At 50.3% G+C, this 142,283-nt stretch overlaps 1 protein-coding gene across 5 annotated transcripts; it reads left to right on the forward strand.

Annotated features, from left to right (window-relative positions):
* ZNF516 (zinc finger protein 516) lies at nt 5,463-108,045 on the forward strand. Of its 5 annotated transcripts, none has more exons than XM_018039613.1 (6): nt 5,463-5,718; nt 50,540-52,440; nt 81,345-82,709; nt 90,315-90,419; nt 91,141-91,208; nt 103,997-108,045. In XM_018039613.1, the coding sequence occupies exons 2-6, from the start codon at nt 50,712-50,714 to the stop codon at nt 104,054-104,056; spliced, it is 3,327 nt and encodes a 1,108-aa protein (XP_017895102.1). In that variant the 5' UTR covers nt 5,463-5,718; nt 50,540-50,711; the 3' UTR covers nt 104,057-108,045. The 5 variants fall into 5 exon arrangements, with proteins under 5 accessions (XP_017895102.1, XP_017895104.1, XP_017895103.1 ...); XM_018039615.1 differs by lacking the exon at nt 5,463-5,718 and adding an exon at nt 6,802-6,893; XM_018039614.1 differs by lacking the exon at nt 5,463-5,718 and adding an exon at nt 7,212-7,289.

Below are 142,283 nucleotides of genomic sequence, written 5' to 3' on the forward strand. Positions count from 1 at the left end.
TTAAAACAATGTATTAAAGGAATGTATACTTTTATAATATTGATTATATCGGTAGCTATATGATGAGGAAGAACATGCATATTCAGAAAAGAACTTATATTTGTCCACGTGAACACACTATTAAAACAATTTCAAGTGATTGCACATTTTTCTTGTTCCTAATAACTTGAAGTGGAATTCCCACTTTCTATATCAGGTAATTCATGTAAATTCTTCCTAAATTATAGGTTGATAGTCTCACCTCCAAAATATAGTGAGGAACACTGTACGGATATTTTTTTTTGGTTTGGTAAAACTATTGTTGGGAATGCAGTCCATTACAGACTGAAATCTCTTCTTTTTGAGAGAGTGTAGGAGAAATTTCACTTAGATATAACTTTTTTTTTTTTTTGGTGGAAAAATGGACTTCTCATTTTTTAGATCATGAAAATCTTCTGAAGAACAGTATTCCCTCTTTGTGTTGGGTCTAGGAAGCTGCACCTTAGAATCCTCTGTGAAGTCGCCGAGGCCATGTGCTCTGGTTGGTGGGTGGGTTAGTGATGCTCTCCCTGGGCTCGTCAGCCCTCCCAGCTGGGTATCCGTGAAATGGGACGATAGTGGCGCCTACCTCATGGGGCTCTTGTGAGGATTAAAAGACATAAAATGTTAAGTTCCTATATAGTAAATATTCTTTTTAAATAAGCACCTAGTCTAGTCCTTGGCTTAGAGTAAGGAATGTGGAATGAACAAGGGAAGGCAGGCACTGCTGTGATAAACCAGAATTTAAAAATTGTCTAACTTCTGTCATCATGCGCTTTCAATGATGACGGCCTACCTGAAATATTTTTAAAATGCTTCATTGTATAAGCTGTCTTAGCGATTTGACATGACTCCCCCAATTCCCCACTCGACCCGATCACCAGGATGCTGCTGTGAAGAGCAAAGGCTTTTTGGTGGCTCAGTGAGTACAAGTTAGTGATTCAATAAGATTCAACCACTTGTCTCCCTCAAAAATGTCATCTTGGCCCCCAGGTTAAAATGAATGCCATGGATTCTCCATCTATTGGGGGGCATACCAAAACACCTCCTGGAACTGAATATAGGCTCACAGCCGGGCCCCAAGGCCCCCAAGACACACAGGAGCCCTGGTTCCAACCCCAGAAAGACAGACCCTCTTAACCAGTGCTTTTCCTTCAAGCCAGAAGCCTGGCTGCCTTCCTGAACTCATCTCAGGTGCCTGACATATCAACTTCACTGTTCGTTTTTATTGGTTTTAATGTTTAATTTTCTGATTTTTAATATGCTTCCTCCATTTTAAGGGGGACATAGCCTGGTTATAAGTCATCAGTCAACCATGAAAATACTAACCATCGAGTAGTTAACTTCAACTTAGCCTGAGGTTTGCTTTGTGTAGTTTCCGCTGCATGGGTTTGCGTTTGGTAAGAAGATGCAGCTTCCTTGCGTATTTCTCTTGAAACTTCTAAGGAGGCAAAGCCAAGCAAAGACAGCCAGATAAGAGAAGATACATTTTCGAGAATGGTTTTTGTTGAGATTATGGTCACTTGGTTAATCAGTTTATTTGGCCAAGCTCTTGCCCACCCGCATATATAAACACTACATTTGTTACAGAGAAGGTGGAATTGCACCTAGTTGCATGCTACTGCATGGATGGACCTTGAGGGTGCCATGCTCAGGGAGCTGAGCCTGACACGGAAGGTCAGATGGTGTGGGATCCACTGATAGAAGGTTCCCTGGAGGAGTCGAATTCATAGACACAGAAAGTAGAAGGGTGCCGGCCCTGGGCTGCAGGGAGGGGAGTGGGGAGTGGCTGACGGGGACAGAGTTTCAGTTTTAAAAGATAAAGAATGTTCTGGAGATGGACGGTGGTGTGATGGTGGTTGTTCAACACTGTGAATGTACTTAATGCCTTTGAATCGAACACCTAAAATTAGACATAGCAAAATTGTATATCTATTATATGTAATAAAAAGCCACTAAAAAAAATTGTACCCAGCTCTCCTCATCAACAAAATCTCTTGACTTGTTAATTATGACATTGACTCATCCATAGCCTGACAGCTCCTTTTCTTACTGTGCTGATTCTAATACCATCGACCACGTAAATGCCGAATTCTGCTTTCCTTCAAACTGTACTCTGTAAGGTGCCCAAAGAAACCTCAGGCAAAGGTTTCTGAGCATTTGTTTCCACCTTGGTCTCTTTACAAGTGCATCTGACAACCCACCAAAGAGATGTTGCAGCTTCCCGTATTTTATTTTCACTTCTCTTAGAAAAGTTTGCATCAACGTGCACATGCAGTCAGTGATGCATGGGGAAACATAATGAGATTTGGGGGCAGAGAAAGTCAATGGTTTTGCTGCTGTACGAACATCTGGTGTTAATAACAACCTATCTGTTAAGTCATTAACTTACTGTGGGGATTATAACAAGAGGTACCGAGGATTTTTCCCAAGAAGGGGTCCTTGCTGAACTTGTCTTTCTTTCAGTGAAGACTGCTCTGTGGCCTACTTCCTCTCCTTCCATGAAGACATGCTGTGACAAACCACATCTGGGGAATTCTGTATCAGCTCTGCTGCAGCCAGCTGTTGCCGAGACCCTTCGATCGAAGTTGAAATGAGGAGCAGTTGTGCGGGCCCTCCACCTGCTGGGAATTCCTGATGGAGTCATCGCAAACTGCAGACTGTGAGACAGCATGCCTGGGAGTCCTTGCGCCTGAGAGTGTATTTGCCACGACGCTTTGGCCTCCACTGCGGATCTGCACGAACACTGTGACTGAAAGTCTGTAATGACATCTGTGTCGCTAACCAAAATAGGTGCCCAAAGTCAAAGAGAACCCATGTTGCAATGAGAATAGGGTTAGGGGGTCATCGTGGAGTTTTCCTCTGAGCAGGAAACCAGGACTGATTGTTTAAACAGCCGATTCCCTGGGAAGGCTAGGGTTTCTGGCGTGGGGGAAGATAAGGAAGGCTTTCTCTGTACGCGCATCTGGGTCCATTTCGCACAGATCTGGAAGAGATGACTGGCTGATTATCAAACTATTGAAAAATTCAGGTAGGTACCTTAAAAAGGTGCCTTCAGGCTCAGATACCACGGAAAGATGAAGACATCGTCACAAAAGTCTTTCAAACAACATGCAGGTTTCCACCATGAACTACTAAGCCCAGACAGACTGACCCCAAATTCTTAAAGTTACACAAAAGATGGACCCAGAGGAAGCAGCTCAGTGAGAAGCTGGGAGAACCTGGGCAAGGATCACATTAGAGATAATGGTGTGTGTGTGTGTCTGTCTGTGTGTGTTTAGGAGAAATGTATAGTGTCTATTTCACTACTACAGTATTCATCACCTTCCAGAGAATTAAAATTTAAGAAACAATTGAAATCATTTTCAACACCAAGATGAAAAATACTCTGTTGGTTAGGTTCAGATTCCAGCAGGCTGAAACCATTTTGTAAGGACTATTTAGAATATAATCACAACTTTGCCTCCCATCAGGGCACAGGATCACCATATGCTGAATTCCATACTGAACCACTCATGCTGATGGGCTGTTTTCTCTTCCTCCATAATCTAAACACAGAGCTGTAATCTCTGAGTCCCCAGGTTCTACGAAAGGGAAAGATTTCAGGAAAAAACAGCAAGTTAGGATTGCACGCATGTGTTCCATTTATACGTGAAATTGTTACCTACTCCAAACGGTATAAAAGCAGGCAGCATATGTACTGTTCTTAAAACAGCCTTTATTGAGGACTACTGGTTGACAATTTATATCAAATATATCTCTAATCCACTCTGAAATCTGTAAAGTTAAGTTAGTTCAGAGAGCTAAAGGTTATTCTTGGTCTTAGGTACACAATGTCACTCTCCTTTCTCAGATATAATTTAGAAAATCCCAAGAAATTCATGCAGAGACTTAACATTAAATATTCATTAATAAGTAGTGCACTTAAATTTTTGAGCATGCATATTTAATAAATATATTTAGTGTGTCTTAGATTTTATACTATAGACAGTTTCACTTCCAGCTTTCAGACAGACAAGGCCTTTTGGAAGATTCTCTTTTTTTGTATCTGTTTGTTTTTCACTTTTAACTATTTAGTGGAGTCTCTTAGGAACTTTTCGGATCTAAATGTCCAACAACCACACACCATTGCCTGACTTAGGCAGACAAGCAATTAAACACTGTTTCATTAAAATGCCATTTTCCTTAGCTTGAAGGAACAGAGCCCCACATCCTGTACAAATAATTCATTGGACAATAACAAGAGAAAATAAGTATTTTCTCCATCTATTTCACTAACCAGAATTCTTGTTTGTTATAAAATTATAAATAACCAATATATATCCAAACATTAGTCCATTCGACTTGCTGACTTCTTTCCACCCAAATATTCTAATTTACTTAGACACTCCAAAATGAACTTCTCTTGGAGGATTTTAGGGAGTTACAGAAACAGTGTTCTTAATCTTTGGTGGGGACTTTAAATATTTGAAGATATTAAACAGTTGACATTTTGACAAAGCTAAGTATATTACAGAAGTGGTATGAGAACTCAGATATTTTGTTTTTACGCCATTTTTTAAATCGTGTGTTGACAAACGAACAGTGCTGTAAACATGCTGGGCTCGGGAATGGCGATCTTAACAGTAACAAAACCGTCCTGGCCCTCAAGCTGCCATTTTCCAGGATGTACCTCCTGCCTCTCAAGTTACATTCTCAGATTCTGCATGCATTGTAAAGAAGCCTGTAGAAAGGAAACCTCTTAAAAGCACAGTATCAATATTATTGCAGAATCCGAGTGGCCCTGAGTGAAATCATATGTGGGTGATAAGCGGGTGAGAGAAAGAAGGCAAGTCAGGAAAATCACAATTTTATGAGGAGTGCGGAAGTTCTGCTCACTGACTGTTGGGTCTAACTTGTCAATTTTCCACACGTGGAAGTTATTATTGCAATACTGTTGTCTTAAACAGACCCAAGGATTTTCACCATGGACTCACATCCATTTCAAAATATGACCAAAAAATATTAAAGCAAATTTTAATCTCTTTGGGTGTCCACAAATATATATGTGTGACCGTACGTCTCTGTATGTATGACATTAAAATCCATGTCATCAGTTGCAATGCGTCACACTTATTTGTGCATGTTTACTCTGCATGATAAAGAATGGTGGGCGCTTCAATACTTTTTCGTGAATCGGACTTAAATCTGATCAAGAATACATCGCACTTAGGCATTCAGGCTGAAAGCAGTAAGAATTGTCAACGACCTTCGCCAAGCCCGCTCTCAGAGTCAGTGCAAATCATTAATCATATTTTATAAACAAGGATCCTTCTCTCGAAGTTTCTCAGCCCTCTCGCTCCCTCCCTGTCTCGCCCCCCCCGCCCCAGCCCCTTCCTGCGTGGAAACACACGCACATGCACACACATCATACATGCATGCAGGCTGCACTCACATTGCACACATGCAGAATGGCCCCTGGCTGAGCGTAGAGCTTTGCAGGCACAAGCCCCTCCCTTGGCGCTCGTCCGGAGTAGTTTCTGTTGCAAATGCCCTAAGTTGGAGAGGGCCCCGAGCTGCAGCAGCCGGTTACGTTAGCGAACGTTAGGCACCGAGAGAAATGCCACGGCAGAAGGTAACGCCTGGACTGAGGCGCGGCCTCCCCCGAGAGCGCAGTCCGGGTCCTGGATGGAACCCATGTTCACCGCGGATCGTCACGAGGTCAGCGGAACACTGTCCGAAGCCCGGTGGGCGAGGGCTGCCTCACCCCGCGCCCAGATCTACGTCACCGCGGGCTCGCGGTGGGGGGCTCCGGCTCCCAGAGCCTCCCCCGGCCTCCTCCCCGCCTTCCCCTCCATCTGCCCGCTCCCGCCCCTTCTCCTTCTGCACCACCCCTCCCCCCACCCCATGGAAGCTTTCTGGGGTCAAACTGGAATTTCTATTCCCAGACTTAGTGCAACTAACTATGGCCCACGGAGAGGAGTAGTTGAGATGAGAAAATGGAGTTTGAAATACAAAAATCACACTGGAACTTTTCAAGGATTTAAGAAGAAAAAGTGATATTTTAAAACTGAAATCCAGTAAAACGCTAGTTCTGAAGTCTTCCCAGTGGGACCCCATCTTAATCTGCTGTTAATCTACAGATACTCTGCGCCTGGACTCCTCTAAGCGCCTTTAGCAGGAAGTTAGGTGAAACGCACACCCCGAGCGGTTGGTAAAGCACGCGCGGTTGGGACCACCGGAAGGATATCCGAGTATAAATCTGGATTCGAGGCTTAGCGCTCAGGTGCCCGAGTCGGCTGGAAACGCATCCCCAGCACGCCTGCACGTATGGATGCGTGCTCGTGTGTGTATCCGTGTGTGCGCGTCAACAGCTTCCCCTAACTGGATCTGCGGCAGCGCTGGCCCTCGGGAAGCAGGGGCGACAACTAGCCGCTGGGATCGTGATTCAGTGCTATTAGGGGAAGAATTATCTGTGTCTGAGTCATCGCGAGCCTCCAGACTTTCCCCGCAGTGTGGCAGAACTTTGTGCTGATGAGACAATAGTGAAGCGTGTGCGTTTCCTACAGGGCAGACCATTCCGGTGCTGGGGGAAGCCTCGGGCCTGTGCCCAGCTGCTGGGGCCCGGCCCCCTCCCCGCGCCGCGCAGCCCCCATAGCCCGGCCGGCGCCGGGGTCCCCGCGGGGCGGGAGCGTCCCGGGCGCGCGCAAGCGGGGCGGGGAGGGGGCCGGGCGCGTGGCGGGCCCCGCGCGCCCTCGCGCGTCCCCCGCGCCCGGGCGCAGCTGGCGCGGTCGGTCTAGTGCAGCGCTCGGCTCCGCGCCTCGGGCGCTCGGCTTCACCTTCAGAGGCGCGGGGCGTGCGCGTCCTTCTCCCCTGGCCTCCGCCTCCCCGGCAAGGTAGGGGCTGCGGTGGGGGCGCGGCGGGGGCGGGGGGCGCGGGGACCAGGCCTCGACGTGTGGGGGACCCGGCGTGCGCCGCGGGGGTGGGGGCGCCGGGGAGGGGCTCCGGGGCGCGGGGAGGGCTGCTCGCTCCCTCGGTGGGTAGTTGCTCCGCTCCGCAATTCCGGGAGAGGGAAGATGCAACTTCAGGCGGCCGGGCGAGCGCCGGAGAGGTGGCTTTTACCGCAGTGGAGGGGCGGGGTGGGGGCCGGAGGGGAGCGCGGAGGAGGCGCTGGCTTTGTACACTTCGTCAAAGGCGACGCGGGAGGAGGGGAGCTCGGATGCGCTCTCCATCCATTAGGAGACAAAGAGCAAATTGCCTTACTTTAAAGTAAAACGCTCCGGCTAATGAAGGTGGGTGATGGGGTTGCGGGGCCGCAGGAGCCGCTTCAGTTATTAAGGGTTCGGTGGATGGGGTCGTTGCCTGTGGGCACCGAGCGCGGCTGCCTCGGAGACAGGTTTGCCGGAGGGGCGTCGCTTTGCCTCCCCCTCCCCTGGCTCCCTGCCCGTCAGCTGGGAGCGCAGAAGTGACCCTAATGTTAAAAGAAGTGAGAGCTCTGAAGGGAAGTTGGGGCAGGGGTGGGGGTGGGGGTGGGGGTGGGGGCGAGGGTTCTTGCAATGACTCTGAGGAGCGGTGGGGAGGGGCTCTGGCAAGCGGGGACTCCTCGGAGATGCACCCAGCCTGCCAAGGGTGGGAGCAGGGGTGGGGATGGTACTGATCGCGATTTACACCCGGGCATACACTAGGAAAGAATACGTGGGGGTGTGTGTGTTTGGGGAGGGTCGGGTCGGAAAAGCTCCTGGTCTGCCATTTCCAGGGAGAGCTAACCTACTGAAGAGTTACGATCATTATTTAGATTAAACCGCCTCGTTAAGTTTTAAAGAATAAGTTTGAATGAATAAGTTTGTATGAATAAGTTTGGTAAAAGCCAGCCGAGCTGGGTATTTAAAACAGTGGTTCGTGGAGGAGGGTTGGTGTGCGGTGACAATCAGCGGTGGTGGGCTGGGAGGCCGGTGGACCCCTGCTATCAGGGACCAGGGAGACTGAGCCTTTTACCCGAAAAATGTGGGTCTGTTCATCAGTCCCGGTTATTATCGGCGTTAACAAGCTCCCCGCTGCAGACCCGGATCTGACCAGGAGCTTCTGGGTTGTGTGTCTGTATCCTACTCATTCCACTGGGCTTATTGATAAAGAAGTAATTGGTCTCCGGGTGTGCAGAGATCAACTTGCTCAGCCCTCTTTTTAAAATATATTCATCCTGTGCCTTATTTAATCCAGATGCACAAAAAGCCATTTGCTGCTGCATTGTTGGTTTACATTTTTTGAAAAGGCGACTGGTGTAACCTGTGGAATTTGAAATGCAAATAAAAGCTCGTGGGAGTTGAGGCAGAACAAATCAGCATTTATAAAGTGAAAAAGATTTAATGTCTCTGAAATCATTGCTGAGAAAAAAAAAAAACTGGAGAGGGGGAGTGCTTTTTCAGGGAGTGAATTGTGACGTCAGGTCTTTTTGGAAAAGATGTTATTTTTAAGGTCTGAAACCCGGGTATGTAAAGTGCTTACAGGAAAACAGATTACAAGATTAACATCTGTTAACATGATCGTTTATCTCCAGCCAAAAATAGGTCAGTTCTTTCTTAAGGAAACACTATGACTGGCGCATGCTTAAATAATAAAATTAAAATAATGAATTTATAAATTAGGACCGGCGATGGTGATACTCTGACCTGTGAAGAACATTTTTAAATTTCGAGATCAGTGAAAGGTCAAAGTCCCTTTCGGGTGTTGAGGACAACTTCACCCCGCGTCCACTACCCGCCCCCCCACCCATGACCCCTCCTTTTCACGCTAGCTTCCTCTCCGCCCCCACCCCGATTGCTAATTTTCCCTTTCATCCATTGTGGAAGTATAAAATATATTTAAATGGGTATTGTCTGACGCCCCCGTAGTTAAAGAAGGCAGACTCTCGGCGCAGATGGCTAACTTTCAGAGCTTTGCTGTTGTTTTACCAATAAATGAAACGGTAGGGAGGGGGGAAAAAAAGGAAACAGCCTTGCAAAATCTCCCTGCCCCCTGGGTGTGAGTGACGGCTCTCCTGGCCAATCCGCAGCGGCTTTCTCCATCCCGGAGGTAATTTGGGGTGTGAGTGTGTACGCGCGCGCGCGTGCATGCGCCCATGTGTCTGCACACTGTTAAGTCCGACCATCCCCGCGCATCCGCAGGCTCCAGATTTGCACAGTTGTGAGCTGTAGACGTGGACACGCTTTTATCCGAGTCTGTGCAGCTAGGTAGGCACGCAGCAGTCTCTCCTCTGAGTGTCCTCCTGTAAAGAATGGGCATCAGAGGTGCTTTCAGATTCAAGGCGAAACCTGCAGAAGGGGAAGCCAAGGAGTGATGCGATTGTGCTTCTCAGAGATTATCCAAATGTGTGGTTTCTCCCGTCTCGTTCCCACGCGACAGACGCGACCCGCTTCTTGGGGTTGGAGTGTTGGAGCCCACTCGCCCGGCGCCAAGCGTAGCGAAATCGGGAATTGTTGAAACTGGTGTTCACTGTAAAAGTGAAGGGCAGCGTGTACCTTCCAACTTCAGATTTTTTTTCCTCCCTGGTAGTTGATACTCCGTCCGTGGCAGAGCCTAGAATGTGACCAGTTCACGGTCAGGGAAAGTTCCGCTGCCCACCCGACTTACGAACGCGCGGCGCTGGCGGTGCGCGCGCGCACAATGCGCACATTCACGCGCGGAGAGCGTCCCGGGCAGCCCCGCGTTTCCTGCGGTTTAGCCCGGCACCCACTTTCCTCGGAATGTGAGTGGTGGTGGCGTGTGGAAGTGTGCGGGCCGGACTGGCCGCGCAGCATCTGCTCAGTGTTGGAGTCGCGGCGCCGCTTCGCCCCGGGGCGGACGGCGGTGCTGCGGAGAACGGGTTAAGGCCCCACTCGTGCCCCCTCCTTCCCGGAGACCTTCCCTGGGAGGGACCTGCGCCCCGGCCTCCTCCACGCGCGATGTATCCGGCTGCGGGGCCGCGCAGTGGTCACCCGGACGGTCCATGGGCGATCCCGGGCGACAAGATCCTAACTGGGCGACGAGGTGGTGTCCAGCCCCGCGCCCCCCGCCCGGGCCGTTCCCGACCCCTAATCCGAGTACGACTCGGTCCTCTCCCCCGCCCCCCATCTCTGTGAGCTCGCGAATGGAGGAATGGGTAGCAGGGGGAGGTGTCGCTGGATTAAATCACTCCTGTTTCTGCTCCTCCCGGGGTGCGGCGCGGGGCTCGGGGCACCGGGGGGCGCGGGGGCCGGGCGGGGGCGGGGGCGCTTACCTGCCCGCCCCGGGGGCGGGGCCGCGCACCGCCGGGCTCTCTTGGGGAGGGCCGGGGGCGGGGCGGGCGGGGCGGGGAGGGAGGAGGGCCTGGCCTGCGCCCCCGCCCCCCGGCGCCCGCCCCCCGCCCCCGTCATGTGGAGCGGACGTCACACGCCTGCACTGTAACCCAAGAAGTGAAAGAGACGGGGACCCACGGCCCAACTTCGCACCGTAACAAAGGCGGGGGTCCGTGCGGGCAGGAGGGAGTCTCGCTGGGGAGGGATCGGGCTCGCCGGAGCGAGTGGGGGATGGAGCTGGGGGTGGGGCCGCCCTGGGGGGAGATGCTGTGGGGGGGGTTAGCCGGGGCGAGAGGGCCTGGTTTGGGAGTGGGGTCCTGGCTGGGGCCGGGGAAGCGGGGGCCCGGGCAGGGGTCCACGGAGAACGGGGCAGTGGGGGCCGGGGCGGGGGTCCCCGCGGAACGGGGCAGTGGGGGCCGGGGCGGGGGTCCACGCGGAACGGGGAAGTGGGGGCCGGGGCGAGGGTCTGCGGCGGACTGGGCAGTGGGGGTCCGGGCTGGGGTCTGCGCGGGGCCCTGGCCTGGCGGGGGTGTGCGCGGCAGCGCGCACCGCGCTCCAGGGGCCCCGGCGCCGCCGAGGCCAGGTAATTGGTTTCTATTTTAAACTTCACTTTGTCCTGGCGGAGGTGGGGCGGTGGGAAAGGCGTGGCCCCGGGGCGATTACATAAGGATACGTACCTGATCCGGTCCGGGCGGGGGGCCGCGCGCGGCTTTAGGCGCGAGGGGCTGATGGGCACCGGGCCCGGGCGTCCCGGTGCGGGGCTGCAGGGCGTGGAGTTGCTGCGCCCTGCCCGTGGGCCCTAGTACGTGTCGGCCCTGGGGGGCCGCTGCACCCCACGCTGGGACTGAAAGCCCCGGGGGCCGGGGGCTGGGCCTGCCGGCGGGGTCCACCGCGTAACAAAGGGCAGGGCTGCGGGACCCTGGGCCGCGCGCGGCGCTGACCTAACGGCAAGTCACAAAAGTCTCAATTAAGCGTGCAACAGAAAGGCATTTCCCCCGTGAACCTGCCCTTATTCTCCAGTCTTGATTAAAGATGATTTAACCATTGAGGTGCTCCCACCCGGTGGCTGTGTGAGACATACCATTAAAGGACTGACCGGAGGAGAATCAAGCGTGGTTTTTCTCCCAACAGGATCTTCTCCGGATTATTTTTCCTGCCTCCCTATTAATACGATTGGAGTATTTTGGTTGAGGAATGTAAGTGCTACTTTAGGGAACTCGGCATGCCTGCTATTCGGTAGGATCTTTCTGCTGCTGCGCAAAAAAGAGCTGATTTTATCATTTGTTTGTTCCTTCATTTTCTCTGGCATTCTTTGATTGTGGCGTCAAAATAGCTGTGTATTTATATTTACACAGACCGGCCAGAATTAAGTGCCCCGCAAGCCACGGCTGCGCAGCTTTCCCTGTGTGTGAAGTGGGAGGGGCGGAGTTGGCCCGGGTCTGAGAGCTCCGGTCTGGGAGAGGGACAGACAGTTCCTTGAGAGCAACTCCCAGCTCCCCTGAATGGGCCCTGGGAGACCCTGAGTTCTGAGCCAGACTCCAGTATTTTGGTAATGGAATTCGAAGTTTGATGTGTTAAGATACAAATATATCATGTCTGATATTTTTCTTAGTTCACTAGTAGGGCTTTGTTTTAACTTGCCAATTTGAATATAATGAAACCCTTAAAGCACAGTAGCATTCTTAAAAAAAAAATCCCAAGGGTTGTGCCCTCAAACAGAGAAGAATGGGGGAAGTCTCTAAAATGAAACAGAACAGTCAAGGAGCCAGTTTGGTAGGTAAAGGAGAGGAGTGCTGCTTCGTTTTATTTCTGAAAGCTGTTGTTTGTCAGAGCTGCTGCTGCTGCTGCTAAGTCACTTCAGCCGTGTACGACTCTGTGCGACCCCATAGACGGCAGCCCACCAGGCTCCCCGGTCCCTGGGATTCTCCAGGCAAGAACACTGGAGCGGGTTGCCATTTCCTTCTCCAGTTGTTTGTCAGAGCAGTGTTTCCAAATGGCTTAATATACTGAAACTTACTCAATCAAGAATTTTTAACCTTTGGATGTGTAATTGATATTAGTCACTGATGACCCAAGGGTAGTTTTCATCACCAGTCTTAATCCCATTGTTAATTTGTAAAGGACCTTTAAAGTTGACTAATTTAGAGATTAAAGTTTTCTTGGGGCTCTGAAGTCCCACATGTCTAACTTTGTGACATGTCCCACAGACCAACCCAGGGTGAATTAAATGGGTGATGTTTGTGAAAACAGGTCGATGCTGAAATCGCCTTGTCTCCACTTCCAAGAATTAAACTTTAACTTCACTTACCTTACCTGCTCCTACTTGAAGATATCTGAGTCTTACAGGTGGAGCATTTGGTGTGGAGATTAAGTTTAGCAACAATTATGTAAAAAAGAAAAGGAAACTTCTTTAAAGAATAACTCAGAGTGGGGTAAGCTCTAACAGATGGTTTTCAGCCTTACTAAATAGGGAAAAATGATAATGTGACCTAGGAATTTAAGGAGAGTTTAGTCATGGATCGTTCTTGAAAAACCAGTACTTGGTTTATTGGGTAATTGTGGATTTTTATTTATTCATTTTCTAGGATACGTATTGGTCTTATTCATAAGTTACCAGATCGGCTCTTTTATAAAGAATTTTGTGAGAATGCCTGTAAGTCTGGCCAGAGATTGTGTTTAGAGTTTCAACTGCATTATACCTTAATGGCACAGAAATAGGAAACTGAAATAGAAGCTGATTCCGTTCAGTGGGAAGGAGCTTGTCCAACCCTGTGTGTTTTCATTTGTTAATATGTTTGTTGTCAACATTCAGGATACTACACTCTTTTGGTTTTTATTCCATTTTCAACATTGGTGTTGGTTATATCGTTAAAAGTGGTATTTTGCTTATAATGTAATTAGATTTTTAACTGAATAAAGTAACTCTGTTGTACAGGAAGCATAACTTTTTCACTGGTGTTTGATGGCCATATTTAGCTGGAGACAACTAAATTTTCTCAGTAACAGGCATAGATTTTGGCAGAAGGAATATAACTAATAAAGAAAGCAGAAGAAAGTGAGAAGATTTTGATCAGACATCTGCAGTCATAAATATTTGAACGTAAGCAGTAGCATTCCTCCTTCAAAAGGCGATACTATAGGTGCTGTAAATGTTTTCTACGTTTTAGCTCTTGGATGGAGTTATTCTGACACTGTTCTTTAAAAAATGCATCCCTTTGCTTTTCTAACCCCTCCCCCTCAAAAGTTCTAGAGGATGTGGGAAATGCTGCTTTAACTCTCTTCTTGCTGAATGCTGTTGGGAAATGCCACCCTGTGCCGCCCTGGCCTTCTGCGTTGTGCTCTTCTCGGTGTGCCCACAGCAGAGCTGGCACCCAGCATGTGGACCTGGCTTGGCTTGCTTAGCGCTGGGCACCTTTGATCTCCTTCTCCAGAATTCTGAATGTCCAAATAGGAAGAATTCATTGCATCACCGTCGGTAGCTCCCAGATCCTTACTCTCTTGGTAGGAAACCACATCTCACTTGGCTTTTGCGTCTTTCAAGTGAATAGCAGCGTCAGGATGTGGCTTCCTTCTGCAGTCTGATCGGAAAATGCAGAGGCCGGCTAGCAGGGTGGAGCTTTGGGATGGCAGATGTGAATGTGGGGTGTGGGTGTGCATCCCTGGGCACCTGGAGTTTGGGTACCAGCAATTTTCTGACTGGACGCTGGGCTTGGCGCTCACTGGTGGTGTGAGTCACTCGTGAGACTGTGGCCCTTTTCTCCTTCCGGCCTCCTCCTCGGGGATGTCACCCCTGACCTTTTCCAGCTGATCACCAGCAGTATGTTGGCAGCGGTCTGTTTGGGATTAAATGAGCCTTGGGACCATGAGAGTCTCGGCATTTTTCAGATTCAAGCCTTGGTGTCCCTTCTGTCTGCCTTCAGGAACAAGTGGATTTGGGGAGGGGAGAGGTGGGACTTTTCTCTTTGATGGAGGGGTGACCTTTGCCCTGAGTGAGATTCGTTCCCCCCCAGGGTGAGTGTGGGGGCACTGATTTATAGGAGGGCATCCTCTTTATTTCTGGACTCCAGCTATGGATAACTTGCAGTTTACAGAAATGCTGGCAAATTGTCACAAGCCTGTATTAAGAGAGGAATTCCATCAAATGTTTAATTATGAAGAATTTCTTCATAAAACTAACCTTATGGAAAGAATAAGGAAAAAGTTTCACTATAAATTTGAAATGTCATACCCAGTTCTTTAGAAAGCATCTTTCTTTTAAAATTAATTTTCAGGAGAGGGCTGTTTTAGGGTCTCCACGTAAATAGCTACGGGAGGAGTATGCATGCAGACCCCATAAATGCATTACTTGTAAGTGAGAGTTACACTCTGTGCCAAGGTGTACCAAGTGTGTTTCAGACGGACTGGCCAGAATGAGCAGTTGCAACTGTCTGTTTGGTGTATTCTTTATCCCTCGCATCTGGCTACATGCAGTTTGGGCAGCTGCAGCTTCTCTTTCCAGAGCTAATGCTGGTTGTCATGTTTATGTCCAGAATGAACTGTTTTCCAGCAGCATATATCGGAATCGTAACAAAGTGTAATTTTTGTGGCTCTCAACGTCCCTTAAAAGTAGTTTTCCAAAAAAGAGCTGGTGTTTAGTCTTCGATTCAAATGGCACTGAGAATCACAAAGCAGAAGTAATTAGAAATGCAACTCTTTTTAGAACCCAAACATGTAAATACGTGTAAAATGATGAGTCAAGCGCCACCACAGAGTGTTGAAAAAATCAATTCAGAAAGCAACTCCACTGGGTGTAGGTAGATTTTCCTGTGTATGTCAAATATGTGTTCATTCCGGTAGATTTTCTTTTTCTTTCTGTTCTGTTGTGGTTGATGATGTTTTGCAGTCAGGAATCTAGTCAAGTCGTTACGTTCTGAAAACCGGCTTTAAGAAATACGTATTACATGTGGCCTGAAGTTCAGACACTTCCTCACTGGAGGGTTGAAAGGAGGAGACCGAATGTGTTTCCCTTTCAGGAGGAAAGTAAGCTGGCACGCTCTTCCTCCAGAACCAGGTAGGCTGCCTCTCACCATTTCTGGCACCGGGGACTGCTGTTGTCGGCTCAGCCCTCGGTGCAGCTGTCTTGCTCTTTTCTTGCTCACACAGGAGATGGGGAGCGTAGGCTAACATGTGGTGTTAGCTTTCACGACATAGTTGAAGGCAGACTGAAAAATTGAGGTTCTCTGATAAAACTCTAGTTTTTTCTTAGGCACTCGGAATTTAAAAAGAAACCCTTTCCCAGCATTATTTGATCTTGACTCGAAAAACCCTCCCTCTCCAACTCTTCCCATGTGAAAGGAAAGGATATTTGTTTAGGAATTTTTGTCCTTTGTCTCAGAGAAGGGCAGCTTGCGCCTGTGTTTGCCATATGGCACTGTTTAACCTATGTTGCTCGGACTGACTGGGGCTGCGTGAGGCGCTGATTCCTTTCAACATTCCAGAATGTTCTTTGAAAGTTGGGACAGTGAGGGATGCATCCAGAGCTGGGCTGAGAGGCTGTTCCTGGCTTCCTCAGCTTCTTGTTCGGTCGGTATCTGAGGGCTGTGAGCAAGTGTCGCTTTTCCTTTTTTTCCTCTGAAATAATGTTTGTGGGAAAAGAGTTTGACATTAAATGTTGGTTGATTCTGTGGATTCAGGAAGACACACAGCCCCATGTGAGTAGTTAAAACTTCTGCTGGTTGTAAATGGGCTGAAAGTTGGGCTGGTGCGACAGGATTTCCATTGTTTAGTTCCTAATTATTCTGGTGACTTTAACTTAGAGCTAAAAAAATATGTGTTATTTTCCTTCTTGAAAAATTAGCTTTTTATTATTATTTTTCTTAATGGATGGACGAACCCTTGAACAGATGGGTGATCCTAATTTATAGTTTAAACTTTCGTGGCTGCTTTTGTTCTGGGATTATCTAAAGGCAAATCTGTGATGTTTTCACTGAAGAATTTGTTTTATTTGCACATGTTATCTGGAATGTTTAGATAGACATGTATGTGATCACAAGCTTCTCTGTTACATGCTGCATTTCTGGAATGGATGGATGTGGGCATGGATGAAGAGTCTGCCTCCATTTTTGGGGGAGGGTGTTTTTATTAAGATATAATTGACATTTAACATTGTATGAGTTTAAGGTATGCGATATTTTGGTTTGATAACTTCTTTAATTGAAGTATGGTTTACAGTACATATAGGTATCAGGTGTTCAGTTCAGTTCAGTCGCTCAGTCGTGTCCGACTCTTTGCGACTCCATGAACTGCAGCACGCCAGGCCTCCCTGTCCATCACCAAATATTTTTATGGATTATACTCCACATAAAGTTATCATAAAATATTGACTACATTCCCTGTGCTGTGCATTATGTCCTCGTGTCTTGCTTATCCTCTGCCTACGTAGAGGTACCTTTCACCTCTTAATCCCCTCCGCCTATCTTGCCTGGCCCCCACTCTGCTTGCCCAGACACTACTAGGTTGCTGACTGTGACTGTGAGTCGGTTTCTGTTATTTGTTTACTTTTCATTGGGGGGTGGCTACTTCACAGTGTTGTGTTGGTCTCTGCCACACGGCAGCAGGAATCAGCCGTTGGTGTGCACACGGCCTCCTCCTTTTGCCTCTCCCTCCCACCCTCCACCCCATCCCAGCCCTCCGGGCCATGGCCGAGGCGCGGGCTGAGCTCTCTGTGGTGTACAGCGCCTTCCCACTGTTTCACACGCGTGGTGTGTGTGTCTCGGTGCTGCTCTGCCTGTGTTTGAGGTCCTGTGTGGCTGCAGGGCTGCCCATCAAAGCTCCTGTATCTCTAGGCAGTTTCTTGCTGAGTCAGTCTCCTCAGCTTTAATCATACTGTGTTCCCCGTTTTAAAGAAAGAAGTGAACACATTGCATTCATCCGTGTGTGTTGCCTGTAAAGTACACGTGGGCACGTGAGGATGGGAGGGTGGGCGGGGCACCACTCAGGAAGCCTGAGTGATGTGAACTGTGCAGGTGGGCACGTGAGGATGGAAGGCGGGGCCAGGTACCACTCAGGAAGCCTGAGTGATGTGAACGAAGGCCACTTTGGCTGACACATAATTCATATTGACACCATCAGTGACCCAGGGAGATTTCTGTGCCAGTTTGAGAAAATATCATCATTCACATTGGTAATCATAGTCCCAGCAGATTTAGACTCATTACTCCAAGGCTTTCTGTGTCTTTAGCGTGACCATTAGCATAATGGTGATAATTTGTTCCTTTGACTCACACTGAGCGTAATTGAAATCAGTGTTATTGTGATGAGCATAGCACAGCCCAGGTGCTCAAGTGGCTTCCTTAGCTCAGAAACGGCTTTTTACTCTTTAAAACAAGAGGCGAGGATAATGATCTCATTCCTAAAAACAAAAAACAAAACTCTAAGTAAATAACTGAATTCCTAATGTAAAAATACTTGCCATAGCAACGTAAACTTGGGACAATTCTGTAGAGTCATGGGATTAGTGGTTTAGTGGTAGGATTAAAATTGGCCTCAGTAAATTACCCTGGTGACAGAAAAGCAGAGTCTGTTAATGGTTTTACAGGAAGATTGGCTTATCAGTTATTTTCTAGGTTGACGAAAGATTATGGGCTGCTTAAAATGTGAACTTGACAAAGGAAGGTTAATTTTCCTAACAGCTATTATACACTTGAAAGTATCTGTAGGGACTGGTTAAAAAAAGAAGATACCACAGTTAGAATTTGGGATTTATTTTGTGCATGTGGGTGTTGGTTGATGGACGGTCCAGTGTTTGTTTAGCTACGAATGTACAGGGCTGTTGAGAGTGTGTATTTCAGCCAGCGGTTAAATGAGGTCTTCCCAGTGTCCATGGAAATAGTAGACTATTTTGGAAAGTGTGTGAGCTCTTTGGGGCCACAAAGGCACCATTTAGACGCGCACTGAGCTGCGCCTCGTGGCCCAGGCAGGCTACGGTGGCCCACTGCTGCCCCGGGTGCTTGTTACGTCTTTGGGGTTTTCAGTTGATTCTATAGAATGACTGTTAAAGGAAGCACTTACTTCCCTGGTTATTTACCTTTCTTTGTGCATTGATGTTATTTCTGTTTGGGCTTGTTTAAAAGGGTTCATATTAAAAAAAAAAAAAGAAAAAAAAAGGGTTCATATTGAGAGTTTTACCTATGTTACTGGCAGGCGGCTTAGGGATGCTTTGGGGGTGAATTGGACATTTTACAGGTACTGAAACACAGAAGGATTCAGGGACTCAGCGAGGCCACGGTGATGGAGTCGAGCTCTCACCCAGGGTTCCTGCGTCGCGGTCTCCTGCCCCTCCCCATGCCTGTGATGCGCCGTGGTGAGCTCACGGAAGGAAGCGAGGTTGCAGTGATTTCAGGATGAGCTTGTTGAGAAGGCTCAGGGCTGATCGGACCTCTGAACTCTGTGAGTCTTGTAGACCCAGCAGGCAGGTTCTTTACCATTAGTGCCACCTTAGAAGTAAAGTGTAAATGAAAGTCAAGAACAAGGAAGTGAAATAATAGGTCCTGATGAGGGGAAAGTAGGATTTTGCATCCAGCTCATCTAGTTCCCTCCAGCAGATTTACTTGAACTGAAATTTAGAATCTGAGTCTTCTGGCCACTAAAAGTGAGTGAAATAGGGCCATTGATATGTCAACTAGATGACGAGGGCAGAACTCACCAGCTCTCCCGTGAAGGAGGAGGGTTTTGTCCTGTAACCCTAAAGGACAGTCCTCACTCTGGTTTGTATGTTGGCCTTTTTCGCACAGGCCTTGTGTTTTCACATAGCCGACCTTCAGCGGTGCTCTTGGAGAGAGTCTGTGGTGGCTTGCAAAGGGGGTTCCTTGGAGCTCTCCTGGAGCAAGGGCATCAGAATACAGCATCCCGAGTTGAGAGCTGTTTTTTGAGTCCCCATGACTACATGACCCTAGGTATTGAGCACTGCAGTTTATCGTTATAAGTTGAGTTTTTATCTTTAAGGGCCTAACACAGACTTGAATTGAGTGACTACCTGAATAAGCAGCCACCCCCAAACAAATAGCTCGTAAATGCTCTATCAAGGTTCATTCCTTTTTATGAACATTGGTTCCACGCCTGCCATGTTCTGTGTGTTGTTTCGTATTCGTCACAGTTGGGAGAGAGGAGCTCATTCTAGCCCCTTGCCCCCAGGAGGATGCTGAGACCCTTGTGGTTGAGGAACTTGGGTTGTCTGAGCAGACCAGATTCTGGATGGTCACCTGAAGTCTGACCCTCCTCATGCTTATTGAAACCTAACTTTGAGTCTTGGTCTGAGCCTCTGGAGTTGTGTCTGTGGAGATCATGTTGTAGAAGGCCAGTGTCCTTCCTCCGGGCCTCCGCCTCTGTTCAAGGTGGCCCGAGTGACCAATGCGTCACCAGGAGGGGCTGGGAGCCAGGGTCAGGGTGCCCTCAGCGGGGACCGGCCCCCAAGCAGGTGGGCCTTCGGCAGTGTGTGGCCGTGTCTGCCGTGAAGATGAGCAGAAGGAGGAATTTACACGATGGTCTGGGGATCTGAAGGGAGGAGGCCCCTGCGTCAGCGTCCAGTTGTCCAGCCAGCCAGGGGTCGCAGCCCCTCTCCTTCAGGCCGGCTTGCGGAGCCTGCACCAAAGCCCAGGAGGGCCCCATCTTGGGAAGCCAGGTCCTTGTTGGGCAGGGGTCAGCAGCCTTTTTCTGTGAAGGGCCGGATAGTAAACATTTGGGGCTTTGTGGGCCAGAATTTCTCTGCTTTGTCGCAGTCAGAGAAGCAGTCACGGACAGTGTATCGGTGAGTAAACAAGCTCTGTGGATACCGAAACTTGATTTCATGTCATTTCGCATGTCACAAAATGCTGTTCTCTCTTTGACTTTTACCCCGGCCACCGTCCTCAGCTCATACACAAGCTGCACAAAAACAGGTGGCTGGCAGGCTGGCTTTGGCCCCAGTGGGCTGACCACCCTGCTAGGCGGTGCTGCCTGGTGGTAGGACATTCTCAGTTTTGATTTTCTAGTTACCCTGTGCAAAAAGGGTAAAGAAATGGGTAAAATTAATGATATGGTTTATTTAACCTGGTAGATCCAAAGTGTTCCTTGAACACGTGATGATGTAAAAGTTTCTACTGAGATGTTCTTGGCTCTCTGTCTCGCTCTGAGCTGTGGAAATCCCCATGGATCTTACACTCAGGGCTCAGCCCGACGTGGCCTTGCCCCGTTTGGCCCCTGTGGGGCTGGAGCAGCTGTGGGGCTGCAGATGCTGTTGAGGGTGGGAGCCGGAGCTGAGATTCATCAGGGACTTGCACTCCCCCAGTTCAGCTGTTGGTAGACAAGACTTCTAAGGGGCGGTGCAGGGCACTTTGGAAATATCTCAGATATTTCCAGAATCAGAGCAACGTAATTAAGGGGTAAAAGTTCCCATCTACCATTCTCAAGGTTTGTGCAGGAGCAGTGTGTGTGGGGTGCTGGGAAGGGCAGCTGAAGGAGGCTCTGGGGTGTCCAGCAGCCCAAGGCTGACCCTGCCGCGTGTCTGTCCCCCAGAGAGTCCCTAGTAAATCGGCCCAGCACCCTTGGAAGCAGGAGCCGGCCTGTCCAGGTATTCCCCTGGATTCCTGCAGCTGGGCCCTGCCTCTGATGCGGCATCCAGTAACTCAGGTGTGTTAACCCCGGATTGCAGGTGTGTGGGGAGGAGTTGTAGTGCACGGTGCAGCCTCTGGCTTCCCGTCTCATATCCAGTCGTGTTGACTTCTGGCTGGTGGTGAAGCCCGTGTGCCTTAACTTGTTCATCTGTGAAATAGGGTCAGACGGTGGCCTCCGCTGAGGGCCTGCAGAGTACAGTGTGCAGTGCACCAGAAAGAAAGGGAGCCCGAGAGCAGACTAAACTGCAGATGAAGGCCACTCAAGAAGTTCAGAACACAGAAGGAAAGTTGGGATGGTTCCGGTTTATTCTCTGTCTCATCTAGTGGTAATTTTATATGTAGCATGTAAAAATATAAACTTTACATCCAGCATAAAAGGCATTTAATTCTTCCTACTTTTTGCACATTTAAAAAAAGTGTGTTTATTTTACAAGCAGGTGAGACTTGTGGTCTAATTCAGTTAGATAGATGTTCTTTATATTCAACGTGTGTGTGCTCAGTTGCTCAGTTGCATCTGACTCTTTGTGACTCCATGGACTGTAGCCTGTTTGACTCCTCTGTCCCTGGGATTCTCCAGGCAAGAATACTGGAGTGGGTAACCAGGCCCTCCCCCAGGGGATCTTTCAGACTTAGGGATTGAACTTAGATCTCCTGCAGGTGGATTCTTGATCACTGAGCCACCAGGAAAGCCCCCCCTCCCCCGGAAGTTTATTAAGCCTTAAATCCTAATTCACCTCATTTTTGTTTTATTAACCTCACAATACAGAAAGCGACTGTATAAAATATAGAAACTGTCTAGTTTGCCTGGGGGCTTAAGGTGAGCCTGGAGTGTAAACCCCAGGCAGAGTTCACTGATAATTTTGTGTGGCGTTGTTGTAATGACGATCAGACACCAACAAAATGCTCTCTGTGTGGAGGAGCAGAGTGTTTTTCTGAGATTATGGTTTTGCAGAGCCTCCCCTCACATTCTTCACAGATGACCTCGTGCCCATCTCATTTCTGCTCCCAGGTCCTGAGATGTGAAATACGGTGGTTGGATGAGAACACAGTACGCTTTGAGCTTTGTATCAAAGCTCGTGGAAATGCCAGAGTGGGGGCTTTTCACTCAGGAGGGCGGTGTGGATGCAAAGGGAAAACCTCTTTCCCTCACAATGGACCTGGAACCAGTGTCCTTCATCAGTCTTCTTAAAGTAGGTCATTTCAATGTAACCCTATTAATAATAATAACAATGAAGATTCCTTTTCCCCAGATGGGCAGCAACAGTTCAGAAAAGCTGCTTCTCAGAGGGAAGAGTCAAGTCAGTAATAAGAGGACCTCCTTTAAGAGGGTGATGCTTCTTTTAGGGAGAAGAGGGTTAAATGTAGTGTCATGAATATCCGTTCCTTCGTATCCGCAGTGTTTTTGAGGATGGTTTGTGTCTTTCTCCTGTGCTATAAGGAATCACAGTGAGAGACACGGAGGTCCTGCCCTCGTGGGCTTTGCAGTGGGCCATGTCGTGAGTGTGGCAGAGTGTGATGGGGGTGTTTGGCTACCAGCTGGAAGGGGATTTACGGGTTTAAAATTGCAAGAGAATCACATTGTGTCGGTATATTTATTACCTGCCACAGTCAGGCACAAAACCCTGCCGTTCCAGGAGTCGGTGCAGAGCGAGTCTGTGTCCCCACGAACCTCGAGACTGCTTTCTGTTCCTGCTGGCTGTTAAGCTGTCACGTTTCCGAGGTGAGACCTGGTTAAACTGCTTCCTGACTGTGGGGCTGGTCCTGCTCTTGGCCTCCAGGCTGCAGTCTACCTGCTGCTCCTGCCCGAGAGCCCAGGTGCCGGTCAGCATGGTTTGCGTTTAGACTTTAGTATTTAGACTGAAGGTCACGTTGCATTCCTCACCCTATCAATCACCGAAATGCTTCTTTGGATAGATGAATGGTGTTGAAACAGACTAGAACTCTGTTGATTCTCTCGCCTATGGACTCACAGTATCAGTGTTCAGAAAACTTACTGGACCTAAAAAAAAAAAAAAAAAAAAAAAAGATTGACTGGCATTCCTGTGGGATAACAAAGTCCAGATCGACGCTGTTCAGCTCGGAGAAAAAGCGCTGTTTCTCTTTTTCTGTTTCAGTGGCCCAGCTGGACCGTGCTTTAGATGGGTGCAGGTTGAGGCGAAGGGATATTTCCTCTTAAAGGAGGAATGAGGATGTCAGTGTCAGGATCAGCATTTTCTACTGTGTGGACCTGACATTCTTAGCAGAGTTTTGCTAATTTGCATGCATCTCAATGCGTTGGAGTTCATCAGTTAATTCATTTCAGTTGCTCAGTTGTGTCCAGCTCTTTGCGACCCCATGGACTGCAGCACGCCAGGCTTCCTTGTGCATCACCAACTCCCAGAGTTTACTCAGACTCATGTCCGTAGGGTCGGTGGTGCCATCCAACCAGGTCATCCTCCATTGTCCCCTTCTCCTCTTGCCCTCAATCTTCCCCAGCATCAGGGTCTTTTCCAATGAGTCAGTTCTTTGCAGTTGGATTTCATAAGCGGGTCCTTTGCTAAGAAAAGATTGAAGGCCCTGGAGATGGTCACCCTGAACTGACTGCACATCTGGGGGCTCAAAGAGCTGAGGCGGTTTCTACCCGTCGTGTGAAATTTATGGGTATTCATTTGCCTGAGGATCTGCTAGTCAGATGGGACTTCAGGATGACAATAAATCCAAGTGTTCTGATTAAAACATCCCTTTCTTAGACAAACCATGGCTGGTCTTGGAGGTTAGTGGGAAGCAGACAGAGGATTGCAGGCTTACATTTAATCACACGGGGCAGAATTTCTTTCCTTTCCACTTGCATGCTTAATTCACTGTAAGATGTCTGAAGTTGAAGCTATGAATATGAGCTCCATCCTATTTTTAATTTTGAAGATTTGTGGGAGCCGAGCACAAATGATGTCCTTTCCCGTTCTCCCAAAACTTTGTCTTCTTCGGTAGCATCCTGTTTTCTGGCAGAGAGTTGATCTGAATGTCATTATTCTGGAAATTAATATGAAGCCTCACAGTTTAATTACTGAGCCAGAATTAAACATGGACATCTGGGCCCCGAACCTTATGCTATGTTTCTCTTGTGTAAGGGGGTAAAGACAGACACAGGACTTCACTTTGAAGACATAGAGGTTTTCAAAAATAAGTTACATATAAGTTCACAAAATGGTACGAAGACATGGCACTTTTCCCTTAGGTCTGCTTCTGCTCCTTCATTCAGGCGTGTCCGACTCTTTGCGACCTCTTGGACTGTAGCCCGCCAGGCTCCTCTGTCCATGGGATTTTCCAGGCAGGAGTACTGGAGTGGTTCCCACTTCATTCTCCAGGGGATCTTCCTGACCCCATCAAACCGGAGTCTCCTGTGTCTGATGCATTGTAGGTGGATTCTTTACCACTGAGCCACTGAGGAAGCCCTCGTTGGGGGTGGAGTTCGGGGTAAATAACTTGTTAAAAGCAAGAGAGTTCCAGAAAAACATCTCTTTCTGCTTTATTGACTATGCCAAAGCCTTTGACTGTGTTGATCACAATAAACTGTGGAAAATTCTGAAAGAGATGGGAATACCAGACCACTTGACCTGCCTCTTGAGAAACCTGTATGCAGGTCAGGAAGCAACAGTTAGAATTGGACATGGAGGAACGGACTGGTTCCAAATAGGAAAGGGAGCACGTCAAGGCTGTTTATTGTCACCCTGCTTATTTTACTTACGCAGAGTCCATCATGAGAAACACTGGACTGGAAGAAACACAAGCTGGAATCAAGATTGCCGGGAGAAATATCAATAATCTCAGATATGCAGATGATACCACCCTTATGGCAGAAAGTGAAGAGGAACTAAAAAGCCTCTTAATGGAAGTGAAAGAGGAGAGTGAAAAAGTTGGCTTAAAACTCAACATTCAGAAAACTAAGATCATGGCATCCGGTCCCATCACTTCATGGCAAATAGATGGGAAACAGTGGCTGACTTTATTTTTTGGGGCTCCAAACTCATTGCAGATGGTGACTGAAGCCATGATATTAAAAGACGCTTACTCCTTGGAAGGAAAGTTATGACCAGCCTAGACAGCATATTATAAAGCAGAGACATTACTTCGTCAACAAAGGTCTGTCTAGTCCAGGCTATGGTTTTCCCAGTGGTCATGTATGGATGTGAGAGTTGGACTGTGAAGAAAGCTGAGCGCCGAAGAATTGATGCTTTTGAACTGTGGTGTTGGAGAAGACTCTTGAGAGTCCCTTGGACTGCAAGGAGATCCAACCAGTCGAAGTCCTGGATGTTCATTGGAAGAACTGATGTTGAAGCTAAAACTCCAATACTTTGACCAGCTGATGTGAAGAGCTGACTCATTTGAAAAGACCTTGATGCTGGGAAAGATTGAAGGCAGGAGGAGAAGGGGACAACAGAGGATGAGATGGTTGGATGGCATCACCGACTCCACGGACATGAGTTTGGGTAAATTCTGGGAGTTGGTGATGAACAGGGAGGCTTGGCATGCTGTGGTTCATAGGGTCGCAAAGAGTCTGACACGACTGAGTGACTGAACTGATAACTGATAACTTGCTAATTGATTTTCAGTCACGTATTTGACCAATTGAATTATAGACAGATACTTAGGGTAGCATTCTCCTTGCTGAAATTAAACTATTTCTTTTCAAATAATTGTACAAAATGCATAGCTGGTAGACCGCAGAGACTCTTCTTATCTTTGCCATCAAGATGTTTACAATCCAGAGTAAAAGTTGCATTTTGAGAAAGAAGGATGTGTGTGACACTCCACGGTGTTTCTGTAATTTTTACTTTAGGCAGGCTGCTGTGTACCGACTGCCTTCTCAATACCAATCATTGTATTAGGCATTGAAGTCCATCAGCTTCATGAATGCATTTGGAATTTCAATATACATACATGTTGTTGTTCAGTTGCTAAGTCCGGTCTGACTCTTTGTGACCCCATGGACTGCAGCGTACCAGGCTTCCCTGTCCACTATCTCCCAGAGTTTGTACAAACTCGTGTCCCTGGAGTCAGTGATGCTATCCAACCATCTCATCCTTTGTCACTGCCTTCTCCTCCTGCCCTCAGTCTTTCCCAGTATCAGGTTTTTTTTTTTTCCCCCAAATTAAAATGGGAGTTTTCTGTCAACCTATTTTCTCAATTTTTGGGGCTGCATTGCGTGGTTGTGGGATCTTAGTTCCCCAACAGGAGTCAAGCCCTCACCCCCTGTATTGGAAGGGCAGAGTACTAACCACTGGACCACCAGATAAGTCCTCCAATGTATTCTTCTTAAGGGATGAGCAGAGTGTAAAGACTGGCGCACCCCATCCTGGTTTTTAAATGCCCAGTACCCAGTGTGGTCTGTTCTGAGCCGCTGGAAGGGGATTTGGGTGGGAGCAGCCACTGGGCGGGGCCGGTAGCCAGCAGCTGGATGTTGCCCCGGGCAGCTGCACTGTGCGTGTCCCCATAGTGGACTCTTGTGTCGCTGAGGGTTTCCTAGTGTGCAGGGAGCCTCTCTGACACACATGGTTTTGTGCATGTGTTGAAATGTTTCTTTGGGATTAGTTCCCCAAGATGGAGTTTTTGGCGGGAAGAGACATTTTCATTGAGGGATATTAATGAGTTTCCCATCAGGATATCAAACTGTCATTTCACGCCCTTAGCAACAGTCAGGGACGTGAGGCTTTGTCTTTGCCAGCTCTTGATGTTATCAGCCTTTTAGTCTTGGGCAATCTGATAGGGAAAATATGCACCGGATTTTAAAAATTTAAAGCCACATCGAGCATTTCTTAGGGTCTGTTGACTATTATTTCTCTCGTGAACCACCTGTTCACTTACTCAGTCAGTTTTTCAGAGTTATTTAATGATTTGTTGCTTTGTAAGAACATTTTCTGTATTAGGACAGTAGCTCTGTGCTCTGTTGTCTCAGACAACTTTTGGTTTCAGTTCAGTTCAGTTCAGTCACTCAGTCTTGTCTGACCCTTTGCGACCCCATGAATCGCAGCACACCAGGCCTCCCTGTCCATCACCAACTCCCGGAGTTCACCCAAACTCATGTCCATCGAGTTGGTGATGCAATCCAGCCATCTCATCCTCTGTCGTCCCCTTCTCCTCCTGCCTCCAATCCCTCCCAGCATCAGAGCCTTTCTAATGAGTCAACTCTTCGCATGAGGTGGCCAAAGTACCAGAGTTTCAGCTTTAGAATCAATCCTTCCTAAGAACATCCAGGACTGATCTCCTTTAGAATGGACTGGTTGGATCTCCTTGCAATCCAAGGGACTCTCAAAAGTCTTCTCCAACACCACAGTTCAAAAGCAGCAATTCTTCGGTGCTCAGCTTTCTTCACAGTCCAACTCTCACATCCATACATGACTACTGGAAAAACCATAGCCTTGACTAGACGGACCTTTGTTGGCAAAGTAATGTCTCTGCTTTTGAATATGCTATCTAGGTTGGTCATAACTTTCCTTCCAAGGAGTAAGCGTCTTTTAATTTCATGGCTGCAATTACCATCTGCAGTGATTTTGGAGCCCCCCAAAATAAAGTCTGACACTGTTTCCACTGTTTCCCCGTCTATTTGCCATGAAGTGATGGGACCAGATGCCATGATCTTAGTTTTCTGAATGTTGAGCTTTAAGCCAACTTTTTCACTCTCCTCTTTCACTTTCATCAAGAGGCTTTTTAGTTCCTCTTCACTTTCTGCCATAAGGGTAGTGTCATCTGCATATCCGAGATTATTGTTATTTCCCCTGGCAATCTTGATTCCAGCTTGTGCTTCTTCCAGCCCAGTGTTTCTCATGATGTACTCTGTGGTATTAAAAAGAGGTGGCAAGAAAACACAGAAGAACTGTACAAAAAAGATCTTCACGACCAAGATAATCACGATGGTGTGATCACTCACCTAGAGCCAGACATCTTAGAATGTGAAGTCAAGTGGGCCTTAGAAAGCATCACTACGAACAAAGCTAGTGGAGGTGATGGAATTCCAGTTGAGCTGTTTCAAATCCTGAAAGATGATGCTGTGAAAGTGCTGCACTCAATATGCCAGCAAATTTGGAAAACTCAGCAGTGGCCACAGGACTGGAAAAGGTCAGTTTCCATTCCAATCCCAAAGAAAGGCAATGCCAAAGAATGCTCAAAACTACCGCACAATTGCACTCATCTCACATGCTAGTAAAGTAATGCTCAAAATTCTCCAAGCCAGGCTTCAGCAATATGTGAACCGTGAACTTCCAGATGTTCAAGCTGGTTTTAGAAAAGGTAGAGGAACCAGAGATCAAATTGCCAACATCCACTGGATCATGGAAAAAGCAAGAGAGTACCAGAAAGACATCTATTTCTGCTTTATTGACTATGCCAAAGCCTTTGATTGTGTGGATCACAATAAACTGGGAAATTCTGAGAGAGATGGGAATGCCAGACCACCTGACCTGCCTCTTGAGAAATCTATATGCAGGTCAGGAAGCAACAGTTAGAACTGGACATGGAACAACAGACTGGTTCCAAATAGGAAAAGGAGTGTGTCAAGGCTGTATATTGTCACCCTGCTTATTTAACTTCTATGCAGAGTACATCATGAGAAACTTTTGATTTATTTCTTTTCACTTCTTCACTTTATGTAAGTTCTTTTTGCTCCACAGTCAAATAGCCTCCGTTCTAAGTTGTTTCTCAAAATGTGTATGACTGTAACTGATTTTTTTTTTTTTTGCATTTGAGCAAGTGAAGAAGTGTGTGACAGGCCTTTTGGTTTCTTTCCTGATTATTGTTCTGTTGCTTCTTCTATTGATTCCTGAATAGATTTTGGATGTTTATTTAGGGCTTAAAGATGCTTACTCCTTGGAAGAAAAGTTATGACCAACCTAGACAGCATATTCAAAAGCAGAGACATTACTTTGCCAACAAAGGGCCATCTAGTCAAGGCTATGGTTATTCCAGTGGTCATGTATGGATGTGAGAGTTGGACTGTGAAGAAAGCTGAGCGCCAAAGAATTGATGCTTTTGAACTGTGGTGTTGGAGAAGACTCTTGAGAGTCCCTTGGACTGCAAGGAGATCCAACCAGTCCTTTCTGAAGGTGATCAGTCCTGGGTGTTCTTTGGAAGGAATGATGCTAAAGCTGAAACTCCAGTGCTTTGGCCACCTCATGCGAAGAGTTGACTCCTTGGAAAAGACTTTGATGCTGGGAGGGATTGGGGGCAGGAGGAGAAGGGGACGACAGAGGATGAGATGGCTGGATGGCATCACCAACTCGATGGACGTGAGTTTGGGTGAACTCCGGGAGTTGGTGATGGACAGGGAGGCCTGGTGTGCTGCGATTCATGGGGTCGCGAAGGGTCAGACACGACTGAGCGACTGAACTGAACTGAACTGGTGTCTCAGGTGGTAAAGAATATTTTAATAGAAAATTAGTGATTTCTTTCAATATTATCACATTTGTTAATGTAACGCTTTGAAGAACATTATATTCTTTTAATTTTTGGTGGTCCGTGGATCTAATTTCCCCCACCTCCTACTTTATTTTTTGTTTTTGATTAGGCCAGCTTGTCAATTTTCTCATTCATTGGGCTTATCAAAGAGCTAATTATTGACTTTATCAATTTTGCTGGGTTTTTTTCTCACTTGTAGTTACCTTTTAAAATTCAAAGTTGCGACTTTTAATGCTTTTTTGGTTACTTCTTGACTTGCATAGTTCACGCACATGTTTTCTTTATTTTTAGTCCCACAGCTGGTTACCCTTTCAGCTTTCCTTGTGTCCCATACATTTTGACACCGAGGGGTTCAGGAGAGGTTTGCAGTTGCCCCGTGATCTTCTCCTGCCCCAGGAGTTGTTATGGAGAGTTTAAGATTTTCCAGATGGCTGAACTTTTGCTGGTGTTGTTTTTGTTTTCACTTGGTAGTTTTCGCTGTCACATTACTATATATGAAACTTGGAAGACCTGTGCTGTTCCTGATTTATGGAACTGTGAGAGCGCATCTTTGTGGTCAGCATGTAGCCACCTTACGTTCTATCCTTAGTTTAGCAAACTGGCCAGCATGGGGTTTGACGTTACATACTTGATAAACCCTACTTTTTCATTCACGTCTACTGTTGTTTTTGCCTTTTTAATCTGCTGGGTTTAAGGAGATTTGTTAATTCTCCCAGATCCATTTTGTCTCTTGTGATCCATCCATGCATTCACTGGGGTGTTTGCTTTAAGTATTTGGTTCTGTGTTACATGATTTAAACATGTAGGACAGCCTTGTTCTTGCTGGTTTCTTTTTTAACTTTAATCGTTATAATATGACTTGTACAATTGAATACCTTTTTCAAACCATGAATTAAACTCTTAGTGATATTTCTATTTTCACTCTTGTTTATTTGCATTTTTCTGCTGTATTTTATCTATATGTCATCCAGCTTTTCTGAATTCCTTCATTTGGGGTGTCTTTTGTACAGGGCAAAGAGTTGGATTTAGTTGTTAAGCCCTTCATTGAGTGTTTTTAAATAAGTTGATTCCATTTATATTTTTTGCTGAAACAGATTTATTAGGTGTTTTTTCCTACTTAGAAAAAACTTTTATCTGATTTTATGCTTCCTTTTTTATTTATTGGTAAAAGAATTATGTTTCTCTTCTTTTTAATCCTTGAAATCAGAAGATAGATAGAAGGTTCAGGGTTTTCAGTTCTATCAATGGTTATATTTATAACTTTTGCTTAAACCCCTGTTTCTCAATTTATAGACATCAGTAACAATATAATTTGACTTCCTCTTTGGGCAGGATGAAGAAATGAAAGCACCTCTGTTCCCTTCCTCCCTTTCTTCATTTCTTCCCCTCTTCCCACTTGCTATTGTAATTCCTTTTCTGCATGTGGTTTTAGTCTACAATTGTTAATTTATTATTTTTATGTTGTCTATAATGTCTTGCAAGAAATGTAACAATTGCATGTTTATATATACCTCACAAATACTTAGACTTGATTCTATCTACACATTTCTTTGCCTGTTGGGTTCAATGATCATTGCCAGATTTGTTTCATTTTTATTGTTTTGGGTGTGAGTTCTCTGAGTCACCTGTTTGACTGGATTCTTTTCCCCAGTAGATTGTAAAGGAGGTCGTGGTGAGGCCTGGGGCCCTTGTGGAAGTTGGTTCTCTGAGAAGAGGGTGCTGGGTGAGGACGGAGCTGTGGGCAGCGGTCAGAGCCTCAGAGATCCTGGAGGGCATGTGGGTGCATGCGTGTGCATATGTGTGTATGTGTGTGTGTACACATACGTGTGTGAGGACAGTAGGTGGCATCTGAGAGGTCTTTAAGGGCTATGAGTGATCTTGAGGACACTGGGCTCTCACCAGTTATGAGGTGAAGGGTTCTGGATGACCCTTCGGTGTCTGCAGCAGAGTGCTCACCAGAGTGGGGGACTGAGAGGGTTCCATTTTCAGAAGATGGTGCAGGGCAGTGCTCAGGGAGGGTGGTACTCCGGGCAGACCAGTGACCATAAGACTGGAGAAAAGGGGGACCCGAGAGAGGTGTTGGAGGGTGGGGTCCTGAGGACGTGGTGATGGATTGGGCAGGTGGGAGATGGAGGGAGGCCCAGTTTAGACATGATGCGTGTGGGCCCGAGCCCCACTGGGCCAGGATCACTGTCCAGTTATGCCACACAGCTGTGTGAGGCCATCACGTGTTCAGAAAGTGGCCTGACTGCCCTTGCGAGAGTGCTCGGACAGCAGCGGCTTGGGCCTGCTGGGTCCCAGAAACACTTGGTGTTCCCCCTTCTTCCTCAGAAACGGGCAGGCTACAGAGCACCCTTTCCGCACACCAGCACAGTGAGGGCCAGAGAAGTGCAGAGGCCACGCCTCTCGTACAGAGACCACGAGTCCTGACGCAGAGGCCATGCCCCCTGCTGCAGAGGCCATGCCTCCTGGTGCAGAGGCCACACCTCCCGGTGCAGAGACCATACCTCTCAGCACAGAGGCCACGCTTCCCAGTGGTGTCCCTGCTCCGCAGTGCAGAGGCCATGCCTCTCACAGACGCCACGCCTCCTGGTGCAGAGGCCACGCCTCCTGGTGCAGAGGCCACACCTCCCGGTGCAGAGACCATACCTCTCAGCACAGAGGCCACGCTTCCCAGTAGTGTCCCTGCTTCCCAGTGCAGAGGCCATGCTTCTCACAGAGGCCACGCCTCCTGGCGCATAGGCCACACCTTCTGGTGCATAGGCCACGCCCCCGGTGCAGAGGCCACACCTCCCGGCTCATAGGCCACGCGTTCTGATGCATAGGCCACGCCCCCAGTGCAGAGACCACACCTCCCAGCACAGAGGCCACGCCTCCCAGTAGTGTCCCCGCCTTCCAGTGCAGGGGCCATGCCTCTCTTACAGAGACCACGCCTACTGGGGCAGAGGCCACACCTCCCAGTGCAGAGAAGGAGCACCCCGCCCAGGAACCCCTGAGAGCGCTGGCTCCCACCTCATGCCAGGTGTCTGCTGGAGGGTACAGTCCGGCCTTCTCTCCTTTAGCGCCAGGACACTGGTGGTAGAGGATATCTGCCTTCTAAGTGCAGGAGATTGAGGGTTTGATGAATGTCGTAACGTCTGAACTGCTGATACATTGTGCATACTGGTAAAATTATTCTTTGAAAGTTCTTAATAGCAGTAATGTTTTTTATCTGTTTCTAATTTGTTATGGCCCATAGGTTGGTGAGAGGGACTGCAATTCATATCTTTGATGTGGGTAGGATAAGGCATTTGAAAGTTGTCTTTTAATTAATCAGCTTAGAAAAATACTTTTTAAGAAAATTACTTAAGAAGGAGAAAGGAATATAAAAGGAATTTAAAAGATCAGGTTTATTGAACTTTATGGAAGCATCGTCAGGGGTAGGGTGAGCTATGCAGGATGTAGGATTTATATAAAATCACAGATAAGAAGTTCTTAATGTGAATTAGGTCAGGACTTCAGGGCTTTTGGCTGAGGATGGTTGTAAAATATTTGTTACAAAAAAATGAAGTGGATTAAAATTCTCAGAATAAACCAGAGAGCACAGAATAGGATTCATATGGAATTTCGAGTCAGGAAGAAGTGGGACATTCCAAAGCTGATTTATAAAAGGGCTCCTTGGATCAAACACCGCACGATGTCAGTTAAATGCTGCATCTAAGATAACTTGAACTTGGAATTTCTCAAGCTGTTAGTGCAAAAAGAGTCACTGTGTGGAGGCCTGTTTGTGTTGGATAGAAATGTACCCTTAATGGAGCTCTTCTTTCTGTATTCGAATTCAAATTGTATTCTGAAAACTCTTGACTTGCTCCAGAGCTGTTAAAATTGTTGGTGGGGGCGGGGGGGGGGGGTGGAAAGGGACACTTTTCTGTCAGTCTTTGGCCCACAGAGTTCAGCAGAGCACATGAAGTGTAACAGGGAATTTAGAGACGGGCTGTTCCAAATTTGGCATGAAAATTGGCTGCCTCATCTAGAGGAAAACTTTTCTAAACAGTTGGTGGATTCTAGCGATGACCTCTGACATCGCAAGGTCTAATCCTCACTTGGGATAATACTGTTCCCAGCCCAACAGATTTTATGTAATTTTAAGAGTTGATTATTGACCTCATGATGGCTATAAATATTGTTCATTTATGTTTTGCGTTATGACTTTTAAGGGAGTACAGTATTAAAACATTTTAAATTATTTTAAACATTTAAAATCTACACTTTTGCATTTTTTATTGTGGTAAAATATATATAATGTGTATGTGTGTGTAGTGTTTACCACTTTAACGATTTGTAAATGTACTCAGTGCTTACATTGGTTTTTAAATTAATGAATATTACTTGATAGGAACATAAGGCAAATATGTGTGTTTTTCTAAGTACAGTGTGACTTAACCTTTCAGAATTCAGGATTTGGGAAGAAAAGATGATAAAAAGAGAAAATGAACTCTCTGTTTAATCCCAGCATGAAGATTATATTTTTTAAAATATTAAAGTTTTGTGGTCAGGAGACGAAAGTTACCCAAATCCCTTTTATCTAAAAAGTGAATCTCCTCCCTTGGCCCAACCCAATAATTTTATTTAGTTTCTTCTTACATTGAAAGAAAGCACTTTTCCCCTAAATGCAGTAGTGGAAACTGTTACTAGATTTTTGGTTCTTTCAATGTCGAAGGGAAAATATGTAAGCTAAAATCATGAGTACTTTCTTGTAACTGTCTGACTCTGTACAATACAGACATTCATAGATCCGTTCTCAAACTTATTTTTAAAAAGCCCTCTAAATATAAAGCTATAATGAGTGTAACTTTCTTAGCAATAGAAAAACAGGACACCAAATCCTTAATAATAATAAGTTTGGGTGTAATTTTGGGCTGGTGACCTCACCGTGCAGCGCGGTTCACTAATTTTACATTTTGCCGGGAGAAGGCAAAACCTCTCTTAGCGGGCGAGGGAACTCTGCACACAGCCTGACTTGACTACATCAGCTATTTATGTTCAGGCAGACAGAGCTAAACCGGTGCAAAGACTGTAGCTTCAAGAAAAACTCTTCAAGAACGAACTTTAAATGCTTCTCAAACCGACAGGGGAGGTTGGAGGCTTGAGACCTGGAAGTTCTCGTTCAGCGTTCCTCCTTAGCCGTGTCACACTGTGACGGCCCAGGTCCCTCGTGGCTGGGGAGGCATAAAGAATGGGAAGGAGCCCAGGAAGGGCCCTGCCCAGGCCCTTCTTCGAGGAGTAATCCTGATTGTTAACAGGGGAGGATGGATCAGCATTTCCATTTATTCCCCCCAAGTGAGAGTTTGTGTCACACAAATAGCTAGTTTGGGTATATCTCTTATTAAGTGGACGTGTATCTGCTCCTCATCACACACAGGGGACACTGCCAGCCTTAGTCCTGGTGTCTTTAATTTCAGGTAAATGAACACACTTCTGCAAAAGTGGGGAGCAGAGGTTGATGGCTCATTTCTTGCCCTTTCTCGTCCAGGAGCGCACGCCTCACTTTCATGCTGTTGCAGGTGTGCCGGGAGGCCCCCTCCAGGTGCCCGTCTGCGTATCTGGAAGGGGTGCTGGGCACCCTGTGTGCGGATGGGTGTGGATGGGGCTCTGTTCCCGCAAATCCAGGGTCCCTTAGGCTGTCCCCTCGTTCTCCAAGTACAAGGCTGGACCAGGCTGTGGGTGGGCTGTCCCTGCAGGACTGAGGAAGCGAGAAGCGACCAGGCGGTGGTCAGAAGCACTCACACTGCCCCGCATTCACTCCTTCCTTGAACAGAGCTGCCTTGAGGGGCTTTGATGCACGTGGCTGCCCTGTCCATGGAAATGCATTTGTCTGGTAACAGAAAGAAACAGGAATTGAACGTACTGACAGTTTGAACGTGTCTACAGATGCAGGAAATTACTAAACTTCTGCTTTGAAAACGAGGCTGTCTATGCGGATTGCCAAAGGCTTTTGAGGCTCAGACTGTAAGTTGATTTGACATGTCGTGTCTTTCTCAAGATCACAGTCAGAACGGGGACCAGAGCCTGGCTTCGCGTCCCCTGAGCAGCACTTGCTTCTGAGCCGGTTGTCACCTGCAGCCAGTGGGGAAAATGGTCACCCCTGCCCCTGGTGCTCAGTGGGCGGAGGGGAGGTGGGCTGGCAGGAGATCTGGTGGGAGGCAGTTGTTATCTGAGGCAGAGAAATGGGACCACCCGTTCATGCTCTTCCGGCCCTGGGCTCCAGGTGATGCTCCTTGAGACCCAAGGGTGCCTCTGATGGACTCTGCGTCCTGAACACCAAGGCCTCAGGTCAAGCCTCTGGCAAGCCCTGTCCTGGCCTCTCTTTTAGTCTCTCCTTTGGAAATCTCGTCCTCAGCCCCTGCCCCGTCAGCCCCGTCCTCGTGTTGCTGCGGGCCCTTGGGCCAGGCGCTGCAGGTCCCCAGTCGGCTTCCCCGGCCACAGGACATAGCTTTCTGTGTCCTTGGGAGCGTGACTGAGGTCACCCTCACGGTGAGGACTTCCGTCACCTTGGCCTTCTCTGTCCACTTGTCCCCCCAGTCCTCCCACCCCCTGGGGCCTGCTTCCTGGCCAGGCCCACCTCACCAGCTCCGTTCCCCAGTCGTGGGCTATGAACCCGGAAAGTCCCCTCTGCCTTCCAGGTCTGCCTCCACATCTCCTCCGCATCTGCTGGAGCCCTCCTCCGCCCATGTCCCCTGGAGCCGACCATGTGCCCAGGGTGCCCCCCTGCCCTCCACAGGCTCGGACACCTGGGTCTGATTTGACCCACTGGGCAGGGCTCTCTTCCAGATCCTCCCCCCATGTCCCAGGGCCTGTGGGGTGAAGTGTGTGTGAGGAGAAGGGCTTGTGTGCGCATGTGGGCATCGTGGTGTGGGAGCCTAGATGGTCTGGGCTGCATGGGGTGACACATGGGCACAGAGGTACAAATGCAGGAGGAGCCTGGGGGAGGCGTGTCCCCGGGTGACGTCACGGCCCTGAGTCGCACGGGGAGGCAGCCGCACGGTCACGTGCTGTGCCTGTCTTCGGCTAGACCCCAACCCTGATTAATGTAATTAATATCCCACATCAAGAAACAGTGGGAGCTCGAATTAATATTCGCTCCCAAGGGACCTCGGCAATTTCCAGCAGTGCTCAGACAAGTCACTGGGGACAAGGAAAGTCAGAAGAGCAGTGGTTGGAAACCTGGGTGTTTTTAATCCAAAGAGCCTCTGCACTCCTGCAGCTTGGATCGGGGTGCGGTGGGCACGGGAGCATGGGCGGGACCGGGGTCTCTGCAGTCCTCCCCGAGTGCTCCAGCACATCACGTGCCTCTGGATCTAGAAGCTTCTCCCTGCCTGGTCCTCCCTTGGCCTTCGCCTTCCCGCCCCTGTTTCTCTTCTCCCTTTCATCTGCTGAATTCTGCCGTCTTTATTTCCGAGGTGGCCTCTTAAATATCCGAGCATGGAGCTCCAGCCTCTGTTTCTCCCTTGTCAGAGCAAGACACTTGGCCTCCCTGCCCGGCCACCTCCATGCTGTGTGACCTTAGCCAGGTGCTGGCCCTCTCTGTGTCCTCACTTGTCTTATTCATAAAGTGGCCAGGATGACCATAATTCCTTCGCAGGGGAGATGGGTTGATAGGTGGAATATGCTCATCACCTGGCGCCTGGCAAGCACTCAAAACATGTTAGCTGTTCTGGCCTGTCCACTCAGTGACAGCCTCCCGGTATGGGGGAGCAGGTACCCCCCAGGAAGATCTGGGAAAGAGGCAGCAAGGACCTTGGCTATGCAGAGGTGGGTCCATCGTGTGCTTGGCTGGGCCACACCAGTGGTGCTCACATCCCCGTTGTTGGGAGGGACCTGTGTCTTCCAGCTAAGCCTAGAGATGAGAACATGTCACCTGAGCGAGTGAAGAAAGGGAAATTACCATGAGCTCCGATTTCCGGGGATCTCTGCCCGTCTTTGTCATTTATCAAAGAGTGTGTTTAATTTATGATGGAGAAGCTAGACTTCCACGCACTGCTTGTGGCTCATGCAGCAGAAATACTTCATTTTAGACTTTAAAAGATGTTTGCAAGAGCTGTTCTTGTAGCTTGCTGTAAGATATGTCCGGCAGGACTTTCTGGGGGGGGGTGGAACGGGTGGGATCACTAGCACACCTCACTTGGAACCCCGCCCCAGTGCTCTGCTTTGTTAGCACCGATCGCCAGGGCTGGGCAGCCTGGAGGTGCCACCCCGAGATCCGCGGTCCAGGATGAGCCCCTCGGGGTGCAGCGTGTGGGGCTTGGGAAGCTGCACAGCGGGTCTTTGCTGGCCATGCGCTGACAGCCGGCACTGACGGACGGTCAAGATTTTGAAACCGAAGAAAATGTGTGAGTCGCTCAGTCGGGTCCGTCTCTTTGCCACCCCATGAACTGTAGTCTGCCAGCCTTCTCTGTCCATGGGATTTCCCAGGCAAGAATACTGGAGTGGGTTGCCATTTCATTTTCCAGGTAATATTCTTGACCCAGAGATCGAACCTGGGTCTCTCACATTTACGGTCTGATCCACCAGGGAAGCCCATGAAACAAAAGGCCCTGCAGAGCATGGTACGAGTGGAGAGGCTGAGGACTCTCAGTTTCACTGTCTGGGAAGCCTTGCGGGAAGGATATTTGCATATGAGTAGGATTTTTTTGCCCACATTTGTGCAGCTTGTTGCTCCTGGGACAGTATTTTTGGGCAGAGGGCTTTTGAGAGGCATAGCACTTTGCTTCTTTCTTGTTGGAAAGCAATAGAAAACGTTTTTTAAAAAGGTAATTACTTTAATACCGACTTCTGGTCATTTCAGACTCTGAGAGGCTGGGGGTGTCTTCCCCCGAGCACCAGCGTCACCTCCACCCTCTGGGAAAGTCAGATTTGGTTCCGCGAACATTCCTTCCTGTTTAATCCGTTGGACTTCTCTTTCGCAGTTGCGGATTGAGGACAGGCTAATAAGACCCGGTGTTACTTTGACCTTGGCATGGGACCGCTCTTCCCAGCTTAACTGGAAATGTGTTCAAAGGAGTCTGACGGTAAATAGAAAAGTAACTGAGCACAAACACCTCGTGGTGAAGCCCTGTGGTCACCTCTGTTTTTGTTAGGACCGAAGGATCAGAGGGTGAATTCCAGCACAACTCTGCAGGAATCTCTCCCTGAGAGACAGCTGGGTAAGCAGCTCTGCAGAGAGAGCGTGGTGCAAGCGGAGAGGTTGAGGACTCTCAGTTTTACTGTCTAGGAAAGCCTTGCAGGAAGGATGTTAGTTTGCATATGAGTAAGATTTTTTTCTGCTCACATTTGTGCAGCTTGCTGCTCCTGGGACAGTATTTTTGGGCAGAGGGCTTTTAAGAGGCACAGAGGAGCCATCTCAGTGCCGAAAGCAATGATGTGATCAACTAGTTACAAACTCTGGGATGTCCCTATTTCCATTTTTGGTTGTGATGGGTGGTCTTTAGTGAGCAGGGCTGCGCATCTTTCTCTGCACCCTGTGTGCAGCGGGGACACATGTGTGGACTCAGGCCTTTGTGGCTTTGGGGTTTTCACCAGAACAGACATTCTAGACGACCAAGTACACTGGACTTGCAGTTAAGGAGACTGTGGTGGTGACTCTTCTTCTTTCGCCAGTAACTGTGTAGGTTGTCCTGTGTGTAAAGTCATGAGATGGTTTGCTGTGAAGGAGACTCTGGCTTTGAAGAATGGAAACTGCAGGGGATGTTGCTCGTCTGGGAGGATCGCAAGCAGTGCCTGGATGGGCGTGCGTGTGACCGCATGGCTCCATGTGGCCACGGCAGGCTCCCCACTGCCAGGGAAGCCTGGACAGCCCTGCCATGATGGAAAGGCTCAGAAAAACGTTTAGAAGCCCAAAGGAAAATACTAACTTTGATTCTAATCTGAAAGATATTATGATGCAAAATAGGGCAAAAAGGGCAAGCTCAGATGTGGCTCGAAACAGTGAAGGATTTACTTGCAATATGGGAGACCTGGGTTTGATCCCTGGGTCTGGAAGATCCCCTGGAGAAGGGAATAGATAACCACTCTAGTATGCTTGCCTGGAAAATCCCATGGACTCTCCAGCCTGCTGGAGTCCATGGGGTCTCAAAGAGTCAGACACAACTGAGCGACTAACACTATACAGTTTCTCTCTGGATTTGGGGAAATCACCGGATTTTCAGTGTCAAAGGAGGAAGCAGCGGAAGCATTTCTTTGAGCAGCCGTCCGCCCCAGGGACTGAGGCCAGCATCCTGACTCGCAGGTACTGATGTCCGTGTGAGCCAGCCACTTGCCCAGGTGTGAGCGCCACCTGGTGGCCCGGTTGGCCCAGGTGGGCCCGCAGCAAACATCTCGAGGCTGCATGAGCCCCCAGACCCGGAATGTGGGTTCAGACCCGGCCTCTGTGCGGTGGCCTTGGTTTCCATGTGCTTCTACCTCGCTGTTGTAGTTTAGTCTCTAAGTTGTGTCGGATTCTTTGCTTCGACCTTGAGTTTTACATTGTTACCGAATCTTGGATTTGGGTTGGAAAGAAGAAGGGACCTGAGTTTGCTGAGAGCCTACGAGGTCCCAGGCACTGGCTCAAGGACCTTGTGGACACTTCTGTTTTACGTTTGTGAGACAAGAGTCCCTGGTGGCTCAATGGTAAAGAAAGAATCTGCCTGCAGTGCGAGAGACCCAGGTTTGATCCCTGAGTTGGGAAGATCTTCTGGAGAAAGGAATGGCTACCTACCCTAGTGTTCTTGCCTGGAAAAGAGCATCCTGGTGGGCTACAGTTCATGGGGTCACAAAGAGTCAGACAGGACTGAGTGACTAACACCAAGGATGAGTTTCTCACAACTGCAGAAGCTGTGGGTGGCAGATGACTCTCCTCTAAAGGCCACGTTACACAGGGCTTCTCAAAGGCGTGGGTCCAGGCACGTGAGATGCTGACCCCTCTGACTGCAGCCCCGCCCTGCCCCAGGGCTCCTTCACTTGCCCGCACTTGGGATGGATGGTCCTGCTTTCCAGGGGCCATGGTCCTGAGAGGTGGGGGAGCAGCCACAGTTCCCAGAGGAGTGTCCCGCCGCCCCCCTGCAGCAGGGGCCTTGGTGGTGGTGAAGCGTCCAGTTTTGTGCCAGAAACATCACTGAGGAGTCAGATGGTGAAAGTCCATTCTGCCCTCCTCGTGGCTTCCAGAAAGGCAAGGGGCAAGGCAATGATACCTCGTGAGCGGAGGCAATCAGGTACCATGAATTCGGTGGTGTGGGAATCACAGCTCTTGCTTTATTGCAACCGCTGTCTGGGGACGGGCTCCTTGTTTGGGGGAGTGGTGGTGCCCAGAAGGCCACTGAGGAACAGGTCAGTATCTGTGACCTGGCGGCAGGCGTCAGTTGGCCTTCGATGCTGGGACTCACCAGCTCGAATTGGATTGCTTGGGGATCGGAAGGGGCTGGAGCTCTGGGCCCATCATTGAGGAAGGCCCCAGGTTTGCTCACTTCTCTCGCCAGCGAGTCCCTGGCGATGGTTCAGACTCGGATTTGGATCCCCGTTGGTGAAGCAGTACAGCTGCTGGTCACGGGCTCAGGAGGGTGGACGGGTTCCGCTGGACCGAGGCTGGTTTGGAGCGAGAGTGGAGGAAGCACCTGCCACTCAGGTGAGGAGGGGTGGGGAGACGCAGCATCTTCCTCCGGGACTGGGGAGCCCTGTGAAGGCATCTCAAGCTGAGGGGACCTGCTTGCTCCTCGAGCTGGACAGGAGCTGTTAGCCATCCTTGAGCCCAGTCTGCTTGGGAGGTCAGGGCGGCTTCTGATCAGTAGTTGTGTTTATCATATTATGTGACAGAAGCTCATTTAGATGGTTGAGTTGGAAACGTGTACTTTAGGGCGATTACATTTTGTTTTGAATTGCATGGGCAGGACGCACAGGTCCTGCTGTTTTCTTTCCCAGGCCTGTGTAACTTTTCCTGGACCAGGGTGTCCCATCACCTGGACGCAGCCCCTGACTGCCCAGCAGCCGCTGGCGTGGCTTTGGGTCGTCTGCCACCAGTGCCCACGTGACCCTTCACCTGGTCTGGGCAGCTTACAGCACCTGGCTGAACAGAGGAAGACCCCATCGAGGAAGGGCATCTGGGGTCTGATGTGTAGTAGCGAGTGGAGGTGGGGAGTAAAGAGAGGTAGGGGGCACCCCTAGCACCCTTCAGTGTGGACCCGATTTTGAGCCGGAACCAGACAGACGATCTGGCCGTGGTCGCTGATTAGGGATCTTGGCCTCTGGGTTTCTGGAAAATGTTTGCAGCACCTGCTCTGCCCCTTGCTGCCTCTCTGTTCACCGCAGGCCTGTCCTGAGCTTAGAGGCACAGCTCTTCCCAAATGTTCAGGCTCGACTGCCAGTGGAGAGACTCCATTTCAGGTTCGATACCATTTCTCTCCAGGGGCCAATGGGGTGGGGCTGGGAGCTCTGAAATTAAAAAAAAAAAAAAAAGGAAAAACTTGGTTGTATTTTATATTTACTGTTTCCAAAAGCTGATGCTGGGTAAGATGCTTCAACTTAGGAAAAACACTTCCATCCTCATTTCTGCAAGTTCATCTACGACCTTGTGCAGAATTTTCTTAACTTTAGTCGCTGAATCACACAATAATGTAATTGTGGGGGCTGAAAGTGGATTTTTGTTTGTTTGTTCTTTTATCCTTGCAGGGAAAGTATAGACAGTCTTTTATCTGCAGAATTCAGAACTTGCAGCGAGGTGTCATTAACTGTACTTGAAAGTGTATTTTTAGACAGGAAGGAGGATACGTCCTACAGCCATGTGACATCATGTTCTTGTCAAGAATTGTGCTTTGTAAACATTCTCTGATAGATCACTCTCTTTAAGAGGCTGGAATATCCAGCTGCTTGGGTTAGTGATAAACCAGGTCATGTTACAGTAGTTGTTGGTAGTCGTGGATCTGAAAAACTTAATCTGGTTATGGTATATGCACTTTATATAGGAAAGCATTTGGGAAAGGATTTGTCCTTTTGGTGGAGAAGGAAATGGCGACCCACTGCAGTATTCTTGCCTGGAGAATTCCAGGGACAGAGGAGCCTGGTGGGCTGCAGCCTATGGGGTCGCGGAGTCGGGCGCAGCTGGGCAACTATCACTCACTCACTTGTCGTTTTATAATTCTGACCCTCTTACAGCATCGATGAGTGTCGGTACAGTGGTAAGCAGAATCCTAAATAACTTCTCGCATGAGATGCCTTTCTGCTGTCCTGCCAAAATAGACTCAATTCAGTGTGTCCTTACAGAAAATGGCTGTGAGCTGTTGCTTAGAATTATCTGCCGTGTGCTCCTCACAAGGCATTTCTGGGGCTGAGTTCTGTGCTCACAGAACTACCCCGGGAGGTAATGTTTAACAGGATGGTTTATGGCTTACCGCACGCAATCATCTCCCCCTGTATTCTTGGGCTCAGTTCTTTCTTTCACTCACTCGGTGGTGGGGACTTCCAGGTGCTTTCACAAAAGCACGGAAGAATGAGATAATATTTGAGAGGTATTAATGGTGATCTGTTTTCTTATACTGCGAGAGAAATGCTGGTTTTAAGTAAAAGGCTTGACAGCAGGTCGGTATGTGTGTGTTGGGGGCAGATATTGCCCTTTGCTGTTGATTTACATGAAATAGGATGCAGCTTATTTCTAGAAGCAAATTTCAGTTAAAAGGTATTTATTATACGATGAGTTAATAGGTGTTTCAAAAAGGTGTGTCATTAGCCCAGAAAGTGTTCCATAGTAAGAAAATACAATGTGTCTGCCCATGACTGTTTTGTTTTCGCCACTGATTAATTTCTAAAAAAACCCCTAAAATTGGACACCAAATTGGCCGCAGTTTCTACACGGCTGAGGTTTGCCTGAGTAAAGACCTCTGAAGAGGATTTTCCCTGCCATTTCTCTAAGGCCTTCTGGTCTTCCATGTTTGTTTTAAAAAAGAAACTGATGCGTCCTCATTTTCTCGGTATCCCTGAGTTTCCAGTGTTTCTGGATTAGTGGAAACGTTGCCTTTCATCGTCTCAGTGCAGGATGGAAAAAGAGTGGAAGTAAAAAACTTGTGCTTTTGTGGTTGCCGAACTGAATAGCGAGTGATTTTCCTGTATTTTCTTTATAAAGCCCTTGGGCGACGACAGATTTCGGGGAGCCGCCCAGCTTGGGGGAGATACAGTTCTGAGCTCCTGGAAGCCCGGCTCTTATTGGAAATGTTGACAAGATCATTAACTACTCAGCCGTGCGGGGCCCTCCAGGAAGCTGGGTTTACCGCCAGATCGCCAGCTCTTTGTGGTGGACTTGGGGCTGAGGCAGGACCCCTATCTGCAGGAGATTGCAGAGCAGCCTCTGGCTCCAGAGACTTTTCTCCCTCCCCTCCCCCCCTTTTTTCCAGTTTTGTGAAGTTTCCTTTTTAAAGGACAAATAGATTGCTAAGGCCACTATTTAATATGAGACTTGGGAACTAGTAAATAAAAAGCTTCAGTGGATTCATTTTAGAGAGTAGCAGAAAAAGCAAGTAAAAGGACGCCTGTTTCAAGATTAAAATAAAAAAAACATCCACCATCTTTATTTTCACGTGGATGCCTCTTTCTCAGGCTTAACTGTTTTGGGTTTTCCAGGATGTGTTACTAACGGCCAGGAAAGAATATCCACAAGTCCTTCCTCGTTTATTCTGGGCCTTTTCTGAATGTAATCAATAATTATATTGTGTATTCATCTGCTTTTGTTGTTCCCCTGTAAGGTCAGAGCTGACTGCGAGTTTTTATATTTTAGTAAAAGGACATGTGGGCAGCTTATATGTTCACATTAATTTACATTTTCTTTAGCAAGGGTCTCGGTAGGCTGTCTTTACTGTTAGAGGATGTTCTTGTCTCTGGAGGCAAAGATGGCATCTCTGTCTGCTCAACCAGGAATGTACTGGGTTTTTGACACATTGTGGTAAACAGCCTCATCAAAGATACCCTACTTGTGGAATGACGCTGAGGTCTCCTCTGCATTTCCGCGTGAATGGGTGGAAGATTTCGAAGCTGTGGCCTGAGGTACAAGAATAGAAGCGAGTCTTGTTTTTAAGTGACCGCAGAGTTTAGTCAATAAACCCTTATCATAGATGTGGGGGTTTGCGTTGGCACTCACATTGGTTTTTTGGGGGCTGCCAAATAATCTAAAGGAAAGCTTTGTTTGGGAAGATGGACTTTTATCAGCATCGTGTCTGTGGCCCGGTCAGGTCACCTCGTGTTCCGAACAGAGCATTTTGCAGGTTTACCTTTAAAACGAGTGCTTTTGGCAGAAAAGTCCGAGCATGTTGCTGTCTGGCTGCCGGGGGCAGGGGAGTGTCCCCCAGGCGCTGGGACGTCAGTGTCCTCCTCCGCTGGGGGAGGCCAGCGGGCTCCCCAGTGAATGCCCCATTCTCGGGGTCGCCGCCTCCGCTCCGCCTTGTGCGAGTGGAGCTCGCTCATAATGGATCATTGACCGGCCTGAGCCAGGCGGCCCGAGGCCCTCGCGCCGGGCGGTGAATGCGCCGCTTCACGGGCTGCCCGGACCCGGGCCGGGGGCGATAAGCCCGGATTGTTCATCGGGCGCAGACGGGCGCGTGGGGAGAGGACCCCTCGCCGTGACGGAGCCCTCCGCGGTCGCTCAGAGAAGGGCCTTCTGTCTCCGCGGTAGAGGAGCCCGTGCGGGCTGGCAATGGTGCATGCTCACTCCCGGCTCTAACGCCCCAGGCTCGCGGGGAAGGCCCCCGCACTGTCCGCGGCAGGACCCACGGGCCCAGCCGCTCTGGGACGCCCCGGAGGCCGCTCTGGGAGCTGGGTGACTGCCTTCTGGAGCCAGAATACCGTCAGCATCCTGAGCGGCCTGCCTGTCTCCCCGAGCTGTCTCCTTCGTGAGGGCATCTTACCCTCAGCACCAACTCCTGTTTCCACTCTCTCCACCAGCGCCTCCCCAGTGGCCCCCAGCCGTGAGCCCTGCCCTGTCCTTCCGCCTCCCGGAAGCCCCCCACCCCCAAGGTGACCCCCGGAGAGGAAGGGAAGGGAGACCACAGGGCGCCCGCAGCCGAGCTGGTTCTTAGCGTCACCACGTGGTTAACCCGGACTGAAGGGACCTAGTTCGCAGCAGCTGGAGCGGCAGCTTTGCCTCTGTCCAGAGAGCAGCCCAGACCCAGGACAGGAAGCGCCCTTCTTCCTGCAGCCCCAGGTCTGGAGCCTGGTTTGAGTCCCTTTAAAGAAACGCGCATCTTTTCCCCACCCCCACCCCCAAACTTGAAAGTTTTTATTTTGCATGGGGTTATAGCCTGTTAGAAGCTTCCAAGATGGCGCTAGTGGTAAATAACCTGCTTGCCAGTGTAGGGGAATTAAGATTTGAGTTCGATCCCCGGGTCGGGAAGATCCCCTGGAGGAGGGCATGGCAGCCCACTCCAGTATTCTTGCCCGGAGAATCCACATGGTCTTGGGAACCTGGTGGGCTACAGTCCATAAGACTGCAGAGAGTCAAATACAACTGAAGCGATTTAGCATGCATGCGTGCGTAGCCAGTGAACAACGTTGTGGTAGTTTCAAGTGAACAGTGAAGGGACTCAGCCACACATATACATGTACCCATTCTCCCCCAAACCCCCCTCCCACCCAGGCTGGCACATAGCGTTGAACAGAGTTCTGTGTTGCATGGGTCTCTGATTCCTTTCTCAGGATGCGACTTTGATAGAACAGAATTTGATGGTTTTGGGAGAAATGAATATAAAGCTTTGTGTTGGTTAACTTCACAGAGCAGAACATGGCGAGCTGTCCTGTTGAGTCAGGGCTGAGCTCACTGTGTGAGAATACAGGACAGTGCGTAGGACCCGCACGCCTGAGGGCCCAGAGGTGGGAGCGAGCAGGTGTGCAGCGGGGTGTAAGGCAGGCACAGTCCCCGGCTGAGAGCCCAGGGACCCCAGCAGTTGGGGTTCAGGCCCTTAGGAGCCCACTGGGGCAGTCTGGGCCTCATCTCTCTGGTGTGAAAAGCCTGTGATGAGCTGAAGTCTGAGAGAGGCCCCCAGCTGGGAGGCCCACGTGGCTGTGAGAGGAACGCAGGCGTGTGGGTTCAGGTGTGAAACAGAGGCCCAGTTCGCAGGATGTCGGGATCACTCCTGGCTGGGGGCCAGGGGCTCGTTCTGAAGGCCCGTTGAGCCCACAGCCCCCTGCTCCCAGGCTGCCCGGACTTCCTGGGCAGGTCGTCGCTGCCTGCCCTGCCCTGGAGCTGCCGTGTGGCTCCGTGTTCCTGCCCGACGTCTGGGACCTGCAGAGGCAAGCCGGTTGCTTGGTTACTTGTGCACATAGGTCCCCAGCGTGGCCTGGCGCCCAGTCGGCCGTCAGGGACTGTGACGAAGCCCTCGCTAAGTCGCCTGCCAACCACGCAGTGGGGCTTCCACGGGGGGACAGGTCCTTGGATGAGGGTGGGACGCGGACAGACCGTGGTCACGTGTTGGTTCCTACAGGTCTGACAGCTCGGTGGTCACAGGGTGTTTCCTCCTGGTCTGTGTCCCGGGTCCCTGCCCGCAGGGCTTGTTCAGAAAGGCCTTGCTGTTGGCAGGGGAGTGGGCGGGGTTCGCTGGGTCCCAGAGCCTGTTCTCAGGGTCGCCGGGGGCTCTGCAGGAAGTGACTTCGCCGCGTGGTGTCTGGTCCAAGACTCAGTTCCCAGGGTCCTCACTTACAGGAGTGATTTATTCGCTGAAACATCTACCCCCGGATCAAACGTATCCCAGCCCCAGTGTCCGCAGTCTTGAGAAAGCCGACGATTTCACTTGTGCCGTGCAGGTGTGAGAAGGCATGGCAGTGCCCCACAGACATTCATTCCAACCAGCTGCTTTGTTGCTTGTGCCTCCACAGGATCGTTCCTTAAAGTTTAGGGACGTATTTTATTTCCAAGATGTTGATATTTTGCCCCCTCTTAAAACCCTCCCCCATCCCCATGATATGCATTTTTATGTTATGAATACAGATTTATATTTTCTTTAATATTTTACTTTTTACTATTGTAGTTATCAAATAATATTGTTATTGTTGTTTTGTCCCTAAGTCATGTCCAACTCTTTTACGACCCCATGAACTGTAGCCCGCCAGCTCCTCTATCCATGGGATTTCCCCCGTAGAATACTGGATTGGGTTGCCAGTTCCTTCTCTAGAGGATCTTCCTGACCCAGAGATTGAACCCGAGTCTCGTGGCAGTTGGATTCTTTACCACTGAGCCACTTGGGAAGCCCATAAAATAATATAGGAGTATATAAATACAAATACTTATATAAATATAAAATTGCCTAACCTTTTCAAAAAGAAACTTACATAAAGTATTTTTAAAAAGTAGCTTCAAACTGTTTGTTACATTCCTTTGAGAAACACACACACACACCCACGTACACGGAATGATGCACTGGAAATCTATTTTAAAACCCTAATCAGCAAGCCATTTTCATGCCTAAACAATTAAATTACAGGCTTGCCTGGCAAGTTCCCAATTACAGCCTTGGAAAAACTTTGTAATACAACAACAGAAGTGGTTCTTTATGGGTAAAATGTGACTCCGATGGGGCTGTGTTTCATGTGTGTATGTACACAGGTCGTGTGTCAGCTAAAACACACGTAACATGCATTTTCTCTGCCCTCTTGCTTCCTAACGTTTGTGTTATTAGAAGTACGGAAGGTCTGAGTAAAAAGCTCACATTTATTGACACGCTTTGTAAGGCTAGTTTTCTTAGGTTAATGTGTTTTAGGAAAAGTTGAAGCGCCAAGTTGCACATGGCGTGCGTTTGCCTGAGAGAGTGCAATTGCGGCTGTTTAGTACTTGGATGTATTTACTGAAATCTTTTCTCACAGGGTGGTGTTTGGAGGAGGACTGCTCACTACCAGAGACCCCAACCAGGGCTGAGAAACCATCTGAAACCCTCAGGCTCACGGAGGCTGGGGATGGTTCAGTCGCTCAGTGGTGTCTGACTCTTTGTGATCCCATAGACTACAGCCTGCCAGGCTCCTCTGTCCATGGGATTCTCCAGGCAAGAATACTGGAGTGGGCTGCCATTTCCTTCTCCAGGGGAACTTCCCGACGCAGGGATCAAACCTGAGTCTCTTACATCCCCTGCATTGGCAGGCAGGTTCCTTACCATTAGTGCCACCTGGGAAGCCCAGTGCTATGGTATATGGGGCCAATAAGGTCCTCCTAAATCTTCTAACTGGGGCTGCCGCCCATGTGCATTTTTACATTGAAAGTTCTGTCGACACCATTCTTTTCTTTTGGGGAAAAGAAGCGATGACCCGTCTTAAGCATCGATTTTTGCTTGCAGCTAAAAAGAACGATCGTGAAGATTGTTGATTGGGCCACTGACAAAGGAAAGCCAGTTGTGGGCAATTCCATTTTGACTCTTTAAACGTCTGCAAGAAAACTTTGTGAGTCAACCGTGGGCTTCAGGAAGGGGGTCACTTAGTGGTGGAGCCAGTTTTGTTAACATTATGATTTCCGTAACGATAATGGTGTTCTGAGCTTAAGTGGTCATTACCCTTATGGTGTTTTTCCATTTTTCCATTTTCCCCCTCCAGATATTTTTAAGTTCTTTAAAAAGATATCCCGGGTCATTCTCAGAGGGATCGACAGCAGAGCTTAGTGTTGAATGATGGGGATGGGCAGAGAAGTGGAAAACAAAAGAGAAAGAAGAGCTTATTGTGCTGGTTGATGGGCGCCATGAACGCTCTGCCTAAGACTTTTCCTGTCAATTGCAGGACCCTGCTACCTTTCGCATGAAGCTTTTAAGCTAGTTTTTCAGGAAGCCCAGAGAAGAAATGAAAAGTATATTCTCTAGCATTGGGTTTCTAGAGTGGAAGCATCTAGTCTTTGGCTGGGGGTCGGGGGTGTTGGGGAATCAGAAACTAAACATCAAAGCTGTAGTTAGGAAACAAAATGTGGATTTCTCTGGCAGCAAAGGTGGCAGCATTGCCTCCCCGCCCCCCTATGGAAAGGAGGACAGTCCAGCCGCATCCTTCGGACCCAGGTGAGCCTGGGTAATGGCTGGCTCTCCTGCCTGTGCTGGAGTGGATGGGGCTGCGCTTACAGTTGGTCCTCCTTGCTCTGTGGCCAGCTTGGAGGCTCCTGGTTGTAGAAGCGAGGCCCCAGTGGGCAGGTGTCTCACTGTCTGTGACCGTTCGCTTGGCCTGTGCCCGGGGGTCTGAGTGCTTTGCAGGGGGCTTCCTCATGTCCTTTCCCGATTCTCAGCACCTGACAGGTGAGGGCATGCCTAGACGGGAAGGCCATCTCCTGAAAAACTCACGCCCTGGAAACTGGAGTCAGCTCTGGGGTCAGCTCTGCCCACACCTGAACGGCAGGGTTGGGGTCTCTGTGCAGAATCCCCAGAGCAGCCTCTTGACTCTGAGAGCATTTCACTTTCTGTGGCCCCAGACTGCAGGGAGGAGCAGAGAAGGAAGGAACACTGGCTACAGGACTGTTTGGAGATTGGAACAATTCTTACTCCTCGAAATTTTCATTTAATTTCCAGGTGCATTCGTAGGTTGCTTTTTATGATCCCTAATCAGCTGAGTTTTTCTTGTTCCATGAGTCTTGTTTTCCTGGCTGGGTTTCAGATGTTTAATTCTCATGAATTGGAGGTTCTGATATTTAACAGCCTTTATGGACCACCTTGGGGCTTCCCAGGTGGTGCTAGTGGTAAAGAACTTGCCTGCCAGTGTAGGAGATACGAGAGATGTGGGCTCCATCCTTGGATGGGGAAGATCCCCTGGAGGAGGGCATAGCAACCCACTGCAGTATTCTTGTCTGGAGAGTCCCATGGACAGAGGAGCCTGGCGAGGTATAGTCCGGGGAGTAGCAAAGAGTCCGCCACTACTGAAGCGACTTAGCACCCACGCACACACGCACGCATGGACGGATATCTATGACGATAAATGACTTTAGCACGCAGTCAACTACAATGATTTAATGATTTAGCACTCGGTTATTACCAGACATTAATTGTTTAGTGACTGATCTTTTAAAGGAAAGCAGCTGCTTGTTGGTCAGTTTAAACTTTGACGGATGCTTTTCTGTAAATAGGCCGGGAATGGAATTCTGAACGAGCAACGTGTAGACGTTATATATCCGCGGACGTTATGGGGGCCGCTGTTCGCGCGGGAAGCCTGGTTCCTAAGGCCTTTGTGTCTTTTCTGTTCCAGGTGCTCGCCGCCAGCGCCATGCTCTCCAGGTAGGACACGCCCGCCCGCGGGGCAGGCGCACCTCTGCAGTGGGGCAGCGGGAAGCATCTTCTCGCCTGAACATGGAGAGATAAGGCGCCCTCCGGCAGGCAGGCCCGCGTGACCAGGAGCTGTGCCCGCCGCGGCCGTCGAAATGGAGCGCTCCCGGGAGGCCGAGGCGGAGCTGAGAGGGGGCCGCAGCCCGCCCAGGGCCAGCCGGAGCCCCGAGGCGGACGGGGACAGGGCGCTGAGCTACAGCTGCTGTATCTGCGGCAAGACCTTCCCCTTCCAGAGCTCACTGTCCCAGCACATGCGCAAGCACACGGGCGAGAAGCCCTACAAGTGCCCCTATTGCGACCACCGCGCCGCGCAGAAGGGCAACCTCAAGATCCACATCCGCGGGCACCGCGCAGGCACGCTCACCCAGGGCCGCGAGCCTGAGGCGGCCGAGACGCGCGTGTCCGAGGGGCTTGGCGGCTGCACCAGCCCCACCAAGAGCACGTCGGCCTGCAACCGCATCCTGAACGGCGCCACGCAGGCGGACACCGGCAAGATCCTGCTGCGCAGCACGCGGAAGGAGGCGGAGGGTGCGGTGGCGGGGCAGTGCGCCTTCTGCAAGAGCAGGTTCGAGCGCAAGAAGGACCTGGCGCAGCACGTGCAGCAGGCGCACAAGCCCTTCACGTGCCGCCTGTGCAGCTACGCCACCCTGCGTGAGGAGGCCCTGCTCAGTCACGTCGAGAAGGATCATGTCGCGGCGCAGGGGCCTCGCGGAGACGCCTTCGCCGAAAACGGCAAGCCAGAGCTGCCGCCCGGCGAGTTCCCCTGCGAGGTGTGCGGCCAGGCCTTCAGCCAGACCTGGTTCCTGAAGGCGCACATGAAGAAGCACAGGGGCTCCTTCGACCACGGCTGCCACATCTGCGGCCGGAGATTCAAGGAGCCGTGGTTCCTGAAAAACCACATGAAGGCGCATGGCCCGAAGGCGGGGAGCAAAAACAGGCCCCGGAGCGAGCTGGAGCCCGTGGCCACCATCAACGACGTGGTGCAGGAAGAGGTGATCGTGGCCGGCCTGAGCCTCTACGAAGTCTGCACTAAGTGTGGGAACCTGTTTACGAACCTGGACAGCTTGAACGCGCACAACGCCATCCACCGCCGGGTGGAGGCCGGCCAACCACGGGCCGCCGTTGGGGAGGGCTCAGCGACTGGCCCTGCCGATTCCCAGCAGCTCTTCCTTCAGTGCCTGAACCTGCGCCCGGCGGCCGGCACGCCCGCCCGCGGGCAGACTGGGCGGCGCGTGGCCGAGCTGGACCCGGTCAACAGCTACCAGGCCTGGCAGCTGGCCACCCGGGGCAAGGTGGCCGAGCCGGCCGAGTACCTCAAGTACGCGGCGTGGGACGAGGCGCTGGCCGGGGACGTGGCCTTCGACAAGGAGCGACGCGAGTTCATCCTGGTGAGCCAGGAGAAGCGCAAGCGCGAGCCTGAGCCGGGTGCACAGGGCCCCCCGCGCAAGAGGGTGGGCGCACCCGGGGACCCCGCGCCCGGGCCCCCAGATCCCCGGCCTGCCGCGCGCCCCAGCCGCCGCGCCGCCGTCCCCGCCGGCCACAGCAAGTCGTCCGAGTGCTTCGAGTGCGGCAAGATCTTCCGCACGTACCACCAGATGGTGCTGCACTCGCGGGTGCACCGCCGCGCGCGCCGCGACCGAGAGCGCGACGGCCCCGGGGACCGTGCGCCGCGCGCCCGCTGCGGCTCCCTCAGCGAGGGCGACTCGGCCTCGCAGCCCAGCAGCCCCGGGTCGGGCTGCGCTGCCGCCGACTCCCCGGGCTCGGGCCTCGCTGATGAGGCTGCTGATGAGAGCGGAGAGGAGGTCCCGGCCCATCCCGCAGCAGGTGAGCCCGTGCGCCCAGGTGGTCCAGGAGCGGGTAGGGTGGACTCGGGTGGCCCAGGTCCCAGTCGCCCTGCGTCCGGGTTGCCCTTGCCCGGGTATCTCACGTCCAGGTGGTTTGGGCTCAGGTAGCCCTGTAGCTGGGTCGCCCCATATCCAAGTGGCTCGCGTCCAGGAAACCTTTGCCCGGGTTCTCACGCTCAGGTGATGCAGGCTCACTCAGGTTATCTTGGACGTGGATGGCCCTGTGCTTAGGTACCGTTGAGCTGGGGAAGTCCAGATCCAGTAGGCTGCTGCCGTACGGCGCAGGCATCATTAATGCCCAGGCGGTTAAGGCTCAGGTAGCCCTGCCCCCAGGTGGCCCAGCATCCTTGGTGCTCAGGTAGCCTCATCCTTTGGTGGCCCTACCCCCAGGTAACCCTGCACTTGCTGCCTTTTCCCAGGTGTTCCAGGCTCGGGTAGTCCTGACTCAGGTGCCTGTGCACTCAGAGAGTCTGTACCCAATGTGTACTTGGAGCATGAACTGGTAGGTGCAGACCCAGGCCCCTGTCAGCTCCACTTGAGGCTCCTGTTTGCTGACTGTCTATAGTGTTTGCATAAATCAACCCTAGCTGTTGAGGTCGTGGTCTCTTTGGAGCATCAGATATTTCTAAGCAAAGACCGGGTGATGGAGCCCCTCCGAGGTGTGCCCTTTTCTTCTCACCATCAGCTGGGGCACACACCCTTTCCTCTGCTTCTCTCCTTGCACCAGACAGCTGAGTGAAAGAGGACCTTCATATTGTGTGCAGTTATAATTAATCTCCTCGGGTTCCAGTAACCCTTTGGGTTTAGAGATGGCTAATTGGAACCAGATTACTTTCCCAGTTGCAGCTATGTAAATATTTAAAGATGCTTGGCCAACTTTATTCCCATCATGTTCTATTTTTTAATAAATTTTATACATTTTGGTATTTTCTTCATTAACTTTTGTCTTGGGTAATTCCTTTAAATGGAGATGATGTTTCAGTTCCAAGCTTGTAACTTTCTCCTCATAGCCAGGAATGCTTTCCTTTCTCCCTGAAAATTGGTTTGACTGGATGTTACTTTTAGGCAAAGATTGGTGATGATGGAAATCCCAGTGCTTCAGCTCAGCTTTTTGTATTCCGTAGTGAGGAAAACCGCCCCTGTGCAACTCTTTAAAACAACACGAGTGTATGTCATTTTCCCTGTACTGAAAATGAAGCTAGTTCTCTTGAACAGAGTTTAATTATTACAGGTCTAAACATTGTATTGTATGAGCGTCTGGTACACTCAGGTATATGCAAAGTCAGTAGAAGTGTAGTAAAAAGTTTCTCTGATCCTGCAGGGCAGTCTCTACTGAATCTGCACACATGTACATGTCCATTAATGAAAAATAGCACATTATGCATCAGCTCATATTTTGCATTTTATTTCTTAGTCATTCACCCGTGGGAGGAAGCAAGATAATATTCCTTTCTCTGAAACTGTACTTTGCATTCTGGGAGATCGTCTGGATTCTAACAGCAATTGGCCATGTATGACCTGGGGAACCCAACTGTGACCCTGGGTGGCATGTTTGAGCACTAGTTTTTGTTTTTCCTTTTTAAATATGTTGACAACTATAGATTTTACTGGTCACATGCCAGTAACACTTTGTCTACTTTTTGGAGCACATTTGGATAAAATGCTAAGCTGGTAATAATTTTTTATAACTTTGAAGACGAATATTTTTAATATTTGGAAAAGCTGTCCTTCACCTCATCTATTATGATAGATGTGAGATGCCCAGTAATAAGCAAATTCAGCAGTGCCTTTAAAGTCAAGATGTGGGAAAGATCAAATTACATTCACTGTAAATTGAAATTTACTCTGTTTTTTCCCCTCAGGTTCATTAAATTTTAGAGATTATCATTTACTTCTTAATGAGATTATATGTCTTTTCTCTATATGTAATCTACTTTTTGAGAAATTTGGTGCCTCTGATGATTCCATAGCAAGATTATATACAATAGTGAATTTTGCAAGTTGACGACAGAATATTATAGCTTGTTGAGAGACTAGAAAATTTTATGTTATGACAGTGGTGTAAAATGTTGAACATCGTAGGTCTGCACAGGTCATTTTTTGTAGCCCCAAAGGACAGTATCTTTACTCCTAAAGATACCAATTTTATATCATAGCAGCCTTTAATATTTTTGTTGTTCAGTTGCTCAGTCATGTCTGACTCTTTGCAACCCCATGGACTGCAGCACAGCAGGCTTCCCTGTCCTTCACTATTTCCTGGGTTGGTGATGCCATCCCACCATCTCATCCTTCATTACCTCCTTCTCCTCCTGCCCTCAATCTTTCCCAGCATCAGATAGCTTTTGCCAGTGAGTCAGTTCTTTGCATCAGGTGGCCGAAGTATTGGAGTTTGAGCTTCAGCATCATTCCTTCCAGTGAATATTCAGGGTTGATTTCCTTTAGGATTGACTGGTTTGATCTCCTTGTTGTCCAAGGGACTCTAAGGTGTCTTCTCCAGCACCATAGTTTGAAAGCATCCGTTCTTCGGTGCTCAGCCTTCTTTATGGTTGAACTCTCATAGCTGCACATGACTACTGGAAAAACCATAGCTTTGACTATATGGACCTTTGTTGAGAAAGTTATGTTTCTGCTTTTTAATACACTGCCTAGGTTTGTGATAGCTTTTCTTCCAAGGAGCACAAAACAGTTTCATTGGCAGGGATTGGCGAGAACTTGGAAACAACCATTAATACTTTGGAAAAGCAAATGGGTGCTTTGAATCCTCTATTTTGATCTGCAGTGAACGAACCTTTTTTTTGTTTAAAAGAATGCATTCAACTTTGGAAAATACTTGGCTTTCTTATCACCAAAAGATGACTTAGATCTTCAAACACTGAAATGACTTTAAATTCTCATAGAACCTGGGTGGGATGACTGGTTAAAATTATGAGAGGAAACACATAGGAATTGAGTCATAGAAAGATCAGACTGGTTCTCATGAATGTGAGTTCACCCGTGGTGGCAGAGTTGACATCAGAATTCAGATTTTTGTGACCTTTCCAGTAAATCCCATCATGCCATAATTTCCTCCAAAGAGTTTTGACATCCAGGAGTAGGTTTGAGCGCTGCTTCTGAATCTGGAGACAGTTTGCTTGATCAGATTAATTGAAAGAAACTTCTTTTTTTTCATGAAACATTCTTTGTTGAGTGTTGCCGCCTCCTGCTTTGGAAAGCTTTGATTGTCATTACCTCTATTTCCACGTAAGACTGAGTCACTGCAGCCCTCATTAAGGACTTAAAATAGTCTAAGAGCAAAGTTGTGAATAAAACTCAGTAATTTAAAATGTGTTAGTGAGCTGGATTTAAGTCTCCATTGAGAAAGTGACTTGGCACTGATGGCAAGTACACTTCTGGAGTTCACAAAAATTAGTCCTTTTAATTAGGGAAGAGGAGCCTTGAAAGGGCATAAAATTGAAATCAGAAAAATTCATATTTTCAACCACAGAGTAGAGTTAGGGTGCTCACAAGTCATCACTGTGGACAGGTGAACAGGCCAAAGAGGAATTCTTCTCAGAAAGCATTGGAGTAGGTGACTTCCTTGGCAGCCCAGTGGTTAAAACCCGGCACTTTCACTGGTGGAGGCGCCGGTTCCATCCCTGGTTGGGGAACTAAGATCCCACATGCCTCGTGGTGCAGCTAGGAAAAAGAATTGAAATCAAGAGAGTGCCAGGGTGACTTAGGAGTGATGGAAGCCCTCTGAGTGTGTCTTGAAGGACTCTCTTCATGAGCTCACTGTCCTCTAAGACATGGTGCCCTTGGGGGAAGCCTGGCCTCATGCTGGGGGCCCTGACTTGATGCAAAACCCATTCCCACTGGGTATCTCCATACCGTTTCTGCTAACACTTAGGTGATTGATTGCCCCAGGTATTTCTGTTGTTGTTATTGTTGTTGTTGAAGTATAATGGCTTTACAGTATTATATTAGTTTCAAGTGTATGACGTAGTGATTCAGTATTTTTATAGGTATATTGCATTTAAAGTTATTACAAAGTAATGACTGTTTCCCTGTGTTAGATAATATATCCTTGGTTTTGACTATCTTCTGTTATTCTAACTTCTTTTATCACATCAAATCCATAATCCACTGAGCCCAGCCTCTTTCTGTATCTTTGGATGATGGCTGTAACATAATTGATAGTAAAACCCCAAGCTTTGAAATTGCAGATAATGAAATTGCAAATATTTGACTGTTTCTAACTGACTCAATTTTCATAGAATGGAAAGTTCTGTGAACAAGTGCCACAGTATTGTATGTAGTTGGAAGAATTAAGGAGAGAGTTTTCAGGATTAAAAAGTATAGTCAAGGGAAGAAAAGACCTTTAGAAAGAAGAAGTTACTTATTTCAGAAAGCCACCATTTTCTGATATTTCTTCGTTGGCTTCCTCCAGTCTAACACTTTCAGACGTTACAGCTCATCTCTTCCCTGTTGTAACTACAAGAAGGGCCACAGTGTTTTGGTTGTAAGATGTTGGTGGAGCACGTGCTCTGAGCCCGACTGCTCGTCCACATCAGTGTGTGGGTGGGTGAGGCCAGCCAGGCCGTGCTCACCCAGCTTCCAGAAGGGTTAACCGGCTAGTCCCGTCTTTTTTTTCCCATAGAGCGTAGCTAGTCATTAGAGCAGTTTAGAGAGGAAACATTGCTACGTGTCCTCCCATTGTGTCGGAATTTGGGGGGACTCTAGAGGACAGCAGTCCCAGGGTGGAGTGTGGGGTGGGCCAGGGAGAGGTGTTTACCGGCAGCTGGGCCTGCTGGCGAGAATCCCAGGGACGGAGGAGCCTGGTGGGCTGCCGTCTGTGGGGTCACACAGAGTCGGACGCAACTGAAGTGACTTAGCAGCAGCGGCGTTTACTTTGACAGAGCGGGAGGGGCTGTGGGCATGGATGCTTCCCACGGTCCTGTCCGGATCCATGTCGCGGTGTGTTCTGAGCCAGGGAGCTGGGCCCCGCTTGCAGACCTGCCTGGTTCCCGTCTCTGATGCTCAGTGACCGGGAAGGACTTCTGTCCTAACGCAAGGCTTCATCAGTGCCTCCCCGACTCAAGAAGCCAAAAATGACACCCCAGGAAAGGGGCTGGGGGCAAGGAGGAGAGACCATAAATACAGTGGAGGATGGGAAGCACGGTGTGTGCAACTGGCTTGCGTCGCTCCGCGGGTAAAGAATCTGCCTGCAATGGAGAGACCCGGGTTCAATCCCTGGGTCGGGAAGATCCCCTGGAGAAGGAAATGGCAACCCATTCCAGTGTTCTTGCCTGGAGAATCCCATGGACGGAGGAGCCTGGCAGGTTATCATCCCCAGGGTCATGAGAGTCGGACACGACCGAGTGACTAAACCACCACCACCAACTGTGGGGTGGCACGCGCATCCAAGAACAGTCGTGTGCCTGAGACGAACCCCCACTCCCTGGGGCCCTGGCTGGGGCAGGAGTGAACCTGGGACCCCGGGTGGTGTCAGTCCCTCATGGTCCTGGGACCCTGTTAAACGGGAGCCCGTGGGATGGGTCCGAGTGAGACCAAGAGGCTGGATCCCCTCGGCCACGACTCCCGCCAGCGTGCCGGGCCGTTTCCCATCCCTGGCAGCCTGGGCACCTTGGATGATGGGAACTTGATAACTGCACGTGCGGGTTGGTCGGCTGCTGCAGAAGTGCGCGGCCGCGATGCTGGCCCTGGGCCGGGCCCCGGGCAGGGGTACTCCCTGCCCCATGCCCGCAAGCACTGGGCGCAGCCTCGAGGTGGGGGCCTGACGGGAGAGACTCGGGACGGCTGAGGGAGGAAGGGAGAGCAGGCTGATCCCAGACCACAAGGAGGGGCTTCGAACGCAGGCGGATGCCTCTGAGCTAGACGCAAGGGCGACCACCCCCCTTAGTCTCTCCTACTGGACGAAATACCAAGGTATTTACTTAGGTGGGAGTAAAGCGAGAGTTGTAAACCCTCCTATCAAATCCTTATTCAGTAGAAAGACGCACTGAAGTTCTTTAAGAAAAATACCCAGATGCACTTGACGACCGACCACAGAATGCCCTGTGGTTTAGTCAGCATCTTAGCAACCAGGAGCAACGCACGGAGACACCGGCAATTATTCACCGGCCCTGCAGCCCCCTGGTAGGCCTCAGAATTATCACAGCAAGTGTGAGTTGCGATGGGAATAGAGCCTCAGAAGTGTGTTTTATTCTATTCTGATTCTTCAAACACTGATCATCTGTGCATGCCGTGAGTGCTCATATTTGCTTGATCACCATGCTGTGTCCTCTGACCTTCCAGAATGAATGAATTACGCTGTGAAACACATCAGACTCTGGAGATGATGCTCTGAGCTTTTCTCTTGACGCTGAGACACACACGTGGGATGCGTGGTCCTTGGGCTGTGAAGCGGACGCCGTGCAAACACTGTGGCTTGTTAGCAGGATCCAAATGCTTCTTTGTTGTCTGTCTCTGTCTCCATTTCTCTCTTTCACACAAGATGTGCTGTGCTCTGCCAGATCGTGTCCAGCTCTGTGCAACCCTGGGGACTGTAGCCCTCCAGGCTCTTCTGTGTATGGGATTTTCCAGGCAAGAATACTGGTGTGGGTTGCCATTTCCCTCTCCAGGGGATCTTCCTGACCCAAGGGTCAAATCCCTGTTTCTTATGTCTCCTGCATTGAAAGGTGGATTCTTTATCACTAGCACCACCTGGGAAGCCCTTCACACAAGACAGAAGCATAGAATTTAGAGCTGGAGGGAACTGGGGGATAGTAGTCTGTCCCGTTTTAACAGAGAGGAGACCAAGGCACGGGGGGATCCTCGTGGCTTGCCCAGCGTCTTCAGGACTCCAGGCTGCAGTTCTTCTGCGTGCAGTAGCGGTGTGTCTTCACCCCTCAGCCACTGAGGGTCCGGCTTCCTGGGCTGCACATGGGGGCCGGGACCCCGCCTGCAGGGTTGTTCCTGCCATGATCCCTGCGGTGCCCGGCTTCGCCCGGCTCTGCTTGGCGTCCTGTTCACACGACTCTTGGTGGTGCCAGAGTTAGATCCAGAACCGACGTCCACAGGGTCCACCTCCCAGCCTGGGAGAGGGTGTCTGTTTTGGCTTGTCACTTGAGGGGCAGAAGCCTGTGGTCCTAGACACACAGTCCTAGAAACACGCACTGAAGTTCAGGCCCCGCCCGGGGCTCCAGATCCACAGTCTCCACGGCCACCGGCCCCGAAGGCAGCCAAGATGGAGCGGAGGCAGCTCTGCTGAGCTCTGCAGTCCTCTCCGGCCCTCGTTGGGGTGGGCACCAGCTCCATCCTGTCCAGGAGGCTGCTCGTGGGCAACATGGAGTGGGTGTTCTCTGGAGGAGAAATTAATGATGTTCCTGGATGCCAATAAAAAATGCACGCCCTGTGTCCGTAGAGGCTTACTTGATGCGGCCCCTGTTCAGTCCCTCCTGCCTCTGCGTTTCCGAGTCCGTCATCTCCCGCCGTCCTGCTGGCTGTCGGCTTCCCCTGTGTGCTGTGGTGCTGCTGGCGTTGATTTTCGGCTCCTCCCCTGTGGTCCACACGTCATGAAGAGGAGCCTGGTCTCCTCCGGTTCAGACAGGAGCTTGTGACTTGACGTGACGTGTGAGCCCCCTCTTTGTAGATGTTGCCCCTCTGTGTGCATGCGTACATGCTCGGTCACTTTGAGCGTGTCCGGCTCTGTGTGACCCTGTGGACTGTAGCCTGCCAGGCTCCTCCGTCCGCGGGATTTCCCAGGCAAGAATACTGGAGTGTGTTGCCATGCCCTCCTCTAGGGGATCTTCCTGACCCAGCGATTGAACGGATGTCTCCTGCATCTGCTGCACTGCAGGCGGGTTCTTTACTCCTGAGCCACCGGGGAAGCCCGTTACCCCTCTGTAGGGGAAACAGCTGAGTTTGGGTCTGTCACCCCAGACCCCTGAGATGTGGCCTTCGGTGGGAAGAGTTGGATTGAACTGATTTTGCTTCTGAACCAACTGATTTTGCTGGTCAGCAGGGTGTGTCCCGGGCAGTTCTGCAGGAGGATGACCCTGGGCTGCGGAAGCGGGGTCACACCTGATGAGCTCGGGTGTCCCAGCTTCCTAGGCACATGTCACTCCACCGACACCTGTCTTTCTGGGGGGAATTGTCAGGGTGCAGATGGTGAGAGGCTGCAAGGACCTGGTGCCTTTGCCCCTGGCCCTGGAGTCTTCGCTGCTGAGAAGAGCAGTCCTTTCCTGCTTCCACCGTGGCCAAGCCCACTGGGAATCCGAGGTTCACGGTCCTCTCCTGTGACCTCAGAAGCAGACCCACCTGGAGCCCAGGCAACCCCTTCTCTCAGGATGTACTGTCCTTTCGAGGCACGCTCTAGCCCAGCCAGCTCCGTACCGAGGGTGCTATTTGATTCGTATCATACTTGGTCTGTGTGTTCATCGTGGGCAGTGAATCATTTCTATCTGAGGTTCTCTTTAGTCAGGTATTTAGGTTTTGTTCGATAAGTATGTTGTGTACATGTCTCTGGCACAGGTTTTAAAAATTTCATCCATAACTTTGGTTCAGCTTTTTTTTTTTTAATTTCTTAATCTTCTGTGCGCAGGTCCTAATCCAAGACTGGTTTCTGTGAAACCCTTGCAGGCTCCTGATATGACCCAGTATTTGCATGCACGGTTTGCATACTTTGCGTATTCAAACAGACTGTAGTTTCAGATCTGTATTCTACTAGAATTGAGAAAGCTAGGGGTAGTCTTCTCTGGATTGAAGGTTAGAAGGTCCGACTTTCTTTCCTGGAATGTTACCTGGACCTGTGTGCAGTCAGCGCACTCATGTCCACTCAGAGGATGCCTCCCCTTCGGCTTTGATTACGAAGGCAGCCGTTAATCCGAGAGCAGCGTCTTCACATGTGAGGAAGACGTTGAGGCTAGCTGCTAGCTGCCAAGTATGTTCTCCTAACAGTGTACCAGACTTGAGTGTTACTGACGCTCTTTTTGCGAACTCCGGACTTTCAGCCCTGTGGATAAACTGAGTTCCAGTTTTACTCGCACTGCACTTTTCATTTTTCAGTCTAATTGGTTACTGAAATATACCATCTAAAAGGGTAGCCCAGTGGGACCCTCTGATGACGGGTTGACCATGCTGGAGAAGATGGTGTGTGTGCCTGGCCCTAACGTCCAAAGCCTGCTGGGAGCCGTGGCTTCCTCCCCAGAATCCTGCAGTTAGGTTGTCCTGCAGATGAATGGGCAGTTCACTGATGGGCTGGACCGCTGGAGAATGCCATTTTGGACATGGGAATGGTGGTCAGGTTTCCAGTCTGACTTCTGGATGCTATAATTGCTTTTCTTCAAAGCTTGTCTGTGATGTTCTTGGCTTTTAAGAAACAGATTTCTGCAGCATTCGTGAGCTATGACTTACACAGGTTATTCTGGCGTTGGACTTGAAACGCACAGTAGTGGGGGTGGATCAAACAAAAGTTTTTGTCTTTAAGAAGTAGAATTTGGGGCTGTTTTTTAAAAAATGGTGAAATTTGGTAGGGTAGGGCCATGAGGTTTAAAACCGGCATTAAACCTTTAAAAGCTCTTTTTCTTGTAAAGCTCCTTGGCTGATAGAGAAGCGTTGTTAATGGCTGCACAGTGCAGTTCAGGGTGTCACCGGAGGTGGCTGACAGAGTTCCTGAATTCCAGCTGCAGAGAAAGGGGTTGCACAGTCCTGACTTGGGAATTTTGTGAACTCTGAACACAAAGTTCTGGACAGGTGGTGTGCAACACGAATGGGAGAAAGAGTCTCTGCAGTTTCCATGGTGACAGCCTGCTCACCACTTAGAAACAGATTCTTGCTACTGATCACAAAAGGGTCCCGGGCTTGCACGTTAGTAGGGAAGAGAAAACTGCCCCCACAGCTGCCTCCCGAGCTGGAAAGCACCGGGTGAATGCCGGGTTCTTGGATCCATTTTAAATATCCAGATTTCTTTCCCATTCTGGATCAGAGTTCCTTGGGTTTTTCTTCCTTGAGTTCAAGATCCTTTTCTCTGAGTTTGAAGGTCTGGTGTGTTGGGGGGAGCTGTTTTAGAAGCTTGTAGGTTTTGGAACCTCAGCACACGAGGATGCCTCCCGGAGCAGGTGCAGGGAAGGTGGGGGAGGGGCTGGTCTTCCCTCCAGCCAGGGGTCCAGCATCAGCCTCGCCCACCCCACTGCCCACCGGTCACCGTCTCCCCCCATCCTGCTCAGCCCCTTTGCCCTCCCTTTGGCCCCTTTTCTATCCGAGGGCAAAGGGAGGGGACAGGACACCAGGTCACACCCAGCGCCCAGCGTGCACCTCGAGGCACCGTGTTGGGGCACGGGGGGCTTGGGTGACGGTCCGTCCAGCCGCAGAGCCTCCTGTGCCTGTTCTCTCTCTGTGACCCGAGGCCAGAGACAGGCTGCAGCCAGTGCGCCTGGGACAGATCGCTGCAGCCCTGCCCTTGTCATTCCCGAGGTCCTGGGCACCCCCCCCGCCGGCTCCTGGCCCTCCGCCCTGGCTGCAGGGGAGCGTGCCACTTCTCCGCTCCCTCTGATGCCCTCGGTGCGGGGCCGGGCCGTGCAGGGAAAGGTTTTCTGTTCAGAGGCTCAGTCGTGTCTGACTCTTTGCGGCCCCATGGACCGCAGCACGCCAGGCTTCCGCGTCCTTCATTATCTCCTCGAGTCTCTCAAATTCATGTCCATCGAGTCGGTGATGCCATCCAACCATCTCATCCTCTGCTGTCCCCTTCTCCTTTTGCCTTCACTCTTTCCCACATCAGGGGCTTTTCCAGTGAGTCAGCTCTTCACATCAGGTGGCCAAAGTGCTGGAGCTTCAGTTTCAGCATCAGTCCGTCCAGTGAATATTCAGGGGTGATTTCCTTTAAGGGCAAGGTTGGGGTTCCTTTCACTTCTCATGTTCATGCATTGGAGAAGGAAATGGCAACCCACTCTAGTGTTCTTGCTTGGAAAATCCCAGGGATGGGGGAGCCTGGTGGGCTGCCTTCTATGGGGTTGCAGAGTTGGACATGACTGAAGCGACTTAGCAGCAGCAGCAGGGTCCCCCAAAGCGGGTCTTTTTGCTGAAGAACTGCTCACCCCCAGCTCCTCTGCCCCCAGATGAGGCAGGGAGGGGCCAAGGCCCCCTGAGTCCAGCCCCACTGCCTCACCTGCACAGGAGGGCCCTTGGAGCCATCGAGGCTCTGAGAGGCCCGTCTGGTAGAGACTGGTCATTGGTTAAATGCCGCCCTGTGGTTTGGGTCCCCTGAGGGTAATACCGGCTTCTGCTCTGTCTCCCATGAGCACGTTCCCTCTTCTCAGTGAATGAATGATACCGCATATAGACGGAAAGTAATTTTCTTCATGACGTGATGCTGGCGTTTATATCACTATAGACACTTTTTTTTTTTTTTTTTTTGGACTGAGCGTCTGACTCATACAGTGCTTCCTTTGAAGTCATTCATGTAAATAATATATTTGTTTAGCTGAAAACATGTTAGAGGTTCAGTACATAAAAAATACAGGATGCCTGGTAAGTTTCACATAAACATCGAATAGCCTTTTTTAGTGTATGTATGTCCCATATAGCATCTGAGACACAGGCTAAAAGTGACTTGTTTTTGGTCTGCAGTTCAGGTTACCTGGCTCCCCCGTGCGTTCCCTGGTGTGTGTCTCTGGGTGAATCTCCTGGCAGGTGGTTATTTCAGGACACCCAGGAAATGCCTGGTCTTGTTTCCTGACCTGCTTGTTGGCTGACTGAGACCTGTTCAGAGCTCTGTTCACTACTGTATGGAGATGCTGGTGACCTCATGCTATGAATGCTGGGATGATAATTAGCTGAGGAATAAAAGGGGACGCCTCTCTAGTGGAGACTCCTTGCTTTCTGGTTTACAGGTATCGATACTTTAAACACGTGTATTACCTGCATTGAGGGTCAGAACAGTGCTGGTGGAGAAAGAGATTTAGGAGAAAATGAAAATTGCATTTATTCCGTTTGATGGATGAAAAAAATCCTAGCGTTTTCTAACACAGACAGTGTTCCACGCACTTCCTGGAGTCAGGGCTGCGTGACACATTTGAGTGTCCTGTATAGCGTGCAGCCGCTGTGACTGGCTCTTTCTGAAATCCGTCCTAGAGAATAATGCTGCCCCAGGGGTGGCTGCTCTAGCGTGGGTGTCAGTCATCAGAGGAAAGTTCTGCTTCGTCTGGAATTTGGTAGGTGGGGTTTGCCGCTGTCTCACAGGTCCGTGCTGTCCCACAGTGGGGTGTCAGTTATCCACGATGTATGTAGTACTGGGGTCACAGCTTTGCCCTAACTCTGTGGGACCCTGGTAGACACCCCCAAGAATCTGGTAGCTTGGTTACCAAAAGGCTCCATCTAGCCTGAACTGCTGAAACTTACCCTACATGCAAGGGCCTCTCTCCTTAATTCAAAATAAAAAGAGCTCAGGAATCCTGCAGACCATACTCTAAGAAAGCTGTGGGGCATGTACACAATGGAACAGTACTCGGCCATTAAAAAGAGCGCATCTGAATCAGTTCTAATCAGGTGAATGAAACTGGAGCCTGTTTTGCAGAGTGAAGTGAGTCAGAAAGAAAAACACCAGTACAGTATATTAACACGTGTATATGGAATTTAGAAAGATGGTAACGATGACCTTGTATGCAAGACAGCAAAAGAGACACAGATATGAAAAACAGACTTTTGGACTATGCGGGAGAAGGCAAGGGTGGGATGACTTGAGAGAATAGCATTGAAACGTGTATATGATAGTATGACAGCTGGGATGACCCTGAGGGATGTGACACCCATGTACACCCATGGCGGATTCATATCAATGTATGGCAAAACCACTACAATATTGTAAAGTAATTAGCTTCCAATAAATAAAAAAAAAAAGAGCCCCAGGAATCCTTCAGACCATACTCTAGACCTGGGCTGCCCAGATGTAGAGACAGGGTCCTGTAATCTCAGTCTGTGATCTGCAGCCTGTTATTTGCACAAAAATAGTCAATAATGACCCAGGACTCAAGACCATCCCCCAAAGCAGCATATGAAATTTGGTTTATTTACTGGGTGTATGTATTCTGATTCTGAATTGATTTTGCCTATGCATGATCTATCCTCGTTCAGTTTTGGTTAAAAAAAATATTCTCTAAATATGGGTGGAGAAAATCTGGCTGATCACTGTTGGCTTGGGACTCCCACGTCCCTGGTTTGAACCCTTGGAGAATTTCTGATGCCCCTACCATAGCATCCACAGTGCAGATGGACCAGCTCTAGAAGCGGTGGGCGCCTCCCTTCCCTCTGACCTCTTCCCTCTGATCTCTGACTGTGCAGAGAGCTCCTGAGTTCATTTTGCAAGACTGATCTGTAATTGAAATAGAGGGTTCTGAAATCTGGTGTCGCCTTGAAGCGAGGCCGTCGTGAGTCAGTGAAGGTCCTGACTCCACCTGAGTGGGGTTTGGAGGTGAGCGTCGTCTCCTGCCATCGAGGTCCCGTCCCATCTTGTTGCTCACTTGGCATTGGAGGCGAGATCCTGCCAGGCACGTCAGGAAGCGCCTGTGGGAATGCACAGCGAGGCCTGGGCTGTGCAGGCCTCTCCCGTAGAGCTGCAGAGTCACAGGCTGGACCTCTGCAACCTCTCTTTCCCACCTGTAAAGGAGGGGCATTGTCTTCCTCCTGAGGACCCTTCCCTTGGAAAGACGTAGCAAAGCCCTGCATGGGCCCTGTGATTGCCGACCTTTCAGGAGGGGCTGCCTGCTGCCCGACAGACTCCCGGCACCTCTGAGCTCACAAGTGGAAGCCTCCAGACGCGCTCAGCACAGGGTGCCCATGCTGACGCCAGGCGGCAAGGTGATGCAACTTTTCGTTGTAGGATTACAAGTGGTTCTGAGAGGACCTGTTGGCTTCTTTCATTAGCTAAAACTCAACCAGCCAATCACAAACATAGATTTTCTTGGTGTACCTTAAGGATTTGTGCAGAGGAGAGTTAATGCTGGACAGTTTCATTTTTCCCTTTTGTCCTATTTTATAATCTGAAATTCCTTCTCTCCTTCACTGCCTGTCGTTTAAACTGTTGCTCTTGTCCTTTCCTTGGCGGGACTGGGAAGACCCCCCTCCTTTCCCGCCTCTCCGGGATCACCCTGCTCGTCCTCCTCGACCTCCGTGCTGGGGTTCGTGTGCACAAGCCCGTATGGGCCACGACTCCTTTCCATCTAGTGCGTGGTGTCTCCTGTCCTCACTCCCCGTAAACACGGCGGCGCATCTCCTATAGCCTAGGACCGCCTCTTACTTATTGTTTCAGTGGGAGACCGTTCGCGATTGCCATTGCAGTGACTGCATTTATGATCCCTTGGTTTCCAGAATGTGCGTCCCCAGCCTCATGGTCTCAGGGACAGCCTGCTTGTGTCTGATCCCCACCCTCCACCTGTATCCACTGTGGGGCCCTGGGAGCTGAGCGGGGGAGAAAAGTGAGTGTCAGCCACTCAGTCGTGTGCAACTGTTGGCCACCCCATGGACTGTAGCCCGCCAGGCTGCTCTGTCCATGGGATTCTCCAGGCAAGAGTACTGGAGAGAGTGGCCGTTTCTTCCTCCAGGGGATCTTCCCGACCCGGGGGTTGGACCTGGGTCTCCTGCATTGCAGGCGGGTTCTTCACCGCCTGAGCCGTGGGGCAGGGCGGCGGGGAGATGTGTGCTTCACCCTTGGCTCTTGCCGGGGGAGTCCTGAGCCCTGTGCCTGGACCTGCAGCCCTGTGGGGGGCACACACGTGGGTACAGGGATAGCGCTGCCTGCACTTGCCTCCGCAACCTGTCGCCTCAGCCTCGCCTTAGGGCAGATCCTCCACGTCCGCAGCCAGCAGCTCTGACTTCCTGAGTTCCGGTCAGCCACCAAGGACCACGTCGGCCTTATTTGCACGTACAGCGACTCGGCTGAATTTGGCTGGTTTTTACGTTAAATTGCTTGAGTGGCCGTAATTTTATTTAAAATGGAAATAATGATCATTGGAAGTCTGGTGCCTTAATCAATATTAATATTAAAGAAAAGAAGCTCTGCCTCAAGATGGCCAGTTACACAGCTTGACGCACGTGCGAAGCAGGAAGACCCATGATGGCTTGAGTGCCAGTCCCACCTGCTGATCCAGCTCTGCAGAAACGTCTCCAGAAGCTGCTTTTACCTTTGAAATACAGTCTGTGGCACAGTGTCTCTCCTTTTTTTTTTTTTTTTAACTGTAAGCAAAATCAGAGAACTGTGAAGTGTCTGACTCTGTGACCCCATGCACTGCAGCACGCCAAGCTTTCCTGTCCTTCACTGACGCCCGGAGCTTGCTCAAACTCATGTCCATTGAGTCGGTGATGCCATCCAACCATCTCATCCTCTGTTGCCCCTTCTCCTGCCTTCAACCTTTCCCAGCGTCAGAGTCTTTTGCAGTGAGTTGGCTCTTTGCATCAGGTGGCTGAAGTATTGGGACTTCAGCTTCAGGGTTGATTTCCTTTAGGATTGGCTGGGTTGATCTCCTTGCCGTCCAGGGGACTCTCCAAGGAGCTATGCATTTTTTTTTTTTAAAGAAATCATAAAACTTTCAGTGCAGTATTTTCTCTAATTGAAAGCTACCAAGTTAATATCATTAATTACATCCAAAAAGGGATTTAAAAAATCCCTCTTAAGTTTTATTACTTTTTGACTTTAAATTGCAGGAAAGTGTCAGTTGTAAATTCTGAGATAACAGGTTTTTAACCAAGGATTCCTTAATAGGATAGGGTGTGTGTGTGTGCTCAGTTGTGCCTGACACTTTGCGACCCCATGGACTGTAACCTGCCAGGCTCCTCTGTCCATGGAATCCTCCAGGCATGAATACTAGAGTGGGTTGTGATTTTCTTCCCTAAGGGATCTTCCTGAACCAGGGATCGAACCCACAACTCTTGCATTTCCTGCCGTGGCAGGCGAATTCTTTACCACTGCGCTACCAAAGCTGTCTGTGGATTATGCATTTATTTAAATACTTAAACAAAGTGTGTGTCAGGTAAATGGATGCATTGCTCACACATCTCCTTGGTAAAGACAGAAAGCCCTGAATGTTTCCACGCTAGGTGAAGGCAGAAAAGTGTTCAGATTTTGAAGGTTCAGAATTCTTGGAGTTGTCCCTGATAGCTCTGATAGCCACGTTTTCACGGGTTAATACAATTTTGAAAGAGCAGAGAGGATGGTGGAGTAAAACATTTAAGGCTGAAGCTGTGCGTGTAGGTCTCTGCCCTTGCTGGGGACAGGGCGAGCCTGTCCTTTGAAGTTGGGAGGCAGGGACCAGATGAACCACTGGGTAAGTTGCAGAGTGGAAGTGCTCGGAGTTCAAAGGCATCGCACGGAGACCCTTTGCCAAGTTTCATTTCAGAACTTTACAGCAGTCCTCAAATGGTCACAAGCTGAGAAGCACTGTGAAAATCTGTTTATTTCTCAGTACCCCAGGCTGCCCTGACCCTTTGTTCTCCAGGTTATTTATGGAGGTCTTTGGGGCCACGCTGGCCGAAGATGAGAGCGGCCAGACTTCCCTGCCTCTCCTTCTCTCCTCTGTGCTTGCTGATTAGCAGCGGCTGAAACTGGAGGTTGATCTGGAGGAGGGAGAACGGAGAAGCGGAGCTCTTGTTCCTTTCTCTAGCATCAGGTTGAGATGGAGGCAGTGTTTAAGGTGGGGGGAATTGTGTATCTTCAAACATATTTTCTTGCCAATGATGAAGACTCTGCCAAGTTTTCCTCCCTACGGATCTGGCAGCCATGGCCTCCACGGTGGAGGTTCCGTGTCTAGCGCGTGCTGAGTCACATCCAACCCTCTGCCACCCCATGGACCATCGCCTGCCAGGCTCCTCTGTCCATGGGATTCTCCAGGCAAGAATACTGGGGTCCAGGCCCTGCTCCAGGGGATCTTCGTGACCCAGGAACGGAACCCGTGTCTCTTGTGTCTCCTGCACTGTCAGGCAGGCTCCTCACCACTAACGCCTCCTGGAGAGGCCTGCTGTTGGACTCAGGGAGCTCCCTGGCTCCCCTGGAAGAGGGAGGGCCGTGTGGCTTGTGTGGCGTGTGACACCCAGGGGACCCCTTCTCCCTGCGGAGCTGGCCTCCTGCAGCGGGGCTGATGAAGCGATTGTGGCTTTCGTCAAATGGCTCAGCGCTGCGTGGTTTTCGTCCCTGGGTTTTGCTTGTCTTTCCTGGGAGCCTGGCCTTCCCTCTCAGACGCAGTGGTTCAGCGGGTGGTGTGGGAAGTCGGTCTTTCCATCTGTACGTCTAGTGTGGGAGGATCGTGGCAGGCGCAGCTCGCTCTGCTCGGGTCAGTTAGTGACGGGCCTCCAGGTATCCAGAAGGCTGCTAACAGTCTGTTGACTCCTATGCTAACTTGTATCATTTCAATAAAGGGTTCAAAGCCAGACTCACTCTATTTAGTGGGAACAGGAATGGCAGGTGCCTGTTGGTATCATCCTTCTTGTGGCCCGTCATTAACAAAATTATGACCGTCATTCAGGAACAAAGCTAGAATTTTCTGGCTTGTTTTGCCTTTCCCATGGTTAAATGATTCTAAGCCAGTTTGGCAAGATGAAGAATGCTTTAACAAGCTTCAGTGCTAATGGAGTGGCCTTTTGTGGGTTGGTGATAGTCTTAAGAAAACCTAAAATAAAAAGGAAGCTTGGACTGACAATTCTGAATAGGTTGGAATATGTAATACATGGTGGCTCAGATGTCAAGCTTTGAGAGTCACCAGCCCCAGAAAGGCTGTTGGGTGTCTGCCTGCGCACCCCCCTCCTCCCCCCGCCGGCTGCAGTGGGTACCCTGCCCGAAGTCAGGCCTCTCATCAGCTGACTCCTAAAGCCTCACATTAAACTCAAGGGATGCGGACTTTTAAAAGAAACTCCTTGAATGACGAAGATCATAGCTGGTGTGCCAGCTTTACATAAGATTATTTTTTTCAATGAAATCTTACTTAAGTGCGTGCTCATGTGCTCTTCATGAAGAAAAGGAAAATGGCCCTGTTTCAGAAGAAATAAGGTTTTTTCCAGAGCGGGATTTTGAGCCGTCAGTGAGTAACGCTGAAAGCCAAACAGTAATAAATGACGGAGTTTACTCAAGTGCTTAGCAGTGCACACGTGTACATGTATATATAAGTCTTTCGGGCTCTGGCAGAAGTTCTGCTGTAAACTGAATTTGTCCAGAGTGAGGGCGAAGGATCGGGTGGCTTTGGTGGCATCAGTTTCTCCAAAGCATCTTTTTGTTTCAAATGTTTAATTTTCAAAAAAAAAAGTTACATAAAATTCCTTGAGCTACTCGGTAGTTATACAAGCTGTTTAAATAGTGTATCAATTTGAGAAAATATTTACGGAAGCTTTTAAATAGACAGATGTTCACTCAGATACCAAAAATCTATGTTGGAGCATTTTCATTCACGGGTTTTGCAAAGACTTTTACTTGGTCACTAGAGTTACATCATTCTTTAAAGGCTTGCTTCGGTTTTAGCTTTATGCAGTGACACTTAACCGATGCCAGAAACGGGTTAGATTAAGAAAACATTTTCTGTCTTCGCATAAAATCGGTTTCTGTGGGGGGATGCCATGGGGGGGGGGGTGTAGGGGCCTGATTAGTTGAGAGAGTGAAATCAGCTTTTAGTTTTATGACAGAGCAAAGCATGGAGGAGCACCTTGCAGCCCCGCAGCCTCACCTGCTGGGCCAGCCCTAGCCGCCTTGCTCCAGACCCGCCCAGGCATCCGATACGGGAGAGTGAGCGTGCTGGTCGCTTAGTCCTGTCTGACTCTTTGCGCCCCTCGCGACCCCATGGACTGTAGCCCGTCAGGCTCCTCTGTCCATGGGATCCTCCAGGCAAGAATACTGGAGTGGGCCCCTTCTCCAGGGGATTGTCCTGACCCAGGGATTGAACCTGGGTCTCCTAAACTGCAGGCGGATTCCTCCCCGTCTGAGCCACCACGGGGACCTGGGCACCAGTGGGGCTGTGGCGCTGTGTGAGAGGCACCTTCTTTCAGCCTCCAGAGTCTCCATTTCAGGGAGCCTGGTGGAGGTCGGCTGATGCAGGGTCCTGGGCACTGATGTTAAAAGGCCTCTCGGAGCCTGGCCCTACGGGGTGTTTTTGGTGTCGTATTGGGTATAATTCACTTTGGTACGTGAATGATGTTATCCCTACCAGAAAAATGATTTCTCTTCAGGAGATATTCAGATGCCTGCTTTTTTTCCCTTCAAAATAACTGTTAACTTCAAAATTATCTTCTTAGCTGATGTAGGAAGTGGCAACCCACTGCAGTATTCTTGCCTAGGAAATCCCATGGTCTGAGGAGCCTGGTGGGCTGCAGTCCATGGAGTCGCAAAGAGGTGGACACAACTGAGCGACTGAGCATATATCTTCTTAGAGTTTTTTCCTTTAATTTCACTTGACAAATTAGTTGTGCCAGTGGTAGCATTTTCTGTAGTCTTTTGAGGGCAAGGTTAAGAAATAGAATTTTATTAATTTTGGTTATGCATTTTAATTAATTTTGATAATGAAATTTTTTGTCATTAAATTTGGTCATCAGAGTTCTGCTCCAGTATCCTTGATCTACAAAAATAGAATCTTTATACAGTACACACCTGTGCGGAGGAGATGAAGTGAGCAGGCCTGTTATGGAAAGTTTTACCTGAATTGTTCTGGGCTGCCGTCTCTACCGCACACTCAGGGCTCCACGTCTTTGAGAAAGCCACACTGTCTGTTTTAGGATTGTTGGTGGATTCAGGTGGGACCCGATGCTGGTGGTGAACAAGAGGGTGTTACTAACACCTGGGAATTTGGACATCTCTTGTGTCAACAAGAAAGTTTCAGCAAAAGCTCAGAAATCCTCATCTGTGCCGATAAGTCAGCATAACCTCGAAGGGGTGACCTGGAAAGGGGAGGCCTTGGTGAGATAGGAAAGCGCCTTTTAACTGCTGTGCTGTTGAAGAAGAATCAGATTCACCAGGGCCTCTGGAGCAGAAGCAGGCAGGAGGTACCTGGGGCTGCTGGTCAGGGGCTGCTTCCTCACAGTGACCGTGACCTTGATGGGCAGTGGCTGGGATGCCCGCCTGAAGGAGAGGCTGGTCAGAGGTCATGGGTGTTCCTGCACCTGGGGGCCCTGCGTTCCGTGGCAGGAGCCGGCCTGCCACTGATGCGGGCACGCCGCTCCTGTGGCCGACTCGTACTGGACGACCTGTCCGAGCCGGCGCCCTGCTGGCCGGTCGGCGGGGACCAGGTCCCCGCTTGGCCATTGCTGGATGCAGGTGAGATTCTGAGCCGCGGGTGAGACAGCCTCTGTCCGCCGGGAGCCTGGTGACGAGGCAGCCGTCAGGACACGTGCTCTCGTGCGCCACGTGGGTGACTCACAGACTGATGTGGGACCCGTCGTGGAAACACAGAGGCTTCATGGCTGAGGTTGTCTGCAGCGGGTGGATGATGCCTCACTGTGGTTTCAAATCAGCCGTGAGTAGCACCGCCGCTAGGAGACCATGGCCTTGACAGTGTGGAAGGCTGCCCCCGTGGATGCCCCTGGCCTCCCCGGCGTCCTCTGCCCCTGCCTGCCCTCACCTCCAGACCAGTCTGTGTCGTGCTTCTCAGCCTTTGCTGTTCAGTTACCAAGTCGTGTTAGGCTCTGTGACCCCACAGACTGCAGCACGCCAGCCCTCCCTGTCCATCACTAACTCCCGGAGTTTGCCCAAACTCATGTCCATCGAGTCGGTGATGCCATCCAACCACCTTATCCTTTATTGTCCCCTTCTCCCGCCTTCAATCTTTCCCAGCATCAGGGTCTTCTCAAATGAGTCAGTTCTTCCCATCAGGTGGCCAAAGCATTGGAGCTTCAGCCTCAGCATCAGTCCTTCCAGTGAGAATTCAGGACTGATTTCCTTTAGGACTGACTGCTTGGACCTCCTTGCTGAGCCTCCCCTGTCCTGCAGACAGGGCTCCAGGTGGAGCCGGAGTCCAGTCCGAGCCCGAGCCGGGCCCCGACACCTTACAGCCCATGCTTGTGACGCCAGCTGCATCGATTGCTCCACGGCTGCGCCGGCCTAGTTGCTGGGGACACATCGCGACCTCTGGTCCCCGGATCTTCTGTGTGGGCAGCACGGATCCTGTTCACACCTGAGCTGTGGGCTGGAGATGTCTTCAGGGAACAGGGGACGGGTGTGCATCGCAGAGTGTGCTGCGGGGCCGCGAGGGTGTGGCTGAACAGACTCTATGTTCTCCGGGGACCACATTGTGCAAGCATGCACGCACGGGCACGCACACGTATGTGCACACAAACACGTGTATGTGCACACACACACTTGTACACAGTGGTGATCCTGGGATCTTTGAGGCTGGAGGGGGTGGTAGGGCAGTGATCGGGGTCCCCTGGGCTGGCAGTGAGGGAGCGTCCCCATGTCCAGCTGGCAAGGAAGGAGATGAGGGAAATGTCCACCACGGGCCTTACTTTGCTCCTGCCATTTGCTGAGCTGTGTCTCAGGCAAGTTCCCAGGGGTCGGCCTGTGCCCCTGGGCGCTTTGCAGAAGCTCCCAGGAGGGGCAAAAGGCCTGTGTGCTCAGCCTGGCCAGCTGCCCTTGGCAGAGCAGAGAGGGGTGATTTCAGCCTCAGGTCTGGTGCGTTCCGGGACCTCACGGGCGAGCAGGCCGTGTGGGACTTGCGGGGGCCTTAACCTCGTGCAGGGACCCGTGTGGACGCCGGGACCCGTGTGGACGCTCAGCCGTGGAGCAGTGGTTCCAAAGACTGTGCTGGGTGGCCGTGTGGTTTTTCCCAGATTCTATAAATAGTAGCAAAAATTTCACTTTTTGCAGCTATGTGTTTTAGGTTTGGTGTGTATGTTTCCTGGAAACCCTGAAGTCTCTTGACGTCTGTGAGTAGAATAGGAAGTCAGGACCCTGGGTTCCCACCTGTGTAGCTCGAGGTGGGGTTGGGCTCGGCCATGCTAAGGTGGTCAGGGTGTGGATCAGTATGCTCAGCTTCTAAAAATAGCCTCAACATACACACACACACTTTCTCCTTTCAAAGAATGGTATATTCACTGGGCTCCGAATTCTGGACTTGGTCATTGTCTGGGTGTGGGAAAGGGAGAGAGTCCTCAGGACTTGAGGGCACGTGGCAGCTATGTGCTGAGCCAGCAGCCGCCCCAGTGGTCCCCCAGCCCAGACACACAGCCGATGTCTCGTGGGAGGCCGCGCCCGCGTGAGCCGACGTCTCGTGGGAGGCCGCGCCCGCGTGAGCCGACGTCTCGTGGGAGGCCGCGCCGGCGTGGGCCTCTGTGTACAGTGTCCACGTGTGTGGCTGCGTGTGCTTCTGCGCACGCAGGGCGGTGACTATGTGGGGCCGCGTGAGTGCGTGCTCACGGGTCATCTGTGGGCCTGGAGGAGGGAAGGATGGGGACAGACAGACAGACGGGGGGAGCGGGCCGGGCGGTTGCCTGGCAGATACACAGGCTTCAGCAGCGCCGTGTCTTTGAATGAGCTTTGCTCTGGCTTCAGCTCCTCCGCCAGGACCAGCGCGTCCCTGCAGTGCCGTGTAAGCCGTAAGCTGCCGCACCTGGAGCGAAGCGGAGGCTATCAGTGACGGGTGGTGGAAGCCCAGCAGCCTGGCAGAGGGTTTTTACGTCAGAGCACAGACGGGGCAACCGGGGGCTGAGGTTCTGAAAAGTGGGTCTAGGTCCCAGAATCTGGACGTCGGATAAGCAGTGACTTTTCAGGTCACTTCCTGTTTCACGTCTTACTGTTGTTCGGGCCTAACTCAGCCGCTCCGGGGAGGATCCGGGGCCCTGTCCCCCAAGGGGCCTCGGGGGCGGGGTCCTGCCCTCGTGTGAGTGCCGGGGGAGAACACAAGTCAGAGGTCACAGGGCAGGCGGAGTGGAGGACGCAGGGTAGCTTCTGGGCCCCGGTGCGTGGCTGGGCTGCTGGCCTTCATCACGGAGCTCTGTGAGGGCCACGTGTGTGCGCTGCTCAGCACGTGAACCCAGCCGGAGCACCGCAGTCACCCCTAGGCTTTGTTAGAGAGAGAATGCATTGGTTAGGATTGACCTGTCTGGGGCTGAATGAAAGTGGTGACCAGCTGTGCGTGTTGCTCCCTGCCCTCCTCCCCCTGCTGTTTCTCCATGCCGGTGGGTGAGTTATTTCAGGCGGGTCGGCTTGCTCCCAAAGCTGCAGATCCCCGTGGACAGCCCTGGAGGGGACGCTAGGCCAGTGGAGGTGGAGTTGGCCCGGGGGCCCTTTCTTTTGAGTTCAGCTCATAGAATGTTGGAAACCCTTACTTAGCTTTAAACGTTTTTAATTCATAGACTCACGGCTCCTGCTTAGCCAGAGAGCTCCTGGAAAACAATCACAGAAATACGATATTGCAACTCCTTCTTAAAATAGAAATATGACTAAAGGATTGAGAAAATAAACATTAGTAAGTGGGGCTTTCCCGAGATTGTTCTGTGCGGCATCGGTCCATTGGGGCTGTCATTCTTCGTCTAGATTTTTAAGTAACTGGATAAATTGAAGGGGAGCTTATACAAGTCAAGGGGAAACCCAAAGATATGTATGCAAGAAAGGGGAATACAGTTATTTCCTCTACTTAAAAAGGGGAGAAAATGAAAGGTAAGATGTGGTACATGAAGAATAAACGTATATATACCTTGATTTTGCATTTTAATTACAAAGTTTAACTGCAACCCATTATACTGCAGCCTGCTTGAGAGTCCAGAAACAGTTTACTGATGTGACTTGGAAAGATTTGGTGCAAATACTAAGTAAAATATAAACTAATTCTTTCCACTCAGTGTCTCTGGTGGGCTGAAACATTTGAAATTTATTATTTATAAAGTAGCTTGAACCCCTCATGTGAGCAATACAGAAAGTCTCTATTTTGCATTCACACGTGTGTAACCATCAAAGGCTCCAGGACCCTGGTACCCAGCTTCTGGTTGGGGATGAGACAGCTCGGCAGACAAGCCGGCGCTTAGTTAGCGTCCCTGTGGCTCCTTCTGTGGGGTCAGGCTCTGAATTCACAGGTAACCCCGTGCGAGGCCAGGACCACCCTTGTACACGTTGGCTGGAGCCCTAAGAGAAAGGATGAGGGATGAGCCAGGAAGGGGTGTTTCCTGCATACAGTCAGGTTCATGAAATAATAAAATTTTCACTTTGCGGGTGTGTAGGTGACGAGTCCTGCCAAGTGCTGCTCGGAAACTGTCCCCGGACCATGCAGCCCCCGCCCCCAACTCTGAGTGCACATTCAGCAGCACTCCAGGAGTGAAAAGAATTTTGATGTTGATGTAGACAGCGGTTTTGTGGGAGGAAAGGCGTGAAAAAGTCAGGCCCCGTCATGTCTGTGTTGGGCCAGATCCGCTGTGAGGTGCCGCTTTTCTGTGCATTTCTGTCCAGAAACTGGACATTTGACAGTGCTGCCTTACAGTCTGAGCCCCACAGTCCAATGCGGTAGGTCCGTCATTTTAGGTAAGTTCATTTTAGCCAGATCATTCAAGTGCATCACTGGCTTAAAGCCTTGCACATGTTCTCTGAAAATACTGGTGAACTTACTTTAAGACCTTTGGATGAACCCCTTTTATCCATTTCAGGTACGTTCTGTACTTTGAGGAGAAAACTGCGTGACTGTACTGGTGCACACTCTAAGTTCTCTGCGTCCCTGCTTCGCTTGCTGGACCTGAATATTCTGTTTAAAGGTCGATGCCGCCTTGGCCCCTTCTGAAAGCCAGGCCGCGCGCGGAGCGCGGGGAGCGCGCGCCCTCTGCTGGCCAGGCCCCCGCACGGCGCCGGAAGCCGCGCCCCTCCGGCGCCGGGCCCCGCGGGCTTTGTTCTGCGGGTCGGCGTGTGTCCGGCGTTGCATCGGAAGGCGGGGCCGAGAAATAGCCCTGGTTTCCTAAAGACGGTCATTATAGTTCTTTCGTAAATGCATAGAATGCGGGTCTTGTATTCTGGGATAGTTAAGTAGCAGAAGAACTTTCCAACCGTGCAACTGCTAGTGTGCATCCGCAGTCCCTGTTAGATGTTGGAGGTCTGCAGGCCCCCTCTCTTCTGCAGCCTTGATCCGACCTGGCTCTCTTAAAACGCAAAGGGTGCAGGACACAGGTGGTTTGAGTGGGGTGGGTTCCTTGTAGAGGTGGAAGGGCAGTTCCGGGCGCCCTGTCCTTAAGGAAGCTTTGGGGAACAAGCTTCCCATGTGAGGCTCCCCTGGGCTCCTTCCTCTCCCTCAGGGACAGTTTAAAATCTGAAGTGATGGAAACACCTTCTTTCGCCAGTTCCTTCAACTTTAACATGCTTCCTTATGGTAATCGACTTACTTTCTATTTGCCTTTGTAAAGTGGAAATATTCAGTATTCTTAAGAGCGTGGGTTGTAAAGTTTTGTTTTGTGGTTTGTCTTTACCTTTACGTTTGATTGCTGCTGCTGCTGCTGCTGCTGCTAAGTTGCTTCAGTCGTGTTGGACTCTGTGCGACCCCATAGACCTTTGTCATAGTTTCCTGTTAGGATTTGGGATTGAAGGAGGGTGTATAAGGTACATTAGCCATGAAAATATTAATGGACTTGAATTCTGTTCACTTCAGCATAGATTTGATCTTTTCAAAAATACATATTTTTGAAAATATGGCCCGAGTGCCATATGGATATGGTTGTGTCAGTGAGGAAGCAGTAAGTTTTGATTTCTAGAATGTGACTGTTTTATGGCGGGACACACTGCTGTCCATTAACTGGAAGCTTGGGTGGACACGCGAGATAGTTGATCAACCTCTAAAACGCTGACTCTCTAATCTCTGAACAGGAATGTTCTTACGAAAGTTATTTCCCAGATTGCAAGTGTTAAGTTTTCTTTTGGCCCCTGGTTCCTTGGTTTAGTCAGAAGTCCTGTGTTTAATCTGCAACCTTTTTTCTTCAGAAATCAAAATCTGGCTTCCAGAGTGCTAAGATATTTATTGAATACATGTTTTTCCATAAATGAAAATAAGTTACAGTTTCGCGAGTTATTTATGTGAATAGATTAATTACTGAAAGTGAAAACTTGCCCACTGCATTCAGTCAGCAGAAAAAGGAGCCGGAACAATGTAGGGAATAAAATATTTGTTTGTGTATAAAATATTGAAGCCTGATTATTCACTTGTCATTGTTCTAGTCCTGTCTGATTTCCTTATCCCTGAGACCTTATTATTAATATTATTATTGTTGTTCACATTGCATGTGTAATGAGTGAGAACCCTTTGAGAAAGCATGCTTGTCTTAAAGAGACACTTTTCTGACTGTAGGACCAAATCGTCCTGGAGAAATACTGGGCCATCAGAAGTGGTTTCTGCGCTGTTCACTGTGGAAACAAAGCCTGTGCTTTTACAAAGGGCAGTGAGGCTGAGCTGGGACTTTGGCTTTATTGCTGGTGTCGTCTCCGGGCCTGGAAGCCTGGCGATTCCTTGTTTGCTGTGGCCCCTCCTCCCAGCGGCCTCGCAAGTAGGCCAGTTGGTCACGTGCTCTCCTGGGTGCCCTCTGTGACGGCAGACACGCCGCGTGTCTTCGCCCCTCGCTGATTTTCCCTTTATTCTCCCAGAAGGAGACCTTCCCCATCGAACCAGCCCGGGGCAGGGTTTTCAGCATTTCCTTTGCTTCACTTGCACAGAAAGCTTATTAAATCGTGTTTGATAATTGAAAAGCCCCATGGATGTTGTAGCTGAAACTTTTTCTTAAATCATTTTTACGTTGTATCCAAGATATGCTGTGATAATGATAATTCTCCCCATTGCGTTTCATTGAGAATCAGTGTTTCTGAGACAGTTTTAGCTGAAATATCTTTTCAGGGACTCTTCCCCGCCCCCTACCCCCAGACACTGGTGTGGTTTTCTCTGTGTTAATTTCTTGCATTTCAGATGGTAACTCTCAAGTGTCAGCTAAACCGGGATGTGATGCGAAGCGGCTCTCATCTCTCTTACATCGTCTTACCTTTTATTCTGCCCTGTGTTTATATTTGTCCCTTTTAAGGCAAAAGAAGGCGCTTTTGAGAAATATTTTAAAACGGATGTTCTTGCTGTCACAACAAGTGTTTGGTAACTGGTAATAGTTGCAAAAGTTACTGGGAACTCACAAATATTAAAAAATTGAAATAACTGCTGAAATCTCACAATTAGTTTTTACAAAGATGTGTGTATGTGTTTTTTATCTCTCTTGGTGAGGAGCTCGGCCCCGTAGCTGTGGCCCCAGGGCGCAGGCTCGGTAGTTGTGATGTCCCAGCTTAGCTGCTCTGAGGCATGTGGGATCTTGCTGGACCAGGGATCAAACCAGTGTCCCTTGCATTGCAAGGTGGAGTCCTAACCTCCAGACCACCAGGGAAGCCCTCAAAATTACTTTAAACACAGGAGTTCTTCACTGTGGGAATTCTCAGGCTCACAGTAGTTGGGATCTTTTATCTTTGTGGGGAGGGTTACTGTGTGTTCCAGACTCAGCTCAAATCACTAGAATAATTTGTATTTAGGCTCTTTTCTGTCTCAAGAACCTCCTCACTGTCCCCACCCCCATACACTAGTTTGGTGGGTCTTTTTTTTTTTTCCCCATGAAGAGGAACAGCTTGGAAGGGGCATCCTTACAGCCTCTGGGGTGGGGAGACCCTGTTACCTGAGCATGCGGTTTGCTGTCCTCCCTGAGCGCCAGCTGCCATTTAGGGGCGTCTCTGCAAGTGCTGGGCTTCCCAGGTGGCTCAGTGGTAAAGAACCTGCCGGCAACGCAGGAAACACAAGAGACTCAGGCGCAATCCTTGGGTCGGGAAGATCCCCTGGGTTTTAAGGACGGGAGCGGGGCTGCTAGCTGGATCTCCCACTCAGGCTGTTCCAGGGTAAAGGAAGATAACGCAGGGGCTGCAGGGAAGTCTCTTCCTGAGCCCTCTGCTGCTCTGCCGTGTTTCACTGCATCACCATTTGCGTGCACCCCCTCTTTTGGAGAGAAAGTCTGTCTTCTGGACTTGCAGACGTGAAGTCTTTTCGGGGACCGATATGAAAAGTTCTAGAAACTTGCTGCGCACGCGAGGCTCAGCTCTTCCCCTTACGAGCCCCTGACCCCAAGGATGGTTCAGCATTTGGAACAGTCAAGCTGAGTTTACCCCAGAGCACCTGCTTCTCCCCCAGCAGCCACTGGACAGGGTCACTCCCATCCTCTGGGCCCCTCCCTGGCCGAGGGTGCAGCGGGTGGGCGAGGGCTCCACTGTCCACCGCGAGGCCTTCCGAAGCCGCGCCGCCTGCATGAGCCTCCAGGCAGGCCCTGGGGGGTGGGAGCGGGGTCCCCACTCAGGGAGGGGCACTGTTTCTCCAGGGCATTCCCCCACACCCCCACCCTGGGAAGCAGGTTGGGGGAGGTGAGGGGAGGGATGGCGAAACCTGGGCTTACAGAACAGTCACGGGGCCCGTCCTGGGCTTACAGAACAGTCACGGGGCCCGTCCTGGGCCAGACTAGTGGTCCATAGTTTCTGAAGCAGTTGTAGGCTCCCTGGGGGTGCATTGGGGGGAGAACACTCTTTCCTGGCCCTGCCTCTGTGTGACCATGGGCTGAAAGTTGCGGAAAGCCCTATATGTCATAAAGAATTAAGTGCTTATTTCTGTGTTTTGATACAGCTGGTCCCTGTCTGTTAACTAGTAGTGATGTAGTTACATGTGACTAGATAGGCAGCTGTGTTATCTTCCTTTGCATTCTGCTGAGTCACTTAATTGAGAAATAAATAATGCTGGTTTGCCCTCGAGTTTGGTCTGCCCTTAAGAGAAAGCTGCTGATCCATCCGGGCACTGGATTGCACTGTTCCTGAGCTCCGGCGGCTCCCCTCTGCGGGGCACAGGGCAGTTTGGGTGAGCTCAGCGACCTCTGGTCCTGATGAGGAACACTAACATCACACTTTGCGTTTTGATCCTCCAGGGGCAGAGCCACACCGCTGCTGCTTCCCAGAAGACGTCTCCTTGGCTGCGCTCTCCAACGGAGACCAAAGTCACACACTTGGAAACAGCCCATCAGGAAGAGTGGCCGGGGAGCTTGCCACAGGGATCGCGGCCTGCGTGTCCGTGCTTGAAAGCAGCAGCAGGGACGCTCCCAGGAGACCCGAGCCGCCTCGGTGTTCTGTGGACTTGAAGACACCAGCGTGTGGCCCCCAGCAGGAGGGCCCGGGCCCCAGGGACGCGGCTGACCTCCCTTCATGCCCAGCCCAGGTGGCGGGTCTGCAGCCGCCCTCTGAGAGCCAGGCCACCTACCCCCGGGAGAGGCTGCCCGATTTGCACACCAAGGAGCACCCCACGGTGGGGAAGCGGGCGCCAGCCCCAGACCTGGTCCCACTGGACCTGAGTGAGCGGTCCTCGCGGGACGATCCCGGCCGCCGGGAGCTGGCCTCCTCGCTGCAGGCGGCGCTGGCCGTGCACCCCTGTCCCTACTGCAGCCATAAGACCTACTACCCCGAGGTACTCTGGATGCACAAGCGTGTCTGGCACCGGGTCAGCGGCCAGGCCATGGCCCCGCAGTGGACTCAGCCCAACGGCTACAAGAGCATCAGGAGCAACCTGGTGTTCCTGGCCCGGAGCGGACGCACGGGCCCCCCGCCCGCCCTCGGGGGCAAGGAGTGCCAGCCTCTGCCCATCGCCCGGTTCACCCGCACCCAGGTGCCGGGTGGGGTCCCGGGCCCCAAAGGCAGCCCCTCGCCCCTGGGGGTGCCCACGAAAGCTGCCGGCCTGCCCCGGAGCAAGGAGGGCCACCCCGGGGCACCCTGTGCGCTCTGGACGGCCGGCCCCGACGGGACTCGGCAGACCCGGCCTGGCCCTGGCCCGGAGCAGCCTCCGCCCAGGCCCAAACAGGAGACCAGCCCCAGACCTGGGCCCGCGGGAGGCAGCGGGGGCTTCAGCAGGAGCGCTACCCCGACGCCCACTGTTATCACTCGGGTGGGCCCCCAGGCCCCTGCCAGCAGCAGGCAGGGGGCGGGCCTCGGGCCCCCAAATAAGCACAGTGCCCCAGACCCCCCCAAAGCCAAATTCAGCCCTCAGCCTCAGGGTCAGCCGCACGGGAAAGGCGATGGGGGCACCCCTCTACCTCCCCGGGAGCCCCCCTCCAAGGCCGGCTCCAGAGGGCTCGCAGCCCCTCAGGGCCCACCCGCCCCGCACCCCGTCAAGCAGGAGCCGGCATCTGAGGGCCCCGAGAAGCGCCTGGACCTCCTCAGCATCTTCAAGACATACATCCCGAAGGACCTGGCTTCCCTTTACCAGAGCTGGGGCGCCAGCAGCCCTGTGCTCGAGCGCAGAGGTGAGAGCTGCGGTCCCGCCTGCCCGCCCCCAGGACCTCAGGGAGCCCCCCGCATCCCTGGGACCTCAGGGAGCCCTGCCTGCCCGCACCCGGGACCTCAGGGGGAGCCCCCTGCCCCCCCTGGACCTCAGGGAGCCCCCACCCCCCTGGACCTCAGGGAGCCCTCACCCCCCTGGACCTCAGGGAGCCCCCACCCCCCTGGACCTCAGGGAGCCCCCGCCTACCCACACCCGGGACCTCAGGGGGAGCCCCCCACCCCACCTGGACCTCAGGGAGCCCCCACCCCCTGGACCTCAGGGAGCCCTCACCCCCCTGGACCTCAGGGAGCCCCTGCCTGCCCGCACCCGGGACCTCAGGGGGAGCCCCCACCCCCCTGGATCTCAGGGAGCCCCCGCCTGCCCACACCCGGGACCTCAGGGGGAGCCCCCAGCCCCAGGGACCTCAGGGAGCCCCCCGCAGCCCCGGGACCTCAGCGGGAGCCCCCCTGCAGCCCCAGGACCTCAGGGAGCCCCCACCTGCCCGCACCTCCAGGACCTCAGGGAGCCCTCTGCCCCCCCGGGACCTCAGGGGGAGCCCCCACCCCCCTGGAACTCAGGGAGCCCCCACCCCCCTGGACCTCAAGGAGTCCCCGCCTACCCACACCCAGGACCTCAGGGGGATCCCCCTGCCCCCGGGACCTCAGGGAGTCCCCCGTCTGCCCGCCCCTGGGACCTCAGGGAGCCCCCCGCCCCCCCGGGACCTCAGGGGGAGCCCCCGCTCCCCCGGGACCTCAGGGGGAGCTCCCGGCTACCCGGGACCTCAGGGAGCCCCCGTCTGCCCGCCCCTGGGACCTCAGGGAGTACCCGCCTCCCCCAGGACCTCAGGGTGAGCCCCCCGCCTGGCTGACGATCTCAGGGGAGCCCCCCACCTGCCCTCCCGCCCGGGGACCTCAGGAAGCCCCTCACACCCTGAGACTTCAGAGTGAGCCCCCCGCCTGCCCTCCCGCCTAGGGACCTCAGGGAGCCCCCCGCCTGCCTGACGACCTCAGGGGAGCCCCCCGCCTGCTCTCCCACCCAGGGACCTCAGGAAGCCCGCCACCCCCTCAGGGACCTCAGGGAGCCCCTACTTGCCTGACCTCAGGGAGTCCCTGCCTGCCCACCCCCCCGGGACCTCAGGGAGCCCCTACTTGCCTGACCTCAGGGAGTCCCTGCCTGCCCACCCCCCCGGGACCTCAGGGAGCCCCTGCCCCCTGGGACCTCAGGATAGCCCCACCTCCCCAGGACCTCAGGGAGCCCCCCATCTGCCCGCCCCTGGGACCTCAGGGAGCCCCCAGCCCCCCAGGACCTCAGGGTGAGCCCCCCACCTGGCTGACGACCTCAGGGGAGCCCCCCACCTGCCCTCCCACCCGGGGACCTCAGGAAGCCCCCCACCCCCTCAGGGAGCCCCTGCCTGCCCACCCCCTGGGACCCCAGGGAGCCCCTGCCCCCTGGGACCTCAGGGAGCCCCATCCCTCCAGGACCTCAGGGAGCCCCCTGCCTGCCCGCCCCCGGGAACTCAGGGAGCCCCTCATACCCTGGGACTTCAGGGTGAGCCCCCCGTCTGCCTGCCCCTGGGACCTCAGGGAGCCCCACGACCCCAGGGAGCCCCCGCCTGCCCGCCCCCCCCACGACCTGAGGGGAAGCCCCCTTCCCCCCCCAAGGCCCTCAGGGGAGCCCACCCGCCCGGGGCACTCAGGGAGCCCCCTCTGTAGAAGGCCGTGGGCTGCCTGCCTGCTGGGTCTGGGTCCTTAGGCAGCTGGCCTGGCTGCTGTGCGCTCCGGCCCTGCGCGTGGGTGTGGGTGCTTGCTTTCCCGTGCCCCTGCCTGCCCTCTGGGGGCCGGGGCACTTGGCTTTGGGCCCCCTGCTCCTGCGACACCCTTGCACCCCAGTCACGTCTCCTCAATGCTGAGCAGGCGGCCTCCAGGGCGCGTCCCCACCCGGCCGTTTTCAGCAAGCGTCAGTAGACATCCACTGCCTCCCGTCTCTACGGAGACGGGACGTCCGCTTGAAGAGACTGTTGATGCTTTGCCTTATGCGCTTGTGATTCTGACAGGGCACGGCAGTGTGCAGGGTGTTAAGTGGAGCCTCTGGAGAGCAGGAATGTGCCTTACGTGGTTTGGGGAGTTGACGTGCGCTAAAATTCTGGAAAAAATTACGCCTCACATCATTGTCTTAGTATCTCCCCCGTGTCTCAGAACTGATGCTTCTTGTTGTTGTTCAGTTGCCCAGTCGTGTACGACTCTTTGAGACCCCACACCAGGCTTCCCTGTCCTTTACCATCTCCCAGAGCTTGCTCAGACTCATGTCCATTGAGTCGGTGATGCCATCCGTCACCTATTACTGATAATAATTAGCAATTGCAGCGAGTTTGCCAGCTCCATGTAACACCCGCATGGGACCCGAAGCCCTTGTTCTCGATTATGAATTGAAAGGACTTTGCTGGCAGTCCAGCGGTTAATCTTCTGCACCTCCACTGGGGCAGGCAAGAGTTCGATCCCTGGCTGGGGAATGAAGGTCCTGCACGCCCCATGGTGTGGCCAGAAAAGAAGGAAAGTTTAAAAATAAAACTCTGGGGCTTCCTAGGTGGCGCTAGTGGTAAAGAATCCACCTGCCCACGCAGGAGACGCGAGAGACGTGGGTTCCATCCCTGGGTTGGGAAGATCCCCTGGAGGAGGAAAAAGCAGTCCACTCTGGTATCCTTGCCTGGAAAATCCCATGGACAGAAGAGCCTGGTGGGCTACTGTCCCTGGGGTTGCAGAGTCAGACACGCACGCACCAGCTTCACGTTCTCAGCAGTGTGTCCGAGAAGTGCAGGTCATTTGCTCTGAGACGGAGTAAAGGTGTGTAGGTTGGCCCTTTGCGTCTCAGGCGACCTCAGTTCTTAGATCGGGTTCTCGTGGCCCCTGAAGCAGAGAGGACTCAGACGCAGATGACAGTGAGTTCTGTGGGCACTGTGTCCCTGGTCGCCTTCTCCCCCCGGTCCAGGGCTTCCTGGAGTCTGTCCCCCGACCCTGCATTTGCACCGGTGTTGAATTGACTCCCACTTAGTAAACCACACTTGAGCTTCACGTGTTGAGTCCCACGGCCCGCAGGACTCTGCTCCAAACCTGCCAGTCGGCGCCTGGTGCGCGGCAAACACACCCGCTTCCTGAGGCTCTTACGCTGCTTCCGGGCCTGCTGTGTTGCCTCTTCCCCCGAAAAGGAGACGCGAATTCTGAGTTAAGGTTTAGAGAACTTCAGATAACAGAATTTGAAGTACCAGTATCCTGGAATGTTTTCCTTAAGATTTTTAAATGAACCATTCTAAGGCTTTTCCCCCTTAAACAGAGGTTCCATGTTTATCTTTTAAAGTGAAAAATGCTAAGTCGTCATGAAGCCTCTTGGCTCTTTCTTGGATGTTTCACTCTTCTCATGGAGGCACTGAAATATGTCAGGTGTGAGTGCGCAGATTCACGGTGTTTTTGTTCACCCTGGTTTGGGTTTCTTTAGGTGCGTGCATGCTAAGCCGCTTCAGTCGTGTCTGACTCTCTGTGACTCTTTGGACGGTAGCCCACCAGGCTGCTCTGTCTGTGGAATTCTCCAGGCAAGGATACTGGTGGGAGTTGCCATTCCTTCTCCAGGGGATCTCCCTGACCCAGGGATCGAAACCAGGCCTCCCGCATTTCGGGCAGATTGTTTACAATCTGACTGTGCAGATTGTGTACAGTCTTTTACATCATAAAAGCATTTATGATGCTTTTAAAGTGTTGCGGCTGCAGGGAAACCCAGTAGGCGTGGCAAAGTCTCATTTTAGAGCAGTGAACAGGACAGTGGTGTTTCCTGTGACGGAGACGATATCTACTGTTGCAGCTTGGGAACCGCCTCCCAACAATTATGTCATCAACACGTTGCTGAATTGGCAGTAACTAAGCTGTTGCAGTTCTGGTGTCCACTCCTTGTTGAGCACCCAGTTTTCTTTTTCCTTGAGTACATATGTGTTTGACCTTGGCATCAGGAATCTAGAATCTTGGCTAATTCGTCTCCATTCCAGATAATCTTGTAGTTCAGTTCAGCTGCTCAGTCGTATCCAGCTCTTTGTGACCCCATGGACTACAGCATGCCAGGCTTCCCTGTCCATCACCAACTCTAGGAGCTTGCTCAAACTCATGTCCATCGAGTCGGTGATGCCATCCAACCATCTCATCCTCTGTTGTCCCTTTCTCTTCCCACCTTCAATCTTTCCCAGCATCAAGGTCTTTTCCAATGAGTCAGTTCTTCGCATCAGGTGGCCAGAGTATTGGAGTTTCAGCTTCAGCATCAGTCCTTCCAGTGAATATTCAGGGCTGATCTCCTTTAGGGTTCCTTCGAAGACAGTCTTCGTAACTGTCCTACACCAGGAGTCCCGGGACTTTGGGGGTATTATGCTGTCCTCTGACTCAGTTTTTGTGTATTTCCCTATGGGATTTGATCTGTGGGGTGAGGATCGCAGCTTCCCACCCCGGGATTGCTGCTAGCATCAGCTGGTAGTGGGGGAGACAGAAACGTGCAGAAGGGAATTTTATGAACGGAGAGGAACTCATCTGTTGTGGACATGAGATCGGTCCTTGCGGAGCTGGAGGTGTGATTGTGTGATTCTTCAGGGACGAATCGCCTTGATGTAGAATGTTGCACTCAGGCGATGCCTCTACAGCATTGAGGTTTTCTGAGGTTGAGAGAGGATTCTCAGAGAGCTTCTCCCCACCTGTGTTTTGACCAAATGATGTTTGTGTAGAAGTGAATGGTCTGGAAGTTCTGCCAAAAGAGAAAAGATATCACATGGGAACAGTCACCGTCACTTCCCTTAGGGCTTGAAGGCTAATCGTTTAAGGATGAAAAGAGCCACGTTTTCTGTGATCATTCTGCAGTGTAGATCCCCGGTCTGGAAATAGGTATGAGGGTAGCATGAATGGCTTGTGGACAGAATAAGTCGTAAAGTAATACATTATCTGCATGTCTGGACTTTGTATCCAGCCTGCAGTAGACGATGACATGGATTTTAGAATAAAAACACTGAAAATAAAAGAATAGGGTAATTCCAGACAGGATAATATATAAAGTCTTTCTTGTTGGGACTTTAAGAAAGAATCTCTTTTATGCCCGAGACTCGTTGCTCGGGTGACGATGGAAGAGGTGGGCTTCCTTTGTGTGCATCGTGGTAGAGTCTCTGCGGGGCCCTTCTCCTTGCAGGGGCCAGGGCACCTCACAGCGTAATGAACTTGAATGAGAGTTGGCAGGGCTTTAGGGGCGAGTCTGCAGGTGCCCCCCGAAGACCCGCCAGGCCTCTCCCTTTCCTTCCTGAGCCCACTTTATACACAGCTTTACTTCTGAGGTCAGAGTGTCAGAGCCGCTTGCTCACCAGGTAGCCTTCAATTCAAATGAAGTGTGTAACCTTTCTTACTAGCTCAGAATTTTGGAGTAGCTTGGGCATAATATTATTGAACATAAAGGGCAAGGGTCTTTTCTTTAAAAAGTAGGGAGAAAATGATGTGATAGAATGCATGGGAGAATCTGTGTGTGCGTGCGTGTGTGTGTGTGTGTGCGTGCATGTGTGTGTGCGTGTGAGTGCGTGCGCAGGTATGTGTGTGCATACTTAAGGCAACCAGAATGGGTCAGTGGGTACACGAGCTCAGGGGTGGGTACAAAACCTTATTATCCTGCTTTTTCTGCTGCTGGTTTGGATGGGAATTACTTAGAAGAAAAGCATCACAGTGGTTTTTCTCATGTTGTTAGGATTAGCTGTAGAGCCCACTTGAGGAGGGTTCATCATCAGTGGGTGAGCCAGAGGTGTACTGAAGACCTGCTCTTTGGGAAAATCTGGGCACTGACAGCCGTTGTCCCTGAGGGCCAGAATCGGAGGAGGGAGCGACTGTCCTAAACGGCCGAGCTGCTGGCAGAAGGGGTCTTAACGCTGCCATGCTTGGAAGGACCAGGGAGTCCAGCACCCTTAGGAGCCCCCTCTTGAGCCCATCAGTTGGTCATCCAGGGGTGTCCTCCTCAGCTTTCCGTCCCGCCCAGCTTGATCAGAGAGCCAGGGACGAGGCGAGTGGGCCCAGCACGGGAGCCCGTGGCTCCCGGGGCTGGCTGCCCTGTGGCGGCCACGTCTGCCTGGGAACTGGGGACCCCGTCTCGTCAGGAAGGGATCTTTCATTGGTGACGGGACAGATGGGTTAAAACATGAGCCGTCATTTTCCTAACGTCCCTGAAGGAGTCTGTGGGAAGCTGAGAACTTTGTGGGCAGATTCTTCTGTTTCTTGGAAACTCACATTCACGACTTGTCCCACAAGAAATCTGCCAGGATCTGCTCTGCAGTTCACAAATTTCCTTGACTGTTATCTCATAAACGGTATCTGGGCTTCCCCGGTGGCGCTAGTGGTAAAGAACCCACTTGCCAATGCAGGGGATGGAAGACATAGGGGTTTGATCCCTGGGTTGGGAAGATCCTCTGGAGAAGGAAATGGCAACCGCCGCAGTATTCTTGCCTGGAGAATCCTGTGGACAGAGGGCAAGTAGCATTAATTCTATATTATCTTTGTATGCTGTCTCTTCTGACTTAGGACGAGAAGCGTGATTTGGTTTCAGATAATTTGGCAAAGACCCTCGGTCGTCCTTGCACTCGCCTTTTGCATTCAAATGTCAGGCTCAGGGTGCAGAAATGCTCAGCTCAGGGAACATCATTTTAAAAAATTTTGTTTTCATAGGCATAACTTCTTCTAGGTAGTATTTTTGATTTTTGTCTTGCTATTGAATTGAGATACCATTGACCCATTGGTGGGGAAGGTCAGGCTCCCGGAAGTGGTTTGGGAGCTAATATTACATGAAAAATTAGCCTTTTCTTCAGAGTGTGTGTGTGCTAAGTCGCTCAGTCATGTCCAACTCTTTGCGACCCCGTGGACTGTAGCCCACCAGGCTCCTCTGTGCAAGGGATTCTCCAGGCAAGAATACTGGAGTGGGTGGCCATTTCCTCCTCCAGGGTATCTTCCCAGCCCAGGGATTGAACCCACGTCTCCTGCATTGCAGGCGGATCCTTTATCCACTGAGCCACCGGGGAAGCCCCTACTCTCAAACAGAAAAGGCAGGCAAACAAAAAAGCGTCTTCTGCCTCCTTTCCTAACAAAAGCTGGGTGTCTTTGAGGGACAGGAGGAACGGAGGTTGGTGCTCAAGCCCAGCCTCCTTGCAGGTGTCCCGTCTGCGCTCTGCCTGCTGCACAGGGCGTGGAGAAACGGGGTGGGGGGCAGATGGGCCACAGCTCTCAGGTGTGTGGCGTTGCTGCGGGGTCCGGGCTGACCCTGCGTCTGGCCCCTCAGCTGTCTGGCTGCGTCACCCCATTGGCAGATGCGGGGCAAGCTGTCTGGCTGCGTCACCCCGTTGGCAGATGCGGGGCACCCGCGGCCCAGGCCCCGCCCGCCCGAGGTCGCATCATGGGGGTGGCATTTACCTTGCTGTATCCTGTGCGCCCTCTCGGTCCTGGCGGAGGGCCTGGGGGTGCCTCCCTTCAGGGCTCAGAGGAACTAATGATGCTTGCCTCTCGCCCCCTCTCTCCCCGCTCCCCGCACCTGCACCACCCCCCAGGGACGCTCCGGACGCAGGCCCACCAGGGAGACTTCATCTGCGTGGAGTGTGGGAAGAGCTTCCACCAGCCCAGCCACCTGCGGGCGCACATGCGGGCTCACACAGGTACGCCCGCGGACCCCGGGGCCTGGGACGCAGCCTCTAGTTCCCGGGGTCCTGCCCTGGTCGTGGGGGGGCCGGGGTCATGCTCTAGACTCTGCATTCAGCCCCTCCGCCTGAAACAGCTTTGCCCCTGCATCCAAGTGCCCTGTGGTTTGATCAGCCTGTTTTGCAAAAGCTGCATTTTAATTGCATGCTGCCACCATGCATTTTAATTGCATGCTGCGTCCGTTGGCATGACGCACGCTGGCTCTTTGCTGGCCGGCACTGGCTGGCCTGGGCACTGGGCGGTGCTGAGTGGCACGTTTTCTCGGCCTGTGAGCAGAGAGCTGGCCTGCGTGCGACGGCGGCGTATGTGTAGCAGGGACACCGCATGGCAGGGGCGGGCCCCGGTGCCCCCTCTGATATGCAGGGTGTATCCATATCCGGAGGGTCTGATGCGCAGTGACAGGCCCGTGTGGGGGGTGAGGGGGGGCCTCTGCACGCCCCCGCTAATTAATGCTGTCCCTGGTGGGGTGCTGCGTGGTGAAGCCTGAATTAAAAAGGGCACTGGCCCCAGGCAGCGTTTTCCGTCTCTCAGCATAAGTGTTATGGTAAATTGCTATTTCCCGGCCACAGGCTGGGCTGGCGTCTTTTTTGCCTGTGAGTGTTCAGTCTGTGTGGGGTGCGCGTCCCGGGCGACGGGAAGCTCGGGTCAGCCTGCTGACACGCGTCCTTGTCCCCACAGTGCTGTTGGAGTCTAACGGCCTCCGAGGTGCTGACGCCCACGCCACCTCCGCAGACGCCCCCAAACAAGTAGGTCTCCCCTCTCCCCGGGGCCGTGGGTTTCCACGTGGTAGCTGGGGAAGGGTGTCACCGTGGTCCTCAGGGTACCCTGCGGTGTTTGACCAGGTGGGCAAGTAGCTCTTTGCTGCTCTGAATCAGAACCCAGCCCTGCCAAGCGGTCCAGGGGTGGCTGATAGTCCCAGAAGCTCCCGGGGCTGTGAAAGACACAGCTGGGGGTCCATGCAGCTACGTGGGGTCCATGCAGCTGCGTGGGGTCCTGTTGGGGGTGATGAAAAGCTCTAAAAGTCAAGACTTTTCCACTTGGGATGTTTTGCCTGGAAGTTACGACTTGAGACCAAGTTACGCTTCCCCTCTGGTTTTGAGAATTGGTTTTTTTTTTTTTAATTTGTATCAGAGTGTAATTGGTTTACACTGTGGTGTTGGTTTCTGCTGCGCTGCAAAGTGAATCACTATAGGTATAATCCCCTCTCTTTGGATTCCTTCACATAGGGCACCACAGAGCACTGAGTTATATGGTGGTTTTCGGGGTGTGTAGCGATTTCTCATTAGCTCCCTGTCTTATACAGTGTCAATAGTGTGTACGTGTCCGTCCCAGTCTCCCGACTCATCCCACCTGCCTGGGTATCATATGTCCGGTTTCTACATCTGTGACTCTGTTTCTGCTTTGCACAGAAGTTCATCTGTGCGGTTTCTCTAGATTCCAGACACAGGCGCTGCTCCCTGGGTCTCTCTCTGGCTTCCTTCCCTCTGTGTGACCGGCTCTGGGTCCATCCTCTCGGTCCCTGCAGACATCTTTACTTCAGAATCGCGTTTCTGAATCGCTCCGTAAGAAGCCTGCTGCTGAGTCTGGTCTCCCGTGGTCTTGCCCTTGTCCTGATTTGATTCTTTGTTAAGCACGCCACCGACTCAGCCAGAATGCATAATACATGCGTGCGCGTGTGTATAGGCCTTGAGTTACCATGGATGTGTGGCCTTTGTGTGTAAACCGTTCAGTCTGCAGATTGTGACGGCCTCCTGGGTGTGGTGACAGTGGAGTCCAGCGTGCAGCTCTGAGGTCGGGAGGCCCGTGCGCTCCTTGCGGTCCCTCCTATGACTCGACCAAGACCCCGTGGTTCCAGGCTCCTCTTCCTTGTGTCCCTTTACGGGATGTCAGCCCACCCTCTGTTCTCCCACAAGCATTCTCTGCGTAACCGTCTTGCCTACTCATTGGCTGCCCGAGGAGATTCTGTAGCCACAACCTCCCCTTTGTAAGTGAAGAAGGGTTTCCTTGCCACCAAGGTACACATCCAGGATCGCATCCAGGCGGTCAGGTCCACTTAGCACGCCCTCCTGTTCCCGTATGGGATTCCTGGTCTTTGACAGTGGCGAGGGAAGCTGAGGAGCCCAGTCTGTTTCTCAGGAAGAGAACAGTCTGTGAGAGCCCTCCCCAGAACCTGCAGCCATTCACGCCTGAACCGCCTTAGGATGGACCGGACCTCATCAGAGCCTTTGGTTTCGTTTTTTATCCAGTTTTCAGAATCCCTGTTTGCTGTTTAAAGGTTTCTCTTCATATATCACAGACAGAATGCCTTGCCCTTTGTTGTAGTTTTTATAGTAAGTGCCTTCTCTCTTAATAAAACCCATAGTTTTAGAATGAGAAGCTGTTATTTCAGGATGCTGTCACAATTTATGGAAAAAGAAAACATCTCACTGAATGCTGAATTGAAAGATCTGTGGACATAGGTGACCTCAGCTCAAACTGGACCGCACTCTCCTTTTTAACAGAAGTGAAACCCCCTTCCCACAGGAGTCACTGTGATGTTTGCGGGTTGTATTAGCAGCAAGGCCGTGCCATAATTGGAGAATTGCACACTGGCAGAGTTAGTGGAGTCAGTTCAGAGTGGTCCTGCAGACACAGGCGACCTGTTCCGTGCCCCTAAGGTGTGGCTTTTCCACCCGCGCTGGGCGGGGCTGGCGGGGAATCACTGGCTGGCACTCTGAACAGCACCGTGAGGCTCTTCAGGGACACACATCAGCTTATGAGCTGCACATGAATTCCAGCTAAGTCTCTGCAAGAGGCTTCTGTCATAGGAGAAAGAGATCAACAAAGCAAATCACTGAAACTGTATGTTAAATTCCTTCTGTGTTAATTATGGATTTCCCAGGTGGCTCAGTGGTCAAGAACCGGCCTGCCAATACAGGAGATTTGGGTTCGATCCCTGGGTCAGGAAGATCCCCTAGCGTTGAGGAAATGGCACCCCACTCCAGTATTCTTGCCTGGGAAATCCCATGGACAGAGGAGCCTGGCGGGCTACAGTCCGTGGGGTCACAGAGTCGGACATGACTATACACACACACGCGATGGCATAGTCAAGATTATGGCCTCTGAAAGTTCTTTTAGTCCTTCATTACATTCAAAGTAGCTTTTGTTGGTTAATCACTGGACATTCTGGTTCCTGAAGGGAATTCTGTTTTCTTTAGCGTACTTTGGGATTTTCGAATTCTCATAGAGATGTGTCTGCCAGGGTAACTGCAAAACGTAGCAATAGTAGATATCAGTTTATATCTTAGTGTTCTTTCTTATGGTGAAGTTCTCATTGTTTACAAAAATCACAATTGCTATCTTAGGTTTAAAATACAATATAGATTCATAGAGTGATTCTGTAGTTATTTATGTCTAGAAGGGGACTCATTAAACTGATCAGTCATGTTCTTTTTCATGTTGAGCTTGCTTTGCCAACGTTAACTAATTAATATTTAAATCATATTCTTTTCCTGTGGGCTTTAGAAGATGTGGATCAAGGGATTTTTTAAAAAAAATCATACCACACTGTGTATTCATGTAGAAGTTATTTGATGTAGCACTTACAGTGGATGGACTTTTATAGATGTACATAACAGATACTAAATTATATAACTGTAACAGAATTTGGGAATGCAGTTGTATAATCATCATTTGTCTACTCATTAACAGTATTAATTGAGCACCTCCTGTGTGCCAGGCTCTATGTTATTGGTGGAGAATAATCAGGATTTAGAGGTGCAGGGAAACATCTTTCCTGCTTTTATGGGTTTTGAGGTCCAGTGGGTGGTTTAGATAAGAAGATGAAGAGGTGCCACTTTGACAGGGTGAGGGTCCCGGAACCTAGGCTTGGGGTGTTGAGAAGAGCGTGCCGGGCGGGCAGGGAACACAGCAGGGTGGGTGCCCCCTGCAGAGACAGCCCCCCCCCAAGAGGTGGAAGAGACGTCTCACTGGAGGACTGTTTGAGGGGAGAGCTGGGCAGGTGGGCAGGAGCTCAGGACAGGAGTCTGGGGTGGCACACAGGCGTGGGTGCCAGGGCTGAGATGCAGGAAGTCTGACCTGAGCACTGGGGACCCTGGGCGGGGATGATGTCATCAACACTGCGTCCACGGTGAGTCGGGTTGGCCTGGGTCTCGGATGGACTGCAGAGATTCTGGACAGTGGACTGAGCCCAGCTCTGGAGGGGCTTCGAGCAATCCCAGCGAGACCCAGGGCTGGGGGGAACAGATGGGTGTGGGGATGTTCGAGGGGTGGAGGAACTTGGGGATTGGATGTGGGGGGAAGCAGGGAAGGGATGGACCAGATCTGGGTTCTGGCTTCAGGCTCCAGCTCCGGAGAGGAGCCTGTCCTGGCGCCTGGAATGTGGCCAGAGGAGCTGGACAAAATCTGTTCCCATTGACTTTCTTTCTTTTTTTTTATTTTTTTTATTTTTTTTTTAAATTTTAAAATCTTTAATTCTTACATGCGTTCCCAAACATGAACCCTCCTCCCACCTCCCTCCCCACAACATCTCTCTGGGTCATCCCCATGCACCAGCCCCAAGCAAGCTGCACCCTATGTCAAACATGGACTGGCGATTCAATTCTTACATGACAGTATACATGTTATAATTCCCATTCTCCCAAATCATCCCACCCTCTTCCTCTCCCTCTGAGTCCAAAAGTCTGGTATACACATCTGTGTCTTTTTTCCTGTCTTGCATACAGGGTCGTCATTGCCATCTTCCTAAATTCCATATATATGTGTTAGTATACTGTATTGGTGTTTTTCTTTCTGGCTTACTTCACTCTGTATAATTGGCTCCAGTTTCACCCATCTCATCAGAACTGATTCAAATGAATTCTTTTTAACGGCTGAGTAATACTCCATTGTGTATATGTACCACAGCTTTCTTATCCATTCATCTGCTGATGGACATCTAGGTTGTTTCCATGTCCTGGCTATTGTAAACAGTGCTGCGATGAACATTGGGGTACATGTGTCTCTTTCAATTCTGGTTTCCTCGGTGTGTATGCCCAGAAGTGGGATTGCTGGGTCATAAGGTAGTTCTATTTGCAATTTTTTAAGGAATCTCCACACTGTTCTCCATAATGGCTGTACTAGTTTGCATTCCCACCAACAGTGTAGGAGGGTTCCCTTTTCTCCACACCCTCTCCAGCATTTATTGCTTGCAGATTTTTGGATCGCAGCCATCCCATTGACTTTCAAGTCAAGTTGGTGATGCCTCGTGGCAGGTGAATATGTGGGTTGGAAGCAGAGGAGAACGATGTGGGTGGGGCACATGAATATTTCATAGCTCGCAAAGTCGAAGAGCAGCCAAGATCAGCCAGTTCGACTCCAAGCGACTCAGTGATACGAGTTATTAAGACACTGGCTTACCGAGTAGGAGGCTGTAACCCAGGTCTCACCTCAGGCAAGCGAACTTCACCTGGGTGTCCTCATCTGTAACGTGAGGGCAGCAACAACACATCTGTGCCCGCGGAGACAATTCTCGAGGACGGCGCGCTGAGCCTGGCAGAGGCAGCATACCCAGCATGTTGGCGGCTGTCAGTTTCCTAGGAGTGAACCGTTGTCCTGAAGAGCTGGGGCGACGGGACCGTGTGTGAGTGGCGCATGCGTGTGTGAGCATCTGCACACTTGTACCAATGCTGTGTGGACGCGCCCCTCGGGGACAGCTGTGCTCAGGGACCCAGCGTCTCGGCTGCTTCCTCTCCTGCAGTCTTCCTGCCTCGTCATGACCTGGCGGTGTGCTCGGAAGCACTCTGGTTTTGTCTTGTTCTAGTTGCTCCTTAACAGAGAAGGCGATGGCACCCCACTCCAGTACTCTTGCCTGGAAAATCCCAGGAGGGAGGAGCCTGGTAGGCTGCAGTCCACGGGGTCGCAAAGAGTGGGACGTGACTGAGCGACTTCACTTTCACTTTTCACTTTCATGCACTGGAGAAGGAAATGGCCACCCACTCCAGTGTTCTTGCCTGGAGAATCCCAGGGACGGGGGAGCCTGGTGGGCTGCCGTCTGTGGGGTCACACAGAGTCGGACTCAACTAAAGTGACTTAGCAGCAGCAGCAGTTGCACGTTAAAGGGAGAATAGGAAAACTCTCAGTTTGAGGAAAGTGTCGTCAGCATAATGTGGTTCCTGGTGGACCCCACGCTGCTGGGCGGCCGCCGTGTCTGTACCACAGTCATACAGCAGCTGCAATTACTTATTTTGCTGAGATAATATTTGAATTTTCTGTGTGGGATGATCCTGATGTCATAATATCTAGATGCAGGAATGGATTTATTCAGTTAATTTAGCTGCTTGAGGAGGAATGAAAGAGTTTCCTCTTTTTGTTTTTCTGAAGCAGGTCACACTTGCAGTTTAGTTTTTCTTCTGTTCCATTATGGTTTATTACAGGATGTCGAATGCAGTTAGCTCCATGCGCTATAGGACCTTGTTGTTTATGTACCCCACATGTAATACATGAGAGTTTGCACCTCAGTTCAGTTCAGTCACTCAGTCGTGTCCGACTCTGCGACCTCATGAATCGCAGCACGCCAGGCCTCCCTGTCCATCACCAACTCTCGGAGTTCACTCAAACTCAAGTCCATCAAGTCAGTGATGCCATCCAGCCATCTCATCCTCGGTTGTCCCCTTCTCCTCCTGCCTCCAATCCCTCCCAGCATCAGAGTCTTTTCCAATGAGTCAGCTCTTCACATGAGGTGGCCAAAGTACTGGAGTTTCAGCTTTAGCATCATTCCTTCCAAAGAAATCCCAGGGTTGATCTCCTTCAGAATGGACTGGTTGGATCTCCTTGCAGTCCAAGGGACTCTCAAGAGTCTTCTCCAACATCACAGTTCAAAAGCATCAATTCTTCAGCGCTCAGCTTTCTTCACAGTCCGACTCTCACATCCATACATGACCACTGGAAAAACCATAGCCTTGACTAGACGGACCTTTGTTGGTGAAGTAATGTCTCTGTTTTTTAATATGCTATCTAGGTTGGTCATAACTTTCCTTCCAAGGAGTAAGCGTCTTTTAATTTCATGGCTGCAATCACCATCTGCAGTGATTTTGGAGCCCCCAAAAATAAAGTCGGACACTGTTTCCACTGTTTCCCCATTTATTTCCCATGAAGTGATGGGACCGGATGCCGTGATCTTCGTTTTCTGAATGTTGAGCTTTAAGCCAACTTTTTCACTCTCCTCTTTCACTTTCATCAAGAGGCTTTTTAGTTCCTCTTCACTTTCTGCCATAAGGGTGGTGTTATCTGCATATTTGAGGTGATTGATATTTCTCCCGGCAATCTTGATTCCAGCTTGTGCTTCTTCCAGCCCAGCGTTTCTCATGATGTACTCTGCATATAAGTTAAATAAGCAGGGTGACAATTTACAGCCTTGACGCACTCCTTTTCCTATTTGGAACCAGTCAGTTGTTCCATGTCTAGTTCCATCTGTTGCTTCCTGACCTGCATATAGGTTTCTCAAGAAACAGATCAGGTGGTCTGGTATTCCCATCTCTCTCAGAATTTTCCACAGTTTATTGTGATCCACACAGTCAAAGGCTTTGGCATAGTCAATAAGGAAGAAATTGATGTTTTTCTGAAACTCTCTTGCTTTTTCGATGATATAGTGGATGTTGGCAATTTGGTCTCTGGTTCCTCTGCCTCTTCTAAAACCAGCTTGAACATCTGGAAGTTCACAGTTCACGTATTGCTGAAGCCTGTCTTGGAGAATTTTGAGCATTACTTTACTAGCATGTGAGATGAGTGCAATTGTGTGGTAGTTTGAGCATTCTTTGGCACTGCCTTTCTTTGGGATTGGAATGAAAACTGACCTTTTCCAGTCCTGTGGCCACTGCTGAGTTTTCCAAATTTGCTGGCATATTGAGTGCAGCACTTTCACAGCATCATCTTTCAGGATTTGAAACAGCTCAACTGGAATTCCATCACCTCTACTAGCTTTGTTCATAGTGATGCTTTCTAAGGCCCACTTGACTTCACATTCCAGGATGTCTGGCTCTAGGTGAATGATCACACCGTTGTGTTTATCTGGGTTGTGAAGGCCTTTTTTGTACAGTTCTTCTGTGTATTCTTGCCACCTCTTCTTAGTATCTTCTGCTTCTGTTTGGTCCATACCATTTCTGCTAACCCCAAATTCCCAATCCCTCCCTCCGCCATCCCCCTCCCTGAAAGAGCTTCCTTCTGGTGTGTCTTTGGCCGTGGTCTCTTTCTGCATGCATGCTGACCAAGCCCCGTCTGTGCCACACACAGGCTTGCACTTGAAGCTCTGAGATCCCAGATGGCTGTCTTTCTCAGCACGTTCCCTTCATGGCTGGGGTGGGGAGGAATACTGAGTCATTAGGCGTTACAAGTCTGGGTTAGGAGAGGGCAGGGTGTCGAATAGTTGGTTCCTGGGCACAGTATTGATTCTGTAGGCATCCAGTTCCTTTGCATTTCTTGTAAAAGGGCTTGAGCCCTGGCACTGAGGAGCCCACTTCATGAGTGAGCTTCTCTAGCCACGGGGATGGGTTCTTCAGCCCTGGGGGACTGAAGGCACCCGTTGCTTGTGCTTATATTAGGAAGATGATTCTGATCGTAAGAGAAGCTAATATTCCAAGCAAAACTCTGTAATAAAGAGGAGGGATTCATGCATGTCATCATTTTCAAAATGCTCTGCCATTGCTTTAACAAAATTGAGTGTTTAATTTCTACTCATCATCAAAATTAATCATTAGAAAGAATACTTTTGAACATAATATGCTAAAATATTGGTACCATTGTGCTATGCATGTTAGAGAAAAAATAGGTTTTTTTTTAAATGTTGTGGAGAATTTGTGTTTTTCCACTATATCTTTTGTGAAATGTTAGGAACTAAGTAATGTCTAAAACCAAGAAAAATTAACCCACTCTCCTTCCATTCCCCTGGTTTCGGGATTTCAGAGACCAGACTGTCTTCTGCTGAATTATGAAATCTGGTGTTTTGATTTGTTTGGATTCCTTGCCAGAATTTATAGTCTATGACTAACAGTTTATTTCTTACTGTTCTAAATGCTATTTTGAAATAGTTAAGCTGGAGAAATAATTCCATTAATCAAAATAAAGAGAAATGAGAAAATAAATGGCAACGTAGTTTGCCACATTTTTAGCTGCAGAGGTTCTAATGCAAATGATGGATAAATGGTGTGGCTGGTAGATTTGAATCTCTGTATCTGTTTCCAGTGGCACAGAGGTAAAGAGCCGGCCTGCCAGTGCAGGGGACACAAAGGGATGTGGGGAAGCTTCCCGGGAGCGGGAAATGGCAACCCACTCCCGCTTTCTGCCTGGGAAAACCCAGGACAGAGGGGCCTGACGGGTTACTGTCTGTGGGGTTGCACAGAGTCGCACATGACTGAGCACGCACCCTGTGTGTGTCCAGTGGGCTTCCCAGGTGGCCCAGTGGGCGGAGAGCCTGCTTGCAGTGCGGCAGATGCAGGAGCCTTGGATTCGGTCAGGGATCTCCTGGGAGAAGGGCGTGGCAACCCCCTCCAGTGTTCTTGCCTGGAGAATCCCATGGACAGAGGAGCCTGGCGGGTGATGGTCCGTAGGGTCACACGGAGTCAGACACGACTAAAGTGACCGAGCAGGCTCACATGTCTGTTTTCAGAATCCCTTTTAGATTCGCTGTATCACGGATCAGATCTCCAAATTCAGAGGATTTGTCTCAGCAATTTCTTACTCATGTAAATCCAACTCATGTAAGCTCTTGAAACTCCGCATGCATTTTTCCATTAACTGTAATACAATGCCCAAAGTCGTGACTGCAACTAGTGATTTACCGGAAATGACCTGTGACACCGTGAGCCAGAGTGTACTGATGGCTTCTCGGGAAAGGTCCTTCTCACCAAGATGTTCTGTGCACATTGTGGAGCGTGTAGCATCACTGCGCGTGTGTAAGGCAGGCCTCGTGTGCAAACTGACCTCCGGAAGACTCACGCGTGTCCTGGGGATTCCAGCACTTGTGCGTGTCTGTCACTGACCCTCATACAGGAGCACATATGCCTTCCTCTACCTTGTAAGACAAAAGGGGTGAAAAAGCAGGTCTCATCAAATTCCAGAAGTCAGTATTCACCCCTGGAACATGGAAATGCCTTAAGGAAAGATTTCTTTCAGTCTTACTGAAGAACCTGCAAGTCACACAGCCGCTGTAGAGAAAAGCCAAATTTTCTAAGAGCAGGCTTCTCATTTTCTGATGACTCTTTGTTTGTGGGAGAATAAGAACAATCTGTGTGTACTCAGATATCATGAGTCCACTTAGTTGAAGTGTTTCTGTGACTCTTTCTCCCATGGCTGCCTTTTCCTCTGCGTCTGATTGCTCAGATGCAGTGTGTTCGTTTCTTAACAAACCCTGTAGGACTGCTGCAGTGAGCAGTAAGGTGATGGCCCCAGTGAGTGAGGGAGTGAAAACGCCTCTCAGGAGTGACCTGCTGTTTGAGCACATCCCGTCATTCGTGAACAGCAGGCATGTCTGCCTCGAGGTTGGTGGACTGAATTGAACACCCTGGTGGTTTGGGTTGGGTTCTGCAGTCCCCCCCAAAATAAGTAGTGTGAAAACTTTCCGTGCCTGCAGTGTGCAGCTTCAGTCCTTTAAGGACACCCGGCCACCCTCCTGTCTCCTCTCTAACGGCTGGTACAAGTTTGTGAATTCTGGCCCGCAGGATGGGAAATCCAGGGGCTGCCTGGGTGAAGTCTGAGTTGTGTTTACAAAGTGTAGACGCAGACACAAATAATACACACGCATGTTCACACACATTCTTCACCCATTTGTGGAATCCTTGGCAAGTGTGTTTGCTACATACAGTTACTTCCTAGAAATTCTCAAGACCAGTCACCTAACAGCCAACAAGAAATCCCATTTTCCTGTTGTGAACACAAAGGCCATTTCCCTTCCTCTAATGAATGGATGGATCTCTACCCACTTGATGTCGCTGTGCAAAAATACAAAATATCCTTCTCAGCTTACTGCAGGCTTCCCTTATAGCTGGTAAAGAATCCACCTGCAATGCAGGAGACCCTGGTTCAATCCCTGAGATGGGAAGATCCCCTGGAGAAGGGAAAGGCTACCCACTCCAGTATTCTGGCCTAGAGAATTCCATGGACTATACCCCTGGGGTCACAAAGAGTTGAACACGACTGAGTGACTTCCACTTTAAACTTGCTGCAGGAAATTCACCGTCTACTTAAGGAAGTTTAATCATCATTCTGTCACTGTTTCCTACATTTCAAATAACCCCCTGTTCGTACCACTGTGCCCAGCCCCCAGCCCCGCACGAAATGTTGTTGGTATCTTTCTGACTTCCGCTAGATGTCGACGGGAAATCTGAATGCAGAGCTTTCCACAGGGGTTTTCTGAAACTGTTAACTAAAGAGAAGCATTTAATTCATTATGTCAACCGGACCTTCCTCCTGAACTTATTTCTAGGCTTGCTGCCGGCATAGCCGGAGAGCAGTTAGAATTTCACATGAGCGCTGCGTTTTATCTGTGCATGCTAATTTCAAGCTGTTGGTTTTACTTCATGGAGAATTCAGTTGAAGGTTAATGCAGTTAAGTGAGATTAATCTTGCCTTGTTGTGTTGTCCTCAGATTGTAAGCGCCATCGTTCAGACAGTAATGCTTCAGACGTTGCCTGAGAGCCTGTCTGAAAGCTGGGGCTCGCCTTGCCTCTCCCATCCCCCTTCCATCTTGTAGGTCCCATGACTTTAGAACACCCCTTCCGTTTTTCCAGCACCGTTGTTACTTTTGGCAATGAGTGGAATTCTCTCAGGTCCTGACAGACCTGTGGGAGTGCTGTAGTGTTATATGGCCCCCAAATTTAACCCTGTTCTGGAATTGTTGTTCACATGTAAACCTACGTTGTACTACAGAGCACTGCTTTTAAAAAATCGTTGCTGTTCACTTGCTAAGTCTTATCTGCCTCTTTGCGACCCCATGGACTGCAGCACTCCCGGCTTCCCTGTCCTTCACCATCTCCCAGAGTTTGCTCAGTAAAAAATTATTATTTACGAAAATCCATACTTGATTCAGATTTCCTGCGTTTTCCCTTAATGTCCTTGATCCTTTTCCAGGGTCCCCTCCAGGATATGACATTACATCTAATTGTCCTGACTCCCTAGGTCCCCTTGACCATGATTTTCTCAGATTTTCCTTGTTTTTTCTTTCTTTTTTTTTTTTTAATTTTTGGCTGCATCATATGACTTGTGGGATCTTAGTTCCCTAACCAGGGATTAAACCCATGCCCCTGCACTGGAAGCTCTGAGTCTTAACCACTGGACTGCCAGGGAAAGCCCACCGGTCCCACCTTGCCAATCCTCCTCCAGTCCTACCTTGCCATCTTTTCAACCTTTTCTCCAGAGCTGGTTCAGATCCTGGGATTTGCTGTTCTGGTGTGCGGACTGGAGAGGCCCAGGGCCTCTCTGTAGATCCCTGACGGTTGCCCAGGCTGCCTCAGAAGCATTGCAAGCTCCTCCTGCTCGTGTGTCATGTTCAGTTCAGCCGCTCAGTCATGTCCGACTCTTTGCGACCCCATGAAGCGCAGCACACCAGGCCTCCCTGTCCATCACCAGCTCCCGGGGTCCACCCAAACCCATGCCATCCAGCCATCTCATCCTCTGTCGTCCCCTTCTCCTCCTGCCCTCAAGCCCTCCCAGCATCAGGGTCGTTTCAGATGAGTCAGCTCTCTGCATCAGGTGGCCAAAGTATTGGAGTTTCAGCTTCAACATTAGTCCTTCCAGTGAACACCCAGGACCGATCTCCTTTAGGATGGACTGGTCGGATCTCCTTGCTGTTCAAGGCACTCTCAAGAGTCTTCTCCAACACCACAGTTCAAAAGCATCCGTTCTTCGGTGCTCAGCTTTCCTTATAGTCCAACTCTCATATCCATATGTGACTACTTGAAAAACCATAGCCTTGACTAGACAGGCCTTTGTTGGCAAAGTAATGTCTCTGCTTTTTAATATGCTATCTAGGTTGGTCATAACTTTCCTTCCAAGGAGTAAGCGACTTTTAATTTCATGGAGGCTGTAGTCACCATCTGCAGTGGTTTTGGAGCCCAGAAAAATAAAGTTAGCCACTGTTTTCCCATCTATTTGCCATGAAGTGATGGGACCAGATGCCATGATCTTCGTTTTCTGAATGTTGAGCTTTAAGCCAACTTTTTCACTCTTCTCTTTCACTTTCATCAAGAGACTCTTTAGTTCTTCACTTTCTGCCATAAGGGTGGTGTCCTCTGCATATCTGAGGTTACTGATATTTCTCCTGGCAATCTTGATTCCAGCTTGTGCTTCTTCCAGCCCAGCATTTCTCATGATGTACTCTACATATAAGTTAAGTAAGCGTGCGTCATGAGTTACAGCTAAAGCCAGGCGTGTTTGCCGGCTGACTCGGCGGCTCTGTGAAGGTTATTGTGTGCGCTTTGGGTGACGCTAAGAAAGTAGTCAGACATCTGCCCTTAGTAACCAGAAGGCAGAAATGAGCTTTTCTCTTGTCTCTTTTTTCCTCCAGGGGAGAGACCATTCTAACGCAGATGCTGTCCAAACAGTGCCTCTCAGAAAGGGAACCTAGAGATACACTTGGTCCGTTCCGGTGCCCTGACCTCGTCCGCAGCCCCCTCCTGAACGTCCCAAGACAGCCACCCTGGCCGCCCCGTGGAAGACCCCCCCAGCCGGACACCGCCTCGCATCCTGCAGCTGCCTGCCAGAGCGGAAGCTGAAGGGGGGCTTCTTGTCATGTGTTTAAACATCGGCGAAGATGCTCTTCTCAGAAGTACATGTAGATGTTCTCTACGCATCCACGTGCTCACCAATCATAGTCCGTGCTTTTTACAGTAAGCGAGGTGTTGGCAGGCACGGTAGGGACACAGAGCATCGGTATCGTTCAAGACAGGTTCGAGACACTGGAAAGATGCTCGCGTGTGTCGACAGACTGGAGCAGCCACGTGGGATTTTGGAGGACCGCGGGGGTGACATTGGGACTGACGGTGGGGGGCCAGGGGGGCGGGGTGCTGATGATGCCCCGGCCTCTCCACGTCTTAGTGCGTATTTAAAATAGTAAGTAAGAGGCAGGACGGGCATTCAGGTGCTGTGGAAGCAGGCTCGAAGGGGCGGCGGGGGTGCCGGGTGACGAGGCCCTCCGTCTTCAGGGGTCCCACCGCCTGCCCCAGCTGAGTTCCCCTCCCGTCTGTGCCCAGTGAACCCGGAAGAGGTGACGCGGCCGTGGGAAGGCTTTGATTGTGTTTCGGGAAAGAGCGCTAGTTGAACACTAAGAAAAGCAGGCTTCTTTGTTTATTCTCAGGACCTTCTGGTAACAGGGCTACATTCTGCAAACTGCTTACAACAGAAGACTGCCCGTCTTAACAAATGATCTAGCCACTGAACCCCTCCACCCGCGACCCGGACCCTTTGACTCAAGCGGGAGAACCCCTGGAGCAGGTGGGGGGCCAGGTCACCCCTGGGTCCTGGCGCTCTGGGGTCCTCCTGCACCCTCACCTTCCCGTCCATATGTCCCAGCAAGTAGGCGTCTTTTCTTCTCGGGCCTGGGGGCCTCCACTCGCGAGTCCCCTCGTTCCCAGACCGGGGAAGCCCCCAGGCCCGTGGGTGGGGGCGGCTTTATATACCTCTTCCTCAGTCACACAGCGGCAAGTTTTAGCGGGGGGTTGAGGCCCATAAGAAAGGACCTTAAGCCTTGCAGCGTACGCAGTTAAAGTTGTATTCCGCAGAGATACGTGTTTTCTTTTCCCATCGCCATGACACTGTGTGTGATGGCGGGGTTTCGGAGACGTTCAGGTTTTTGCACATAGTGATCTTATGCATTATCACAAGTTACTGCTGCCTTGAATGAAAATGTTCTGTGAAATTTTTTGCAAAAGCTTTACTAGGTTTTTTTTTTTTTTTAAATTGTGACATTTTGTAAAGGCAGGAAACGGATTAAAACGAGCATGCTAAATATATTTTTCAAAAAAGCAATAATTTTACATGTACAGAAATTATCCTAACCTTTAAAACTGGTGAGAGCAACAGTTTACTTAATACAGTAATGGATTAGTGCAGTTTTTGTAGAAATGGGCTTCTGATACAAAGAGTTGTTTAAATACACACACACACAAACCCTAAAGTGTGGTTTTCCTGTTCTAATGATTTGTTGAATTATATTATTATTATTATTGTTATTGTTGTTGTTCTTAGTTAATGTTTGGTTCTGGATTCTACTTGTTACTGAATTTAAATTACTTGACGGTTCAGGTTACTTTGCAGCGTTTGCAAACGATGCAATGTAACTGGCTAGCTTATACCTATAAATATGCATACACGTATGTACACACACATATATAGGCATATATGTGTATGTATATATATATAACTTTTTTACTTATTTTTTCCTGATATTCTTACACCAGATATGTTCCAGAGTGACCTGTCGTGTTGGTGTCATTAGGGATGTCCGTGCAGATATGATCAGCGGCTGTAATTGACTGTCCTGTCAAGTTATTTGAACAAAGCCACAGAGACACATTCCTTTGTTCACACTGGGAATCAGAATGCCTTTCTGTCGACTTACGTTTGATCACGTCCGTAGTCTCCCCCCCAGTGATCATTTCTGTATTTTCTGGCTTTTATTTTCTTGGCTGACAGTGAAGGGTGACAGTTCAGGGCCTGCTGTTTCTCTGTGTTTCTGTTATTAACGGAGCTCTGTACACAATATGGTGCAGAGGAGTTGCTATGTGCGCACCTTCAGAGCCACAGACGGCATCCTGGGAGCCCCTCTGTGGGCAGCCTGCTGGAAGGGTGCTTCCTGGGGCCCTGCTGGCTGGACGCACAGCCCAAGCCAGTTGGAAACTTGTTGCTGCCCGGAGCACAGAAATGAGGTTTTCACTTCATTCAGCAGAAGAGGGGGTGGGGAGGCCCTCCGAGGACGCTGCCTCCGAGACGAGCCACCTGGGGCCTGACTGGTTCCTTTCCTCCACTGATCATCAGTATTGTATGGGTTTGCTCATGCGTTGATGTCAGTTCGACCATAGTATTTAATATGATTTGTGTTTTACTTATTTATTTAGCCAGTGTGGTTTGATTCGCCTTTTTTCAAATGAGGATTTCCGCGTGGTCTCTCCTGTACGTCGCCTTCCGACTGTTACAGACTTTCTGCTACCTCTCCTCCTCTGCTGTCTCCTTGTTTCTCGGCAGGATCTTGCCGTGTTGCGTCAGATGTAACGTAGACAATAAAGGGTTCGGTTCTGCACCTCAGCTTCTCCGTGTGTCTCCCCCGACCCCCACCTGCGCTCCCGGCCTGCTGGTCTCACTCCTGCTCCTTCCTGCTCACGCCTCTTCCTCCTCGTCCAAGCCAAGTGACACAAATGATGAGCTTATCGAGGTCTTTCAGGTTATTCACTCTTATCCCTTAACTTGAAGAATGAGCATTTCGATCCTCTGGACACTCAGCCGTTCAGCACCTTCTCCGGGCGTGCGTCCGCTGTCCTGTCTCTCCTTTCCCTTGGCTCCTGGGAGGCCTGGGGCCGTCTCAGACGGATGCGTTTCCCCTGGGCTGTGACACAGTCCAGATCCTCAGGCCAAGGGGGTGGTGCCTCCTAGGCTTTGAGAAGTACCCAGTGCTTTAAGAGCTGCCTCCCCATGGCTACTTATCTTTTAAACCAAGAAAGACACTCCCTTTCATGAAGATGCTCCGGGAAACGGCCCCAGGAATGACAGAGGCCACTTTGGTGACGTGAGGGAGGTTTGTGCCCAGATGTCAAGAGCGCTCCGTCCCAGGTTGTACACAGACGCCCCCAGGATGTGAGCTATCACCCAGCTGCATCTCTGGGCTGTAGTCAGGCACGCACAGGCCGCGGGTGCGGAGGCCTGTGCCGCCTCCTTGGGCCGCCGGTGCAGGCTGAGGCACCTTCTGTCCACCAGGAGTCAGTGTAGCCCGCAGGGTGGCAGGTCTAGTTAGAGCGAGGTCACAGCTGCACGGAGACCTCCTGGTGTCTCACGGGGAGACTCTCTTCACCCACATTCCATCTTTAAAGCAGGCAAACACCCCCCTCCTCGCCCTGCCCCCGGAGGTCTGAGCAACGCACAGAAAACAGCTGGGTCTCCCCAGGTTTGCTTTGCCACTTTCCAAATGTCTCCAGACCTGAAGTAGCATGTATTGTTCCACTGCTGCTCACCTGGGTGAGCTCAAATCACAGGACATTTTATACACGGAGCAGAAAGGGAGAGAGGAAAACGACAGGCCAGGACTTCAGGCGATGGTTCAGGTGCCCCCGTAAGCGTGTCTTTGTGGAATGACCGAGAGAAAATGTTCATTCTTCAACTTTGCTAATTATGCTTTGAGGCAGTGAAATGCAAAAGACCACAGAATTTGTATTTCTTTTTTTAAAATACAATTTATAACATTATATTTTGTACTCTTTATATTAGAATTTGTAACTAGATTGATGTATTTAACTCTATTTCTGAAAAAGATAATTCAATGTTTCAGTTGTGTGATAAAAATATTTAGATAAGACATATTCATTTTATTGGAAATTGAAATCAATAAAAACATCTTGGAGTTCTTGAGTTCTTGAAAAGACCTTTTTCCCCTATTTCAGGAGGTGGCTTCAATCGTTTGACAACCCGTCAGGGTCTAGCATTTGAAGATTTTTGTTGGCAAACCCCAGGTGTTAGTGCTCTTTATTTATATAAGCAGAAGAGTTTGAGGGATGATCCCACAAGACGGTTCATCTAACAACGTGCTAAGGTGGCCAGAGGATTTTTTTTTTCAGGTTTTTTTTTTTTTTTCAAGTGTGTGGACTCCAGGGCGCGCACACACTGTTTCTCTTCTTTAAAGGTGACTGTGTTTCTCATTCACCCCCAGCACCTCTCATTCTCCGACACCAAATACAGCATTCTTCGACTTGCAGTACATTTTCTGCTCAGATGGCAGAAACAGGACTTGGGCCCTCGGATGCAGTAACAGAATTTCAGTGTGGAAAGATAAACCTGAGTTTTGAAGTGAAACAGATTTCTGTCTGAGCTGGCAGGGAAAGGCAGGAAGGGTGGGAACCTGACGTGCCCTTCATGTTGTGTCTGTCAGGGCAGAAGGTCGAGGCTGGACAGTGAAAGGGGCATCCAGGGGGGTCACGGACGGCCCCCTTGTGCCCCTGCGTTCTCGCATGGAAATGAGTTTGAGGGGCTTTCAGAGAGTCTTTAGGTTTTTGTAGACATCAGACCTGGACCTTGCGTGGGATCTCAGTTTATCGTGGCTCAGTTGAGAGCCCTGTTCCCCCCAGGTGGCTGGGTCTGGTGAGAAGGGTGCTGATGCTAAAGGCAGAGGCAGCCCAGCTCCCTGCCGGTATATGAAACAGGCAGAAACAGGCCCAGGTATCTGTGTGTCATCAGGTATGCAGAGTTCCCTCCAGGGAACATGGGTGTGTGATTTCCGCGGGTTCAAACCACAGACGCACATCTGGAGTGTCCTGCGGGTGACTGCACTCTTTCCTCCAGGAGGACAGCTGTCTTTTCTCTCTGTCCATCCACTGGTCACCAAAGAGCCACTTGGGTGTCCTGCTACAAGCCCATGGATGTCCTCCTTGGTGGTGGGAATGAGGTGGCTGATGGTGTCTGAACGTTGACTGCATCTGTGATTTGCCTCGCACACTGCTCAAGGCAAATGTGGCTGAGCTGCACACACACAAGACAAATCCCTGCGCCAACCCCCCCCCCCTCTGCCCCACCGCCCCCAGCGACGGGACCTTTCCTCCCCCTCACTGATTTGCCATTTGAAAACAAGAGTGGTGCGTTCCTGGTCTGCTACACATGTTCTCAATCTTGTGTTTTCAAAATGCGAGGTATTCTTCCTAGTGGCTCAAACAATAAAGACTCTGCCTGCAATGCAGGAGACGTGGGTTCGATCCCTGGGTTGGGAAGATCCCCTGGAGGAGGGCATGGCAACCCGCAGCAATATTCTTGCCTGGAGAATCCCATGGACAGAGGAGCCTGGTGGACTATACAGTCCATGGGGTCGCAAACAGTTGGGACACGACTGAGCGGTAACGCTTCCACTTTTCATTCTTCAAGAGATCAGCAAAAATACTGAAAAGGGAGTGTGAAATGCCCTGGTATCTGCCTGTGTGCCAAGTCCTTGGACTGTCTGACTTCCTCTGCCGGCTGGTGCTCCCGACCTGGCAGGCTCCAAGGGTGGGGAGTCCTGCCGGAATCCGGAGTCTGGGAGCACGTGGCTGTCACACAGCCCTCCGGCCGGTTTCCTTTACGGGAAGACGACAGAGACGGTGAAATGAAGATTGCACTGAGAATGCTCTTCCTCTCCCTCCCTCTTCTCTGTCTCTGTCTCTCATTTCAACTAAAGAGGACGTGATGGAGAGCCCCTCAGCCCAAGCCCCCTCTCCCAAAGGGATGTCAGATCTGCCGCGAGCAGGGCGTCCCAGGGAGCCCCTGGCTTGGCTACTGACAGCTCCAGCCGCGGCAGGGCAAGAGGGCGCTCTCCTTTCCTCGTGCTGGGGTTCATCAGCAGAAGCGCCGTGGTCAGGTCGCAAGAAGCCCCATTCCCACTTGACTCTGCCTCTCCAGTCTCCACTTTCTGTTCAGTTCTGGGAATGACATTTAGAGAGTCGTGAAGGCAAACGATGCATTTCCAGGACGGGGTCACGGAGACCCAAAGGGGGTTTCTTTCAGGGAAGAAAGGTATATGTCACATGAGACAGGAGAGCAGTTGTGAGGTCATCGGAGGTCTGCCCTGAGAAACAGCGAGTTCTGGACGTCTCGCACTGCAGACCTGGGACAGGCAGGCGGAAGGTACAGGCTGACTTGGGCTCGGTAGACAGGATGACCTGAGAGTCCGGCCATTTAACAGTAGGGCGACCTGCCCCTTGAACCAACAGATTGACCCTGGAGCAGTCAAGCAGAAGCTTGGAGTGAGGGCAGCAGGACCAGGGTCCCTGCATGGAGAGGGCAGGTGGAACCAGATCTCATTGGACTTCAGGCTCCTCTGAAACTAGAAGTTGTGCAGAAAGTTTTTGACATTATAAATTCATTCAACAAATTCTGAGAGCCAGCCAGTCTAAGTGCAGCCCTCACCACCGGCATAGAAAGAAGAGCAAAATGGCACCTGCTCTTGGCGATCTCACAGTCGAGGAGGAAGGCAGATGTCAACACGAATTCTGAGCCAGAAGGGTACAGGCTCTGGGGGTGTGGATGGAAGCGGGATGGGGTCCATGGGGAGAGAGGTCGAGGAGCTCATGAAAGCAACTAAATGTCATGTATCCCTGGGACCGGGAGGCATGCGCCTGAAATTTTGGAAACAAACTTATTAAATGACTGGGGTAATGACTTGGAATTAAAATTGAAATTTGCATGATATCAGACCTTGGTTGACTGGGATCATCTGTGAGAAGCTCTTGACATGAGGGAGAGCCTAAGGAGATGCATTCTGAGAAATGCCCCTCGGAACGTTCAGAACATATTTTGACTTGTCAGATCTGACAGAGGAAAGGGACGGGGATCATTGTCAATTATCCCTTGATGACATTAACTCAAAGTGAGGCTTCAGGCAGAGATCCATGACACATACCAGGGGGAAGACACTGACAAAACCCCGCATCAGCAGAACAGCCTGCGTCTGTGTAGACTCCGGGCATCTCTCCTCCGCTCCCGTGTGTGTGTCTGTCGTCCTTCAAGTTCAAGGACCGGAGACAAGCCAGAGGTAGACAATCCAGGTGTCAAGGGGAAGCTTGAACATGAGACGGAAAAGGTGAGACCTTTTAGGCTGAGAAAGACAAAGGCCAGGAAGGACACGGGCCAGGCAGTTCTGCACAGGCGAATCGTCCTAGTCTAGGTCCAGGTGATGCCCCTTTCAGCCTTGAGGTAAATCCAGACCAATGGCAACACCATCCTGTGTAAAAGGACTGTCCGTGTGCCTGGAACTGAGGTAGAAGTTTGCATCTATCTTTTAGCTCATTCAAGCCTCAGTGCTCTTCAAAGCAGGCATTATTAGTCCCACTTAGCAAGTTTAAAAAAACTAGATCAGAGGTGACGCAGTCAGTCAAAGCGACGCGGCCAGTGACTTGCTGCTGCACCGCTGTTTCGCCTTGACGCCCTGCATGCAGCCTGTAGGGGTATAATCTTCCTATGATACGGTTCATCTTTCTGAAGCACAGAAACCACCCCAGTCTGTGGGTCAGGGCAGCCGTCCGCCAGGTAGATACATGGCCCGTCTTCAAGAGACAGACGGGGGAATGTCACCAATCAGAACAGGTTTTGGATTTCTGGGATCCTATTTCAGAGGGATCAAAGTTTCTCTTGGTTGACTTTCTGTATGTGAAGAACAGACACACAGGGGTAGGGACGCTGATTTCTGAGTGTGAGTTCACGTGTGTCCTGTCAGAACCATCAGCTGAGCTCCTGCAGACCCAGCCTTCCCTTCTCTCCTTGCTCCTCCTTTCACACTTTAGACGTCCGCTTCCTCAGAACCACCCCCAAGTATGGATGAAACCCATCCTTGGTCCTCTGCTTCCTCTACATCTATCATGTCTTGTCTTTTAATGTCAATCTTCCTAAAAAAATAGTCCACGGTCACTTCTCCCCATGGCAGCATTGAATACCACCATCACCTTTGCTGAATTGTCTCATGTTGTCAAGGGGGCTTCTCAGATGGTGCTGATGGTAAAGCATCCACCTGCAATGCAGGAGACCCAGGTTCGATCCCTGGGTCGGGAAGATCCCCTGGAGGAGGGCCTGGCAACCCTCTCCAGTATTCTTGCCTGGAGAATCTTAAGGACGAAAGAACCTGGCAGGCTACAGTCCATAGGGTCGAAAAGAGTCAGATAGGATTGAATCAATTTAGTATGCACGCACGCAAGTTATCCAGGACCTTATAGCTGTAATTGTTTTTTCCTCCTATTCTACATGTATTCTGACTTTTAAAATAGAAAAATGAGGCACACACGCATACTCATTCATATTCATCTTCCGGATCCAACAATGACAACATTTTGCCAGCTTGTGTTGGCATCTTTTACTTTGTTGTCATAGTTGTTTTGACTTGGAATCACTTAAGTAATTCCCAGACGTCATGACATTTCAACTGTAAATACTCCAGTGTGTATCTCCAAGGGATGTGTTTTTAAAAACCACGATAGCAGGAATGTTGCATTCCTTATATTCCTTGATCCTTCGGTGGAATTTCTTCCAAAACCTCGCTCCTCGTTGGTTTTCCATCACCCAGAGTCTGGGTCTTGGTACCTAGTCTCATTCTCAGGAGTGAGGTGGTGGATGTCTGGTTGTGCTCTGTGGGGGGCGGGTGGTGTGGGGGGTGGTGGTGGGCGGGGTGGATGTGGAGTGGGCCGGTGGGGAGCAGGGGTGGGGACTTCCAGGGTCTCTGCTCATGCCGTGGGATGGTCTGAGTGCCTGCCCCGTATGGCAGGTGGGTCAGGATGCCCCGGAGGTACCCCTACAGCTGGGAGCGATTAGGCCGTGAATTCAGAGTCGGGTGTGGGGGTGCGGAGGGAAACTTCATAAAGTGAAGTGAAGTTGCTCAGTCATGTCTGACTCTCTGCGACCCCTTGGACTGTAGCCCACCAGGTTCCTCTGAGGAGTCCATGGGATTCTCCAGGCAAGAGTACTGGAGTGGGTTGCTGTTTCCTTCTGAACCTTCATAGCTTCCTCCTAATTTCCCCAAGAATAGGACTGGCTCCAGTCTCACAGCTGTCTGTGCAGCCTGAGGTCAAGTCATGCCCGGGATTTTCTAAGATGCTGGTGGCTCATCGCAGACAGTGATTCTTGATGCCCGCTCACGATGCTGTGTTTGGCCACCTTCAAGCCTGACTCACCTAGTACCAGGGAGATCACAGCTCTCAGCATGGCAGGCCCCCTCCCATGCCCTGGATCCTTTCTGGAGGTCCTGTTAGGGTTCCAAGCAACCCAGGCGCAGGCTAACGTATTAATGAATCATGTAGCGTTTGAACCGAGTTCAGCGCCCTTGGGTTTGGAATGACTCCTATGGAAACAAAAGAACCATTCAAGGAAATGTCTGAAAAGCTCACACCTGTCATGAATGCACATTAAGGTTTTAGTTAGGCATCTGCCTGGAAAACGTGAGGGCTGTAAAACCCCCAGAGACCATGTCGGCTAAAATTCTTGTTTAACCAGAAGGAGGTTGGCGGGGGAGGGTCCAGAGGGGTCACGTGACCCCCACCCCCTCACACCCACAGGTGCTTGGACTGTGCAGTCTTTGTGCACCTTTATAATCTTTCATAGAGAGTGTGCGTCGTGCGGGCATCTCTCTGACACCTATTCCCTGCTGTCTTCACTTTCCCTTTTCTTCTGAATTCACTTGAATGTTCCCCCATTGTCTGTGGGTTCCTTCAGGAAATGCAGAACGCTGTGTTCCTGTATTTTTCAAAGCTCCCCATGGATCTGATCCCTGCAAAGTTGGGAGCAAAACAGATTTCCCCGCTAGAGCATCAAGCATAGCCTCGAATATGGGCCCAGTCTTCCCTGCTGGACCCCTGGAAACTTCACGCGCATTTAACTGGGGCTCCTTCCCCTTTGCATCCTTCAGTTTGCTGTCTTTTCAAAGGTTTCCCCCTCCCCGCTCCACAGGTGTCAGGTTTGGCCCTAGGGCCGAATCCCCAGGGCTCCTCCCGCAGACGGGGTGGGGGGTGGGGGGGGGAGGCGGTGCGGGACCTGCCCTGGAACCCGCGGCCCCTCCTTCCTGGTCAGCATCCCAGCCGCGCGGCCCAAGCTTGTCCTCCCGAAGTTGCCCGCTCCCACCACTAGATGGCAGATGGGGGTCACACTTGAATGTAAAGTAACCGTTAACAAACACATTTTATTCACCATTTGTCAGCATACAGGTATTGAGCACCTACTGCATGCCAGACTGTGGGCTTGCTGCCTGGTGAGGGGGATGCTGAGGTGAAGGCGTGTGAAGGCACGGAGGGCGCATCCCGTCCTTGGCCATGAGTGAGATGGCGTTCCTCCCTCCGTCCCCAGTGCAACTCACGTCTGCCGGCTCCAGCCGGGTCCAGGTGCCCTGGAGGCAGGGCTGCCTTGGGGGCCGAGTGCCCAGCTGTCAAGTGCTGTTATCTTCTCCTGGGGGCACACTCGGTGGCCAGAATGACACGTGCACAAATCTAAGAACTGATGCTTTCTAACTGCCATTGCCTTCTCCCAACTTTGAGGCTGGAGAAGACTCCTGAGAGTCCCTGGGACTGCAAGGAGATCCAACCAGTCCATCCTAAAGGAGATCAGTCCTGAGTGTTCATTAGGACTGATGCTGAAGCTTCAATACTTTGGCCACCCGATGTGAAGAGCCAATTCATTGGACAAGACCCTGATGCTGGGAAATACTGACGGCAGGAGGAGGGGAGGAGAGATGAGATGGTTGGATGGCATCACTGACTCAATGGATATGAGTCTGAGCAAGCTCCTGGAGATGGTGAAGGACAGGGAAGCCTGGTGTGCTGTGGTCCATGGGGTCACAAAGAGTCAGATATGACTGAGTGACTGAACAACAACATCAAATCTCAGAAGCAGACGAGTGCAGCAACAGAGCAAGGCCAAGTCCTGAAGAAGAGGGTGTCGGGAGGCCGGCTGGGCTCCTGAGGACACATCCCCTCTGCCAGAAGGATGAGCATCGTGTCCATGCTGAGGGCGAGAACGACAAAGAGCTGGAGGGAATCCCTCCGTGTGCTCAGCCCAGGAGGCCGCCCCCTCCCCCCAGCCGCGGGGAAGCAGGGCCAGAGGGGCTCAGCCCTTGAAGGCGGACACAGCCGTGGGCAGACACGAGCTCACTCGCGTTCACGGGAGGCCACGCTGCCGGCTGTTGGCCGGATGGGTTATCAGGCCTGTGGGAAGCCTTTTGGTCGTGGAAGGAAAGACGGACCTCAGGGCCTGGGAGCAGATGGGGGAGCAGGGACTGGGGTCCCAGGGCCCAGGGTGGAGGAAGGACACGCAGGCTCCTGGGCGGACGCGCCCTAGCTCCGGAGCCTTCCTGCCTCCCGGGGCCTGGCCGGGGCAGGGCCAGGCCTGAGGCCTCTACGGGGCCCGGGTCTCAGGGCATGTGGATGGTGCTCTTTGCGAAAACGCTGGGGCTGAGACCTCGAGTCCTTGGAGGTTCCGGGATCCGGGCAGCACCGCTCGCTGCGTGGTCCGCGCCGGGCGCCGGGAGGAGAAATGGGAGGGGAAGGGTGAGCCGCCCCGGTGACGCAGCATCTCCGGGCCTGTTGGCTCTGGAGGCCGCCAGCACGGCCCACACGCGTCGGGTGGGGAGAGACCGCCGGCCCTGCAGCTCGGAGGAGGCCGCGGCAGGCGGCCTGTGAGCCGGGACGGGGGATGGGGGGAGCCCGCGGGGGCGCCTCAGCGGGGCCAGGCCGGCGGGAGGCCAGGCCGGCCGGGCTTCAGGGCCGCCTGCCCCTGGGGCAGAGGGCGCAGCGGGAGACGATGGGGAACCCGGGCCCTCTGATGGGGGACTAGAACTGTCCTCCTTTTTGTAGACGGAGAACTGAATGTATTCGTCCGCTCAGGCCGCCTCTCAGAACCCGCACCCTGGGCAGCTCGGACGGTCTGGAGGCTGGGCGTCCGGGGCCAGGAATTCCTCAGGAGGCCTCTCTCCTTGGCTTGGGGATGGCCGTCTCCTCGCCGTGTCCCCAGCGGCGGGGCAGGGTCGAGGGTCTTTCTTGGTGTCTCCTTCTCTGTTTAGAAGAGCACCAGTCCTGCTGAGTCAGGGCCCCCCAGGAGCTCATGGTGTGTTTCCTCAGTCACGTCCCTGAAGCCCCATCTCCAGTCACACTGGGGGTTTGGTGTCTACCAGTGGACGCAGAGGGGGCAATCCAGCCCTTAGCAATGAAATCTCCCCGGGCCGGCGTGGAGGGGAAGAAGGGATGCTGGAGGAGAAGGGCGTGGCCGTTCAGATAGCAGCCTGGGGACAAGGCAAGGAGAGAAGCAGACGCCCCCCCCCCCCACCCCCCCCCCCCCCCCCCCCGACCCCGCCAGGCCCAGCTTTTGCCCTTGGAGGACCCGCTGTGCTAAAAGCCAGACCACGTTTCTCTTCACGGCACTTGTCACTGTGTGTCTTGTGTACGTATATACCTGTGTTTGTTGTTTATTTGTCTCCCACCCTGGAGTGTATTTACCTTGCAAGGATGTACAGATTTATTGGAGAAGGCAAGGGCACCCCACTCCAGTACTCTTGCCTGGAAAATCTCATGGACGGAGGAGCCTGGTGGGCTGCAGTCCATGGGGTTGCTAGGAGTCAGACACGACTGAGCGACTTCACTTTCACTTTTTACTTTTATGCATTGGAAAAGGAAATGGCAACCCACTCCAGTGTTCTTGCCTGGAGAATCCCAGGGATGGGGGAGCCTGGTGGGCTGCCGTCTCTGGGGTCACACAGAGTTGGACACGACTGAGCGACTTCACTTTCACTTTCACAGATTTATTAGAGTAGGTTTGTTCTTTCTCTTCCTGAATTATCTTCTGAATGATCATCTTTTCTGGAGTCAGGGATTCTGTCCACGACAGAGTGAGGTTCTGATGATGTCATCATCACCACCATTATCACCATGACGACCATCATCACCATGATCATCACACCATCAGCATCACCATCTCTTCTCTGTTACCACCATCGCCATCACCACATCCCCTTTACCATCATCATCATCACAGTCACATCATCATCACCACCAGCATCCTCACCATTACTGTTATCCTCATGTGTAAAAGACAATGTCCTGATGTAAAATAGAATAGCTAGAAACAGGGACCTAAGATTTAGGGAGGAAGCAAGACTGAAAATAAAAATGTGTGTGTGATTAGGCACTCATGGTAAAGGGCAGGAAAATATGCACACTCGTTAAAGAAAAAGTAAAAATGAAAAAGAGGTCAAAGTAGTATTAGGTGACGACGCTTCTGGAGAAATGAAGGAGGAGGAAGTGCAGCCAGGTAGGGTTCAGACACAGAGCTGCCAGGGGCAGGAGCGTCCATGCCTGAGCGAGAAGAAGCCGGACACTGACCGTGATGAGGCCCCTGTGCTTTGGAAGAAGCCGGCCTTTGTGGGTGATGAGGCCGGGTTTCTGGGGAGGACGCAGTTGGAGGGTGGGGTGCGCCTGTCACAGAGCTAGACAAGACAGAATGCCTGCCACTCAGATGCCTTTGCCCCTCAGCAGAGGGACAAGTTGGGCCCTTGGCTAGACACCTGCTGAGTTTGTAATGAACCAAACAAATTAAGGAGCCTCTTCTGACATGTTTGCTCCGAAAACTAGAATTTAAACTTGCACTATTAATAGAAAACATTTAGAAGCCACTTAAATCAGTTGCATAATTATTAAATAGTCTCTTGGAAGAGAGTTGTCTTTGGAGATTCTCAGATGATTTCTTTTATCCTATCACTTCAGGAAACCACGAGGAAGCATCCATTATAATGTAAAACTTCAGGGAGCAGAAGAGTGAACTTAATTGTGGGAACTATTGTGATGAGCTTATAAAGTCACTGGAGTACTTTCTCATTTAAATAATTTGCAAGGCAATAGGTAAATGACTATGATGTAAAATGTCTGACATCAATAAGGCTGATTATTTTCAGATAAATTCCAGATTCTGTAACCATGAACTTATATATTATAAAACGCTTCTCAAGGGCAGGCCATGTTTATGTGTCTAAGACCTTACACCGCGACTGGCACTTTGATGAAGGATGGGAGGGAAAAGAGAGGCGTTAAAAAGAATTCGTGGCAGTGTTTCCAAGGTGTTTGAATTTCCTCTGGAATGTCCTGTATTGGATCAATTCCGTTTACAGACGTGGAAAGAAGTTCCCGATGAGGACACTGTTGGTGACCTTAGAGGGATTGTGAAAATTGAGGGTGTGCCAAGAAACGGACGAATGTCGCTCTAGTTTTTAAAAATAATAAGATGGAAGATTCACATCATCCATACTGGCTTGCTTGAGCAGCCTTCCAACTGCTCAACTCTTTGCTTGAGACGGTGTTAAGGAGATGGTCTGAGAGTACCTGGACTAGGAACCAGTTCTCAGAAAACTGTCGCTGACCCGTTCACACTGTCCCCTCCTGGCCTGGGGCTGACATGTCACTGTATTCTGGGAATGTCTATGGAATAAACACAAGTTACTAAAGAATTATGCTGAGTCTCACTGCGTCTCCTCTTTTGAAAGCTACAGTAAATGATAACATTAAGAGAGAAAGGATATATCTGGATGGTCTCAGGGTTCTGACCAGCTGTTCTTGGAGAAAAGTGAAAAAGATGGTGGGGGGCAGGCATACAAATGAAAAGACCCCTTCATGAGTGATTTACTTGTTTGCTCACAGGATATTTAATGAACACCTATGCAGATCCATTTATGATGGGGAATAGATATTTTTAAAGCAAGGGGACTGATTTGCGTTTGGGGGAAGGGAGTCTGGGAACTGTTATACCAGCCGTGAAGGATGCGGCAGGGTACCTGGGAGGTGGAGGAGGGGTTGCCAAGGAGAAACCTGGCTCAGCGGGGACACCAAAGGCTGTGGGAGCGCGTGGGGTCAGGATGTGCAGTGGCCAGAGCTGCATCTGTGGTTACGTCAGGGTCAGGACTTCCTGTGCTAATTTTAAGTGAAGACATGCCCCACGGATGGTTTTCGAAAGCAGATGATGACGCCATCTGAACTGTATTTCTGAAACCTCAACGTGGTTGTTGGGCGAGGAGTGGACAGAAAGCGAAGGCTCGTCAGTACTGGGGGAGAGGAGGGTGGCGCAGCCCAGCGGGTGCTGGTGAGCAAGGCCGAGGCAGACGGTGCTGGGGACGCAGGATGCCGGCCGCTTGTGCGGGATGAGACCGGCGGAGGGAGAGGGAGGCTGCGCCGGGATTTCCTGGTGCGCTGTGTGCTCAGTCGTGGACTGTGGTCCGCCGGGCTCCTGTTTCCACGGGGTTTCGGGGGCAAGGGAGAAGCCCGAGGGGCCCTTTTCTGAGTTCGGGGGTCAGTGAAGGGGAGCCGAGACCTGGAAGGAGCTGGAGGGTCGGGCTTGAGCTGGCCCGCAGTGGAGCTGAGCGCACACCGTCACTTGTGGGGGCTGCTCCGGGCTCTGACGTCTTCCGCATGACCTGAGAGACTCCTGAAGGTGGAGAAGACACGGAAGTCGTTGGCGGCTGACATGCTGATGGAGATGAGAAGGACCCCCTGGCAAACAGTGCAGGCACAAAGCAGCTCGCTCCCCGCCCTGCGCTGGCTGCTGTCGAGGGAAACTCCCAGAGTCTTCTCAGACAGCAAACTCCGCTCTGCACCCCACAAACACGGCCTGCTGCTCTAAGGTGGTGAAGGAGAGAAAGAAAAGCAGGAGAAGGACAGGAAGCCCAGACTGCTCTTGCTCCTCACAGCCGCACCACCCGCTGCAGGGAAGGACCTGCTGCATCGGCTTGATGAGGCAGGTTCCTGTCCACGTCTTCCTGCAGCGGGCTGGGGTGGTGGCGCGTTAATGCAGGCAGGCTGTTCGGACAGTGAAGCCTCGGGCACTCCCTGTCTTCTGACGTCCCAGTCTGTGAGTTCCTCTGGACCCGCCGAGGCACAGTGGGCAGCGTCCTGCGCTTGCCGACTCCGCTCTCACACTGAGGCGTGGATGTCAGCGCGATGTTGTCAGCTTTGTCTCGTGGTTGGCACCCTGCAGCAGTTGGCGGGTGCCCTGTGCCCCTTGTGATGAGCTGCAGCTGGATCCGGCTGGCCCCTGCTTGGGTCCTGGGTCCTCTCCTTCAAGCTCGGGCTCTTTCTTCTTTACCACGCACATCTGCTTTAAACCTGGAATGTGCTGTTTTCCCCAGGGCTTATGTTAGAACTCTGGACTCTGCTGGTTTCCCAGGCGATGCGTGAGCAAGCGAGATTCGGTACCCAGGGTGATGCAGTTTGCCACCTCACCCAGGAAGGGCCACGGTGTTATGGGGTTGTATCGTTCACCTTCCGTGTCCCTCTTGTGTAAATGTTTTCCCAAGTATCCTTCACCTACAGCTAGAAACAGTAGAGCCTGGAAAGCAGGGTGGACTGAAAGCTTGGATGATGTCTGGGCTTTTCTTGAGGGAGCATGCATCCTTGTGAGGCGCTCACTTGAACTGAGTCTCAAATAACTGAAAAGTGAGACTGGAGCTGAAGTGATAGTTATGGTTCCTCTGTGCTTTGCTGTAAAATGACGTGTACCCCTCCACATTGTGGGAAGTTGTTTGGTCCCTTTTCCCACGTGAAAAAAACCTGGTGCCACGTTTGCAGCTGGAAACCTTGCGGGCCTCAGGCTCAGTATGAAGCTGGGCTGGTTCTTCCAGGGACATTGTATGTGTCCTTGGCTGACTCTCAGGAGAACACGCTCAGATGGTTCAGAGCGGCACCAGGAAGCCACGGGCTATGGGGTTCAGAGCAAGAGCTCAGCTCTGGCAGGTCTGTAAGAGGTGACGCTGGCTCGCGGCGAGGCTGACCCAGGAAGCAAAACGGTGTCCTCGTCATGTTCATCCTCACTGTGCCTCTTCTGGAAAATGACACTTTTGTAGGTGTGTCTCAGCAGCAACATCAAAACCATGCACATGGTCTGGGGGAAAAAAAGAGAAGTGGGCGTTTCCAATAATCTGGTCTGGAGAAAGCCACGCAAGATCCAGCCTGCTTGCACTGGATTTGACTTCTCTGAAGAAATGAGGTTAGTGGAAGGAATGATTTTTACACGAGAGTTGTCATGGGAACCGTGGGTACCGACAAGGAGCGGAAGATGCGTGAGGCAACTGCAGTCTCTGTGCAGGGATGTAGTCCTGGGCCTATGTGGCTTCTGAGCCTCACCTCTGCCTTGTCTCCCACCCCCAGACTTCCCAGGAGAGGGCCAGCTTTCCCATCCAGAGGGGCCACCGCCTCCACACAACTGCCCACCTCATTGTGTGATGTGTCCCTTGCTGTCCCTCGGCGGATAACGCTGTTGGGCATCATGTATCCAAACGTCTCCCTTATCTTGCCAGCCGAGGTCTCAGCGTAGATCTGTGTGTGTGTGTCCGTTTCCACACCTCACATCCATGTTTATTTTAAAGACACATTGCTTCAGCCGAGGTCTCAGCGTAGATCCGTGTGTGTGTGTCCGTTTCCACACCTCACATCCGTGTTTAAAGACACATTGCTTCAGCCGAGGTCTCAGCGTAGATCTGTGTGTATGTGTCCGTTTCCACACTTTACACCCGTGTTTATTTGAAAGACACATTGCTTCAGCCATGGTCTCAGCGTAGATCCATGTGTGTGTGTCCGTTTCCACACCTCACTTCCGTGTTTGTTTTAAAGACATGTCGCCTGTCTAATGAATGACTGTTGTCTGGGCAGCCTTGCCTGATTCTGGATTTGGTAGCACTAGTCTCTTAAATGAATTGGTAGGAAAATATATCAGAGTACTGTGTGTGCCGCCTCTCTAGCTAAGATGAACTAGTGAAGCTTGGACCGTGTCTCTGAAAGCCAAACGTCTTCCGCTGTCTCCAGGGCTGGCTTTGCAGGGTTTGCTTCCATTATGTTCAGTAACAGAGAAGGAGACTGTGGCCAGCACTTGGTCTCGCAGTTAGGTGACAAACGGATGGAGTTGACCATAGACTGAGGGATGGAAGCCCGTCTGTCTGCGGCAACAGCAGCTGCTTCTTCCTCTGTGTGTTTTGGGATTTTTTTCCTTTTTCTTTATTTATAATGCATTTGCTGTTGTTGGATTTCTTCCTGATTTTCACTTTACTTCTTTTCAAAATTCCCCAAGTTCCCCTTTAATATTAGACTAAGCGTGTCAATTTTTTAAAAACAAAATTAGAGAAGACTCGTTCTAAAAAAGAAAAAATAACTGTCTGAAATCCCAAGTGAAGAGACAACCACCACAGTGAGCGTTTTAGTCACTATCACTCCGAAGAGTTTTGCTATGTCATATGATGGCTGATATAATAGGATGTGTGTGCTTGTGCTTAGTCGCCCAGTTGTGTCCGACTCTTTGTGACCCCACAGACTGTAGCCCACCAGGCTCCTCTGTCCATGGGGATTCTCATGGACAGAATACTGGAGTGGGTGGTCATTCCATCCTCCAGGGGATCTTCTCAACCCAGGGACTGAATCAGGGTCTCCTGCATTGCAGGTGGATTCTTTACCAGCTAAGCTACCAGGGAAGCCCAATATAATAGGATAGACAGTCCATATTCTCCAAAATGAGATGGCTCACATTTGTTCTGTGACCTGTCTACTTATTTCTATGCGAGCCTCTTCCATGCTAATGCATTTTCATCTCCAGTGTCCTTCTGAAGGGTAGCGGTCTCTTGCAGATGTTCAGTTCAGTTCAGTCGCTCAGTCGTGTCCGACTCTTTGCGACCCCATGAATCGCAGCACGCCAGGCCTCCCTGTCCATCACCAACTCCCAGAGTTCACTCAGACTCACGTCCATTGAGTCGGTGATGCCATGCAGCCATCTCATCCTCTGTCGTCCCCTTTCCCTCCTGCCCCCAATCCCTCCCAGCATCAGAGTCTTTCCCAATGAGTCAACTTCTTCACATGAGGTGGCCAAAGTACTGGAATTTCAGCCTTACCAACAGTCCTTCGAAAGAAATCCCAGGGCTGATCTCCTTCAGAATGGACTGGTTGGATCTCCTTGCAGTCCAAGGGACTCTCAAGAGTCTTCTCCAACACCACAGTTCAAAAGCATCAATTCTTTGGCGCTTAGCCTTCTTCACAGTCCAGCTCTCGCATCCATAGATGTATTGCCTCCTTAACCAGTTCTGTTTTGATGGGCCTATGGGTTATTTTCTATTTTTTAAAAAATAATATAAGCAGAGTTCTGATGAGCATTCTTGGCTCAGCCATCTCTGGGCACTGTTCCAGTCTCTCTCGGGTACACACCTTAATCTGATAACGCTATTGACATCTTGTCTACGACCCTCCAGACGTGGGAACTCTATCAGTTCCCCTGTGCTCTGCCTTCTCTGCCCCCAGCCACCACTCTAAACATTTTCATTCATTTCATTTTAAAATAGGCCCTTTCTTTTAAATTTTATTTCTATTGACTACCTGTGCCTGCGGGCTAAGTCTTCAGTCCTGTCCGACCTTGTGCAACGCTATGGACTATAGCCTGTCTGGCTCCTCTGTCCAAAGGATTCTGCAGACTAGAATACTGGAGTGGGTTGCCATGCACTCCTCCAGGACATCTTCCGGACCCAGGGGTTGAACCTGAATCTCTTATGTCTCCCGCACTGGCAGGTGGGTCCTTTACCATTAGCGCCACCTGGGAAGCCCACTGCCTTCCTGGTTCCTGTCTATTTGCCATTCCAGTTTCAGGCCAACCCTCTCATTTCTGGTTAAACTCAACAAGATGGCAGTTCACATGCTAAACCAGGCTCTGCCGTTCGGTGTGAACCTGAGAAGTATCTCCTTTCCGTTCTCTGTGCTGCCCCAGGGCCTTGCCACGTCTTCTGAGCCATGGCACAGAGTCCCCCCAGGGCTGAGCTGAGTGGTGAGTTGTAGTCAGGCCTGTGGGGCCACCCCGGGGAGCCTGATTAGAAAGGAGAGCATTGTCCTGGCTGCCTGCGCTCACCTTTCACCTCTGCTCCACTTTTCAGACAATCCCTGAACGTTTCCACTGCTCTTCTCCAGGTAGTAGCTGCTGGTGGGGAGGGAGTTACAGGGTTTGCCTCTACCCCATAATTTGTTTAGCTCTTTGTGCAATAGATTTAATTTTTTTTAAAAAAAGGTTTATTTGTTTTGACAAGTCCACGTGCCACCCTCGTGCTGTGCCATGAACATGTCATAATACAAAATAGTCCCTGTAATTAGCTCGGTGGTACTATAACTTAGAAAATGGCTGTGGGATCATTTTTGACAATTTGAAATGCAACCAAAGTGCTCCCAACATACACCCTCGTGTATGAGGCGCATGCTTCTCTGGTTTCCGTAAGGGCGAGGGCAAAAGAGACCTCCAGTCTCCAGTTCTCAGGAGCAGCAGTGGGCAGAGCACGCCCGGCAGAACTTAGGTGGGAAAGTCCACAGAAACAGCAGTCAGGTCGAGCACGGGCGCGCCCCTCCCGGCCCCGCCTTCTGACGCCTTCCTGCGTCTGTCATGAGTCAGAGGATGGATCCCGCCGCATGGAACCTCCACGGAAGACGACTCTGACATTCCACATTCTCCCTCTTGGCCCAGGCCTGGATTCAGATCTAAAATAGACAGAGACCTGGATTCTATCCCTGGGTGGGGAAATTGCCCTGGAGGAAGACATGGCAACCCACTCCAGTATTTTTGCCTGGGAAATCCCGTGGACAGAGGAGCCTGGCAGGCTACAGTCCATGGAGTCTCAAAAAAGTTGGGCATGACTGAGCATGGATGTTTTTGCTTTACACACTCACTCGTATTTCTAGTAACTTCTTCCCGAATAGTAATTGTTTTTCATATTTCTTGGCATTTCTGGTGCCATCCTAGCTTTGGCTGGAATCTTTTTTTTTTTTTTTTTTATTAAAAATTTTGAATTATGGGATAAAACACAGCCAACAGCCACCCTTCTTCTCTTCTTTCCTGGACATTTCTCCAGGTGTTTTGGAGGGTGTGTGTGTGATCGTCTGCTTTTTAAACATAAATCACACATAGCATTACAACAGCACCCTGAACCCTACATTTGCTTTAAAACATCACCGACTCATCTGATTGAGACCATTAGGAGGCTGGCTGTATGTCTTTGTGATGGCTAAGTAAAAATAGAGACCATGTTATTGTCTGTGTTGGGTAAAATGTCTTACTCACTTAACATGCTTTATAAATAATAACATTAATAATAGTGCAGCTGAATCACTAAATGTCTTCTCAGTTTTTTTCTTCTCGCCAAGTTCGAAACCAGCCTTTCATTTTCGCCTCTTCCCACTCACCCTGGCTTTTCATGGCATTTTAATGAGTTATTTTCGTCTAAAGCATATTGTTGTGTTCTTCATATACCCGTCTTATTTATATCTGCTTCTTAAGACTGATTTTATTATTTGCACTTTGGCAATTCGGAGGTATTAAATCCCCACTGTGAGTCTCAGAGAGGTTAATTAACTTATCAGATGTCACCCTGTGAAGAAGTAGCAGAACCAGGGTTGCAACTTGCGTCTGTCTGGCTCTGAAGATGACTCTTCTTTTCTCTCTGGCACTTTGCTGCTCTAATGCTCTGGGACCTCAGACTCAAGAGCTTGAAGTCTGCTGTGTCTTGTCCGGTGCGACAGAGCTCCTGTGTGTGTGGGGGGTGGGGGGCGGGTCACAGGGGATGTCTGGGACAAGGTGCACTCTGCTTTCTTGGAAATCACAGTCATTGTTAATAAATGCAGCCACGGGACCCCTTGTCCACTTTGCCAGTGTGAGCCCCTATCACAGGCGGCACGCCCAGCATCACACGGTGTGGGGCACCCGCACGTGAGAAAGGAGGCCTCGGGCTCTTTTTAGGGCGCTGATCACACTCAGATAGGACAGATGTGTGTGTCTGTCTGGGTTTCTGACTCCGGAAGCCCAGTGTCCAGATAGACCAGCAGGGGCCACACTGACGCACATACCGTGACAGGTAGATGGACGGGAGGCCAGGCATCCTGAGCGTCAGCTGACCTCTCTGGGAGGGCCTCCCAGGAAGGGACACTGGTCCCCGGGCTGAGATGTGAGGGGCCAGTGAGACAGCAAAGGGGTTGTGTTGGGGGTCCACCTCTTCCCCACCTAGATCCACAGCCTCAAACCCAGGTCTGCCTTGTAGAACCTACACGCCGGTGAGTTAGGGCTGAGCCTGTGCTGAAGCCAGGGCGCAAAAGTCAATTTGTTCCCTCCTATCACTGCTAAATTTGGCCATCTGAAAGCGTCACCTAGTTCAGTTTTGAGTCAATCTATGTAACAAAGAAGCTTATCTAATAGTCTTTCTCTTTTGACCACACCCTATGGCTTGCGGGATCTTAGTTCCCTGATCTAGGGACTGAGCCTGAGCCCTCTGTAGTGAAAGTGAGGAGTCCTAACCACTGAACCCCCTTCTTAGAACGTATCGTGAGAGTTTTCAGGCGAAGTTCTGGCTTCTGTTACCTTTTGTTCATTGTGTGGTAGTTTGACTTGGCTTCTTTAACAGAGAACGGCTGCAAACACACTTTCTTCAATTTCAAATATGTCTTGATGTTTTGGTCTAAACTCGGATTAATCCAGGCATCCTTGAGTTGGACCCCTGTTGACTATCTTTCTTCCATACTGGCAACAGAGAAGAGTTCTATACCAACAAGATTTTAGAAGGAAGAACACATAGATGCGTGCATGCCAAGTCGCTCAGTTGTGTCTGACTCTTTGTGACCCCATGGACTGTAGCCCACCAGACTCCTCTGTCAATGGAAGTCTCCAGGCAAGAATACTGGAGCGGGTTGCCATTCTCTTCTCCAGGGGATCTTCTGACCTAGGGATTGAACCAGGTCGATTCTTTACCATCTGAGCCACCTGGAAGGCCACACCTTCAGGCTTGGGTTAAATCTTAAGTGCATGTGAAATGATGGGTCAGAAAACCTGGCTTCATTCCCTGCTTTTTCTCCTGGCATTTCACCTTCGTAATTTCCTCTTCTCTCTTTGCTCAAAAAAGAATAAGGAGGCAAAAAGGTCATCGGTCTCTTCCCTAGTTCAGGCTCAGTGAGCAGAATAAAGCCTTTAGGATGAGACCTTGATGCTCCTGCCGCGGGGGAGTGGTCAGTCAGGGGCAGGTATGTGAAAGGGAGGCGAGGAGGAGAGCCTGCTGTGCCTTAATCCATGGAGGAGCAGCCCAGAGCCCCCCTGTAAACATGAGGACCTGAGTACAGAGATGTCCAAAATGCTTGGTTCAATCCTGAAACTATAGAAAGAGCTGAAAACAGCCCACATGTGGATATCAACAGCATAAATACAGTGCTGCTTCTGGTCTCAGGGTCCACTGTCAGACCCCGCTGTGTGTGCCGTGTTTGGTCTGAACAGCCAGGGTTTCCTGAAATCTCGGTCGGGGAGCGCAAGCCCCGATTCCCCCCCTTCTCTTCTCTCTGGCCTCCGTGGCTATCCCCGGATCAGGGTCTGCCTTGCTCCCTGAGAAAGTGTCCGTCTGTAGGCATGTTCTCCTGCCGGCTTATCTGCCCTGGACTGTAATTTCAGACATCTAAGCAGCATTGCTTGAACAGACTTAACAGAAGTTCAGCATCCCAGAGTCGCAGGGTCATCCATCAGCTTTTCTCATACTAGCTGTATGCACCCTGCCTCCACAACTCTTGAGAGTGAATTCCAAGACAGGAATGAGATCTGGGGGAGACTGCGGCCCGAGAATCAAACTGAAGACATAGCCCTGACACCAGCAACACATGACTTTAAGTTATTTATGGGGATAAAATACCGTTCGTGGCTTTTATCCAGTGCCACGGAAATGACATGATTCAGGTCACAGAAATGAGGCCAGGATAACACTTGAGCACAAGAAGACAATCAAGGAGGAATCTTTTTTTTCACTCAGCGCAAGACAGGACTTCCTCTTATTTTCATTGTAGTTTTTTTTTTTTTTTTGTATTTCATATACAAGAATTTGACAAAGTACTACAGTATGATCATCTAATAATACCCATTTTACCCCATAAAATTATTATATCCAGTCTTAAAATGTTAAATATGTCACTATTATAAGAGAGTAACATAAAGCTCAGTTTATAATATTAGAACTCGTAACACGACACAATGCTATCAATCACATTCGCTGGTAATATTACACTTTCCCCATTTTTCTTTAATTTTGCATTTTGAGTGTAACAAATTGGGATTAAAGCAGCAGGCTCTTGTTCGTCATCTCTTGGCAGCGAGTGGCAGAGAAGTCATAAGTAGAGTGATGACAAAAGAAATCACGCAAACCCCTTATATTTAACAATGTTTCAAATGGATTCCTGAGATTTAAGATCCTGGGTAGTCGTCAGTGCTGGATTGGTGTGGAGGGTCCGGTAATTGCAGGACCACTTTTGAATAAATGCAGACCATTAGAGAAAGGCTTGGATTAGATTGTGTAGCTTGGAAGAAATTGAGATATTCCTCTTGGAAGGTTTCAGTTTCCTCTCTGTTTTTTTTATGAACTCTCTGAATATTTACTTCAAAGACAGAGTAGACTGCCAGACATGGAGCTATTTTTTAAAAAAGCAGGTTAATGCAGCTGAACACAAGTGACTGCTTCTCTGTACCTCCCCCCCGGAACATTTAAATGGCAAAAATTTTTCCTGTGACTGTTTGAAAATGTCCCGGTGTGTTCATTCTAATTTTTTTTTTTAAGCATCAGAGCTGTAAATCTTAAATTTTACTAATAAATAAGGGAATGTCTTTTTTTTTCAATGTAGTTTTTAATTGGAGGAAAATTGCTTTACAGTGTTATGTTGGTTTCTGCCATACAATAGCACAAATCAGCCATAATTGCACATATATCACCCCCTTCTTGAGCCTCTCTTCCCTCCTCTGCCACCCCACCCCTCTCGGTCATCACAGTGCCAGCCTGGGCTCCCTGTGTTATATAGCAGCTTCTCATCAGCCACAGGGTGATGTCTTTCAAAAGTTGTTAAGAATGGTTCTGAACTGAAGACTTTTAAATAATTACATTTGCAAACTGTTTGGTTGGTTGGGCTTCCTCTGTGTCATCATACGCACACCAACTACTTTGTGATGAGTGATGTGGCTGAATCTAGGTCACCTCGTCAGAATTTTCCACCCAAGCTGTAAACCCAACTGTATCAACCCCTGCAAGCTGTACTCCGAGCAGCACTTAGCCTGTAAAGAAAGAGGTCTCTCCGTGGAGGGTTGGGTAAAGTTACTGTACGTGCAATAGAATTTGATTGGTGAAACAAGCTTGAGCTCTCCAAACAAAGAAAGGACTCTGTGCGCTATAATTTTCACGTTGAATGTTCTCCTCTGCACACATCTTGAACGTATCCATTGAACCTTCAGTGTGCCTTTGAAGTTTTCATTAGAAGTTTGCAGTTCTCTGAGAAATTTTATGGCCAAGAAATAGAGGCGCTGGCTACCGTGCTCTAAGAAGAGCCCATGGTTTCTCTTTCATTATAGCAAGAGTCTCTGCTTTGGCCGAGGAGAAGCCTCGTGCACCCACAGCAAATTTAGAATTGGTTGCTTACTCGGTGACCCTTACAGGGGCGCTTTGCCGTCACGCTCACATAAGCGCCCACGGCCAAGACAGAGTCCTTGGCTATGTTACCAGAGAGGGCAGCACCTTAGGCTGCCAGCCATGAGCCCCAAAGGATACAGGCAGGTTTTGCACTCTCACTGAACACTAGGTACAAGCCCCACTGTTGCAAATGCAGAAACTACCATCAGTCACGTGTTGTTAGTGCTTTTGTTGGAGAAGGCAATGGCACCCCACTCCAGTACTCTTGCCTGGAAAATCCCATGGGCAGAGGAGCCTGGTGGGCTGCAGTCCATGGGGTTGCGAAGAGTGGGACACGACTGAGAGACTCCACTTTCCCTTTTCACTTTCATGCATTGGAGAAGGCAATGGCAACCCACTCCAGTGTTCTTGCCTGGAGAGTCCCTGGGATGGGGGAGCTGGTGGGCTGCCGTCTGTGGGGTCGCACAGAGTCGGACACGACTGGAGCGACTTAGCAGGAGCAGTGCCTTTTGTGTCTATGAAGGAAATGCTGTAGGAGGGGTTAACTTCCTTTGGGGATTGGAGAAGCAGGGGCTTCACGGGGTAGGAGGAGCGTGGCCCTGGGCGTCTGCAAAACGGTGAGGGAAGGAGGTGAGGAGGTGGGGGTGACCTGTGAGGTACCCGGGATTCAGGTAAAGAGCAGTGTCTGCCAACTTATCCCTGACTTAGCTCCTGTGCCGGAGACACGGGGGACATTGGAAGAGCAGCCCTTCCTGCGCACAGTCTCGTTAGCCCTCTGCAGGTTCATAGAGCGGGTCCTGTGATGCCGCCCCGCTGATGAGTAAACTGGCTTCAGGGCTGGAGCGGGCGGCCTGAGTCCCCAGGGAGTGGAGTGGCTAGGACCCCTCGCCCCCGACCTGCCAGGGCTGCCTGACCCCAGACAGCAGTCTGTGCTCAGTTGCTCAGTTGTGCCTGACTCTGTGTGACCTCATGGACAGCAGCCCAAGAATACGGGAGTGGGTTGCCATTTCCTTCTCCAGGGAGAGGGGTCTAGGATGGAATCTCTTCACTGAGACAGTCTGTAAAGTACAACATCCAGATATAATATTTAGGCCTCTTCCCTGTGGTGTTAAGGGCTTCTGGGGTGACTCAGTGGTAAAGAATCCACCTACCACTCCAGGAGACTCGGGTTTGATCCCTGGGTTGGGAGGATACCCTGGAGAAGGAAACGGCAATCCACTCCAGTATTCTTGCCTGCGAAATCCCCTAGAAACGTCTGGCGGGCTACAGTCCATGGGGTCAAGAAGAGTCGAACACGACTGAGCGCCCAGAAGGAACAGAGGAGCTCTGCTGGCATGACTTCCTCCCTACAGTCCTGCCCAAATGTTTGGTCACTGGTGACCTCCATTTATAAGAAGATTGCCTGGCACTAGGTGATCTGTGTGCGGCCCCAGAGGAAAACCAAGCTAAACTGGCCACAGCCGGAGTCCACCGTCTGCTCCAGATAACCAGCCCAGTCATCGAGCCCCGGCAGAACCACTGCCTGGGCTACAATTCAGTTTGGGTCTAAAAGTGGTATTCATGACTCTCATTGCGCATTTTATGGGCTCTGAGCATAAAGCAGAGATATTTCATGAATTCTCACAGGTCTGCTCCACATCTTCACTGCACAAGAGCCCATGGAAGAGGAGTAGAGAGCAATCCCGGCACAGACTCTATTTATGTGATGGTTGGAACTTCAGTGCCTTGGTGATCTTCCCTCCAGTTAGGAGTGTTTTCTAGAGATTGAGGAAGAAGATAAACGTCGAGGAACAGGGAGCATTTGGGTAGAAGAGGGTAACTGTTTGTTGTCACTGTGGTTACACCAGCCGAGCAAATATCTGGGCACACGTGGAACCAGAAGGAGGCTGCTCTTTGCTGAATGTCCAGCTCAGTCGCCACGTATAGACAGTCATGTGTATTTGCACTTAATTTTAAAAATCGGCTCGAGACAAGTCTGTGTGGCAGGGTGGTGGTTCCTGTGCAGGCATTTTTGCCCAGGACTTGGGGCCTGATCTTTGATGGGGAATATTTTGGAGGAGAGACAAAGTGTCGGTCTAGAACCAAAGTCCGTGCCCACGAGGCTTCCTCCAGCACCCGTGACCAAGCGCCGCGTAGAGCCAGTGCTCCTTCAGCCTAACGTGTTAAGGGTTGTGTGTGGCTTTGTTTTTTTAAGCAAAGCATTTGTATGTGTTTCAGAAACTGTCAGGGATCAGTCAAGCAAATATTCCCGTGTAAAAGAGAAATACACATTTCTAAAGCTCAAGCAAACCTAGCTCAAGCTCCTCTCTGCTGTAAGGAGAAAGCATGTGTGTACCTGCCTTATAATAGGACCAAGAAGACTGCTGCTGCTAAGTCACTTCAGTCCGTCAGGCTCCCCCGTTCCTGGGATTCCCCAGGCAAGAACTCTGGAGTGGGTTGCCATTTCCTTCTCCAATGCATGAAAGTGAAAAGTGAAAGTGAAGTCGCTTAGTCGTGTCCAGGAAGACTACCCAACCAATAATAAAGCTGGATGTGGCCAGTCTGTCTCTGAAAGTGGCAACCATCATCTTTTTATTGCATTCTGTCATTTTTATGACCCCCTTCATGCCTGGGGTAGTGGCCCCCTTCACCTGTTTTGGATCGGATCTTTTTCAGAACAAGGGGTTCTTCAATGAGGCAGTCGTCTCCTTGTGTCCTGTCCATCACATCTGAGATGCAAGGCATGAAATGGATACAGAGACAGGAAATACACACGTATAATGACTTCATGGTCAACAACACTAGCTTGGGGTCACACCCAAGTGCAAATCTCTTTCTCGCCATTGCCAACCTAGCCGCAATTTTAGATGAGTTAACTTCCCTCTCTGAACCTCAGGGTCCCAGCTGAGAAGAAAATTCCCAGCCCTGTAGAGGTAATAACAGTGAATCTTAAGTAATATAGTGGGAATAACTTAGGTCACACCAATATCAACATATAGTGAGGGTGCTGGAGAAGACTCTTGAGAGTCCCTTGGACTGCAAGGAGATCCAACCAGTCCATCCTAAAGGAGATCAGTCCTGAATATTCATTGAAAGGACTGATGCTGAAGCTGAAACTCCAATGCTTTGGCCACCTGATGCAAAGAACTGACTTATTTGAAAAGACCTTGATGCTGGGAAAGATTGAAGGCGGGAGGAAAAGGGGATGACAAAGGATGAGATGGTTGGTTGGTATCATCGACTCAATGGACGTGAGTTTGGGTAAACTCCGCGAGTTGGTGATGGACAGGGAAGCCTGGCGTGCTGCAGCCATGGGGTCACAAAGAGTTGGACATGAGTGAGCGACTGAACTGAACTAAACTGAAGGGCTTCCCAGGTCGCTCAGTAGTAAAGAATCCGCCTGTCAATGCAGGAAACATAAAGCTACACGCGTTCGATCCCTGGGTCGGGAAGATCCCCTGGAGAAGGAAATGGCGAACCGCCCCAGAATTCTTGCCTGGAAAATCCCATGGACAGAGAAGCCCGGTGGGCTACAGCCCATGCGGTTGCAAAGAGTCGGACGTGATGGAGCACACACACAAGCACGTTAATAAATGATCATTTAGCTTGGCAAACCAGCTTCCTGACAGATACGCTGAAGTCAAAATAAAAAAGCCGGAATGCTTCTTATGCTAATGTGAAGATTCCTTGCCAAGGCAGTTTGTATGATTTTAACCATACTCGTTTCTCTAACCAAGCTAAAAAATTAGCATAGTTTTTCTAGAAGCTAGGGAGAAAGGATTACTTTTTAAAAGTATGTTTTCTAGCTGATAAAGTGCAAAGATGATATTCTTTGTTTTTATAGGTTGAGGTATAATATAATACGTTGTCTACTATCTCAAATGTTTTGAAAAGGTAGCGGTATTGGATATAAATAATTTGTTTACAAGGTTCTGGTTGGATGATCAATCAGAAAGTTAAGAAAAAGGTTTGAGAAAAGAGAAATAGGGTTGGAGAATGGGGAGTAAGAAGGAAAATCAGATGAATGATTAGAAGCAGGCTGTGAGTAAAGATCTGAGGTCGGCGGGAGGGGAAGGATTTCAGGCCTCTTGCGTCTGGAAGGAGACGTGAACTGGGTGGAGTGATGTGAACGCCCACAAGACGCAGCCACTTTTGTTCTTTTCAAGCTGTCCTGGTTCTTGCCCTGCACACGGACCAGCACTGTCATCTTTACACGCGGGAGACGAATTTCCACTTTCCTCATCCAGGGCAGAGCGGACAGCTTAAAAACATAAAGTTTAAAAACACGCCTATTTCTGTATTGAAACAAACATATTTTAAACAGTGCTCAAAAACTTCAGGTGGGAATTCAGATGTGTGAGAGGAAGCCCTTCTTGGAATGCGAAGTCCCACTAGGTGTCCACATGTGCAAACGTCCCAGGAGAGACAACAGTAACGTACCTGCCTTTGTAAAACCGCAAAGCAGCTTGAGGAGCAAATTAAGGGAGATTTGTAAACTGTTTCTGAAGAAGTCCAGGAGATTCCTCGGTTTCACTGGTAGAGGAAATCCACCAAAACGGCTGCAGTCTTTATCTTGGGTGACTTCTGCTACAGTTTAGGGACATCTTTTCTGGGTTAGATTTTATTTTTGTTTTAAAAAATCACTCAGCAAGGTAACCTGGAGTTGATAGATCTGTTGGGCCGCCGTTTCAGTACTGAAGTACGGCAGCCTTCAACAGTCCACCCACCAGCCACAGCAGCATCCCCGGCGGAGGCTCAGCTCAGACCTCTCACCTGGGGAAGCCATGCAATTTGGCAATTTTTTTTAAACATACACGGATCGTGCCATGTAAGCAGGAGTTGCTCCCTGATTATCAAACAGCCCAGAGTCCTTACTGGCGATCTCTCTTTCTAGATGACGATGCAATAATTCAATGATGTTCTTAAAAACTTCCAGTAAATTTCCACCAGTTCAAATCCTATTGAGGCCATTAAATCATGGCTGATTCGGACATAAATATTTCTCTCATACGGTAACATATAAATGGGATCAGATGGTCAAGGTAGTTCGGGTAAGTGGCAACTATTAATTTTATTGAAAGGACCTCCCTCAATTGATGTTACTGGTTTGAAAGGCTTGCACATCTCTAAGGGGTTAACTGGCGTCCCATTAATGGAAACACTATCACAAGACAAAGTAATATGGTTTAATGCGCCCTGCTTTGAATTCAGAGTTCACGCAGAGTCTAGACTAAAGGCCAAACAAATTTACAACACTTCATGCATTTCTATGGAGGGAAATTTTTACTGAAGGATATGTAAATATTGCACTAATCAGAGGTTCTGGAATTCCAAATGCCATAAAAGGTTATGACCCGAAGCCCTGTTAATATCTGAGTGAAGGCGTCGGCTACATCCTTTTGAATGACAGCTAACACAGGGTGTTTTGCATGAAAAATAACCTCTAATAAATGACCTCTGCTTTTTTCTTTTCAAATCTGTGACAGTAATGAACAGGAAAGGGAGCGCCTCCTGTGAAGGCAGTGTTATTTACACCTAAACACGGGGAAGTCTTGCCTGAGTCTTGGCCTCCGTTCAGGGAGACGGAGGAGCAGAGAACTAACTGATCACAGAGGGCGATTTATTCTCTTTCATTTGAGGGGCTTCCCAAGGAGCTCCGCGGAAGGGGGAAAGAAGTGCAAATGCGTGCCAAGTTGTTAAAATGAGTGTTTCATTTCCTAAAGCGTCTGTTCTCTTGGAGGGTGTGGATGCCCCGTCAGGGTGCTGATAAAACCATTCTGGCTCTGAGAGCCCTGACCTTTACCCTGCCAGACATGTGTCTCTTGCAGGGGTGGGGATATTCAGCAGCTCAGAGTCCCTGGGGCTGCCTTCACAAGCACAGAAAGTTCAGTTCTTTCCCCAGATTTCAGCTGGATCCCCAAAAGCAATCTATCTCCTTAAATGATCCTCTTTCCCCATGGGACAGGATTTTCGCATATTTTATCTTTTAAATCTGGCAAAGGATCCATTCTATTTGTTTGTTTTTTGGCTGAAAGCATTTGACCAGAGCTTTGACTGGTCTCCGCAGACATGAAGCCATGTCAGGCCAGTGGCCGTGATTATGTTCAGAGGTTTTTGTGGAAACATCTCATGGAGTTTGGCCAAAATTTTTCTTTTTGTTGCTGTTGTTCAGTTGCTCAGTCGTGTCTGACGCTTTGTGACCCTGCGGACTGCAGCACGCCAGGCCTCCCTGTCTATCACCAACTCCAGAAGCTTGCTCCTCTTGTCCTCCATTCTTTACGAAATTTAAACCAGGCCGCTTACCAGTTGCTCTAACTTTGGATTTGATCTCACGATTTCATTCCAGGTGTCAGGTGTGTGCTATTTTGGTGTTTGCAGATGCTCACGTGGCCCTGGGTTTTCATTTTCGCAGAAACTCTTCCCCTTTCTGCTGCCCGCGCCTCTGTGAGTTTCCTCCACTCGCCCTCCTTCTGAGGCTTCGATTGTCTGCGCACTCTTCACCCACACAGAGCTCATGCTGTGAGCTCCCCCGGGGAGAAGTTACCCCTTGAAGTTCAATGGCCCTCTTTCAAGTATTTACAGAACCACCGTGTCTGATTTTCCTCTCCTGAAACCTGCCCTCCAGGCACAGGGGCCGTGACTCTGCCTATTGGAGCTGGCGGTGCCCAGCCTGACGGCCTTTGGGGAGTGACGCTGGGCTTTGCATTCAGGTTTGAACCCTGACCTGAGATCTGGGGTGTGGAAAGATTCTCTGGGAGGAACCTCCAAACCACAGCACTCACTTTTGTGGAGAGGCCCCTCCTGGCCTTTTTGGCCAGAATCATTCCTTCCAGGCCTGAGCCTCTGTACCCCAACACTGAATTAACTCTCAAAAACAGAGTTCCGGGTGAAGTAGAAAGAATAGCCTTATTGCTTTGCCAGGCCTAGGGGCCTCAGCAGGCTGAGTGCGTCCTCACCCAGGTAGTGAGCGAGGAGCTTTATACTCAAAGAGGCTCAAAGAGGAGGTCGATGCAATCCGCTCGCAGACCTCCTCTGACCAGTGGGTGGTGAGGTGGGCGGGAGTCTGCATCTTCAGCCTTCTGGTTCCAGCAGATGTGCTTGTGGGCGGTGCACAGTTAACTTCTCCCGCCTGGTGGGGCTTTCAGTGTCTGCAAAGCAGCTCAAAGATCCTGCGCTGTGTAGCCCCGAGGGAATCAGGACCTGCCCCGAGGCTGAGCTGCTGTTTCCCTTGCTGCCCTCCCTCGTCTCTGGGCCCTCCCTTCCCTGGTTAGCATCTGTCTGAACCTCCCGGTGGGCCTCAGGGAAGGTCCTCGAGGCTGAATGAAGCCCACTTCCTTAATGAAGAGATGGGGGACTCAGAGAGGCTTCTGTTCTCCTGCAGGGTCCTGCTGGGTTTCGACCTGTAGCCCAAGTGGAATCACCTTCTTGCCCTAGAGACTGCACCCATAACTACGGGGCAGTTATGTATAGGTGAGGAGGCGGAGGGAAGACACCTCTTTGGTCAGATTAGAGGTGAGTCCCAGAGGTGAAGAACCTGCCTGCCGACGCAGGAGACTTCGGTTCAATCCCTGGGTCAGGAATCGCTTGGAGGAGGGCATGGCAACCCACTCCAGTATTCTTCCCGGGAAAATCCCATGGACAAAGGAGTCTGGCGGGGGGGGTGGCTACGGTCTCCTGGGTTGCTGAGAGTCGGACGTGACTGAAGTGACTTAGCACAGACGGAATCTCTTTATGTTGTTGCTTCATTTTTCAAGGACGGGCCTCCTCTGTTACACACTCGGATGAAAACTTGACCTCCACGTTGGCCTCCATCGTTCACAACCATGCTAAACTGGAAGCGAATGCACGGTGAGATCTCAGTTCTCCTCATCTGGAATCCTGCTTAGATTCAGTGAGCATTTGAGAGGGACTGGAGCCTGGCTGCCTCAGACCAGGCACCGTGCAGGGGCGAGAAATGAACCTCTTGTTCCTGTAAAGCTAGATTCCTGATGCTCCAGGTGGAGAAAAATAGCCATCGCCAACCTCATGCTAAGAAAAGGCTGAGGTCTTGATTTACCCTCAGTCTTGCGTAGTGAGTTAATCTTTGTGTTTTATTTGTTCTTTTTAATATATACTTATTAATACTTGAATTTATTGGTGGAACATCATGATAATACATAATATTTCAAACATGCATAAGTGAGACTGCACAAAATTTCAGTCTGAGACTGTGTCTTGAGAAAATAAATTATAATCATGTTCTAGCTCTGCACATGTAGACCGTTTCTGTGGACTCTGCACAGTACAATGTTCATCCCAGCCTGAAGTTTAATCATCTGAGGTTTTTGTTTGGGAATACCGCAAGAAAACTTTCCCATTAGCTTGAAGAGAGCTTCATTTTGATAGTAAATTTGCTACAAAACCAGTATAATGCAATCTCAGGACAAATAATTTGGAATTATGCACATGGATCTTCCTCAGTGTTTGAAGAATCCATGAATTTATCAAATGTATGGGCTTGGTAAATTCTTTTTGCATGAGAAATTTAGATAATTCTGTCCAAACAATCCATTCCTCTTCCTGTGTTCACATGTGTTTTACGGGATTCCTTCTGTTTCTCCTTAACTCAAACATTCATATAGTTTATTTTCTTACAACTGAACAAGTAGCTGGAGACAATAGATGTTTCATATTTGTATCTTCCCTTCAATTCTTTCTTCCTTATAATTGTATCTACTTACGTTTGTGCTAAAGGTCTCGATCCTGTGAAAACAGGCTGAGTGGGTCAATCGGAAAGAAACTTTATCTTGGTTGTTAGGATTTTTTTTCTAAGTTATCCTTCAGAAACAGAAGCAAATTATAATTTTATTAGAGATTCAGTAATAATACTTTAAGTCAAGTCGTGTGAGGATCAAATTTGTTCCTTTTTCTTCCCAAGAATTTTTTTGTAACTGCTTGGGTTTTTTGCATTTCCTTATACATTTTGGGAGCAGTCTGTGAATTTCTATTAAAATGCATCTTCTTTGGAGTCATGTATGTAACTCTTCAGTTGGCTTTTTGACTATAGCACTTGGCATCATTTATTAGTGGCTATTCTAGAGATTATGGGGCTTCCCAGGTGGTGCTAATGGTAAAGAACCTGCCTGTCAGTGCAGGAGGCATAAGAGACATGGGTTCAATCCCTGGGTCCAGAAGGTCCCCTGGAGAAGGGCAAGGCAACCCACTCCCGTATTCTTGCCTGGAGAATCCCGTGGACAGAGGAGCCTGGCGGGCTGCAGTCCATAGTGTCGCATAGAATCATGACTGAAGCCACTTAACATGCACGCCGCTAAAGGTTACAGTGCATCTGTATTACCATTTTGCTTAGAGTTAGTATTATACTATTTTACATGGTAAATAAGAAATGTACAACAGTATAGTTTTCTTCCCCCATCCTTTGTGCTGTTGTTATTATATATTACAACCACATATGACATTACCCCCATATACGTGCTGTAATATTAGCTTTAAACAGTCATGTCTCAAATGAACTAACATAAAATTATAACTCTTTATAGTGGCATATAATATAATTTCTAGTGCAGTTTTTCCTTCTTATAGATCCATCTGGTGTCGTCTATCTTCAGCCCGCATTTCTTGTTATGCAGGTATACAGAATGAGAATAAATGCTTCTAAGTTCGGTTTTGAAAACTACTTTTGCTTCATAAGGCACTCTCCTATACTGTTTTATACTGAATTAAAGTTTCTGGGGAAGGTGCCCAGGAAACATGTTTTTTACCTAATTTACGTGATTCTAGCATATATCCAGTTTGGGAATCAAATCAAAAAATTATGAAGTTAAACCTGAGAGAAGCTTAGCCAGGTCACTTGGCTTTTCTGGTCTTGAACAAACACTCACTTAAGTGATTATAGAAAATAAGACCACACACGCAAGCACAGTTTCTCTAGGAAAGGTCGAGGTGACCAAGTGGAAAAAGGCTCATTTCAGAAATAATGTTGAAATTTTCAGATTCAGATAGTCTACGCTACTATCAATGAGCGGTCCTCCTTGGGACACAGCTCCCTGGTGCATTTGCCTGTCAATCAAAGGGTATAGTGCCACCGTGTCCAGGGTTAGACAGAGAGCCAACAACAAGTGATGGACCTTCTCACCCTCAATTTCTCTGTGAAATGGGATAAAACTGACAAATGTATAAGATTACTGTGAGAATTACAGGTGACAAATAAAGCACGAAGGCTGTAAGAAGCCTTGGGAATGATATATACATATATATGTTTTCCCTATATAAAGACTAAGGAGTGAGTTAACTTTTCTTCTGTATCTTGAACCCAGATAGAAGAAATGTTTTTGTGTACATAACCTCTCACAGGTGTAATTATTTACATATCTGGCTCTGCTATGGGGGGTGTGTACACAAATAGTGATTTGTAGTTAAAGCAAAACTACCCTTCATTAATAAGGGCTTCCCAGGTGAGAAGGACATGGCAACCCACTCCAGTGTTCTTGCCTGGAGAATCCCAGGGACAGCAGAGCCTGGTGGGCTGCCATCTATGGGATCACACAGAGTCGGACACGACTGAAGCGACTTAGCAGCGGCAGCAGCAGGTGGCTCAGTGGGAAAGAATCCGCCTGCCAATGCAGGAAATGTGGGTTCGATCCCTGGGTCAGGAAGATCCCCCGGAGAAGGAAATGGAAACCCACTCCAGCATTCTTGCCTGGAGAATCCCAGGGACAGAGGAGCCTGGCGAGCTACAGTCCACGGGGTCACAAGAGTTGGACACGACAGAGCACAGCACAGCCTCTTCGTTAATACAACCCCAATTTCCTAAAGTTCCTCTCTCAGGGGCTAAGAAAATAGTTTTCACTCTCTCTGCTTCCAAGACACGTGATCATGGACTAATGGCAAGAAAACTTTATGAATGACAATTGTTTTGAGAGTCATGAAAGATAATTTATTTTGTGAGCTAGCTGGGGTCATCACGAAGTTTTCCTGTAATAAAAGATCTTGAGAAATGAAACAAATAAATATATGACAAGCATTAAAGAAGGGGACCCAGGAAAACAACTGTGGAAATACTGAGTGTTAGGAAGATTGGGAAGTTATCCACACCCCTCTCGGAGGAGTTTTGATGACTCTGGCCGTCTTGTCCATCTGGGACCGTTGGTCCGGCGGTTGTAGTTTAGCCCTCCTTGGAAAGAGCGACAGGAGGGACTGGATGGACAGCCTGACACGGTCCAGGAGCGTGCGTCTCATTCCGCGCCACGTGGCTTCCCGTGGAGAGCCCCAGAGAGGCAGCAGGTCCGAGGGGCAGCGCTGAGCTCCCAGTCTGGCGTCTTGCTGCCTGCAGCCTCCTCTGCTTGTCCCCTGCATCCCTGGTCGTCTTTCTGGGACGAGCCCCCAAAGCGGTGCTAACGTTTGCTTTCGATAATCAGCCTGGGAAGTCTTTCCGCCCCTCCCAGTGGCCCCCGGGCTTCAGGGAGGGGCCTGGAGTGGGCTCGCAGGCCAGTTCCCACACTGGAGCCAGTTGATGTGGTCTCTGTGTCCCGACGACACCAGCCTGGGAGTCAGACGAGTCTGGACAGGCAGCAAACAGTGGGCTCTGTCCGCGTCTCCTCCCGAGGCCCCCGGACTTCTTCCGGAGGTCTGGAGGGTGGGTGAGGTGGGCTGGCTTTGCTCCAGGGTCTCCGCTCCTGACCACATAGTGGTTTTGGTATCAGGCCGATGCAGGTTCATCCACGTCTTAGCAGGTATTCGCACTCCATCGTTTTTATAGTGGGATAATACTGAGTGGACGCACCATTCATTTGTAGATGGACCCTTGCACTATTTCACTTCAGCTGTTTTGCATCGTTGCTGTGAACATATGCCCAAATGAATTTGTTGTCCCTGGTTTCAATTCTTTTAGAAAACACAGGAGTTTCAACAGGTATTTTTAAAGAGTTTTGATTAGTTGTCAACATTAAAATGATTATCTGTAATTCTATTTCTATATTTTCTTAAAATATCTCCTGATTCCAGCCAGAATCTGGAGGGAATGTGTTCATTTTATCTTTCCTACCGCCGTCACAGGTGGGCCTGGTGAGGAAGTTTCTCCTGTGACTTAAACAAAGGTATTTTAACTCAACACTTAGGACTGGGAGGCAGAGAGCCCTGAGACAGGCCACTGTGTTTGCCCTAAGCTATAGGCAACAGTCCTTTAGTGATGAACTGTAGCAGAAGCTGCTGCTGCTAAGTCGCTTCAGTCGTGTCCGACTCTGTGCAACCCCATAGACAGCAGCCCATCAGGCTCCACCGTCCCTGGGATTCTCCAGGCAAGAACACTGGAGTGGGTTTCCATTTCCTTCTCCAATGCATGAAAGAGAAAAGTGAAAGTGAAGTTGCTCAGTCGTGTCCGACTCTTAGCGACCCCATGGACTGCAGCCTACCAGGCTCCTCCGCCCATGGGATTTTCCAGGCAAGAGTACTGGAGTGGGGTGCCATAAGTTAAGACAAAAGAAACGGATCCAGTGTGGAGGCAGAGTTGGTCTTCCTTTTTACACATGAATGTTTCTAGTAGCTTTATTTGTGATAACCCCCAAATGGAAACATCCCAGGTGTTTGTCAATGGCTGAATAGTTACACGAACTGTGGTCTACCCACACTGTGGGACACTATTCAGGAATAAAATGGAATTTTGTTGATACAATGATCTGGATGAATCTCCAGGGAATTATGTTGAGTCAAAAGAGCTAATCCC

Source organism: Capra hircus, chromosome 24 (assembly GCF_001704415.2).
Source record: "Capra hircus breed San Clemente chromosome 24, ASM170441v1, whole genome shotgun sequence".
NCBI classification, from domain to species: domain Eukaryota; kingdom Metazoa; phylum Chordata; class Mammalia; order Artiodactyla; family Bovidae; genus Capra; species Capra hircus.

Excerpts from the sequence above, each read along its gene's own strand:
- ZNF516 (XM_018039613.1), top strand. The coding sequence starts at position 50,712 with ATGGAGCGCTCCCGGGAGGCCGAGGCGGAGCTGAGAGGGGGCCGCAGC. Across the intron at positions 52,441-81,344 it reads CCCGGCCCATCCCGCAGCAG|GGGCAGAGCCACACCGCTGC; the intron begins GTGAGCCCGTGC and ends TTGATCCTCCAG. Across the intron at positions 90,420-91,140 it reads GCACATGCGGGCTCACACAG|TGCTGTTGGAGTCTAACGGC; the intron begins GTACGCCCGCGG and ends TTGTCCCCACAG.